General features: G+C 45.5%; 1 protein-coding gene across 6 annotated transcripts; it reads right to left on the reverse strand.

Moving 5' to 3' along the window:
* Positions 1–31,613: 31,613 nt before the first annotated feature.
* On the reverse strand, positions 31,614–114,039 carry WNT9A (Wnt family member 9A). 6 transcript variants are annotated; one of them, XM_069959146.1, is made up of 5 exons: positions 113,842–114,039; positions 93,389–93,514; positions 54,241–54,500; positions 46,923–47,185; positions 31,614–36,115 (listed from the first exon to the last, which is right to left on the reverse strand). In XM_069959146.1, the coding sequence occupies exons 1-5, from the start codon at positions 113,919–113,921 to the stop codon at positions 35,642–35,644; spliced, it is 1,203 nt and encodes a 400-aa protein (XP_069815247.1). In that variant the 5' UTR covers positions 113,922–114,039; the 3' UTR covers positions 31,614–35,641. The 6 variants fall into 6 exon arrangements, with proteins under 6 accessions (XP_069815247.1, XP_069815248.1, XP_069815249.1 ...); XM_069959147.1 differs by lacking the exon at positions 113,842–114,039 and adding an exon at positions 96,597–96,633; XM_069959148.1 differs by lacking the exon at positions 93,389–93,514 and having other exon boundaries at positions 113,842–114,037.
* Positions 114,040–144,179: the final 30,140 nt, after the last annotated feature.

Consider the following 144,179-nt stretch of genomic DNA (forward strand, 5'->3'; position numbering starts at 1 on the left):
AATGAAGGGGTTATTACGGTGTCATTCCTTCATTAATTTGGAGGATAAATATTATTAGTGTGGATTTCCCACCGTCCTTCCAGCGCCTCAACTACACCTGAAAAAATATTGGACGAGCCCTTCGATAATGAAAACAACAACTGTCCCGGGCCTGACCCAAGGTCTGAAGCTTCGAAGAACTTAGGAAAACTGTCTGATTCCAGGCTCAGCCACCAAAGACTGATGTGATCCCGGGATCTGGAGGAATTACAGTCAAAGGGGCCGAGATTAAAATGGCTAAATATAGCCAACAATAGTCAGACGTGGAGGAATAGTTCTGGGCGATAATCATATAGAGAGAGCGGGATTAGAGAGGGATATCCACTGGTCGCTGGGTGACACATGTGTTATGGAGGTGGCTCTGCTGCTCATGCCCGGAAAACAAGAAATCTTTGACAAATATGAAGTATATGCAGTCAATTTCTACCATACTCGCCAACTGGGTCCTCAATACAACAAACAGCACATATATGGGACTGTGCAAACTTTTTACCATAAGCCAACCCTCAACTGCATGTTACATTCCTCCAGGTGATAGGATGTAGATCAGGAACAGTGCAGGTTATCCTTTTATCTCATCCAAAAATAAATTCAGACCATCATCCTCTAAATAAATTGAAAAAAAATTTTTCGGGGTTGTGCTGTCTTAAAAATGGAAAAGAAATTATACTCACCTCCCGATACATCGCTGCTGCCTGCAACTTGGAGGTGCCTGACACCCCCAACCATTTCCCTGCCAAGTGGTGGAAAATCTTATACCAGCTCGGTGTGGTGTCAAAGTACACCCACATCACCATGTACCAGCTCCCCTAGACCTAGTTCGACCTCCAAGCCTCCTTTGAAAGCTGTCTGGCAGAAGAGTCTCATTCTTTCATTCAGTTACCACAACTAGACGATGCCACTACGGGACACACATCTTATCCTGCCAGACATCTCTGAAGCCCACTTACCTTCTAAGAACCGAAGAACCAAATCCAATCATGACCCTTTCGTGCCCCCCTATTTGTTGGGAAGAGTCGGGAGGCCGTCATATAGGCTAGATGGTCAGGTCTTAGCAAAAACAGCGGGTTTGAGACATGTTCACACCAACACACGTCCACTGTGTGTGGGGGACTTTACTGCACCACCTTCTTATCTCATATGTGTCCAAAATAATCCCAGGCTAAACCAATCCCAAGAATCGCCTAGTGGCCGCCATTTTCCCCAAATAGCCAATGATTATCTGTCAGAGACTTTTTATACTAGAGAAATCTTATTGTTCTATGGATATAAGTGCCCAATATCCCCCAGTCTTGTATCACTTTGGTCCTGAACATGCCGGATTATCAGAATTTAGGTCATATTCTACTGATTGCGGGATATTTTTTTTTTGTTGGTTTGTTTTTTTTGGTAAGTTTTGGTATGGGCCCCACAATTCACAACTCGATAATTTTACATTACATCAATACTATAGATGATCACAACTCAAGAATTCTTGAGTCAGATAGTTCGACACTTGATTACTGGTGGCTGAAAAAATTTAGTGCAGCCCTAGGAAGCCCAGGAAAACACGGATACGGCTTATGACCGTAAGTTGTATCCATGTTTTCCTGGACTCACTAGGGCTGCATCAAACTTTTTCATCCACTAGTAATCCAATGCCGAATGACTGGACTCGAATATGCTCAAGTTGCGCTCATCTTACGAAGGGCACAATCAACATGATGATAGATCTGAGCATTAGAGTCTGCACTGACTATTTCCATTACTTATCATTCATTTCTTTTTTATCTTTTCGTTTCTTTTCTCTTTATACATAAGATGCAATGAATCCTGGTCCCTTGGGCTGTAGACACGCCAAACCCTTAGAGGTGCCAGCTCAATGTTGGTGACAAGAGCCACGCCGGGTAACCCATCACTTCCTGCCTCTACAGACATGACGGGAGGGAAAAATATAGAATTATAGATTTTTCTCCTCTGTGAGAATTGAGCAAAGTAAAATCTGAACCTGCTCCGTCCTGAGATTACAGCAGTGACTGAAATCAAGTTATGGAAAAGACAGGGCGTAACCGAGCCCCCGGCTCTGATGACATCATCACCAGCACTAAGACAATGATGGAGACGGCAGGAGGAAGCTTCACCCATCCTTGGCACACCCGAAAACTGTGATACTGCGGCCCTTCTCACACATTGCTCAAATAATGATAGCGTCCATTAGGATAATATAATCTCCGGAGCAAAAATAGCTGCACCACCCCCAGAGTGATGGAGGACCACCCAGCCCTGACAGCTCTCAGCACCAACACCGCACAAGATCTCACTACAGTGATCAAAGCAGAAAATCACTTAGGGCGGAGAAATTATTTTATTTAGTTTATAACCGACAGATTGTATTTTTGGGTTATTATGTTGCTTGAATAAAAATAAAATAAGTTAAAAAAAAAAATATATATATATATATATATACAGTATATATATATATATATATATATATATATTTTTTTTTTTTTTTATTATTATATATTTATATTAATTTGGATATTCTCATTTTTAATATTTTTTTATTATACTTTGTTATGCCATTTGTTTTGTTTAGTTTATTATATAACTATGTTATTTGTATATTTTCTATTAAGTTTTATATTATTTATTTTATATATGGACGTCATTTTTTTCACTGTACATTTATGATTTTTTAATACATTTTTTATCCCTTTTTATACATTATTTATATTGTATGATTATAGACATTTTATACATTTGTTTTATTAATAGTTAGTACTCTCTATTTTCACCTCCAGAGTCCTCGCCCATTTATCATGATAATCTCAGGACTATATGGCGGCACTTATTGCCTATGACTGACATTCTCCAGAAGCGGCCATAGATGTCCCTGCACGTAACTCTGAGCCTCTCTGGAGATTACTGAAGTCTGATGGGTTTTCTGGGAACCTCGAAAATCAGAGGACAAAACAGACGTCAGCGCAAGAACTAAATTACGGCAACTCAGGCGATAAGTTTAAGAAAAAAGGCAACTGCTACGACCGGCTCCCTGTATTCAGCTCACTTACACTTACAGATGAAAGGAAAGCACTTATACATATATTATTGGGAAAAAGCATTTAGATGACCAAGTTTTCAACCTTGGTCAATAGAAAATACAAAATAAATTAATAAAAAAAAATGCTTACTTGCCTAATCCTCATTCCTGTGGCGGTTACCAGGTTCTCGCTTCTCTCTACTTCTTGATTTTGTCTGAACTCACACAGGAAGTATCTGAGAATGCCTGGGATTGGCTAAGGTGGGTCAGCAGGGATTGGCTGAGGTTGGTCACCGGGGATTGACTGAGGTTGGTCACCAGGGATTGGCTGAGATGGGTCACCAGGGATTGGCTGAAATGGGTTACAAGGGGTTGGCTGAGACACAACAACAGGGATTGGCTGAGGTGGGTCACAAAGGTTTGGCTGTGGAAGGTCACCAGGGATTGGCTCAGGCAGGTCACCAGGCATTGGCTCAGGCAGGTCACCAGGGATTGGCTGAGGTGGGTCACAAAAGATTGACTGGGGAAGGTAACCAGGGATTGGCTAAGGTGGGTCAACAGGGATTGGCTAAGGTTGGTCACCAAGGATTAGCTGAGGCAGATCACCAGGGAATGACTGAGATGGCTCTCCAGGGATTAGCTGAGATGGATCACCATGGATTGGCTATGCATTGATTACCCATGTATGGATATGGGATCAAACGTTATGATGAGTAGAGACCCTCTGGAGCAGTTGTGGGGAAGATTGTCATGATCATTTTTATTGGAAGTTCCCAGTCATTATACATGGATACATGACAACTTCATAGTCACTACCACAGATGGTTAAGAGTGGATCCAAAAAAATCCATCACATACCTGCCCCTGATTCTATCATGGGTCTAATCTGTGGCTTCATAAGTCCCAACATTTTTTTCTTTATTTTACTTTCAAATTTAAAAAAATTTCACTGATACCTGAAATTTTGAAACCTCCTAATATTAAAGAAATGATCCTGTAAATTGCAGGTTCTCTGGCCTCCATGTTGGGGTATGGGCGCAGTCTCCCCAACATGAGATTTAGTGAGTAAACACGTCAAACAATCATCTCTCGGTGGGGACAAGAAGCAATCCTGTCCCTGTGCCATGTTTGCCCAGTGGATTAGCTTCTACAGGGACGTCTCTTGCTTCCTAAGCGTCTGCACACAGATTACTGGGGAGAATCACATTCCCACCGACGTTCACACAATCCAATCTCTTCTTCCTCAGAGGATTTGTTCGGCCCAACAAACTCATTAAGAAAGTGAGATATTAACCTGAGCCTGGCAGCTGAGTGGGAACCTCTACCCGGGGACATTCCTCGCCAGCCGCACTCTGTTCCCATGGCATCGCGGCTGGGACGAGAGAAAAAACATTTGTCAAAATTCTCATTTGATTTTGTGATACCGATTGCCTCTCACCGGTATCTAAGTTCTATTTTTGAAACTTAAAAATTTTCAAGAGAGCTGGGATTGTCTTTGACACATAAGGTGCTGACGGCGCAGTGTGGAGACACATTTGATTGATCCTGGATTGATCATACTGAATCATAAAATAAGGCCATATGGCGGTATGATTTATTACACTGCTTCATCTAGCATAGGGAAGTAGGCAGTTCTTCTTAACTGGAAAGTGCACAATACCTTTAAATGGATGTCACTGTGAAGTGGAGGACTCAAGATACTCTAGATACCATCTTTATGTATTAGAGATGAGTTCAGTGGTCACAGGACCGTGTGGTTGCAATGGTGTACACATCACATTGTATTACATCCCCTTAGAATATATATGTAGACAGAGACAGAAAAGCATCTCCGGAGGAGGTCACATGACCTTGAAGTTAGGACCATACTTGGTTGTCCATTGCTCTCCCGATTGGCACCAACATCTCCATACCATGTATTAGTTATACCTAATGTGGGGTATAAAGATGGTGGCTGCAGAGGAGGGCCACAGGAGCTGATGGGATGGTTGTTTGCAAGATGTGGGGCCATTGGGGTCTTCCTGGCACCATGATGTTTTGTGTGTTATCAGAAAGAAGGAATATTGTTACTGACCAGGCGATGGACTTCCAGTATTGGGAAGGTATCAAAGAGATCAAGAGGAATCTTGAAGGAATGAATATTCAGGACATTCAGTCATCATCAGATTGGACCTTGGGTCTTCATGGTCCTCGGTGCAGTCTCGGAGATGATGACATAGCCAGGATATTGGTCATAGTGTCTCCTGATGGTTGGAGCCTCATGTCCATAATTAGATGCTGGGCTTCAGTCTGACCTTTCCAATGACTATGACTATGGTTTCCATTCAAGCTTCGATCATCGCTTCATGAGCTAGACGGAGATGCAAATGTCAATGTGTGCAGACAACAAAACGATGAAATGTCCAGAAATCCCCAGAATCTTCCCTAGAACTTGACTCTGTGACATGTGGCTTAGGTGGTGGGGGCTCTGCCGAAGGGTGATCTTCTGACCTCCAGGCTGAATTATCCTAATAATACATAATAGATGCTCATTTGGTGCCACTGAATAGAGCTTATTATGACACAAAGTCTGACGGGAGTCGAGAGTGTAGGTCACAAGGGTTAACAGTGACGACTGCAGCCGGATGATGAGCAGCAATGAATGCGAAAACCAAGAAAAAGTCCCAAAGCTGAGAGGAGGGACTCCGTGTAATAACATTATAATGTTACAGGGGGTCTGTCCCATCTCCACATCAAGAAGAGAATATCCTGGAGATCAGTTAATTTAAGTTGAGGGTTTAAATCAGGGGTTGGGAACCTTCGGCCCTCCAGCTGTTGCAAAACTACAAATTCCATCATGCTTGGACAGCCAAAGCGAAGCTTTGGCTGTTCAGGCATGATGGGTATCGTAGTTTTGCAACAGCTGTAGGGCAAAAGGTTCCCCCATCCATGTTTTTTATAAATAAAATAAAACATAGCAACATTTGTAAAAAAAAATTTAAAAAAATGTGAATAAATTCCCCAAGAAAGCTCCTCCTCTTCACTAAAGCCCCTCCTCCAGTTTACATAACCAGGATATTGCAGATTGTAGGGGATGCTTAACCGTCCGACTTTTACCCCTCTTTTCCCTCCTCCTTTAATAATAACAAGAGACGCTGATTGATGTAGGAAAATAATGACCACGGCCTCTATATAAATAACATATTAAATATATATAACAACCTTAGCCAACCACCCACCGGCCACGGTATCACCCAAAGGAAGGGTGGGTGGTCGGCCTGTCTCCAATCCGGACTACGAGGAGTAAGGCAAGCCTCCAACCCCTCTCTTTCAACTACCCTGACTCTCCCCACCCCCTAGATGACCTGTCACCCTCCCATAGGCCTCTCCTGACTACTCTCCACTCCCTGACCTGCTCTTATCCTAATGCAATCCAGACAAAATTACCCCTTTCTGCCCATCCTGTGATGTCTGGGCTGCCATTAGAATGCGCCCGTTTTCACCCTCCTTATAATGTAACAATCTCCCAATGTCCTGAGCCCGATGAATACACAGCATAGATGAGATAGATAGATAGATAGATAGATAGATAGATAGATAGATAGATAGATAGATAGATAGATTAGATAGATAGATAGATAGATAGATAGATAGATAGATAGATAGATAGATAGATAGACAGATGGATAGATAAGAGTCTATGGCGGAGATTTATCAAAGATGGTGTAAAGTGAAACTGGCTCAGTTGCCCCTAGCAACCAATCAGATTCCACATTTTATTTTCCAAAGAGTCTGCGAGGAATGAAAGGTGGAATCTGATTGGTTGCTAGGGGCAACTGAGCCAGTTTCACTTTACACCATGTTTGATAAATCTCCCCCATAGTATATACAGAACATATCATAGAACATGATGATGTGATATACAGGACGGTCAGGTATACAGAGAGGCCCCGGAACTATCTGACACATATTAGGGCCCTCGGCAGTGATATGAGGGGACGCAGTGGGGGGCTTGGCTTCCCTCTGTTATCTTGGGATGGGATTCTGGATCTCTGCGGGCAGGAAGCGTGAACTGCCAGTGACCCGGATTCCTCCGGCTGGTCCGTCTGTGATTCAGCGTGAGCTCTGCGATTCGGTGGCATTAAAGGGATTTCCAGTAAATGATCCGATATTAGACAATCTTCCCGACATGTTCCCCAGGGATCAGCTGACGGGAGGATGAGTAGCTCTTGTCTCTGCCGGCATTCCCATCCAGACTAATGGCAGACATGTTACCAGGACGCTCGGCGTGTTTCGTGGATTGTCAGGTCACATTCCCCATTGCTCGCACATTGTTGACACATTAAACTGCTTCAGATTTTCCTGTCCGGCTCAGGTTTCCTTCATTGTCGCGGTTCAAGGGGTCACAATGTGATATCAGAGACTGAGGCGAGGGATTTACTGAACTAATATGTACAAGATGAGGCTTAAAGGGGACACTCCACACAGACTGAGATACAACACGTCCTAATGTGGGATGGAGACCAAAAAGTATACACTGCCCCCTCTTGGCTAGTGCATTGGGGCCCCCAATTCCTGCTGTGCCAGCTATAATACCATATACTCGCCACAATTATTACTATGCCAGCAACAATATCCGCATGACGGCCGCAGTGCTCCATGATGTGCTAATGCCCCCTAGTCATGCCACAGTACCACAATGCCTTCTTTGAGAATCACAATGCCTCCCTTGCAAATCGCAATACCCCCTTCACGAGCCACATTGCCCCATGCCACTTACACTGCCCTATGGCATAAGCTAACCATACACTGTTGCAAAACTACAGTGGAGTTATAGTTTTGCAGCAGCTGGAAAGTCACAGGTTGGGGCATATACCTAGAGATGGTTTTACAGATTTAAAAACCCCCTGCACCTCTTCCAACTGTATGAGGATCCTTAGGACGCACAGTCTTTTGATAGCTGTGACAAGGAGCCAGTGGCTACTGTCTACCTACTGGGATGGCCTACATGCATTCTACCTAAGGGAGAAGCAACCTGCTCAACAAGGGAAATCCCTCCTCACTGGGGGGAGCTACTGACCTAATTGGGGAACTAAATACCTCCCGAGGGGGCTTATAATCTACTGATGGCATCTAACTAAATAACTCTCTGAGGGCTCTACCTATTTCTGGGAAATTAACTACCTAGTGGGGGAACTTTCATCTTTTCTAATGAGTTAAAAAAGCTAGCTGCCTACTGAGGCCCCTATCTACCTACTATGGCCCCTATCTACCTACTGAGACACCTATCTACCTACTATGGCACCTAACTACCTACCATTGCACCTATCTACCTACTGAGGCACCTACCTACCTACTATGGCACCTATCTACCTACTATGGCCCATATCTGCCTACTGAGGCACCTATCTACCTACTGAGGCACCTATCTATCTACTATGGCACCTATCTACCTACTGAGGCACCTATCTACCTACTATGGCACCTATCTACCTACTGAGACACCTATCTTCCTACTGAGGCACCTATCTACCTACTAAGGCACCTGTCTACCTACTATGGTACCTGTCTACCTACTATGGTACCTATCTACCTACTGAGGCACCTATCTACCTACTACGGCACCTATCTACCTACTGAGGCACCTATCTACCTACTGAGAGGTGTGGCTGCCTACTATAGGAGCCTTCCTGCCTACTGGGGGGAACTACCCAAAACCACATATGAACCCATTCTTACTATGTGGGTCACAATGGGTGGGTCACCACAGTGGGACACACTGGGTGGTGAAAAGGTAAGGGTAGTAATAGAAAATGGAGCAACTTAATATGTTTATTATTACCACTAAACCCACAGGCCTAAGCCCGGTGTACAAAACCCCTCTTAAATTCCCAAAACACCCACTATATATAAAATATAACTTTTAATGGATAATTCCTAAAATCATAAGTGAACTAGTCTAAAATCACATAACACCCAGTACTACTCGCTCTAATCAGTATAAAGGAGTCAATGGAGATACACCTATCTTCCTATCCTCCTACCTATAAACCAGCACATTCTGCAGCTTCTATGCTGGAAATATTATTGTAAGTACTGGCAAGAGGGGTGTGAGAGGGGTGTGTGTTATATACTTAATATGTTTGTCTACCAAATTCTAGCGATTAATCAAGGCTGAAAGAAGTCTTCATAGCACTCTGACCCAGAATGGAAAGAAAATAGCTATGATCAGAGAAGATGCCCCATGTAGTCACTGAATGTAACTGCACTGTAACCACTTGAACAGTGTGCAGAGATGCCATCTGTCACAATCACTGTGTGAAAGCAGTGAGAAAACTGAAGACACTAGGATTTTATGTGCTCACTATGGACTTTCTGTGAGAGGCCACATGCCTCTCCCTCCTGGTTCTATCAATCAGTGGGGGTCTTAACACCCAGACCACAACTGGTTAAAATTTGTAACATGACTCTATGATGAGTAAGATGACGAAACAGAGAAGGGCACAGGAATTGTAAATCATGATGCAAGAGCAAGAAACCGAGACCAGGAAAGGTGCAGGAACCAATGAAGGAATGAACTGTCCATGAGTCAATCAATGCATAGTGCGACTAAGACAGGAAAGGGCAAAAGAAGAGGAAACCAGGAGAGGGAAAGGTGCAGAACAGGAGCTGGAAGAAAGAAAGATTAGAAAACAGGTAAGGTAAGAAACTGTGATGGGGAAAGATGCAGGAATAGGCATCTGAGACAGGTAAATTGTACAGAAAACTGAAACAGGGAAAGTTACAAGAAGAAAACCAGGGCAGGGAGAGGTGCAGGAACAGGAAACTGAAATGTGGAGAGGCGCAGAGATAGAAAACCAGGACAGGGAGAGGTGCAGGGCAGGAAACCAGGTCAGGGAGAGGAGCAGGAATAGGAAACCAGGTCAGGGAGAGGAGCAGGAATAGGAAACCAGGTCAGGGAGAGGAGCAGGAATAGGAAACCAGGTCAGGGAGAGGAGCAGGAATAGGAAACCAGGTCAGGGAGAGGAGCAGGAATAGGAAACCAGGTCAGGGAGAGGAGCAGGAATAGGAAACCAGGTCAGGGAGAGGTGCAGGAACAGGAAACGAGGTCAGGGAGAGGAGCAGGAATAGGAAACCAGGTCAGGGAGAGGAGCAGGAATAGGAAACCAGGTCAGGGAGAGGAGCAGGAATAGGAAACCAGGTCAGGGAGAGGAGCAGGAATAGGAAACCAGGTCAGGGAGAGGTGCAGGAACAGGAAACGAGGTCAGGGAGAGGAGCAGGAATAGGAAACCAGGTCAGGGAGAAAAGCAGGAATAGGAAACCAGGTCAGGGAGAGGAGCAGGGATGGGAAACCAGGACAGGGAGAGGTGCAGAAATAAAAACTGAATTGAAGAGAGGTGCAGGGACAGGAAACCAGGACAGGGAGACTTGCAGGGACAGGAAATCAGGTCAGGAATTTGCGAGGAATAGGAAACTGAATTAGAGAGAGGTGCAGGGATAGGGAACCAGGACAAGGAGGGGAGCCGGTTTGTGTGATGACGGGAAGGTATTTAGAAAGCATTGGGACCTAATCTGTGGCTGAATTGTTACTCATGCAGAATTCTTCGTATTGTTTTTCAAATGCAAATATTTCTTTGGAGAAGATTTGAAAACACTTTGCATAATAAAAGCCGGTGGCTGCGGAGTGACATGTCAACGCGGTGGAAATACCCAACGCTTCTCGTTCATTTGTTGCCAATAAAGAAACATGAACAAACGTGAACTGTAAATACTTGATGGAGACGGCTCCTTAACAACAATCAAACATAAGTAAACAGGCGGCTAAGAGTCCGCAAGGAGAGTCAGCTCCTGCATCCCGGCCGCTCACACTTTCCAGCAGGCACTTAAAGGACAGGTTCTTTCCATAGTCTGCAGGGAGAAGCCGTCGATTTACTAAACAGCGTGACATCAGCTGTTTGCTCAGGGTTCGGTGACGTCTATTTTATTACCTTCACTGCCACCGTGCTTGCTCCTGAAGACTTTCCAAGGACTCCGCAAAGTATATAGATGGAAAATAGAGAGCAGGGCAGGAGCAATGAGCAAAGCAGGCATAAAGAAAGAGATTGTTTCCTTTCTAAATTAAACCAGAAATCATTAGGCTAAAAAAAAAATAATTTTAGACTAACTAACTAAAGAAGCAAATGTAAGAGAATGTAAAAAATTAAGTCGAAAAAATGGCCCATTTATCGCATTTTGGGCTATCCCGATAGAGAGAGGTTGAATCGTGTTGAATTTTTACTGACTATATAATGTCCCCCTCAGGGGGTGGTCTCAGAAGGTAAGGGGCTCAGAAGGTGTTGGACACCCCTAGAACCTTCCCAGCTGGGAATTAACCATCAACCCATAATGCGGTGTCAATGCAGTGTCGGACTGGGGTATCTGGGGCCCACCATGATCCTGAGGGCCCACCAATGAAGAACCAATGAGATATGACAAGTCAGTCAGTGTTAGTACAGGTTCTAAAGCTAGGGGCCCACTGGAAGATCCTCCGGTCCTCTGGTGGTCCAGTCCTACAGTGTGTCCCTGTACTGTATGTCTCTGTGTATTTGTATGTATGGAATAGAGAAGAACTCAACTGGAGCATGATCGTTTAGCATTTGAATACCGGTGTCTGAAGAAGTTGGACGCAGCCATAGGGAGTCTGGGATAGCATAGATACAGCTTATGGTCTATGGCTGTATTCATGGTTTCCCAGACTCCCTAGAACAGACTCAAGCGTGGTGGCATGATATAACATTATCTGTCACTCATCTGTCTGACCCAGCAATGTGCCTTCGGTTCTTCCAGGTGTACAGTGGTTGGCGTCACCTATAGACTTCCATCTTTGCAGGATGGCTACGTGAAGAATAGTGTCGTCAACTATGGTATTATATACAATGATGTGTACAGCCTTCTGGGGGATTGGGGGCTTATGGATGAAATTGATGGATACTCTTTGCGTAATCTTTCCTGCAAATGCAATATGAAGGTATCTTAAAGGGGTTGTCCAGTTTTGAAATAAAATATTTGAATACTTAGTGTTGTGCTTATTGTTAGAGGACTGGAGACTGTGTAATTTATTTAGGTAGCTAGAATCATGTGCACCAATTTTTTGAGGAATATTTGCCCCGTTTGGGGATTTTTGACAGTCAGGAAATAAATTGGCAACTGCTTTAAGTATTTATAGATTTTCACCTTTTTCTCGCTCTTTGACAGCAGCTCTTCCTCCTCTTCAGATTTGGTGAGTTACAGCTCTGTAACCCGAGGGCACCCCGAGCTGCCAGCGCTCCGCAGGTGGTTTGCCCATCTCAGTGACCGAGGTGAAAGGTTAAATATATAGTAAGTGTCCTCAGGAATGAGCCATCCACATGTGGCACGCTATAAGCTGAAAACCATATGGAGTCCCGGTGCCTTCTCCCCGCCCATTATGAGGGTATTACGTATACTCGATGAACTGTGTCTTATCGCTGATTCTCCGCACATCTCAGGTGACATTATCATTTAACTTTATCATCTATCGTTGACTAAAGAAGGGTAACCTGAACCTATTGATCCCCCAATGTAGACTTCCCAGACCATCATCATAAGTCATGTGTAATACTGGTGTCTGTCCCCATATAGCTGTGTCCCTGGTCACCTCCTTGTCCTGGCCATGACTCTCCTGACTCACTATATCGCTATGAACGTGTCAATCATCAGTGCAATTCTGGCATTCTATTCATTCTATTCTAACTACAGACTGAGAACAGATAGGGGAGTGATGCATCCATGACATAAGATATACCGTACATTGTGTCTGTGGTGCCTTCTGGAATCCTGACCGATCTGAACACATTGTAATATCATTGTCCTAAAGTTAAAATTAACTCTATTCCAGCTGGGAAAGTGCTGGTTAAATCAGGTGACCTGTGAGCAGAAGTCCAGATGTGGGGATCACGGGGTCAATTGTGAGGAGCTTGGAATGAGCAGGTGTATGGGGTCACCACCATCAAAGCAAAACTATAACTCACGGCTGGTGCCAAACCTCCCAGGAAATGATGACGGGAAGATCAAGGAGTTCTCCAGGGCTGGAGGAAACAGATAATAACCTCCCGAGATTCCTTCCTGAAATTCCCATTTACAGCCCTCGGGGATGAAGAATTTTTGCTGAGATTTATTAAACCTAGTGAAACAATTTTTCAGGTCAAACTCATATTCGCCAACTGGGACGTGACTCTGAGATGTTGCATGTTAGTGGAGCAACAATTGTTACAATGTAAATTCATATGTGAAGTAGAGGAATCACAGGTAATGCAATGTCCCCTATCACTGAACCCCCCAAATCTATACAGACCCCAGATCAGAGCCGTAAATATTTACCGACCCCAGACCAGATACCTAAACTAATACAGACCCCAGACCAGAGCCATAAATATATACTAGATACCTAAACTAATAGACTCCTGACTAGACCCCCTAAGCTAATACAGACCCCAGACCCCTAAACTAATAAATACCCCAGACCCCAAAACTAATACAAACCCCAAACCAGACCCCTTAATTAATACAGACCCCAGACCAGACCTCTAAACTAATACAGACCACGACCCCAAAACTAATACAGACCACAAACCCCTAAACTAATACAGACCTCAGACCACTGAACTAATACAGATCCTAAATCCCTAAATTAATACAGACCCCAGACCCAAAATTAATACAGACCCCAGACCAGGCCCCCAAACTAATACAGACCCCAGGACAGATCCCTAAACTAATACAGACCCCAGACAAGACCCCTAAACTAATACAGACCCCAGACTATATAAACTAAAACATAGTCTAGACCAGACCCCTAAACGAATACAGACCCCAGACTAAACCATAACAATTAAAACAGATCTCTAGACAAGACCCCTACACTAACACAGGCTCCAGACCAGACCCCTACACTAACACAGACCCCAGACCAGACCCCTACACTAACACAGACCCCAGACCAGACCCCTATGCTAACACAGACCCCAGACCCCTACATTAACATAGACCCCAGACCAGACACCTACGCTAACATAAACCCCAGACCAGACACCTACGCTAACATAAACCCCAGACCAGACTCTTAGGGTCCTATTCCACAGGCTGAGGAGGGCCCGATCAACGATGTAAACGAGCGGCGATCTGCTAGATCGCCGCTCGTTTACTGGGCCTATTCCACGGCCCGATGATCGTTGAACGAGGGCTGCAAGGACTTCGTTACCGCTGTCCTTGCAGCCCTTGCAGCATACATTACCTGTCAGGTCTTCTCCTCGCTGTCTTCCTCCCCGGGTCCCGCGCGCTCTATCTTCAGAATGGCCGGTCAGCTGACCGGCCAAACTCAGCCAATCACAGGCCGTGGCAGTCCCGGTCTGTGATTGGCTGAGCGCTCCGTCAGCTGACCGGCTATTCAACTGTAGCGATGCACGGTGGGGGAACGATGATTTTAGGTCTGGCCCTAAATGAACGATCAGTTGATGACACGATCATCGGCTGATCTTTCTCTCTATTTCACCAAACGATAATCGGTCGAATCGGGCCAAATGGGGCTGATCCGGCCGATTATCGTTACTGTAAAACAGACCCCATAGTGTTGTTTTCCATCAAATTGTTAAAAACTGAGGTCATTCATTAGTTGCATCTGATTCTGGTGAATGGGTGACAACCAGAGGTGACATATGAAATAACAATTCACCTGGGATTCACAAGGTGAATCAATGTGGCTGAGCTGACAAATAGGAACAATGTGACTCATTGTGTCCTATGTGCTGGTGAACTGGACTGTTTGCTAAACCATGTGGATTGATTTGCTCATCTCCAGTCAACACATGGCGGCCATCGGGTTTCCTGTAGACGTTGTCACCAAATTTCCTAGATTACTAAATGCCATATCACCATATAATAACATATAATATCCTAGGTTGTTGGAACTCCCCCACGCACACACAGTCACCCACACTTCTGTCAATCTTCCAGCTGCCTGAGTTGCAGGGATAGAAGTAGGAGTAACAAAGAGACAGTCAGCCTCCAGTTACCACCACAACACGGGCAACAACATGTATGAAAATGGTGGTCACCCAGGTGGAAGACAGGTGGTTGCCAGGTTACCTGAAGTACATAAGAAATATGGAGGCTACAGAAGACCATAATACAGATTAAATGGGAACTCCAGCAAAAAAATAAAATAAAATTAATCAACTGGTTTCAGAAAGTTGTATAGATTTGTAATTTACTTCTAGTTAAAGATGGAGATTGTCCTTACCTGCACCATCTCTTTTAGCTCAAAGCTGTAAGCTTTAAATGTAAAGTATTGTTATTTATATAATTATTGCCATGATATCTACCACTATGATCATTACCATAACCTTCATTAGTATTATTAACTCCTTCACCAGCAACATCATCTCTTTCACAACCAACATCAACTTCTTCATGACCAACATTATCTCCTCCACTACCAACATCATCTCCACCACCACCATCATCTTTATGATCAACATCTTCTCCTCCATGACCAACATCAACTGCTCCACCAACAACATAATCTCCTCTACTACAAAACATCATCTCCACCTCCACCAACATATTCTCCTCCACTACCAACATCTCCTCCACCACCATTATCACCTTCAACGTCATATCCACCACTACATCATCTCCATCACTATCATCTCCTTCATCTTAGTCATAATTCCACCAGTTATACAATGTAGCTATGTAACTGCCATCTCTACCACTGTCATTTTCATCCCATCATTACAATCATCCCTACCACCACCACTGTCACATTCACCGCTATTATTACCATAATCTCTATCATCTTTACCATTATCTCTACCACCATGATCACCACTATCATCTTCACTACCACTATCATCACCACTTCCACCATAACCTTCACCACCAACATTATCATCATCAGTATAATGTCCACCACCATCTCCAACTTCTTCTTTCATCATCATCACTTTTAGCAAAACCATTATTATCACTATCTACCTCTACCTCCATCACCGCAATCACCTCAACCACCACCATAATATCCATCGCTATCTTCATTATAATAATCACCATTGTCTCTACCACCATAACTACTACTATATTTACTGCCACTGCCAACGCCACCATATTCTTTACCACCATCATCAGTATAATCTCCACCAACATCATTGTCAAACCACTGTCATCACCATCATCACCACCTCCATCACTGTAACCATCATCACCACTGCCATCATCATCACCACCACCACCCACCATTCCATCACCACCACTGTAATCATCATCACCACCATCACCACCACTGCCATCATCACCACATCACCATCACTGCCATCATCACCACCACTGTAATCATCATCACCACCATCACCGCCACTGCCATCATCATCCACACCATCACTATCGCAATCATTCCCATCGACAATATCATTGTCACAATCCCCAACACTGTCATCATCATTAACACCACTGCCATCATCATCACTAGCACTACCATCATCACAACCACTGCCATTATCATCACCATCACTGCCATCATCATCACCATCACCACCACTGTCATCACCACCACCACCATCTTCAGCACCACCACCACCACTGTTATCACCACCACCATCATGATCACAGCCATCATCACCATCACCACCACTGTCATCACCACCACCGCCATCATCACCACCACCACTGTTATTACCACCACCATCATGACCACAGCCATCATCACCATCACCACCACTGTCATCACCACCACCGCCATCATCACCACCACCACCACCACTGTTATCACCACCACCATCATGACCACAGCCATCATCATCACCACCACCACTGTCTTCACCACCACCGTCATCATCACCACCATAACTATGATCATCACCACCAACACCACCACCATTACTATCACTGTAATCACTATCATCATCACCGCCACCAATGCCAGTATCACCACTATCTTGATCATCTATAAACCATTCCAGCTTCTAGTACTGTAGGTGCGGTTTATGATCTGGATAGAAGTTTTGCTGGGACTGAACCATGTGACTGAGGTCACGCTGCTTAATATTCGCTGAGACTCGTCTCGTTCCTTGGCTCTTAGTGGGAATGCTTCCTTCCTTCCACAGATAAAACTTGTAGCTGAATTTCTGCTGCGTTCAGCGAAAGCCTCAGTCGCCGGTGACAGAATTTTCTGCTATTATTTTGCTGCCCGATCTAGTTGAAGAAATAAAATAAATTCCAAATTTTTACAGCATGTGTTTCTGCTGCACCCACATCCTCTGCGGGAACAGCTGTCCAAACGCCATGGATCACGGACTACTGTGGCTTTACGACTCTCATTAGCAGCTTTTTAAGGGTCTGGCGAAGGTTAGATATTAGGGTTGTGCCTGAAATCTCCTGTTACAGCAATGTCAGGAAGAGTAACATCAGGTCAGTCCTGGACTAGTGTGGGTCATGGAGAAGACGCTTCAGCTGGGGGCTGGCATGGTGCCACCACAAGGGGCATCTCCCATAAATGCTGCAACTTGGAGAACTCCTCCTCTATATTAAGGCTCCACCCCTCCATCAATATGCCCAAGCTCCCTTATTGGTCTGTGGTGGCAGTCAAGACAAAGCTTTTCTCAGCTTTAACTTTGCTCACATTTACAGATGGACTCTACCCAATGTAAAGCCAACCATATAGAGCACACTTGTAATGGCTAAACACACCTGCAGTGTCTTGGTACCCTTGCATTGTGTGGAGTTCAGGAGGTTTCAACCAAAATGGCCTTCAGTCCACCCTGAGAGGACAATTTCACTTCTAGTTCCTGTTGCTGTTCCTTATCCAGACAAGAAATTGGCAAGTCAGGAGAGGTAAAAGTTTTTCAGGACTCTCTTGCAACACATAATTAGAGTGGAACAGCAGATGTTTCCATAGGGCGAGAGATGCTAAGTAAGAAGGTAGTGTTATCATCTTTACCAGCAACTGTGTTTTTTCTCAAATCTCTGTATCTTTTAGCTAATTAGGTGGTTCAGTGCCCTGGGGGAGGGACTACAACCCTTAGTGCACTGATCTTCCCCACCTACACTTTGCAGTAACTCTGGTCGCTCTTCACTGCATCTCTATCCCATCCCCAAGGAAACATCTAATCCCGGGACTAGAACGGCACTGTACGCGGGAATTGGGCCGGCACCATTCTATCCATGTGAAATTCTTAAAGCAAATCTACTGCTGGTAATTCACTTTAAGGACCTAAGCTGCATTAAGTGCAGTATGCCATACATTTGCCCCTCTGGGTGTCATACAGCAACCTAATCGTGAATAAACGTCTTCTTCATTACACTTTAGGACCTGCCATTTTACATGAATGTAGAATTCGTTTTCCAATTTTCCATTGTTTAAGTTAAGCACAGACCTGGGTGTCTAATGGTAGACCGTCCCTTGATATCACCTATCAGCATGGAAATCAGACAAGTTCATCACATCCAGATAAACTGTGCCTAAGGTGTCTGGCAGCCATGTATCCTGCCCCTGCTGTTGAGTTAGCACCCCCAATAGGTCACCCCAAGTCTGTAAGTCTGTATTACCACAAGTATTACCAATGGTCGACACTATTACCACAAGTATTACCAGTGGTGGACAGTATTACAAGTATTACCAATGCTGGACAGTATTACCACAAGTATTACCAATGCTGAACAGTATTACCACAAGTATTACCAATGAGGGACAGTATAACCACAAGTATTACCACACGTATTAACAATGGTGGACAGTATTACCACACGTATTACCAATGCTGGACAGTATTACCACACGTATTACCAATGCTGGACAGTATTACCACACGTATTACCAATGGTGGACAGTATTACCACACGTATTACCAATGGTGGACAGTATAACCACACGTATTACCAATGGTAGAAAGTGTTACCACAAGTATAACCAATGGTGGACAGGATGTGGAATGGTCCCCATAGGGGTAATATGTGGATACTGTGGATCAATGATATAGAAACAGGGCATCTCTTCCTATAGACAGGACTGCTTCATCTGAACGCTCATATGGCCTCATGTGTGGTTCACAGTTCTCAGAGTCTCGCCAGGCCTCTTCTAGACCCATATCTAGAGATAAGGAGCGCTCAGTGCCTGTGGCTGACAGCCGAGTGATGACATTGCTGTTCGAAATATCTGGATTGGTCTGAAGCACACGGTTAAGACTGTAGATAGAGCTGCGGGAATAGGATTTCAGGACGGAATAATAATGTGCAGGAGAAGCCATGACTGACAGTCAGAATGAAGACAATTATTGTAATGGAACGAATCACAGACTTGTATAAAAGACTCATGTGATGTCTTAGATACCAATTATAGGGATAATCTATACTCATACAACTATTACTCCTATTATCCACCGGTCACTATAACTTCACTTGACTATAACTAGTGTTGATTTCTGCTTCCATTGATTTCTATTGCTTCTGGCTCTGTCCTCTTTCCAATAAGTTTTAGGGGTCATGACTATTTCACAGGTCTTAACAATGAGAAGACTTTATAGAAGAATGTTTTTAGATTATGGATTATTTTGCAGTCTTTTGTAAAGTCATGCTGTTATGCCAAAAGGCCCTTATGGTAAACCCCATGGCGGTACCCTACAGAATGTGCATTGTACATTAGAGGGGACAGTGGTGCAGTACATTAGAGGGGAAAGTGGTACAGTACTTTAGAGGGGACAGTGGTGCAGTACATTAGAGGGGAAAGTGGTGCAGTACATTAGAGGGGACAGTTGTGCAGTACATTAGAGGGGACAGTGGTACAGTACATTAGAGGGGACAGTGGTACAGTACATTAGAGGGGAGAGTGGTACAGTACATTAGAGGGGACAGTGGTACAGTACATTAGAGGGGACAGTAGTACAGTACATTAGAGAGGACAGAGGTACAGTACATTAAAGATGACAGTGGTACAGTACATTAGAGAGGAGAGTGGTACAGTACATTAGAGCAGACAGTGGTACAGTACATTAGAGGGGACAGTGGTGCAGTACATTAGAGGGGACAGTGGTACAGTACATTAGAGGGGAGAGTGGTACAGTACATTAGAGGGGACAGTGGTACAGTACATTAGAGGGGACAGTAGTACAGTACATTAGAGAGGACAGAGGTACAGTACATTAAAGATGACAGTGGTACAGTACATTAGAGAGGAGAGTGGTACAGTACATTAGAGCAGACAGTGGTACAGTACATTAGAGGGGGCAGTGGTACAGTACATTAGAGGGGACAGTGGTGCAGTACATTAGAGGGGACAGTGGTGCAGTACATTAGAGAGGACAGTGGTACAGTACATTAGAGAGGACAGTGGTACAGTACATTAGAGGGGGCAGTGGTGCAGTACATTAGAGAGGGCAGTGGTACAGTACATTAGAGAGGACAGTGGTACAGTACATTAGAGGACAGTGGTACAGTACATTAGAGATGACAGTCGCACAGTACATTGCAGGGGACAGTGGTACAGTATATTATAGGGAACAGTGGTACAGTACATTAGAGATGACAGTCGCACAGTACATTAGAGGGGACAGTGGTATAGTACATTAAAGGGAACAGTGGTACAGTACATTAGAGAGGACAGTGGTACAGTATATTAGAGGACAGTAGTACAGTACATTAGAGAGGACAGAGGTACACTATATTAGAGGTCAGTGGTACAGTACATTAAATGAGACAGTGGTGCAGTACATTAGAGATGACAGTGACACAGTACATTAGAGGACAGTGGTACAGTAGATTAGAGGGGGCAGTGGCACAGTTATATATATATATATATATATAGATATATAGATATATAGATATATAGATATATAAAATTTTAGATGATTCAGAGAAACCATTTAAAGGTGATGGTGAGATGGTGACATAATTATTCAAATCAGGGCTCACACATATGCCGCATTCTGTGATAATAGTAGAAGCTTTCCCCCCCCCCCCCCCCCCCCCCCACCAGGGCCCATAAGCCCTGTATACCCTGATATAAAGCCTGGTGTTTAACTTGATGTATAGCCTGATATTTAACCTGATGTATAATCTGATATAAAGCCTGGTGTATATAACCTGATGTATATCCTGATAGAGAATCTGTCTGTGAAGTGGAACAACACTACTGCATATGGTAGAGATGGCAGTATTTCAGCCTCGGGATTCCCAGTGGATCAGATCACTCTCAAGAATCAATAGAGAAGAGACTTTTCCCGTAATCGCTCATCGACAGTCATCAGCGCTCACATCTCAGTAAATATTTGCAGCTTGCTCACGGTTGACCCTGAGCAGTAATTTCTGCATATATCCTTACATTTGGTTGGAGGTCACCAACTTTCCTGATTTGTTCGGATGCTGTTTCACTCTCACATGGGAAGGGATCGGAGGAGCATTTATGTAACACAATCCACAGGAGACGCCAAAACCAGATCTATCTACAGAATCATTGACTCTGACCATGATGAATGAGTCTTCTTAAAGATGCTGAACCTGAACATCGACACTTGAGGAATGTCTGTGGCGCGTAATTGTATATCACAGGAGAAAATCTCTAATTACTACCAAACCTTTAACCTCCCAAGCCCCCCCCCCCCCCATCTTATGATCCTCCGCACCAAAACTTCAACCCAAGGCTCAGAGTCTACAGACACTTCATGTCAGATAATATGTAGGGTGCAGGCTATAGGTGATCACAAGTCCGCTGACCCCACAAAGCACCTCCATGAGAAGTGGGGACCACCACTGTTTGCCTATGGATGCCATTTGCCTATTCTCTTCATAATATTGGGGTGAGTAGGTGATCTTCCAGTTCATCTACTAGTACAGCCCAGTAGAATTTCTCATTTCCACCTTTATCAAATAAGGAGAAAATCATGAGTGAAGATAGAAGGTCGATTCCCCTATACACATGCACAGTCATTCTGATGACTAGTGTTGAGCGGACTTGCCGGATTGTTCTTGTTCCGCAACATTCTCCAAACCTGAATGCTCGACATTTGACTCCCGATGGCTGGTGAAGTCGAATGCTGCCTACAGCCTATTACTGTCTCTATGTTTTCCAGGACTTCCTAAGGAAACATCCAACTTCTCCAGCCACTGGGAGTCAAATAACGAGTGTTCAGGTTCGGAGAATGTTGCAGAACCCAAAGAGTTCACTCAACACTACTGCTGACACTTATGTCTCCTGAACCCCATATACACGGACACACATTGTGCTAACAGATCTCTTTCCTGATCCCCCCCATACACATGCACACTCATTTTGATGACACGTTTCCCAATTGCTCCATAAACATGCACACTCATTCTGAGGGCACTTACTTCTCCCGATCCCTCCATACACACCGACCTACAGTAATATCTAGAAATGAGCGAACCTCGAGCATGCTCTAGTCAGTCCGAACCCGAACGATCGGCATTTGATTAGCGAGGGCTGCTGAACTTGGATAAAGCTCTAAGGTTGTCTGGAAAACATTGATACAGCCAATGACTATATCCATGTTTTCCACATAGACTTAGGGCTTTATCCAAGTTCAGCAGCCACCGCTAATCAAATGCCGAACGATCGGGTTCGGATGGACTCAAGCATGCTCGAAGTTCGCTCATCTCTACTACTAACACATAATCACATGTTGTGCAGACAGATTTCTCTCCCGACTCCCAGCCCCCCCATAGACTTTTTCACTGATTTGGCTGCCAGCCTTCCATCTCCAGACTTCTTCCGTCATATCTGTAGCTGATCCCATCAACAATGGGCGTCTTCATCTTGAGATGACACTACATGCATAGAAAGTAATAAAGTGGTAACAGGGTCCAACAGGTAAGAGGGACAATTTGTACTTAAAGTGGAGGCCAAGATACTCGCAGCCCTATGTGTCCAGTCCTCCCTTGTTTCTGGGGTCATGGTGGAGTGGTACCCAACAAGTTTTATTTCAGACCCTCAAGGTTTTTCTTCAGCTGGACCAGTGATCTAGCCTGGTATCTAATACTGTGTCCAGCTTGTTGACACGTCCCCAGCCTTCATTAGTTGGGAGCCTACCCCCTGCCCCATGGTTACTAGTTAGACCCCGGTATGAGCTACACGTCTCCATTCACACGATCCTTATCCCCCATTCTAACTCTTTCAATTTTCTTCTCTTTTCTCCCCAAAAATGACCCAGCTCTCCACTCTAGGTCGCAGGCCGTTCACCCGTCCACCCGTTCTCCGCACCCCTCCTGGTCCCCCTGTGACTCTATACTCACCTCTGTACGTTGTCGCCTGATGGATCTGAAGGGCTTGAGGTGTGACCTTCATTTTTCTTGCAGGTTTCATGTTAACCAGAACTTCCGGAGCGATTCGCTCTCCTCGTACTCAACGCCTTTTTTTACACTAAACGTCACCTAAAAAAATAAACAGCCTGAAAACTGGATGAGGCAATCGCTGCACGGGCAGATAGACGGGAGTATACGGGATGGTGGCGACCGTAGCATGATGAGGTCACTACATAGAAAAATAAACACAGCTACAGGCGTGACGCAGCAGAGGACGGGCCCCGCTGTCACATAGGAGGTTGCATCTAAGCCCAATAACCCCTAACAGTCTATGCCCCCCCGGGCTACTATAACTCAATGCCATGAAGGTCCTGGAACATATTAATTCCATTATGTCCCAATTCTGCAGCTTCAGGGATGAAATCTCCCAGTATGCCTTGCAGGGTCTGCACTCCAGGAATTGCTGTTCTTGTACCAGGCTCTTTATACTTATCTCATGCAGGAAACGTTAACTACCACTGTCCATGGGAGAGTGTAGTGAGCATGCTCTATCATGCTTTCAGAGGTCAATGTACTTGGAAACTAGCTGACCCCATCACCTATTGACTTTGATGGTAGAGCATAGTGAGTATGCTCTGTAACATGTGCATGGAGGGGAGGGGGGCTGAGATGTTCTCACCACCTTTTGACTTGTCTAGTTGAGAGTAGTGAGCATACTCTGTCATTTATTGAGGATAAGCTTAGTCGACCCCATCATCTATTGACTTTGATGGTAGAGCATAGTGAGTATGCTCTGTGACATGTGCAGAAATTAATGTGTATGGAGGGGAGGGAAAGGGCTGAGATGTTCTCATCCCCTCTTGACTTGTCTGGTTAAGTGTAGTAAGCATGCTCTGTCATATTTGCAGAATTCACTGTGCTAGGTGGTTGAGGATGAGCTTAGCCAACCCCATCACCCATTGACTTTAATGGTAGAGTATAGTGGGTATACTCTTTCACACTATGGAGAGAGAGAGGCTGATAGGCTATTGACTTGTCTGGTTAACTGTAGTGAGCATGCTCTGTGATGTGTGCAGAGGTCAGTGTTCAGGAAGGGGGAAAAGGGAGGAACGGAAATGTTCTCTTCACCTATTCCCTTTTCTGGTAGAATGTCTTGAGCATGCTCTGTGATATGTGCAGAGGTCATTGTTTGGAGGGAGTGTTGTGGACATGCTTTGTGCTATTTGTAAGCTCACTATGCAGGGAGAGGAAAGGAAGGAGGAGAAGCTGAGATTGACAAACTCTCTATTGTCAATGGTGTGATTCCGTGTTTTATGACTCCAACTATATAATATATAACTATTTTTTATTATGTATTCATCCATCCCTTTAATAAATCCTTCAGAATTACGGCTTTGTGAATTACACTTAAGCCTAAGTTCTAATGTTGTGTGACACTTGTTATGGCATTTTATGTTTCCTTTTGTGTCGGGAGCCTCCATCGCTGCAGGGTTTATTGGAAATGTTGTGTTCTTAGCTGCTTTACTAATGGCCCATGAAGTGTTAATACTGCCGGAGACTCGATCGTGTGTCAATCAGGGCGAGCGCTGCACCAGGAGTGACCCCGCCGCCGTCCCGTCCCATAACACCGAGGTCACAGGGTACAGAGTCATCAGATACACGGCCGAGGCCAATGCGCTGCTCACATACAAACCAAGAAACCCCCAGTAATAGGATGTTAATTGCTGCAGTTTTATGGGAATTTGTGGCTCTGACCACAACAAGAGACATCAGGGAAGTGTAGAAGCAGCGAAGGCGGCGACACAGGAAACCAGCAGGAAAAGTCTTACCGAGGAGCCAAGAACACAGAATAACGGGGAAAGTCACAAAACTACAGCAACCCCCCACAGCTTATCATCCATCATATGTGCAGTATGTATAGTGTCAGAGAGGCTATATACAGGCCAAATATCCAGGTTCTTATGTGAAAAGTAAATAGATTCTTGCGTATAGGAGCAGTATTATAGTAGTTATCATATATTGATGAATCTTGTTGAGTGCACAAGTCGGGAGCGGTGCGGGCTTCTGCTACTCCATACACCTATTATAGTAGTTATATTCTTGTATATAGGGGCAGTATTATAGTTGTTATATTCTTGTATATAGGAGCAGTATTATAGTTGTTATATTCTTGTATATAGGAGCAGTATTATAGTAGTTATATTCTTGTATATAGGAGCAGTATTATAGTAGTTATATACCTGTATATAGGAGCAGTATTATAGTAGTTATATTCCTGTATATAGGGGCAGTATTATAGTAGTTATATTCTTGTATATAGGGGGCAGTATTATAGTAGTTATATTCTTGTATATAGGAGCAGTATTATAGTAGTTATGCGGTTCAGGGAAGAAACAGAGTGCTGCACCTCACACCTATGGCTGATACTAGTGCCGCTAGGCTAAATAAAAAACACATCAGAATTTTGTGTATGAATTGATCAAGCCATACTGCCCCATGTACCTCGTGCCGGTATCTGATACACATGGGTCCCTACACTAAGTCCACACTGTGCCAGTCAGTGGCCACCAACCCCGCAGGCGTGCACAGCCTGGGAACGGGGGCCATAGGACGGCCCTGCGACCCCCATGCCACAGGACCAGACCCAAAAACACCACACCAGAACCCGGCCAGCACCGCCGGCGGAGAAGGTCGCCCCCAAGCAGCACAAGTCTGGATAAGGTATTAAACTCACCATAGCTGCAGCAAACAGAATGGGAAAAAACAGGAGGGATTAAAACAGGAAGGATGACCAAAATTAGCAGGATATGCCTGTGCTCACATGTCTGGACCTTATGTCTTCCCCATTCTGTGAGAGCAGCAATGGTAAGTGTAATACCATATCCATACTTGTGTCGTTTGGGGGCAGCCTTCCCCGCCAGTGGTGCTGGCTGGGCTTTGGTGGGGCTTTTTGGGTCTGGTCCTGTGACATTGGGGTTGCAGGGCAGTTCCATGGCCTCCCTTCCCTGCATGTGCACGCTTTGCGGGGTTGGCAGTCGCTGACCGACACGGTGTGGAGTTAGCGTAGGGACCCGTGTGGACCAGAGGACCTGCGCAGTGGTACACGGGGCAATATGGCTTGATCAATTCATATACAGACACTCTGGTGTTGATTTTTAATATAGGCCTAGCGGCATTAGTATCAGCCATAGATGGGATGTGCAGCCGTTCCTTTCTCTCCAGTTTCCGTGTATTATAGTAGTTATATTCTTGTATATAGGGGGCAGTATTATAGTAGTTATATTCTTTTATATAGGGGGAAGTATTATAGTAGTTATATTCTAGTATATAGGAGCAGTATTATAGTAATTATGAGGTAAGAGAAAACAGGTTCCACACTCACCGGTTACCTGTTTTCTCTTTGTGGCAATTATAGTAATTATATTCTTGTATATAGGGGGCAGTATTATAGTAGGTATATTCTTGTATATAGAAACAGTATTATAGTAGTTATATTCCTGTGTATAGAAACAGTATTATAGTAGTTATATTCTTGTCTATAGGAGCAGTTTTATAGCAGTTATATTTTCATACATAGTATTGTCATATTGTCAAAAATGTCTATATATTACATTGTTGCTATTGTAACTAAGGTTACAATAGTATTTGCCCAATATCAAGGCTATCAACATGTTTATGCAAAGAATGTGTTGACTGTCACCAGTTATTGTTTTTTATCACTAGATTTCCATAAAAAAAAAATTAAACCATCTCTTTATCTTGCAGTAAACTTCTTACAATTCTGAGGGACAATCACTGATCATGTCCCCTCAGCTCAGGTCATGGTTGGATAACCTGCTTAGGACTGTCCCCCACCCTCACTAGCCAGAGAGGTTTACACATATTAGCTCTCATTTTGCTAGCTCTGTTCCAGTCTAAAGACTACATGATGAGCTTTTCTCTAGATAAACTATGTGTAATACCACTTTTTACCTGCAGAGGGCAGTGCTGGGGATTTTTATGTTTGGCCTTATCTTCCCGTAGTGGGACCTGTGATTGTCTAAGGTTTCTCCAGAGTGACTTCAATTTTATAAAGGGATGTCTTCATGCAGCAGCCCCAACAAGACCCAACAAGATTTTCTTACCAAGAAGGGAAATAAGAGAACACGTAGCTCATTGACAATTTCAAATACATTCATTGTTTTATTTTTTGTTTGCTTTTGTTATACAAAGATGTTAAATAACTTAAATACATTCTCAACAGCCACTTAGAATCAGATTGAACCCTACAAGCTGTACACATGAGGTAGAGATAAATAACTTATTCTCCCAAAAAACATTAGAAAAAATGTACAAAAAGAAATCCCTATTCCTTCATCTGATTCTCCTGCCGGGTCCTGTCCACACGTCCGTTTTACAATAGGAACAATCTCTTAAGTGCACACAACACATTTCAGAATCTGAATGAAAGAATGGCAATTGTTGGGGTAGATGCTGCACCCATTGCGGTCCCTAAAAGATGGCAAGCAAGTAGATACCATGGAAATTTTGGACTGCTGAGACATATAGAGCAGTACATTGCCTTTATGGGACTGCACATGACAAACAAAGGATGTAAAGAGTCCACAAACCAGCTGCTAATGAAAAGTATCTGACAAATTCTACATTTATAAAACTGAAATCATGCAAATTCAACAAGGACATCCCCTACTATTCCGATTTTATTATGTTACTGGTTAAACTGCAAATTAGATGGGAATGAAAGTGGATACTGGTTAAAAAAAAAAAATTGGTTTCATATATACAGCAACACGGCCTTTACATCTATTCCATAGGTTTTTTAATATATGTTTCTAATTTAATAGAGTGCAGCTTAAAAAGATTTTCTTTACACTATAGGTTTTTTTTCATGGCCCCCATAATTCTCTGTACATTTTTTTCCGTATACATTAAAGATCCATTTTTAGAGGAGTTTTCGGAATAAAACAAGGAAATATTAAGTATAAAAATTTAAAAACAATAAATAAAAAAATAAATATTTATATCTGTGGGTTTGTTTTTTTTTAGACTCAACATAAAAAAATTTTGTCTATAAAAAAGAAGAAAAAATATATTTACAAAGAAGTAGAGGATAAAAAAAATTCATAAGGATTAAAAGTTGCATGGGTTCTGCAAAAAATTTGGAAAAAGTTTAAATCTTTAATATTTCCCTGTTTTGTTCATTGTCTATGGCAGGGATGAGGAACCTTTGGCGCGCAAGTTGCAAAACTACAATTCACATCATGCCTGGACAGCCGAATTGTAGTTTTGCAGCAGCTGGACGCCCGACGGTTCCCCGTCCCTGATCTATGGGAATCAGAATAGGAAATCTGTATGTTACGATACAACCATTTCTTACACCCTCCTCTCCACACAGCTGTGCAGATGCAGACATCCCTCCTCTTGAATCAAAAAAAGTTCAGAATTTACAAAAAAAAAACTCCAGGGAATTTTTTTTTCTGACACAATAACATTTTGCATAAATGTGTAATTTTACTTAAGCAGGAAATGGGGATTTGGGAAAAGCTCTGATTTATGTAACACTGTATTCTTGACCTGAAGTTTCTCCGCGCCTGACAGGGGGTATGTAACATGGCCGAGAGGACAGCAAGATCTAGATAAACAATACGCTTTAAGCCCTGGTAATGTAGAGGGATTAGCATAATGACCATGATTTCCATTGCATTTCATCTGGGAAACATATGAAATTCGATAGGAGAGACTTTTTTTTTTTTTTCTTTTTAATTTACATTTCTGAAACAGAGTATAAAAAAGTAACTTTTTATACAAAACTTATAAAAAAAAAGGCTTTGAAATGTATTCCCATTTTGGCTGAATTTGTATTTTATCAATAAATATATATATAAACTAAATCTGAACTCCAGATGCGACTTAAAGGGGAACTCCGGTGAATTTTTTATTTTTCAAATAAACCCATATCAGAAAGTTATATAGATTTGTAATTTTTTTTCTATTTAAAATTAGTAATTTTCTATTTAAAATTCAAGTCTTCCAGTATTTATCAGCTACTTTATGTCCTGCGGGGAGTGGTGTATTCTTTCCAGTCTGACACAGTGCTGTCTGCTGCCACCTCTGTCCAAAACAGAAGAGGTTTTCTATGGGGATTTGCTATTGCTTTGAACAGTTCCTGTCTGGAAAGCAGTGTCAGACTGGAAAGAATTATCACTTTCTGCGGGACATACAGCAGCTAAGTACCGGAAGACTTGAACTTTTTAAATAGAAGTAAATTACAAATCTGTATAAGTTTCTGACACCAGTTGATTTGGAAAAAAAAAAAAAAAATCATCAAAGTACCCCTTTAAAAAAATCTTTAAAATTTACCAAATTTCTGTATCAGCCAAAGTAACAAAAAAACATGTTTGATTGTTCATTAGTGATTTATTAAATTAATTTAAAAATAGAACCTATACACGTTTGTACAGAGACATTCAAAAACATCAGACAACTGGTTTCACTGTTTCAGTAACAGAATTTTTTTTTTTTTTTTTTTAAAAGCCCCTACCCCTGGCGGCACTGAATGTGTTGGGTGGAACTCTGACATTAATGGGTCAGGCCAACACGAGTCAACAAAGGTAAATTCATACAGTTCTTCCTAAACTGAGATGTCTATGGCATGTGTGAAGCTCAATGGTACTCAACCAGGGTCAATCGGAGAAAAGGGAGGGTGGAGGAAGAGCAGTTCAGTAGGTAAGAGAACAATTTTTTTTCACTAAAATTTTAAAAAAAATTCTGTCCCTGACAGAATATTCTTATAAATTATGGCCATTATCCAGTTCTTATACTCCTCTTCCATAGACATTACATTAACATCAAGTTTACATGAATATTTTCAAATTTCCACCTTTAACTATTTAAAGGGAATTGGACAGCACGGATTTGCATATATCGGTGCTGCCAGTCTAGAAGTTACCAACTTCCCTCACCCACTGCTGTGTCAGGCTGCTCCCGTCTCCTCAAGAATGATTGACAAGAATTGAAAATTGTGGAGGAGGTGGGAGTGGTTTAAAGACAGAGCGGTGGTGAGCGGTGGCCAGGGAGTGGGCAGGTGCAGACAGGGGCATAGACCAGCATCAATGACACTGTAGGCTTGGAATAAAGAGGATCCCCCCCCCCCCCTAAAAACTGGCAGCATGGATATATGGATAGCTGGGCTGTCAATTTCCCTTTAAATATATCTTACAGGCTCAGGTAAGAGTTGTTTTGCTCCAATAGCAAAATTCTGCCTAAACACTTCCAGGGTATAAGATAGACCGATTGTTAACGGATTTTGAGGTTCAAAAATTTCAATATTTTTGAATTTTGTTTAAAAAGAACAAATTAAAACAAGTAAAAATCACTGTCTCTTCAACTGAAAATTCCTTAAAAATGATCAATCCCTTTGACTGAAAGTAAAATTTGTGGCCTGCTATAGCGGGAAGGGTTCTTAGGGTGGGGGGGTCTTCGGTTTGGATCAGTGATGTCAACTGATTCTTATGGCCCTATTCCACGGAACGATTATCGTTCGTTTTCGGACGATATCGACCGCTACGGACGATAATCGTTCCGTGGAATAGAGTGCAACGATCAGCCGACATCGTTCATGTCGGCTGATCGTTGCAGTCGCTTGTTTTTCAACATGTTGAAAAACAAGCGACTGATATAGCAGCGATCTGCTGCCGTCGCTCCGTTGAATAGGAGCATCGGCAGCAGACGCTGCTATATCCTATGGGCTGCCCGGACGATCAGCGATCCCCCGGGCAGCCCCCCCAGCAGCTCCCTGCCGCCCCTCCCGCACTCACCCGCTCGCTGCAGCCGCGTTGAATAGCGGCGGCAGCGAGCGGGGAACGAGGAAAACGGGGAACGAGCGAGCGGGGAACGAGGCTCCTCTAAAACGACCCGTGGAATAGGGCCATTAGTCTCTTTATTTACTGATTGTCTACCGACGTTCATCATTTTCACTATAATTTCTGCTCATATTATCCACTTAAAGGGGTTATCCAGAATTAGAAAAAGCATGGCTACTTTCTTTCAAAAATAGTACGACCCTCATCTGCAGGTTGTGTGTGGGATCACAATTCAACTCCATTAAATTTAATGGACAAGACAAGAGTAGAAGAAAGTGACCATTTTTTTTTTTTTAAAGCCTTGGGAACCCTTATCCAGTACTACAAAAACATGGCCACTTTTGCACCACTCTTGTCTCCAGTTCAGGTGTGGTTTGCAATTAAGCTCCATTTACTTCAATGGAACTGAGTTTCAAACCCCAACCAATCTGGAGACAAGAGTGGTGCAAAAGTGGCCATGTTTTTGTAGCACTCGATAACCCCTTGAAGTTTTCACTACGGGATTCACTTAACTTAAACTTAAAAAAATAAAAAAATCCAAATACCAAAGACTGAGTACCATTGGTCATACATGTAACATGGCAATTTTTTTTTTCCATTTTCCTTTTTTTTTTTTTTTCTTTTTGTACTTTTTTTTTAAATATTGTGATACCACAGGAAAATAAACCCAACTATGTACAATATATAACAGGAAAAGCCATATATCCACATTGTCATAAATACACTTTAAATACAGAAAGCATCTAGGCTTCAGTGCGTGTAATACTACACTCATAGGAGCTTTGTCCGCTCAGTAGTTCATTCATCCTCTCCTGCAATAACACGCGTTTTTATTCTCACTTTATTTATTTATTTTTGTTTTTTTTGCTCTTTTTGCATTTCCTGGGAATATTGAAAATATGTCAAATAAAAATAATATAAAAAAAAAAATATGTGCAAGCTTAGTGTATCTGATTCAGCCACCGCGACGTGCTTCTTCCGTACTGAAGGCACAAAATCTGTGTCTACTCCAAAAAAATATCTCTATTTAGAAAAAGGAAAGGGTTATAAAAAAAAAAAAAAAAGCGTCCGTGACGGCGAATAACTGGGTTTAATACCACATTGAAACCATAGTAAGGTCCTTCAAATGCTTTAGAATAAATAAATGTTCTTATATATAATATAATATACGTATATTCACACGGAATACAGTTCCAAATAATTGCTATATATTTATATCACTTTTTTATATTTTTTTTTTTTTTTTTTTGGTTTTTTGAGTTTTTAGAGCTATGAATTTGGTCGATGCTGTGGAGTTCATGAGGTTGGTAGTGAGAGCTATGGTATCAGAAGAATCAGGAATTTTAGCCACATTTGGGGTGTTTGCGGGACGGAAACATCTAGGGACACTTCAACATCTAGGAACAGAAGAGAATCTATAGTCAGAACACTAATCTCATGGTGGATCATTAGAGATGAGCACCACTTGGAGTCTCAGCATTTGAATACCGGTGGCTGAGGAAGTTAGATGGAGCCCTAGAGAGTCCGGGAAAACACGGATACAGCCTATGGCCAAGACTTCCTAGTACTGCATCCAACTTCATCAGCCACCTGGTATTTAAATGCAGAGCGATTAGACTGGAGCATTCTCGAGTAGAGATGATCGAACAGCGGAAAATCTTAGGTTCTATAGAACTCGAACCTTGTTGAACCTTCCGCATTTGATTCCCGATGTCTTCCTGGTCCGTGGGGAAGGAGGAGACAGCACGGGTACCGCCTTAAATTCTGGGATTCATCCTAGGTAATAGCCGGGCTGTCTCCTCCTTCCCCACAGAACGGGAAGGCATCGGGAATCAAATGTGGGAGGTTCGACAAGTTCTATAGAACCAAAGATTTTTCGCTGTTTGATTATCTCTATTCTCCAGTCACGCTCATCTCTATAGATGATGATGCAGCGTTTCAGTCGGAGACTACATTATAAATTTATAGTCACGATCAAGGGTCTGGAGTATTTCCTGGAACTTTTTGGTTCTAATGATTCTTTGGTGCAAGTTTTTGTTAAATTTCCCCTACAACATATCTGAACCTTTAATCTTAAGGTCTGTCTGGTGACACTGACCATATCTTCTGTGCAATACTGACCAACATGGACCAACTTGCTTAAAGGTGCCCATGTATCTTGGACAGCTGTCTGACAAATGCTTAATCAGTGGACAGCTAGTCCTCCCAAGTGTGCATGTGGTTCTCCAGACTCCCCTGTGCCCCTCCAGATTTCTCTGTCCTCCTCTAGGCCTTTCCAGACAATTATGTCCGCCAGCAGACTCCCCTGTACCCTTTTAGATCCTTCTTTCCATTCCAGACTCTTTGGTTCCCTCCAGAACCCCCTTTTGCTTCCAGATGCTTCTGTCCACCTCTAGAACCCCCCAAGCTACTCTGTTCCCCCAAAACTCTTCTGCCCTTTTCCTCGGTACCCCAGTAGTATTCTCTCCTGTCCCCTATTAGATTCCTCTATCCTCCCAGTAGACTATTTCCCTCCAAAGCCTTATGGTGGTGACTAGAGATGAGCGCAACTCGCGTGATCGAGTCTGATTGTTTGGTATTTGAAGAAGTTGGATGAAGCTCTAGAGAGTCCTGGAAAACATGGACACAGCCACAGGCCATAGGCCTTTGGCTGTATCCATGTTTTCCTGTACTCCCTAGGGCTGCTTCTTCAGCCCTCCAACGTTCAGACTCGAGCACGCTTGAATTGGGCTCATCTCTAGTGGAAACATATTTCCTTTCAGAACAAAGGATCAGGCATGTTGAAATCCTAAGCCAGATATCGGGGGAATCAGGACACCCCCATTCACATTATGTGGTTGTGCAATGTCTGGCGGATCCAGGTGACTTTCTACTACTGTTCACAGACACTGACCAATCTGGCTGAGGAACTAAGAGTCAGTAGACACTATTATGGAAATGGTTAACCCATTGCGGACAAACACTCGTGTGAATCTACCAGTACAAAAAGTCATTTACTGATGGCTGAAGAAGTTGGATGCAGCCCTAAGGTTGCCTGGAAAACATGGATACAGCCATAGGCCATAGGCTGTATCCATGTTTTCCAGGACTTCCTAGGGCTGCATGCAACCTCTTCAGCCACTGGTGATCAACTGCAGAACGTTTGGGTTCAAATGAACACGAACATGTTTGAGGTTCATTCATGTCTACATACGTTGCCTTCTTGGTGGGGAATCTGAATATCTTAACATCACAGAGGATCTTACTGGGTCTATAGTTGGGATCTACCCCAGCAGCTTAGTCATTCTTACAAAAAAGATTTCCAAGTAACATTCATTAAGCTGGTCTCGCTAATAGAAAATATCTGTCTACTTCACAGCTTAGCGGAGGCACGGGAAGCGTTCCTGTTTGTGTGGTTTGGCAAACAATACTCCAAGATTTGTGTAGCTGGCACATCGCGTGAATGCACCATAGTCCTTAATATAGTGGTTTTAGAGCATAATACAGTATCTAAGAAGGTTTTATTGCTTCGAGTATTACAGTAAGTGGAATGAAGTCATAAGAAGAGGGAGACCAAGTCTGGACTAAACCAATATTACATTACCATGTAATCTGGATTGGGGTAGGCGAGGTGTCGGTATAGTCCCGACTCAGGTCACGACAACTGTCAAAGTAACCTCCACAGGGTTAGTTTAATCAAGAATTTTTTTTTTTTTTTTAAAAAGCAAAATATATGTCTATATATTTATATATTTATACAATGAAAAATAAACTTCTTCTAGTGGTTTTTAAGACAGTGATAGTGCTAAAAAAAGGCTTGCCGTAGTCTAAAGACAACCTACTACTAGATGGTTCACTCGTCAGTGGTGGGACGGATCTCATTCTAGCCTCAGTTCCGTTTTGCAGCGTTGGTTCAAGACCAGAGTTGTTATTTTTGGGTTTTGCGTTTTGGCTAAGACACAGGTGTCCTACAGTGAAACCACATTGTGGCAGAGCGCAGGACACCGGTGACTTATCTCGAGGAAGGGGAGGGGGGGCAAAAGCAAAAACGACAAACAACACAAGCTAAACTGGATAACAGAATTGTTCCCTTCTCAATCATCTGAATTTATGGAGTTGTCTCCAGTCAAAGATCCAGGGTTACCAATCGTGCATGTCAAAGCCTTAATGTTCACAAAGGTTGAAGAGAACAGAGAGAATCAAGAGATGACGACTGTATGAACAGATGGCACTGGAATGTCCTCTAGCTCCCCAAGGTGCTCCGCCATGATCCATGACTCTTCACCCTTCACAAACTCAAAACATCGAAAACAACAACGACTACACAATCGGGTCATGGTCAACCCAACAAAGTGCTTATGTCACATAGAGCCATCCATCCAATATGAACGTCAGTCAAACCCTGTTTGCTTCCATAGGCGATGATGGTGTCGTGAATATATCCATGGCCTACCAGAGCCAGCTAGTCCTTGCAGGTGTATACCTCCTCTCTTTGAGTGCACTGTTTACACTCTACATAGCAGCACCAGCGGACCTGACACTGGCAAGGCCTGGTCACCACTTTGCTTTGGGTATTATGTCCACGACCGCAGCAAATGCTTTCGCAGTTTTTGTCTTTGTAACATCTCCTTCCGAACGTTCCAGGAGAATACTTGCTCATCAGGCAAAAGTTTGGTGAATCGTCAATGTAAATTAGGTCTGTAGTCCTTGGGATGTGGTCAGTGTGACCGGAAATGGGTTTTTTGGCCGGAGAAATGTCCCCTTCCCCCGTAGCTTCGTTGGTGGTGCTTCCGACTTTGAGAGAAGTCTCATATTTTTGCTTCAGCTGTTTTCCAATTTCATGAAAAGGAGAGAGCTGTCGCCAACAGGTGCGGACTGTGCAAGATCCAGACACTCCGTGACATTTACAAGTGGTCTTCACTCCGGCTTTTATGACCTAAAATTACAGAAACCAGTTAAATTCCGAAATAAAAACATCACGTGTTAAGAATGAAGGTTCCTCAGTGGTTCCTCCCTTTAATAAAGAGCAGAGCTGTTCTCTCGGAATATTCTGTTCAGCTGGGTGACAACACCCCAACCTCCCACCATCCTACCGCTGGACTGTCACATTTCCTTCTTTCCTGTGGGGGGAATCAATGGATTCTATCACTGTAACCTGTAATTATTCCTTGAGATGAAGCAAATGAGAACTGGCAGATCGAGTGGCTGAGTTAACCAATAACAGTTTCCTGGAATTTTTGACTTCATGGAAACTTGTCTATGTCCCAGATCTCTGGTTTTAATTCACCTGCCTCCCTCTTACAGATGAATCCATTTATCACTGTTTGCTAACATAAAACCCTGGAAAAAAAAGAACAAAAAGACTGAAAAAAAAACCCCATAAAAAACATCCTATTCACAATATAGTCCTAAAAGGGAATTCCACCTCAATTAACCCTTTCACGTCATAACTCATGGGGGTGGGGGATCTGGATTAATGAACATTCTGATTCTTTTTATATATGTGTTACAGCTCTAATGTGACAAAAAGGCAAAAAAATTCCTTTTTTTTCTTCGATACTTTCAGGCAGTGTGGGGCCTGTGATTACAATGGGAGCAAATCGTGACCTCCACCCCGATTCAGGAATGGTGACATTACTCACTGGCTGCAGGAAGAAGTGGCCTAGCCGTGTTGTGCAGTAAAGGAGAAGTATTTTTTTTCTTTTCTTACTGTGGGGGGGATGTACCTCTCTACTTGGGGGAAGGGGGAGAGGGGCAAACTACCTACCTATAAACATACCTGCATACTGGGAGGGAGGGGAACTACCTATGGACATACCTGCATACTGGGGGGAACTACCTACCTATGGTCATACCTGCATACTTGGGGGAGGGGCTACCTACCTATGGTCATACCTGCATACTTGGGGGAGGGGCTACCTACCTATGGACATACCTGCATTACTGGGGGGAAAAAACTACCTATGAATATGGCTGCATACTGGCGGTAGCTAATTACCTATGGACATGCCTACATACTGGGGGAACAACCTACCTATGGACATACCATATGAGCACTGCATGGTTGTATTATATGAATACTGCATGGCAATATTATTTAAGAATTGTATTGTATTTCATGAACACTGGTAGTATTATAAGCACAGTGTGACAGTATAAGAACGTTGTATGGTAGTATTATATGTGCACTGTATGACATTATTATATGAGCACTGCATAGTAGTATTATATGAGCATTGAATGGTAGTATTATATGAACACTGTATGGTAGTATTATATGAACACTGTATGGTAGTACTATATGAGCACTGCATGGTAGTATTCTATCACCGCTGTAAGGTAGTATTCTATGAGCACTGTATGGTAGTATTATATGAACACTGTAAGGTAGTATTCTATGAACACTGTATGGTAGTACTATAAGAGTATGGTATGGTAGTACTATATGAGTACTGTAGGGTAGTATTCTATGAGCACTGTATGGTAGTAATTTATAAGCACTGAATGTTAGTATTATATGAGCACTGTAAGGTAGTATTATATGAGCACTGTATGTTAGGATTATATGAACACTGCATGGTAGTATTATATGAGCACTGTATGGCAGTAATATTTGGGAACTGTGTAGCAAACTATAATATTTCTTGTTATAAAAGTATTTTAACAGTTTTATAAAAGAGGATGATGAGGATTTATATTTATTAGGGATTTATTTTACAGTTAATGGGGAAATGCGAGTAGAAGTTTGGGAGTGAACTTTTTGGCCACCTGGGTCTCCGGCATGGAGCAGACGAGCGCTCAGGCATGTATGTCTTTAGTCGCGCTTGAAAGACCAAGGAAAAGGTGAATAAATATTTATTGACAGCTACTTTATTACTTAGCTGTGAAAATCCTGCGTGGAGCGGTCAGAGTTGCACTCGGGCATACAGCTCTGGCTGGGAATGGGCCAAAAGTGACGTTACCCAGAACATTTCAGAAAAATACTGTGTGATCGGCGATCAGGGCCAACAATCACACCTCATGCCAGTGACAGCCGAGACCTTGACAAACACACTCCGATCGCACACGGTAGCAACGCAACGTAACGGCTGCTTACACAAAGAGCTGATTTATAGGATACGGTCAGCAGGTAGGGCAGCGAGGCCGCTCCTCAAATACCATGACATCACACCAGGACTGCAGGTTGTGGCTTTCAGATGTCACAGTCAGCATTATAAATAATATTTTATCTTACAAAATATTTTCCCGCTGTACAAAGGCCTGAATTATTTCACCGAGGTATCCCAAAAGCCTAAATAGCGGTGTCACACAAAATAAATACTGCCAGTGCTCATATAATATGGCTATAAAGTGCTCAAAAATACCACCATACAGTGCTCATATAATACAACCATACTGTGTTCATACAATACCCCATGCTGTGCTCATAAAATACCACCATACAGTGCTCATATAACACCACCATAGTGCTCATATAATAACACCATACTGTGTTCCTACAATACCCCATGCTGTGCTCATAAAATACCACCATACAGTGCTCATATAATAACACCATACTGTGTTCATACAATACCCCCACACTGTGCTCATACAATACCCCCATACTGTGCTCACAAAATACCACCATACTGTGCTCTTATAACTCTACCATACAGTGTTCATAAAATACCCCCATACAGTGTTCATAAAATACCCTTATACAGTGTTCATATATTACTGCATATAGTGCTCATAAAATACCACCATATAGTGCTCATATAATGCCACTATATACTGCTCAATACCAACATACAGTGCTTCTATAATACTACCATATAGTGCTCATAAAATATCAACACACAGGGCTCATGAAATATCACCACACAGTGCTCAAATGCCAAAGCTTTAGAGAGAGCTTCACATGGATATGTGACTACTACCGTAAAAAGCTCCACATGGACATGTGACTACTACCGGAAAAAGCTCCACATGGATATGCGACTACTACCGGAAAAAGCTCCACATGGATATGTGACTACTACCGGAAAAAGCTCCACACTACTACCGGAAAAAGCTCCACATGGATATGTCACTACTACCGGAAAAAGCTCCACATGGATATGCAACTACTACCGGAAAAGGCTCCACATGGATATGTGACTACTACCGGAAAAAGCTCCACACTACTACCGGAAAAAGCTCCACATGGATATGTCACTACTACCGGAAAAAGCTCTACATGGATATGAGACTACTACCGGAAAAAGCTCCACATGGATATGCGACTACTACCGGAGAAAGCTCCACATGGACATGTGACTACTACCGGAAAAAGCTCCACATGGACATTGACTACTACCGGAAAAAGCTCCACATGGATACGAAAACTGTCAGAGAGCTCTACAAATATAAGTGTCCACTATAATACAATAATACAGTGCCCATAAAATACCACCATACAGGGCACAACTGCCAGGGAGATCTCTACATGGACACATGACTACTGCTGGAAAGGGCTCTACATGGATAAGTATCTATTGCTGGAGAGAGCTCTACATGGATACGTGACTACTGCCAGAGAGATGGCTACATGGATACGTGACTACTACAGGAGAGAACGCTACATGGATACATGACTACTACAAGAGAGAGCTCTACATTGATGGGAATACTGTCAGAGAGAGCTCTACAAGGATACATGACTACTACAAGAGAGAGCTCTACATTGATGGGAATACTGTCAGAGAGAGCTCTACATGGATACATGACTACTACATGAGAGATGGGACTACTGCTGGAGAGTGCCTACATGGATGGGACTACTGCGGGAGAGCACTCTACATGGATGGGACTACTGCTGGAGAGTGCTCTACATGGATGGGACTACTGCTTGAGAGTGCTCTACATGAATGGGACCACTGCTGGAGGTAACTCTACATAGATGGGACTACTGCTGGAGAGTGCTTTACATGGATGGGACTACTGCTGGAGAGCGGTCTACATGGATGGGACTACTGCTGAAGATCACTACATGGATGGGACTACTGGTGGAGAGCACTCTACATGGATGGGACTACTGCTGGAGAGTGCTCTACATGGAGGGGACTACTGGTGGAGATCGCTCTACATGGATGGGACTACTGCAGGAGATCACTCTACATGGATGGGACTACTGGTGGAGATCGCTCTACATGGATGGGACTACTGCAGGAGATCACTCTACATGGATGGGACTACTGCTGGAGAGCAGTCTACATGGAGGGGACTACTGGTGGAGAGCGCTCTACATGGATGAGACTACTGGTGGAGAGTGCTCTGCATGGATGGGACTACTGCTGGAGAGTGCTCTGCATGGATGGGACTACTGCTGGAGAGTGCTCTGCATGGATGGGACTACTGCTGGAGAGCGCTCTACATGGATGGGAATAGTGATGGAGATCGCTCTACATGGAGGGGACTACTGCAGGAGATCACTCTACATGAATGGGACTACTGCTGGAGATCACTCTACATGGATGGGACTTCTGGTGGAGAGCGCTCTACATGGATGGGACTACTACTGGAGAGCGCTCTACATGGATGGGACTACTACTGGAGAGCACTCTACATGGATGGGAATACTGCTGGAGAGTGCTCTACATGGATGAGTCTACTGCTTGAGAGTGCTCTACATGGATGGGACTACTGCTGGAGATCGCTCTACATTGATGGGACTACTGCAGGAGATCGCTCTACATCTATGGGACTACTGCTGGAGGGTGCTCTGCAAGGATGGGACTACTGCTGGAAAGCACTCTACATGGATAGGACTACTGGTGGAGATCGCTCTACATGGATGGGACTACTGCAGAAGATCACTCTACATGGATGGGACTACTGCTGGAGAGCAGTCTACATGGAGGGGACTACTGGTGGAGAGCGCTCTACATGGATGGGACTACTGCTGGAGAGAGCTCTACATGGATGGGAATAGTGGTGGAGATTGCTCTACATGGAGGGGACTACTGCAGGAGATCACTCTACATGGATGGGACTACTGCTGGAGATCACTCTACATGGATGGGACTTCTGGTGGAGAGTGCTCTACATGGATGGGACTACTACTGGAGAGCGCTCTACATGGATGGGAATACTGCTGGAGATCACTCTACCTGGATGGGACTACTGCTGGAGAGTGCTCTACATCGATGGGACTACTGGTGGAGATTGCTCTACATCGATGGGACTACTGCTGGAGAGTGCTCTACATGGATGAGTCTACTGCTTGAGAGTGCTCTACATGGATGGGACTACTGCTGGAGATCGCTCTACATCGATGGGACTACTGCTGGAGATTGCTTTACATGGATGGGACTACTGCTGGAAAGCACTCTACATGGATGAGACTACTGCAGGAGATCACTCTACATGGATGGGACTACTGCTGGAAAGCACTCTACATGGATGGGACTACTGGTGGAGATCGCTCTACATGGATGAGACTACTGCTAAAGAGCACTCTACATGGATGGGACTACTGCTGGAGATCACTCTACATGGATGGGACTACTGCTGGAGATTACTCTACATGGATGGGACTACTGGTGGAGAGCGCTCTACATGGATGGGACTTCTGGTGGAGAGTGCTCTGCATGTATGGGACTACTGCTGGAGAGTGCTTTGCATGGATGGGACTACTGCTGGAGAGCGCTCTACATGGATGGGAATAGTGGTGGAGATCGCTCTACATGGATGGGACTACTGCTGGAGAGTGCTCTACATGGATGCGACTACTGCTGGAGATCGCTTTACATGGATGGGACTACTGCTGGAGATCGCTCTACATCGATGGGACTACTGCTGGAGAGAGCTCTACATCGATGGAGCTACTGCTGGAGATCACTCTACCTGGATGGGACTACTGCTGGAGAGCGCTCTACATGGATGGGAATAGTGGTGGAGATCGCTCTACATGGATGGGACTACTGCTGGAGATCACTCTACATCGATGGGACTACTGCTGGAGAGAGCTCTACATCGATGGAGCTACTGCTGGAGAGTGCTCTACATCGATGGGACTACTGCTGGAGAGCACTCTACATGGATGGGACTACTGGTGGAGAGCGCTCTACATGGATGGGACTACTGGTGGAGATCGCTCTACAAGGATAAGTGTCTGCAGATGACCTGAGGCAATGTTTCTACAATACGACCTATGACCTAGGCTACACATAGTTGTGTCCAGCAGTGACCCTAGCAGAATTGCTGCCGGACTCCGTCACTCCTCAGAGGATTTTGTCTGCTGCTTATTATTTTATTATTTTTTTACCATTTGAGATGACTATTTTTGGTTGATTTGATGCTCCTCTCCCCGGTCGGAGTCTCCGGTGCTCCGGTGTCTATAGACAGAATATCCATTACACGGGGGGTTTAGGGCACGTTGGGAGAACCTTGCATTCCTCCTTATATGAACACTTGGACACACAGTCCTGCTCTACGTTCCAATGTTTCAGGTTTCTCCCCACAAATCTAAGGAGCCTCGAGCCTCCTCGGCCGCCTGTGATTTCTCCGGTAAAAAAAAAAAAAGAAGCAAAGTGGGAACAAATCTGACATTCCTGAGAACATGGTCCACGCAGTGCGGCTCAATGAGAGCAGTGAAATAATACATGACACAGATGGGTGAGTGCCCGGCCTGACTGGGTAACCGCATCTCCCTGCAAGCGCCCCTCACACTGGTGGGATATGCTTGATCACACACACCTCAGAGAAGGTCCGACCCCGGGGGATTAAGAAACTTAGCAACAATTCTGAATGGCGCTCTGAACATCGTGCTGAATGATACTGAGAAACACCGACAGATTTAATTAAAACGTCCCGTCCTCGGGCCGGAGAAACAAGCGGGGGTCTGTCACTGCTGGGAACGGGACACAAGGGGGTGGGGGGACCAACAAGTGTCTGGTGAGCGAAGACCCCGGGACCACTTCTCTGCAGCCAATGACGACTTATTAGTAACCAGTATAAATACTGATGACATCACGACCCAACAGCATATTTTATAGATGATGACATCACATCAGTAGCCCCTAACAGTGATGACATCATAACCCACCAGAAGGATGATATCAGAAATCACTACAGCTTTTAAAGGGGAAAAAATATTTTGTTTCAAATCAACTAGTGTCAGAAAGTTATAAAGATTTGTAAATTGCCTCTATTTAAAAATCTCAAGTATTTCAGTACTTATCAGCTGCTGCATGTCCTGCAGGAAGTGGTGTATTGTTTCCAGTCTGACACAGTGCTCTCTGCTGCCACCCCTGTCCATGTCAGGAACTGTCCAGAGCAGGAGAGGTTTAATATGGGGGATTTGTTACTGCTCTGGACAGTTCCTGACATAGACAGAGGTGGCAGCAGAGAGTCCTGTGTAAGACTGGAAAGAATACACCACTTCCTGCAGGACATACAGCAGCTGATAAGTACTGGAAGAATTGAGGGTTTTTTTTAAATAGAAGTAATTTATAAATCTGTATAACTGTCTGGTATTAGTTTATTTAAAGAATATGAATTTTTCACCCGTTAAAGATGATGGGAACAGATCAGAAGCATTATAAATCTGGAAGAGGCTGTAAATAATGATAACTCATCAGCTACCAATACAGATATCCCTATCAAACTACCAGAAGCTTATTTAGAGGATGACATCACAGATCACCAGCACCTTTATAGATGATGACATCACAGATCACCAGGACCTTTTATAGATGATGACATCACAGATTACCAGGACCTTTTATAGATGATGACATCATCAGTCTTGATGGATGATGTCATTATCTATAAAAAGTGTTGCTGATCCGTGATATCATAATATAATCAGCCTTGATATGACATCACAGATCACCAGGACCTTGTAATAAAACATCAGCATATTAAATATATCATCAGACCTGAAGACGCCACCATGCTGCCACGGCCTTTTAAGTAACTGGCAGCAGAGTAAAGTCATGACATCACAAGTCACCATGACATATTAACTTACCAGCAGATTAAAAATGTGATGGCATCACAAGTAGGCAAAGATGACATCCGTAAGCAACCGACAAACAATAACCAATGCAAATATACAGAGGCAATTCAACACCCTGACAAACAACTGTATGCTGGTGACGATGTCGCAGCTCGCGGCAGCTCATGGTGACACTGGAGCACACTGGTAAACTCAGCAGGTGATGATGTCACAAGCCAACAGCCAAAGAATATGATATTTCAAACTGTCAACCATAGGCAAAGATAATGACATCACGTTATAAGGGATAATGCCGTGCCTAGCTGCAGGTCATGACACCGGGTGATGACATCACTAGCATCAACTGATGACACCAGAACAGAACATTTACATGAATTGTTACATTTATATATAAATATATATTCAGCCAGATGGAAAGTACCTGTGAGTGGGGACGGCGAGAGAGAACGGCCCCAGAGATGAGGAGAAGACATGGCCGATCTTCCTACCCCTCATCAATAGGCTAAACATTATATACACACTGCCCAAGACCAGCATCACATCATACACTGCCCGAGACCAGCATCACATCATACACTGCCCGAGACCAGCATCACATCATACACTGCCCGAGACCAGCATCACACCATACACTGCCCGAGACCAGCATCACAGCGTACACTGCCCGAGACCAGCATCACATTGTACACTGCCCGAGACCAGCATCACATCATACACTGCCCGAGACCAGCATCACATCATACACTGCCCGAGACCAGCATCACATTATACACTGCCCGAGACCAGCATTTCATTATACACTGCCCGAGACCAGCATCACATCATACACTGCCCGAGACCAGCATCACATCATACACTGCCCGAGACCAGCATCACATCATACACTGCCCGAGACCAGCATCACATTATACACTGCCCGAGACCAGCATCACAGCATACACTGCCCGAGACCAGCATCACATCATACACTGCCCGAGACCAGCATCACATCATACACTGCCCGAGACCAGCATCACAGCGTACACTGCCCGAGACCAGCATCATATTGTACACTGCCCGAGACCAGCATCACATCATACACTGCCCGAGACCAGCATCACATCATACACTGCCCGAGACCAGCATCACATTATACACTGCCCGAGACCAGCATCACATCATACACTGCCCGAGACCAGCATCACAGCATACACTGCCCGAGACCAGCATCATATTGTACACTGCTCGAGACCAGCATCACAGCATACACTGCCCGAGACCAGCATCACATCATACACTGCCCGAGACCAGCATCATATCATACACCGCCCGAGACCAGCATCACATTATACACTGCCCGAGACCAGCATCACATCATACACTGCCCGAGACCAGCATCACATCATACACTGCCCGAGACCAGCATCACATCATACACTGCCCGAGACCAGCATCACATCATATACTGCCCGAGACCAGCATTACATTATACACTGCCCGAGACCAGCATCATATTGTACATCATACACTGCCCGAGACCAGCATCACATTGTACACTGCCCGAGACCAGCATCACATCATACACTGCCCGAGACCAGCATCACATCATACACTGCCCGAGACCAGCATCACATTGCGATTTCTTGATGTAAGGCAACCAGCTGGTGTTAAGTTTCATCCAGTATCTGCCATATTGTATGTCTGGTACATGGTGAGGCACTGTCATGCATTAGGTGGTGGAGGGATCAGGCAGGATCAGCACATCTGTCTCGCTGTATATGGGATTTTCTCTGCCAGGATCCGGCGACTTGTTAGAATCATTTACTTTTATTATCACAACACAAAAGGAGTGAAGTTTGGAGCTGAGGGGAAGTGTTTGGGGGGGAGGGGGGGGGGGGGAGGCCTCCCCCGTCTCATCGCCAGAGATGGACTCTTCCTTTCTCAGGATCCGCAGCTGAATATCTCGAGCTGCATTTGGCAATAGAGAGGAAATTGTGTTTTTAATAAGAGTCCATTCACATCCCAGACATCTCCATAAAGAAGCGGCTGAAGAGGCTCTCACTTTAATTACGCACCTCCGCGCCAGGACTGGCCGCCTTTCACTGGTGATTGAGGTCACGCTGAGGGCCCTTATCCCCACACAAAGGACCAATGATTTCATAATCTGTCCACAGTCTGAGAGACCAAGCCGTATAGGACGACTCACGGGTCACCTAATATACTAGTCATGTGGGGAGGGCGTCACCATGCAAGTCCTCGAAATTAAAGGGGTACTCGGGCAAAAATATTTTTCTTTCAAATCGACCGGTGTCAGAAAGCTATATAGATTTATAATTTACATCTGTTTAAAAATTTTCTGTCTTCCAATATTCATCAGCTGCTGTATGTCCTGCAGGAACTGATGGATTCTTTCCAGTCTGACACAGTGCTCTCTGCTGCCACCTCTGTCCATGTCAGGAACTGTCCAGAGCAGTAGCAAATCCCCATAGAAAACTGGACAGCTCCTGACATGGACAGAGGTGGCAGCAGAGAGCACTGTGTCAGACTGGAGAGAATACAGCACTTCCTGCAGGACATACAGCAGCTGATAAGTACTGGAAGACTGGAGATTTTAAAATAGTTATATAACATCCTATGCCTAAAGCTACAGTGTGGGCCCCCTCACCCGTTAGCAGTCACAGTGACTTGTCCCCTTGGTATAAGGGTACCCTCTCACATCAGACCCCGCTGACCACCTCTATGGCGCGGGCAGCAGGTCTCCTGACCGCTGGTCACTCACCTTGATCCCCACGTTCGTGTTATGTAAGTCCATTCGTGCTCTCAGATCTCTGTCTGATTTTTTGCCCAGAAATTCCTTGACAAATTTATTGCTGTATTTCAGGTTGTCCCCGCAGCCGCCCCACTGCCAGGCCTCCCTGTTCTCCAGGTCTGGAGCCTCGTCACATGTGCATCGCTCCATCCGCCCAGCACTGCACGCTTTCGCCATGGCGTGAGTGAGTCCGGCTGAGGAAATGGCGTACAGGAAGGCTGTCTCTTTGAAACCTGTGAAGAGAAAGGCGGAAAATTGTTTATTGTGGCCTGTCTGCTCCTATGTATGTATATACTGCTATAAGATCTGTAATTGTTGTTCATCTCACAGAGGATTGTCTGGACTGGATGCAATTGTAACAAACTATCAGTAGGAAATAGAGACATATGTTTCTGATGTGCTTAGCTCACAGAGGATTGTCTGGACTGGATGCAACTGTAACAAACTATCAGTATGGAATAGAGGCCTATGTTTCTGATGTGCTTAGCTCACAGAGGATTGTCTAGAGTATATACAACTGTAACACACTATCATTATAGGAGAGAGGTGTATGCTACTGATGTGTTTAGCTCATGGAGGATTGTCTGGACTGGATGCAACTGTAACAAACTATCAGTATGGAATAGAGGCGTATGTTACTGATGTGCTTAGCTCACAAAGGATTGTCTGGACTAGATACAGCTGTAAAACACTATCAGTATAGGAGAGAGGTGTATGCTACTGATGTGTTTAGCTCACGGAGGATTGTCTGGAATAGATACAACTGTAACACACTATCGGTATAAGAGAAAGGCATAGGTTTCTGATCTTTTCAGCGCACAGAGGATTATCTGGACTGGATGCAACTGTAACAAACCATCAGCATGTAATAGAGGCGTATGCTTCTGATATGCTTAGCTCACAGAGGATTGTCTGGACTAGATATAGCTGTAAAACACTATCAGTATAGGACAGAGGTGTATGCTACTGATGTGTTTAGCTCATGGAGGATTGTCTGGAGTATATACAACTGTAACACACTATCGGTCTATTCCATGGGATGATTATCGTTCGCATAATCGTTAACGATAAACGATCCAAACAACCGCTATTACGAAAGACCTGAAATCGTTCACCCATTTACATGAAAAGATAATCATAACTTGCGGTTGTCTTGTCGTCGCCATTGCGTTCGTCACTACTGCGAACGACTTCTTATTTAATGCGAACGATTTGCGAACGAGCAACAATTAAAATAGGTCCAGGTCTTATTGAATGATCAACGATTTCTCGTTCGATTGTTAGTCGTTAACTGCTATTCAAACTAACGATTATCGTTTAGATTCAAACGATTTAACGATAATCTCAACTATAAACGTCTGATGGAATAGGGCCCTTAGAGAGAAGCATAGGTTTCTGATCTTTTCAGCTCACAGAGGATTGTCTGGAGTAGATACAACTGTAACAAACTATCAGTATGGAATAGAGACATATGTCTCTGATGTGTTCAGCTCACAGAGGATTGTCTGGACTAGATACAACTGTAAAACACTATCAGTGTAGGAGAGAGGCATATGCTTCTGATGTGCTTAGCTCACAGAGGACTGTCTGGACTAGATGCAACTGTAACAAACTATCAGTATGAAATAGAGGTGTATGCTACTGATGTGTTTAGCTCACGGAGGATTGTCTGGAATAGATACAACTGTAACACACTATCGGTATAAGAGAAAGGCATAGGTTTCTGATCTTTTCAGCGCACAGAGGATTGTCTGGACTGGATGCAACTGTAACAAACCATCAGCATGTAATAGAGGCGTATGCTTCTGATGTGCTTAGCTCACAGAGGATTGTCTAGAGTATATACAACTGTAACACACTATCAGTGTAGGAGAGAGGCATATGCTACTGATGTGTTTAGCTCACGGAGGATTGTCTGGAGTATATAGAAATGTAACACACTATCGGTCTAAGAGAGAAGCATAGGTTTCTGATCTTTTCAGCTCACGGAGGACTGTCTGGACTAGATACAACTGTAACAGACTATCAGTATAGAAGAGAGGCGTATGCTTCTGATGTGTTTAGCTTACAGAGTATTGTCTGGAGTAGATAAAAATGTAACAGACCATCAGTTTGGGAGGGAGACATTTGCTTCTAATGTTTTTCAGCTCACAGAGGATTGTCTAGACTAGATACAACTGTAACAGGCTATCAATATAGAAGAGAGGCATATGCTTTTGATGTGTTCGGCTCACAGAGGATTTTCTGGACTAGATACAACTGTAACAGGCTATCAATATAGAAGAGAGACATATGCTATTGATGTGTTCAGCTCACAGAGGATTTTCTGGACTAGATACAACTGTAACAGACTATTAGTATGGAAGACAGGCTTATGCTCCTATGTGTTTAGCTCAAGGAGTATTGTCTGGAGTACATAGAACTGTAACAGACCATCAGTATGGGAGGGAGACATATGCTTTTGATGTGTTCAGCTCACAGAGGATTGTTCCAACTTTATTTCTACAAAACCAGAAATAGTTTTAACCAATAATACGCTATGACGCTGAAGTGTTTAATAAGCCCTCCTCCCCCACCCCCGGGAACGCGGCCAGGCTTAGTTAACATGGGGCTGATGGCGAGCCGTCTCCGCAGCGAGCCACATGGTTGCACAAGATATTAATTAACAAGCTCATAAAACCAATGTGAATACGGGCATTCTAACCTCCGGTGTCTCCCGGGGCCACCACCCACATGGCTCTGGTTTCAGCGCTTCTCACATCACTGACCACAACAATAACCCTTTGTGTCCCAGCTAAGAGGCAGGTAAAACCTGAGTGAGGGTTGTAGTCAGTGCGCAAGGAGTTAAGTGACAGAAGAACTGGTGTGGGAAGTCCTGGACTTTACCTTGTGCCGTTAGTATAGAACTAACTGACAGGTGTAAGAAGGCAACACTATAGAGGGGGAGCACAAGTCCAGAGCTGGTGACAAATGGATCAGGAAAATTACATAAAAAGAAGAGATTTGTGTTGTAGAAGATAAACTAAGAAGTGCATCAAAGCATCAGGGATTAGTAGCGGTAGAGAGTCAGGGATCAGCAGGGGCAGAGCGTCAGGGAACAGCAGGGGCAGAGCGTCAGGGAACAGCAGGGGCAGAGCGTCAGGGAACAGCAGGGGAAGAGCATCAGGGAACAGCAGGGGAAGAGCATCAGGGAACAGCAGGGGAAGATCGTCAGGGATCAACAGGGGCAGAGCGTCAGGGATCAACAGGGGCAGGGCGTCAGGGATCAACAGGGGCAGGGCGTCAGGGAACAGCAGGGGCAGAGCGTCAGGGAACAGCAGGGGCAGAGCGTCAGGGAACAGCAGGGGAAGAGCATCAGGGAACAGCAGGGGCAGAGCATCAGGGAAAAGCAGGGGCAGAGCGTCAGGGAACAGCAGGGGAAGAGCGTCAGGGATCAGCAGGGGCAGGGCGTCAGGGATCAGCAGGGGAAGAGCCTCAGGGATCAGCAGGGGAAGAGCGTCAGAGATCAGCAGGGAAAGCGTCAGGAATCAGCAGGAGAAGAGCGTCAGGGATCAGCAGGAGAAGAGCATCAGGGATTAGCAGGAGAAGAGCGTCAGGGATCAGCAGGAGAAGAGCGTCAGGGATCAACAGAAGAAGCACTTTAGGGATCAGCAGGAGAAGAACATCAGGGAACAGCAGGGGCAGAGCGTCAGGGATCAGCAGGGGCAGAGCGTCAGGGAACAGCATGGGCAGAGCCTCAGGGATCAGCAGGGGCAGAGCGTCAGGGAACAGCAGGGGCAGAGCGTCAAGGATCAGCAGGGGCAGAGCGTCAAGGATCAGCAGGGGCAGAGCGTCAGGGAACAGCAGGGGCAGAGCGTCAAGGATCAGCAGGGGCAGAGCGTCAAGGATCAGCATGGGCAGAGCGTCAGGGATCAGCATGGGCAGAGCGTCAGGGAACAGCAGGGGCAGAGCGTCAGGGAACAGCAGGGGCAGAGTGTCAGGGAACAGCAGGGGCAGAGCGTCAGGGAACAGCAGGGGCAGAGCGTCAGGGAACAGCAGGGGCAGAGCGTCAGGGAACAGCAGGGGCAGAGCCTCAGGGATCAGCAGGGGCAGAGCGTCAGTAAACAGCAGGGGCAGAGCATCAGGGATCAGCAGGGGCAGAGCTGTAAATGATTGACTTAAAGTCATACTGACAGCCCTGGAGATGACTAGAGCATAAAATATAATATAATAGCAGAATAGTGAGCGCAGCCCTGGAGGATAAGATGTGATGTAGCAGCAGAATAGTGAGTGCAGCTCTGGAGGTGACTGGAGGATAAGACATGATGTAACAGCAGAATAGCGAGTGCAGCTCTGCAGGTGACTGCAGTAACTCACATCATGTATAGATTTACAGGGAATTGCTGCTGCTCTGTGCTGTCACCTGATTTCAATCAACTAAACTAAGAATCCAGAGCTGCAGCTGGGTGCGGATAACACGCTATATTACATGCTGATAAGAGGGGGAGATGTTTGTGCCCCCCGCTGTGCGTCTAACAGATGTTCCTTGGAGCTGGAGATGATCCCAGAAACAATAAGTCATTGGTTTCTCTACACAATCTGCTGCGTAGTGAAGAATCTGCAGGGCGGACGGGTGCTGGATATAGCACACTCACAGTGTATACACCCTGTAGGTTACAGCTAGTAGGTAGCTACGTATAAAGAACTGACTATAGTCCAGTCCCTGGTGTACAGAGGGTTAGAGCCCAGGCCCTGTTGTACAGAGGGTTAGAGCCCAGGCCCTAGTGTACAGAGGGTTAGAGCCCAGGCCCTGGTGTCCAGAGGGTTAGAGTCCCAGTCCTTCATGTCCAGAGGGTTAGAGTCCAGTCCCTGGTGTCCAGAGGGTTAGAGTCCAGTCCCTGGTGTCCAGAGGGTTAGAGCCCAGTCCCTGGTGTCCAGAGGGTTAGAGTCCAGTCCCTGGTGTCCAGAGGGTTAGAGCCCAGGCCCTGGTGTCCAGAGGGTTAGAATCCAGTCCTTGGTGTCCAGAGGTTTAGAGTCCCAGTCCTTGGTGTACAGAGGGTTAAAACTCAGTCCCTGGTGTCCAGAGGGTTAGAGTCTCAGTCCTTTATGTCCAGAGGGTTAGAGTCTCAGTCCTTTATTTCCAGAGGGTTAGAGTCCAGTCTCTGGTGTCCAGAGGTTAAGAGTCCAGTCCCTGGTGTTCAGAGGGTTAGAGCCTAGGCCCTGGTGTCCAGAGGGTTAGAGCCCAGGCCCTGGTGTCCAGAAGATTAGAGACCAGGCCCTGGTGTCCAGAGGATTAGAGCCCAGGCCCTGGTGTCCAGAGGATTAGAGCCCAGGCCCTGGTGTCCAGAGGATTACAGCCCAGGCCCTGGTGTCCAGAGGGTTAGAGCCCAGGCCCTGGTGTCCAGAGGGTTAGAGCCCAGGCCCTGGTGTCCAGAGGGTTAGAGCCCAGGCCCTGGTGTCCAGAGGGTTAGAGCCCAGGCCCTGGTGTCCAGAGGGTTAGAGCCCAGGCCCTGGTGTCCAGAGGGTTAGAGCCCAGTCCCTGGTGTCCAGAGGGTTAGAGCCCAGGCCCTGGTGTCCAGAGGGTTAGAGCCCAGTCCCTTGTGTCCAGAGGGTTAGAGCCCAGTCCCTGGTGTCCAGAGGGTTAGAGCCCAGGCCCTGGGGTCCAGAGGGATAGAGTCCAGTCCCTGGTGTCCAGAGGTTTAGAAAGCAGTCCCTGGTGTCCAGAGGGTTAAATCTCAGTCCCTAGTGTCCAGAGGGTTAGAGCCCAGACCCTGGTGTCCAGAGGGTTAGAGCCCAGGCCCTGGTGTCCAGAGGTTTAGAAAGCAGTCCCTGGTGTCCAGAGGTTTAGAAAGCAGTCCCTGGTGTTCAGAGGTTTAAAGTCCAGGCCCTAGTGTCTAGATGGTTAGAGCTCAGGCCCTGGTGTCCGAAGGGTTACAGCTCAGTCCCTGATGTTCACAGTGTTAAGGTCCCTTGTGTCCAGAGGTCCACGCCACCTTACAGTGGTTCAATATTCATAAAGTACCACCATACAAAAAATGCTCATATAACACCACCATACCGTTCTCATATAACACCGCCCTTCAGTGCTCATATACCACCATACAATGCCTGTATAATATTACCATACAGTGCTGACATAATACAACCATACAGTGCTCATATAACACCACCATACAGTGCTTATGTAACACCACCATACAGTGCATATATAGCACCACCATACAGTGCTCATATAATACCACCATACACTGCTCATATAACACCACCACACAATGCTTATATAAAACCACCATACAGTGCTCATATAACACCACCATACAGTGCTCATTTAATACCACCATATAGTGCTCATTTAACACCACCATACAGTGCTCACATAATACCACCATACAGTTCTCATATAACACCACTATACACTGCTTATGTAATACCACCATACAGTGCTTATATAATACCACCATACAGTGCTCATATAACACCACCATACAGTGCTCATATAACACCACCATACAGTGCTTATGTAACACCACCATACAGTGCATATATAGCACCACCATACAGTGCTCATATAACACCACCATACAGTGCTCATATAACACCACCATACAGTGCTCATATAACACCACCATACAGTGCTCACATAATAACACCATACCGTTCTCATATAACACCACCATACCGTTCTCATATAACACCACCATACCGTTCTCATATAACACCACTATACTGTTCTCATATAACACCACCATACAGTGCTCATATAACACCACCATACAGTGCTCATATAACACCACCATACAGTGCTCACATAATACCACCATACAGTGCTCACATAATATCACCATACTGTTCTCATATAACACCACCATACAGTGCTCATATAACACCACCATACAGTGCTCATATAACACCACCATACAGTGCTCACATAATACCACCATACAGTGCTCACATAATATCACCATACTGTTCTCATATAACACCACCATACACTGCTCATATAACACCACCATACAGTGCTTACATACAGAGACCACATTACAGCTGATATTTGGCACTCTAATAAGCGCTCTACAATGTCTTTATAATTCTGTTTATGTACAGGTAATAATAAGATTCCCAGTGGTCACAAGCCTCAGCTGTTCATGCATTTGTGGCGCCCCCTTCAGTAAGGGCAGCTGGTCCTCCCAAGAGTAAATCCACCATCAGGGAACACCGTTGTGGAAGATGACTGCTCCGTGCTGCCCCCATGCTAACAACTAGTAAGCACCGTGTATGACGAGTCCACCACCAGACGCATGTAGCGCACCTTGTTTCAGCAGACTGGCTCGGTATCGTCCTTCTAGCGTACAGTTCCAGCGTTCAAAATGGAATTGATACTCGCACTCCTGGGCACTCATACTGATGGCCTCCATGAGGGTCTCCGCCACCCCCGGGTCTCGTCGGCACATTCTGCGCTGCTTCTTCTCGAGCTTCAGTCGGTCACAGATCTTGTAATGGGCTTTTTCTGCCGCTCCCTCTGTTTCTGAGGTCAGAGGAAGAATTGTCAATGGCTCGTTCCCTGTCAGCCTGGAATGAGAAATGGTGGTGTTATGGTAAAAATGGTAAAAATAACCAAAAAGTACACAACATAAAGACTGCAGACTATAAGGGAGGCAGATCTAACCATCACAGAGCACACTGTCCCAGTAAGGACTTACCATACAACCATAATAAATTGATTGAAAAAACTAGAGAGGAGTGGGGGGATCAAGCCAGCATAGAGTAAATAATAGTACAATGCAGTACAATATAATAGTAATAATAATAGTGCAAAAATTTACAAGAATATAACTACTATAATACTGCCCCCTATATACAAGAATATAACTACTATAATGCTGCCCCGATATACAAGAATATAACTACTATAATACTGCTCCTATATACAAGAATATAACTACTATAATACTGCCCCTATATACAAGAATATAACTACTATAATACTGCCTCCTATATACAAGAATATAACTACTATAATACTGCCCCCTATATACAAGAATATAACTACTATAATACTGCTCCTATATACAAGACTATAACTACTATAATACTGCTCCCTATATACAAGAATATAACTACTATAATACTGCCCCTATATACAAGAATATAACTACTATAATGCTGCTCCTATATACAAGAATATAACTACTATAATACTGCTCCTATATACAAGAATATTACTACTATAATACTGCTCCTATATACAGGAATATAACTACTATAATACTGCTCCTATATACAGGAATATAACTACTATAATACTGCTCCCTATATACAAGAATATAACTACTATAATACTGCCTATATATACAAGAATATAACTACTCTAATACTGCTCCTATATACAGGAATATAACTACTATAATACTGCTCCTATATACGAGAATATAACTACTATAATACCGCTCCTATATACAGGAATATAACTACTATAATACTGCTCCCTATATACAAGAATATAACTACTATAATACTGCTCCTATATACAAGAATATAACTACTATAATACTGCCCCCTATATATAAGAATATAACTACTATAATACTGCTCCTATATACAAGAATATAACTACTATAATACTGCTCCTATATACAAGAATATAACTACTATAATACTGCCCCTATAATACTATAATACTGGTCCATGGAATGGCCCTGCAACCCCAATGTCACAGGACCAAACCCAAAGTGCCCCCACAAAACCCAGCCGGCACCAGCGGCGGAGAAGGCTGCCCCCAAACAACACAAGTATGAATATGGTATTACACTCACCACCACTGCTGCAGACAGAATGGGAAAGATAGGAGGTACTGACATGTGAGCACAGGTGTATCCTGCTAATTTGGGTCATGTGGGTCTCATGAAGGGGAGTGCCAACTGCTCGGAAAAGGGAGAAAAATAAAATGCGACATGGAGAGAAAGGAGCTGCTGCACCTCACACCTATGGCTGATACTAATGCCGCTAGGCTATGTTTAAAAACCAACACCAGGATGTTGGTATATAATTTGATCAAACCATATTGCCCCATGTACCGCATGCAGGTCTCCTCGTTCATATGGGTCCCTACACTAACTCTACACTGTGTCGGTCAACAACCACCAACCCCGCAAAGCGTGCACATGCAGGGAAGGGAGGCCGTGGAATGGCCCTGCAACCTATTAGCCATAGGTGTGAGGTGCAGCAGCTCCTTTCTCTCCATTTCGCATTTTATTTCTCTCCCTTTTCTCAGCAGTTGGCACTCCCCTTCATAAGACTCACATGACCCAAATTAGCAGGATACACCTGTGCTCACATGTTAGTGACTCTTATCTTTCCCATTCTGTCTGCAGCAGTAGTGGCAAGTACAAGAGCATATTCACACTTGAGTTGTTTGGCGGCAGCTTTCTCTGCCAGTGGTGCCAACTGTTTTTTGGGGGGGCAATTTGGGTTTGGTCCTGTGACATTGGGGTTGCAGGGCCATTCCATGGCCTCCCTTCCGTTTCTGCACGCTTTGCGGGGTTAGCGGTCACCGACCAACACAGTGTGGAGTCAGTGTAGGGCCCCATGTGAACCAGGAGACCGACATGTGGTACATGGGGCAATATGGTTTCATCAAATTATATAACAACATCCTGGCGTTGGTTTTTAAATGCAGCCTAGCAGCATTAGTGTCAGCCATAGGTGCGATGTGCAACAGCTCCTTTCTCTCCAGCATAACTACTATAATACTGCCCCTATATACAAGAATATAACTACTATAATACTGCTCCTATATACAAGAATATAACTACTATAATACTGCCCCCTGTATATAAGAATATAACTACTATAATACTGCCCCTTTATTCAAGAATATAACTACTATAATACTGCTCCTATATACAGGAATATAACTACTATAATACTGCCCCTATATAAAAGAATATAACTACTATAATACTGCTCCTATATACAAGAATATAACTACTATAATACTGCTCCTATATACAGGAATATAACTACTATAATACTGCTCCTATATACAAGAATATAACTACTATAATACTGCCCCTATATAAAAGAATATAACTACTATAATACTGCCTCCTGTATACAGGAATATAACTACTATAATACTGCCCCTATAGAATATATCTACTATAATACTGCCCCTATATACAATATTATAACTACTATAATACTGCCCCATATATACAAGAACATAACTACTATAATACTGCTCCTATATACAAGAATATAACTACTGTAGTACTGCCTCCTTTATATAAAAATATATCTACTATAATACTGCCTCCTATATACAAGAATATAATTACTGTAGTACTGCTCCTGTATACAAGAATATAACTACTATAATACTGCCCCCTATATACAAGAATATAACTACTATAATACTGCTCCTTTATACAAGAATATAACTATTATAATATATGTATATGATATTTATGATAAATCTTCCTCTCCTCGTATAGCACCTTCCATCAATTAGTGTCATTACGCTGCAGTCATGGCTGAGCGCTCTGCGGTCGCCTTGTTGCCCCCTATTAGTCGGCCGGTGTAATATTCCTTCTCAGTCTAATGAAGCAATGCCCGTCTGGCTCACTAACAATAGGACATTTCTGAAAGCTGGCATCAAGTCAACCATCTTGGACGCCGCGCCGGGCCGGTGACACATCAGAGCTGACAAATCACACACACTAGAAAAAAATCCATGCCGATAATATAATGAGCAGAATGAGAGAATTTATAATCTGCAGCCAGTGATGGTCAGTGATCTGGCCCAGAGCCCCCATCACTGGTCCTATAAATGGCCGACTCCTTCATCATACTCTTCCATCTTATCAGCTGTTAGCAGGGTATTAGGTGTACACGGGAAAATTCTCCAAAAATCCATCTCCATCCCCATTCTGAGCAGAGAAGATGGAGGAACAAAGAGCTGATGCAGCAGACGGGGCTTTCATATATATCCAGGGAATGTCTCAGAAATGTCTTATCTTCCCTCAGATGCGTCAAAGATGAGAGACAAAGGAAACATGGCTCCAAGGATCCCAAACACGGTTATTATTAGTATTCTAGTAAGATAGATGACAATATGGCCGCCTCCAACACATCTCACAGACAAATATTATCTCATGTAGATCAGGGTGACCTGCAGGTGAAAATGCCATGTCCAGTCTGCACGACCCCTAAAGGGATACAACACCCAGAAGTGATGAACTGTGTAGCTGAAGTGTTTGTCATTTTGATTATCAGTGGGAAACTCCTCATCCCCTCTGGGGCAGAATAACCCCTCCTCCTCCCCTCTGGGGCAGAATAATCCCTCCTCCTCCCCTCTGGGGCAGAATAACTCCTCCTCCTCCCCTCTGGGGCAGAATAATCCCTCCTCCTCCCCTCTGGGGCAGAATAACTCCTCCTACTCCCCTCTGGGGCATGATAACCCTTTCTCATCCACTCTTGGGCAGGATAACCCCTCCTCATCCTCTCTGGGACAGAATAATCCCTCCTCATCCCCTCTGGGGCAGGATGGTCCCTCCTTGTCCCCTCTGGGGCAGGATGGTCCCTCCTTGTCCCCTCTGGGGCAGGATAATCCCTCCTCATCCCCTCTGGGGCAGGAGGATCCCTCCTCGTCCCCTCTGGGGCAGGATAACTCCTCCTCATCCCCTCTGGGGCAGGATGATCCCTCCTCATCCTCTCTTGGGCAGGATAACTGCTCCTCATCCCCTCTGGGGCAGAATAATCCCTCCTCATCCCCGCTGGGGCAGGATGATCCCTCCTCATCCTCTCTTGGGCAGGATGATCCCTCCTTGTCCCCTCTGGGGCAGGATGATCCCTCCTCATCCCCTCTGGGGCAGGATAATCCCTCCTCGACCCCTCTGGGGCAGGATAACCCCTCCTCATCCCCTCTGGGGCAGGATAACCCCTCCTCATCCCCTCTGGGGCAGGATAATCCCTCCTCATCCCCTCTGGGGCAGGATAACCCCTCCTTATCCCCTCTGGGGCAGGATAACTCCTCCTCATTCCCTCTGGGGCAGAATAATTCCTCCTCATACCCTCTGGGGCAGGATAATTCTTCCTTATCCCCTCTGGGGCAGAATCCTACATAAAGGGGCTTAGTTTGGATTTCCCATTACAGCTTTGGGCAGAGATAAAAGTTCTAGTAAAGGTTCTGACCTATACTCCTCCTCTGTACTCCAAACATAGACCTTCAATGACTGTATGAGACCTCTCATTGACTTTTTATAGCACCTTGCTGCAAGAGTTTTTAGTATGCAGCAGCAATCACAACTGTATATAGTGAGAGCCTTGGTCATAAGGGTCAAGGGACTGTATATAGTGAGTGCTATCATAAGGGTCAAGGGACTGTATACACTCACCGGCCACTTTATTAGGTACACCATGCTAGTAACGGGTTGGACCCCCTTTTGCCTTCAGAACTGCCTCCATTCTTGGTGGCATAGATACAACAAGGTGCTGGGAGCTTCCTCAGAGATTTTGGTCCATATTGACATGATGGCATCACACAGTTGCCGCAGAACTGTCGGCTGCACATCCATGATGCGAATCTCCCGTTCCACCACATCCCAAAGATGCTCTATTGGATTGAGATCTGGTGACTGTGGAGGCCATTTGAGTACAGTGAACTCATTGTCATGTTCAAGCAGAAATCGAGACTCATCAGACCAGGCAACGTTTTTCCAATCTTCTACTGTCCAATTTCGATGAGCTTGTGCAAATTGTAGCCTCAGTTTCCTCTTCTTAGCTGAAAGGAGTGGCATCCGGTGTGGTCATCCGGTGTGGTCTTCAGCCCATCTGCCTCAAAGTTTGACGTACTGTGCGTTCAGAGATGCTCTTCTGCCTACCTTGGTTGTAACGGTTGGCTATTTGAGTCACTGTTGCCTTTCTATCAGCTCGAACCAGTCTGCCCATTCTCCTCTGACCTCTGCCATCAACAAGGCATTTCCGCCCACAGAACTGCCGCTCACTGGATGTTTTTTCTTTTTCGGACCATTCTCTGTAAATCCTAGAGATGGTTGTGCGTGAAAATCCCAGTAGATCAGCAGTTTCTGAAATACTCAGACCAGCCCTTCTGGCACCAACAACCATGCCACGTTCAAAGGCACTCAAATCACCTTTCTTCCCCATACTGATGCTCGGTTTGAACTGCAGGAGATTGTCTTGACCATGTCTACATGCCTAAATGCACTGAGTTGCCGCCATGTGATTGGCTGATTAGAAATTAAGTGGTAACGTGCAGTTGGAAAGGTGTACCTAATAAAGTGGCCGGTGAGTGTATAGTGAGAGCCTTGGTCATAAGGGTCAAGGGACTGTATATAGTGAGAGCCTTGGTCATAAAGGTCACGGGATTGTATATAGTGAGAGCCTTGGTCATAAGGGTCAGGGGACTGTATATAGTGAGAGCCTTGGTCATAAGGGTCAAGGGACTGTATATAGTGAGAGCCTTGGTCATAAGGGTCAAGGGACTGTATATAGTGAGAGCCTTGGTCATAAGGGTCAAGGGACTGTATATAGTGAGTGCTATCATAAGGGTCAGGGGTCTATATATAACAACAGCTATAGCGAGAGCCCTGAAAGTAATGACCAGAGTCACCAGATTATTGTGTCACCAAGATTGCTCAGTATTTCCGCACTCCCGTGTTTGTTTGTTCCTACAACCAGCAAGCATTAGGGCCTTTAGTGCAGAAGTGCCATGACCAGCCTGCAGGGGGAACCATGACATTGCCCCACTGCACCCTCTTTCAGATATATCCCTGAGAAGGTAGGAGAAGAAGACGATTCTGTGCAGACGCCTTCTCGTCCGTCTGGAGGTGAGTGATACAGGATCGCACCGTCCCACCATGACAGGTTTGCTGAAATCCGGCATTCCTCCCCGCCAGACTTGGCTTGGCTTTTGCCTTCTTCTGACTTAATCCTTACATGACTCCTGAGTGCTGCCAGCCGCCCGGCTGAACCCACCATTCCCTGTGAGCTGTCCGGGCCGAAGTATGAAAGACGAGGAGGGAGAATGCGGGTCCGAAGTTCATTTATCATCTGACTCATGGCGGTGGGGTCCTGGGGGACAGTGCACACAAATCAGGGGCCCCCGGGCATCACTGGTCAGGAGAGGAGCGGGCTGCAGAGGGCCCGTATAGAAAACAACATACAGGCCCCTGATCTCTGAACACCCCCAGGTCCATACTGACATCTCATAGGCAGGGGGCAACACTGGGTCCCTGATTACTATAAGCCCCTCTCCCCACAACCGATCAGTAAGTGGGTTGCATTGCTCGGGATGCATGACCCAGTTCCCCAAGATCCAGTGTGGGGTATTCTAAGGTTTATGGTCCTGTATGTATGGCACGGGCTGTATGACCCAGTATCCCCAGTGTGGGGGAGGGAGAGGTTTATATCCTGTATGCATCGCTCGGGCTGCATGACCCAATCTCTGCAAGGTCCAGTATGGGGGATGCAGAGATTTATGGTCCTGTATGACCCAGTTCCCCAAGCTCCAGTATAGGAGATGCCGAGATTTATAGTCCTGTATGTATCGCTCGGGCTGCATGACCCAGTCTCTGGTCCAGTGTGGGGGATGCAGAGATTTATAGTCCTGTATGTATTTATCGGACTGTATGACCCAGTTTCCCAACGTCCAGTGTGGGGGATGCAGAGATTTATGGTCCTGTAAGTATCGCTTGGGCTGTATGACCCAGTCATTCCAAGTCTGGTGTGGGAGATGCAGCATCAATGAGCTCCAGTGTGGGGGAGGGGGAGCTTTTAGGTCCTGTTGGTATCACTCAGGCTGTATAATCCAGTTCCCTGAAGTCCAGTGTGGGGGATGCAGAGGTTTATGGTCCTGTATGTATCACACGGGATGCATGACCCAGTTCCCCAAGATCCATTGTGGGGTAGGGGAAGGTTTATGGTCTTGTATGTATTGCTTAGGCTGTATGACCCAGTATTCCCAGTGTGTGGGAGGGAGAAGTTTATAGTCCTGTATGTATCGCTCAGGCTGCATGCTCCAGTGAGGGGGATGCAGAGATTCATGGTCCTTTATATATCCGGCGGGCTGTATGACCCAGTATTCCCAGTGGGAGGGAGAGGTTTATAGTCCTGTATGTATCGCTCGGACTGTATGACCCAGTTCCCCAAGGTCCATTGTGGGGCATGCTAAGGTTTATGGTCCTGTATATATCATGCGGGCTGTATGACTTAGTTTCCAAGGTCCATTGTGGGGCATGCTAAGGTTTATGGTCCTGTATATATCATGCGGGCTGTATGACTTAGTTTCCAAGGTCCAGTGTGGGGCATGCTGAGGTTTATGGTCCTGTATGACCCCATCCCCCGGCGTTCTCGCCCATCAGTGAAGAGGTTAAGTGTGTTTGGGCTGCGGTCGTCGGGCCCCAGGCTGATGATGAAATACTTCTCAGAGAAACCCAAGACAGATGTGTGAGAGTCACCACACCCGGCCGCCGCTGACATGTACACGCTCAGGACACGTGTGGTTTCCAGAGGATCCACAAGAAAGGATCAGACGTGGGAGGATGAGGAGACACGGACACACAATGTCCGAGCCAGCGGCACAAACATCAACTCTAGAGTGTCAGCTCCTGGGGCCAGAGGGACAATCCCATCATCAATAACAATACCATTACTGCCTGAAGAGAACGAAAACACTGATCTGTATCCAGGCAACGCTACCTGCACCGATACACTGTAACGAATCATCAGGCCTGGATACAAAGGGGGAGATTTATCAAACATGGTGTAAAGTGAAACTGGCCCAGTTGCCCCTAGCAACCAATCAGATTCCACCTTTCATTTTCCAAAGAGTCTGAGAGGAATGAAAGGTGGAATCTGATTGGTTGCTAGGGGCAACTGAGCCACCATGTTTGATAAATCTCCTGTGCTGTGAGAAGTTTTAGGAGTAAAACAGCTGAGGGTTTGTTACATTGTATCCCGCCTAGATACATTTCTGCTATAACTCTGTAGAGACCACCCATTGGTGCTGTGCGGGAGCCTGGGGGCTCTGCAGGATGCGTCCCCTTTAAGAGAGACGTTTTTAGGGGGATTAGTCCATCAGGCGTCCGTCATCGCGCCGGAGCTGCTGGGATCAGCCGCCATAATAGCGACTTCTTCAGGAATACGCCTCCTGTCAGGGGATCTGTCAGCACTCGGGGAACAAGGACATGAACATGGAAGGAACAAGTCAGGGCCGAGCGAGACATCTCAGCTATGTGTCCTCTCTAAATAGAGGGTCAAGAAGGAGCGATAGCGCAGAGCTGGGACGGCGCAGACTGACCGCATAGTGCCTCACCCTCACCTCCTCACTGCTTACTGTCACTGAATAGAAACACACCCAGTCCTGACCTTCTACTTGTCACAGCTGAGGGTTTGTTACACTGTATCCAGCTGTATCAGTACAGGGGACATACCATAGTGGCCTCCGTAGTGGTTGTCACCCAGTTTTCCCTGCACCCTGCTAGGCACTGACACATCCCCTGCTTCCAATACTCCTCCATAGATCCAGATTATTTTGGACTCTACTCTGCGCGACTCTTGGAAGAAGACGTGAAACCCAACAGGTCCCCGAGCGGCGGTATGACTGCGCACATTGTTCACTGCAGAACGGCGGCGGTGACGGTGCTGGAACGTGCGAGGCCTCAGCGCCTGTCACACAATCGGCCAGACAGATGGAAACATTTCCATCTGCTGCTGTAATAACTGCACACAGCTGAGAGCGGCCAGGGACCAGGACACAGGGAACCGCAGGCATTCTGGAAACAGTCAGCAGGAAGAAGGCAGAAACAGCATGGGGGACACAATAAGAGAGAGAGAGACCGTCAGCATGGGGGCCACAACAAGACAGAGACAGTCAGCATGGGGGCCACAATAAGACAGAGAGAAACAGTCAGCATGGGGGACACAATAAAACAAAGAGAAAGAGTCAGCATTGTCGCCACAACAAGACAGATAGAGACAGTCAGCAGGAAGAAGGCAGAAACACAGACAGCTGTCAGCATGGGGGCAACAACAAGACAGAGAGAAAGAGTCAGCATGGAGGCCATAACAAGACTAATAGAGACAGTCAGCATGGTGGCCATAACAAGACAGAGACAGTCATCATGGGGGCCACAACAAGACAGATAGTCAGCATGGGGGCCACAACAAGACAGAGACAGTCAGCATGGTGGCAACAACAAGACAGGTAGAAACAGTCAGCATGGATGCAGCAGCAACCAAAATGGAAATGGTCAGCATGGAGGCCACAGCAAACTGGAAACAGTCATCATAAAGAATGCAGAAACACAAAGGTAGACAACATGGGTGACACAATAAACAGAAACAGTAAGGATGGAGGCTGCAGCGAGCCAAACTGGAAACATTCAGCATGGAGGCTGCAGCAACTGAACTGGAAACAGTCAGCACAAAGGACAGAGCTGTATAGCTAGTGGCGGATAATACAGAGGAAAGAGCACAGAAGAAATGTAGAGGTATTATGTGCAGAGCCCATACAAGATACGAAGAAACAGTCAGCATGGAGGATGCGGCTGCCAAACTGGAAAAGGTCAGCATGGAGGTCACAGCAACCAAACTGAAGAGTGAGCTGTCAAGTTCTATACCCTGAAATCTGGTACCAGCCACCCAACATCAATCGTGTTAAGTGGAAACGCAGCGAATAAAAAAGTGGCATCACTGCCAATCTAAGCCAAATGGTTATTGTGCACATATCTAAGACAGCGCCACATTATATAAATACACATGACAGCGCACAAGCATTTACACACACACACGTATACAGACATATGCACACATTCACACACACATACCTCCGCCCTCTCCACACCATTCATTGTGTTTTCCATTATTTTACACTATTCGCCTATACACCCCACTTTCCCCTTTCAGACTCCTTTGTTCTCCTCCTCCTCTATCCCCCTGCATGATTCTGCAGCCTCCTCCTCCTCTGTCCCCCTCCATGCTTCTGCAGCCTCCTCTACACCCCTCAATGCTTCTGCAGCCTCCTCCTCCTCTAGCCCCCTCCTCCATGATTCTGCAGCCTCCTCCTCCTCTGTCCCCCTCCATGCTGCTGCAGCCTCCTCTATCCCCCTCCATGCTTCTGCAGCCTCCTCCTCCTCCTCTATCCCCCTCCATGCTTCTGCAGCCTCCTCCTCCTCCTCTATCCCCCTCCATGCTTCTGCAGCCTCCTCTATCCCCCTCCATGCTTCTGCAGCCTCCTCTATCCCCCTCCATGCTTCTGCAGCCTCCTCCTCCTCTATCCCCCTCCATGCTTCTGCAGCCTCCTCCTCCTCTATCCCCCTCCATGCTTCTGCAGCCTCCTCCTCCTCCTCTATCCCCCTCCATGCTTCTGCAACCTCCTCCTCCTCCTCTATCCCCCTCCATGCTTCTGCAGCCTCCTCCTCCCCCTTTATCCCCCTCCATGCTTCTGCAGTCTCCTCCTCCTCTATCCCCCTCCATGCTTCTGCAGCCTCCTCCTCCTCTATCCCCCTCCATGCTTCTGCAGCCTCCTCCTCCTCTATCCCCCTCCATGCTTCTGCAGCCTCCTCCTCCTCTATCCCCCTCCATGCTTCTGCAGTCTCCTCCTCCTCTATCCCCCTCCATGCTTCTGCAGCCTCCTCCTCCTCTATCCCCCTCCATGCTTCTGCAGTCTCCTCCTCCTCTATCCCCCTCCATGCTTCTGCAGCCTCCTCCTCCTCTATCCCCCTCCATGCTTCTGCAGCCTCCTCCTCCTCCTCTATCCCCCTCCATGCTTCTGCAGCCTCCTCCTCTAGCCCCCTCCATGCTTCTGCAGCCTCCTCCTCCTCTATCCCCCTCCATGCTTCTGCAGCCTCCTCTAGCCCCCTCCATGCTCCTGCAGCCTCCTCTATCCCCCTCCATGCTCCTGCAGCCTCCTCTAGCCCCCTCCATGCTTCTGCAGCCTCCTCCTCCTCTATCCCCCTCCATGCTCCGCCTCCTCTAGCCCCCTCCATGCTCCTGCAGCCTCCTCCTCCTCCTCTATCCCCCTCCATGCTTCTGCAGCCTCCTCCTCCTCTATCCCCCTCCATGCTTCTGCAGCCTCCTCTATCCCCCTCCATGCTTCTGCAGCCTCCTCTATCCCCCTCCATGCTTCTGCAGCCTCCTCCTCCTCCTCCTCTATCCCCCTCCATGCTTCTGCAGCCTCCTCCTCCTCTATCCCCCTCCATGCTTCTGCAGCCTCCTCCTCCTCCTCTATCCCCCTCCATGCTTCTGCAACCTCCTCCTCCTCCTCTATCCCCCTCCATGCTTCTGCAGCCTCCTCCTCCCCCTTTATCCCCCTCCATGCTTCTGCAGTCTCCTCCTCCTCTATCCCCCTCCATGCTTCTGCAGCCTCCTCCTCCTCTATCCCCCTCCATGCTTCTGCAGTCTCCTCCTCCTCTATCCCCCTCCATGCTTCTGCAGCCTCCTCCTCCTCTATCCCCCTCCATGCTTCTGCAGTCTCCTCCTCCTCTATCCCCCTCCATGCTTCTGCAGCCTCCTCCTCCTCTATCCCCCTCCATGCTTCTGCAGCCTCCTCCTCCTCTATCCCCCTCCATGCTTCTGCAGCCTCCTCCTCTATCCCCCTCCATGCTTCTGCAGCCTCCTCCTCCTCTATCCCCCTCCATGCTTCTGCAGCCTCCTCCTCCTCTAGCCCCCTCCATGCTTCTGCAGCCTCCTCCTCCTCTATCCCCCTCCATGCTTCTGCAGCCTCCTCTATCCCCCTCCATGCTCCTGCAGCCTCCTCTATCCCCCTCCATGCTCCTGCAGCCTCCTCTATCCCCCTCCATGCTCCTGCAGCCCCCATACACATCACACGGTGAGTGCAGCAGGTTGGCCCCTTGTTCCTGTAGTCTCCCCCGGGCTCCGCTCCGTCCCCGCCACTAATCCCCCCCGGGGCAGAAAGCTGCGGGGGCCGGAGGGGGCGCTGTACAAACACCGCACATTCCTACCATTGTCCCCTGCGCCGGAATGTCAGCAATGCGCCAGGTCACCGATGTGTCCGTATCATCAATACAGATTACAGGGGAGGGGGCTGTCACCTCCACTAGTCAGGACAGGGGCGAGGGTGCCGAGCCATCCATCATGTACAGCAGCAGCACCAGGTGATCTACACTGATCATCACACATCACACCCACCATTATACAGGACATTCCCAGCAGCAGAACAGTGAGTGCAGCTCTGGAGCATAATACAGGATGTAACTCAGGATCAGTAATGTAATGTATGTACACAGTGACCCCACCAGCAGAATAGTGAGTGCAGCTCTGGAGTATAATAACTCAGCATCAGTACAGGATAAGTAATGTAATGTATATACACAGTGACCACACCAGCAGAATAGTGAGTGCAGCTCTGGAGTGATGTAACTGAAGGCAGATAGAGACTGATACTTTGCCTCTTCATTATGGACTTTGTGTCTGAGTATTCCCAGACTAGTGTGATTATCTACACTTCACCACAAGGGGGCGCACAGTCTCCAGTCAGCTGTATGTCTATCCAGTGTGGCAGGTGATGAGTATACACAGCAGTACATGTGTCATCTGATGACTATATCTGTAGGGAGCGGCTGTCATCATTGTGTCTCCAGGTCTCCTCTGAGCGGATCTGGCCGTGATGTGCGGATCGGACACATGTGCATCAGATGTGGAGACGCCAGCGAGTGACGGATGATATACAGTAGTCACATAGTATCACATGATGCCGCCTGGAAACACTCAATCATTATAATAGACAAGAAAATATCTTCCTGCTAAACACAAACCATGAACCTGGAGAAGAGACGAAGAGGATCCGAGATCCCTCAAAGGGAAACAGAGGGGCCAAGTGTACAGAGAGGTAGTCACAGCCCCGCCCCCTGGATGACATCACTGATATATAATGACAGGAGATCCACACACCTTATACTACAGGAACAGCTATCCTACTACTTTTGACAACCAGCCTGTATATTGTGTCTGAGGGGTAGTCACAGCCCCGCCCCCTGTATGGCATCACTTCATATCGGGGTCTCATTCTCAGATTAGATCTTATGTCTGCTATTGTGGTGAGCCCCCGGATGGTGTTGAAGCAGTGGGACGGCCGGTCACTTGCTAGATGGAAATGTGACGCCACTCCGGTGGTGGATGGCCGAGATACAGCTGGACCTTAGGGTTTTGTCACATGACGCCAGTGCCTGGGGGCACACAGGAGTGATGGCACGCCTGCTTTTAAGGTGTAAGGCCGGTTGTACCCTTCTCCCCTGTGGTCGGTGTCCTGTCGGGTTGCTGCCGGGTCCCTTGGGTTAGTGTAGTCAGGAATGTGGTTATTACAGGTGGCCATCAACAGGTGATACAGATGAGCTCTGATATATCCAGCCCCGGATGATGTTATAGCGGTGAGGCGGCCGGTCACTTGCTATATGGAAGTGTGGCGCCATTACTGTGGTGGATGGCCGAGATACAGCCGGACTCCGTGGATAACGTTGACTTGATTTACTATTGGCAAATGTGCAACAGGTGGTACAGATGAGCTCGGATATACATATTATAAAGTTCCAATAAATACTTAAACATAGAACCACCAGATCTGTGAGAAAAGTGCTGAGTAGGATATAGTAGTGTCGGTAGAGTTGTACTGAGGTAGCGTAGTAGAGAGGAGGATGCCGTGAGAGTCTCAACCCATGTAGTAATGTGCTCTGCTGGGATGTTGGAGTATATAGAAGGATACTTTTAGAAGAAGAATGAGAAAACCTGTGCCTGTGTATTGACCTTTCTAGAGTCTTCACACCACCTTATGTCCACTAGCGTTGGCTGAACCGTACTAATAGGTGACACAAGCCCCAGACCTTGTTACCCTGGAATGAGCAGAGTACTAAGGGTTTCCTGGCTGACACTTGTGCTGCGAGATGGAGTTCATAGACTTTTACACTAACTTTGCTCCACTCAGATCAGTTCCTAGCTCTTTGTAGTGGATACTGTCCTGCACTGTTGTTTCTCCGAGTCCACGGCGTGGGTTGAGGTGATCTGTTGGCTAATCCTCTCCTGAGGGATTTAACACTGCATCATGCAGGGTATAGGCACGGAGGGTAAAGTTTGTAACAGAGCACTGTCCTGCGTCCTACCCATGCGGGGTACTGACTAAAACTACTCCTCTTCTTTACGGGGGGACCTGGCAGAGGGCCAGGGCCCAGGTAGGACCATTGTGGAGAACAATCTGGTCTGCGTCCTTCCTCCACAGAATCTCAACTAAGACTCCTCCTTCACCCAAGGGACTAACTTCCTATATAGCATGTAAGACACGCCAAGGTTGGGTGGAAAGAGTGCGACAGAAAAGCAGAGAGAGAAGAGGTGATAGGACAGAAGAAAGTAAAGATCCTACTGGTTCACAGATTCTGGTAACACACACAATAACCCTTTGAGACACTTCAGCTGTGCAGCTTCCATACTACCAATACATAATATAGCGACATCTAAAGGTCATCTGTAAATATTACTTTGACTGCTATAAGACCACAAAAAGTACAGACTTTTGTGAAGGGTGTGAACAACAGTAACACCCCTAGTGGGACACCACACTATGCAGGAATTCATTGAACGCTTAGTAATTGCTGGGAGATTAGGTCTCTTACAGAGCGCAGGGCGATCGCGCCTATTAGCGGCTTGTAACGTTTCCCGCAGCCGGGAGAAGTTTTGTGTCACCAACAATAGATGTGAAGATTGTGGCCCAAATCACAGAGGGATTTACAAGAAACGTTCAGTCAGGCAATGCTTGTTTCACACCGCGGTGTAAGGTCAGGTGACGGCGACTGTGGCATAATAAGAACAAAGAGAAAGTAAAGTCTATGAGAGAATATACTGATCACTAAGAAAGGAGGGAACCTGCAACACAACTAACTTCACCATATGTAGGCGAAAAGCACAACAATAAGCAACATCAACGCTGCATATAGGGGCAGTATTATAGTAGTTATATTCTTGTATATAGGGAGCAGTATTATAGTAGTTATATTCTTGTATATAGGAGCAGTATTATAGTAGTTATATTCTTGTATATAGGAGCAGTATAATAGTAGTTATATTCTTGTATATGGAGCAGTATTATAGTAGTTATATTCCTGTATATAGGAGCAGTATTATAGTAGTTATATTCTTGTATATAGGAGCAGTATTATAGTAGTTATATTCTTGTATATAGGAGCAGTATTATAGTAGTTATATTCTTGTATATAGGAGCAGTATTATAGTAGTTATATTCTTGTATATAGGAGCAGTATTATAGTAGTTATACTGGTAAGGAAAAAACAGAAGTTGGCACTCACCGCTTGGGGTCGTGAAAATCTTTAATGAGATGAACGTGGTACACTCAGCTTGGAAGGGGGAAGGTGGTAAAGGCAGGAAGCGTCACTGATACAACGAACGTTTTCGCCCTGTGCCGGGCTTCGTCTGGTTGTGAACACGTCAGAGGAAAGGGAGGTGCTCTTATAACAATTAGTTGCAATACAAAACCTTGCAATACACAGGTTAAACAAAAAACATTAAATACATTAAGGCAGTAATACGTTCAAATCATTTCTCTCGTTGAGTCCCAAAGGACCAACAGCATTCAACTTTGTAATCCATAAAGTCTCTCTCACTAGTAAGTTTTTCAGCCAATCACTGCCGTCGTTCGGAGGGTTTACCCTTTCTAGTCCGATGTACTTCAGACATTTAGGGTTATTAGCGTGCACGGTACGCACGTGATCTATTAATCGGGGGACCCCCTTCCCCGTTCTAAGGGAGTACAAATGCTCCTTAAATCTAACCCACAATGCTCTCTTCGTTTTTCCTACATAGAAATGGAGACAAGGGCAGATGATGGCATATATGATATGGGTTGTCTTGCAAGTTATCATTTCTTTTATAAAACACTCCTGATCCCCCAATCTAATGTATGCTCTAGTGAGCAATTGTGGGCAATACTGACATTGCCCACATTTCTTATTGCCCTTAGGTAGGGAACGCTGTAGCCAGGTTTGGTTACTTTTTGGAGAGGTGGCTTTGAGAGAATCGCCTATAGTCGCGTTTTTCTTAAATGCGAGTATCGGCTTTCTCGCGGCCACGTCTTTGAGATCAGTGTCTTGTTCCAAGAGGAACCAGTGTTTGTGGATTACATTACGGATAGACTGGTTCATGGGTGAATTTTGCAACGCAAATGTGAACCTTTTGCCAGTTACATTGTAATAAAAAAAAAAAAAAACGGCTGAGAAGCTCATACCGGCTTCCCCGAGGTTCCCTAAATGGTACCTTTTGCCCAAGATTCACAAGTCGGAGACCCGACCGCCGGGACGCCCCATCGTCTCGGCGGTCGGGTCTGTGACTGAAGGGCTATCCCAGTATCTCGACTGGGCTTTACGTCCCCTCCTTCCTTTGTTCCCAACATATCTCAAGGATTCGAATGATTTTTTAGATGCCTTGGATGATATTACATGGCTACCCGGATATTCCCTGGCGTCCGTGGACGTGGAGAGCCTCTACACCCGCATCCCACATGATGCGGGTGTGGAGGCTATTGACCACGTCCTCGGACGCACAGAACAACCCATGCCCTTCAGAGAGTTCATTAAAGAGGCTTTATTTTTCGTTCTGCTTAACAATTGTTTTATATACGAGGGAGATTGGTACCGTCAGGAGACCGGCACTGCGATGGGCACGCCGGTCTCCTGTACGTATGCCAATCTCTTTCTATCTTGGTTTGAACACAAATATGTTTTTTCTGCCCACAACCCATTTATACGTTACATTGTGTCTTTTTTTCGATACGTGGATGACATTTTTATCATTTGGAGTGGTTCCTCAGAGCAATTTAGTGAATTTGTTTCCTTTCTTAATAACATTAATCAGGAGAATATGATTTTTACTTCTGCTTTTGGTGGTTCATCTTTAGAGTTTCTTGACGTGAAAATAGATGTTATTGATAACCAGATCTGCACAAAAATGTTCCGTAAAAGTACGGCCTCAAATTCCCTCCTCCATTTTTCTAGCTCCCACCCTGACACGGTTAAAAAATCCATTCCTTATAGTCAGATGGTTCGCCTCCGCCGGATCAATAATACCGACGAGGCTTTCCACCTGCAAGCAGAAGAACTCAAACTTCGCCTTTTGGCTAGAGGCTATCCACAAAATATAATAGACACTGCATATAAGAAAGCCGCAGCTCGCAGCCGCCCCTCCCTTCGCAAGACACACAACAAAACATGCTCCAATGTAACTGGCAAAAGGTTCACATTTGCGTTGCAAAATTCACCCATGAACCAGTCTATCCGTAATGTAATCCACAAACACTGGTTCCTCTTGGAACAAGACACTGATCTCAAAGACGTGGCCGCGAGAAAGCCGATACTCGCGTTTAAGAAAAACGCGACTATAGGCGATTCTCTCAAAGCCACCTCTCCAAAAAGTAACCAAACCTGGCTACAGCGTTCCCTACCTAAGGGCAATAAGAAATGTGGGCAATGTCAGTATTGCCCACAATTGCTCACTAGAGCATACATTAGATTGGGGGATCAGGAGTGTTTTATAAAAGAAATGATAACTTGCAAGACAACCCATATCATATATGCCATCATCTGCCCTTGTCTCCATTTCTATGTAGGAAAAACGAAGAGAGCATTGTGGGTTAGATTTAAGGAGCATTTGTACTCCCTTAGAACGGGGAAGGGGGTCCCCCGATTAATAGATCACGTGCGTACCGTGCACGCTAATAACCCTAAATGTCTGAAGTACATCGGACTAGAAAGGGTAAACCCTCCGAACGACGGCAGTGATTGGCTGAAAAACTTACTAGTGAGAGAGACTTTATGGATTACAAAGTTGAATGCTGTTGGTCCTTTGGGACTCAACGAGAGAAATGATTTGAACGTATTACTGCCTTAATGTATTTAATGTTTTTTGTTTAACCTGTGTATTGCAAGGTTTTGTATTGCAACTAATTGTTATAAGAGCACCTCCCCTTCCTCTGACGTGTTCACAACCAGACGAAGCCCGGCACAGGGCGAAAACGTTCGTTGTATCAGTGACGCTTCCTGCCTTTACCACCTTCCCCCTTCCAAGCTGAGTGTACCACGTTTATCTCATTAAAGATTTTCACGACCCCAAGCGGTGAGTGCCAACTTCTGTTTTTTCCTTACCAGTATTCACACTGTGCGTTTCTTCTGCATTTAAGTTGAGCACCTCCAAGGGTCTGTTTTCATAATGTGGGAGCTACGTGTTGCCACTTTTCAGTGGTCCGAGACGTCTGTGTTTCACGTGGTGCCGGCAACCGCTCTCTCCACTATAGATTATAGTAGTTATATTCTTGTATATAGGAGCAGTATTATGGTAGTTATACTCTTGTATATAGGGGGCAGTATTATAGTAGTTATATTCTTGTATATAGGAGCAGTATTATGGTAGTTATATCCCTTTATATAGGAGCAGTATTACAGTAGTTATATTCCTGTATATATAGGAGCAGTATTATAGTAGTTATATCCCTGTATATAGGAGCAGTATTACAGTAGTTATATTCCTGTATATAGAAGCAGTATTATAGTAGTTATATTCTTGTATACAGGAGCAGTATTATGGTAGTTATATTCTTGTATATAGGAGCAGTATTATAGTAGTTATATTCTTGTATATAGGAGCAGTATTATAGTAGTTATATTCTTATATATAGGAGCAGTATTATAGTAGTTATATTCTTATATATAGGAGCAGTATTATAGTAGTTATATTCTATTCCCTTTCTCATGTTGTATTTTGGTAATTTAGTGAATTACTGAGGATTTGTTTGTATTCTGCACTTCATATTCTCTGCGTCTTTGGCCTTAATACCTGAACCATCACCTGGTGCACATTCGCTGACAATGTGGCGCCCTGCAGTATGTAGATTTCTCCGGGTTGGTTTACGGCCTCATCCTGTAATTTATAGAGTGTATAATGGACGATCAGGTCTTAAATCCCCAATCCTTTCTATCACTGTCTGTATAAGTGAATTTTTGCAGCCATATTTCTCAGGTTGGTGTCTTTATAGCAGATGACGGCTGCATTGCTTCATTGCCGCTCGTATATCAGCCTTACAGTAATAACAACAAATTCAGCCCAAGGATATCCCAGCACTTAAGAGATTAAGCGTAATACACTGAGCACATCATAAAATCACATCACTGGCGGCTGCGCGCTCCGCCTGCCAGGACGCACTTCCACCGTTTACATAAAGCGTAAGCTCAACAAACGCCACTGACAACTGTTTACACGTGAAGTGAGATGATGATTATGAGGCCCGGCCTGGGGCCCCCCTCCCCCACTGCCCGGAAGTCCCATCACTAATTCCGTAATGTCTTGTTTTATCGAGTTCACCCGTATTTCCCAACAAAGAAATCACTGACTATTAGAACAATGTTAGGTGCAACACAATACGTCTGAATATAAAGGAGTCGGCCATGGAGAACATACTGAGTAAAATAGGCGGGGGAGGGACACAACATAGAAGCCCCTCCCACAAGGAGCTATTTTATAATAAACATTTTGTGCATCAACAAGGGCCTTGACTGTGGTGGTAGCATATCTTAGCAATCTGTCATGTCTGAGAGGTAGTCACAGCCCCGCCCCTGGATGACATTACTGATGTAATATAATGGCAAGAGATCCATGCACCTTATACTACAGGAACAGCTATTCATCTATTATTGCTGACAACCAGCCTGTATATCATGTCTGAGAGGTAGTCACAGCCCCGCCCCCTGTGTGACATGTGATCAGACATGATATCCACACACCTTATACTCAGGGCCGGGGTCAGCACAGGGCTTACTCAAACAAGTGCAGGGGCCCAGATAGGGAGAGAGGCCCTGTGTTCTGATGTTCATCTTGCTCACTGTAGCGCAGGGTGAGGGGCTGAACATCAGAAGACACAGGAGACAGAGCAGGACCTGCACAGAGAGACAAAAGGGTGAAGGACCTGATCACATGACTGCTGGTCCTCAACCTTAGGGTACTATTACACGGACTGACGGGGGCCCAATAATAACTGTAAACGTGCGCCGATGTAGCCGATCGTGTTTACTGGGCCTTTTACACGGCATGATAATCATTTACCGAGGACTGCAGGGACAGCGTTACTGATGTCCTTGCAGCCCTTGCTAAACTGGCATACATTACCTATCCATGGTCCAGGGTTCCTCCTGCGCTCTGTTTCTCCCCGGGTCCCGCGCGCTGCAGCTTCAGAGTGACCTGTCTTAACTGACAGCCCGCACAGCCGATCACTGGCCGCGGCAGTCCCGGCCTGTGATTGGCTGAGCTGCCTGTCAGCTAAGATGGGCTGCATGGAGCAGCCCTGGACTATGCATATGTAATGTAACTACTTTGTAAATCATCAGCTGCCGGCCGCGCACCGCTATTACACGTAGCGGTGCGCAGTCGGTGGCCAACAATTATAGGTCCAGACCTATATCAACGATCAGCCGATAACAACGATCGTCGGCTGATCGTTGTGTTTATTACACGGAACAATAATCAGACGGATAGGGCCCTTACAGTGTGGAGAGCAGCCAGACAGAGAGGACGAGGGAGAAGACTAAGCTGTAAGTGTTGTGTGTCTGAGTGTGTCAGTAATGTGTGTATTTGTTTGTGTATGTTAGTGGTGTCTCAAGTGACTGTGCATAGTGTGTGAATGATGGGTGCATAGTGGATGAGGGGCCCGCTATGACTCTGTCACCCAACAGCCCGCAAAAAACTAGAGCCGGCCCAGCTTATAATAAAGAAACAGCTATTCATCTATTACTGCTGACAACCAGGCTGTATATCACTTGTTACGAGTAGTCACAGCCCCGCCCCCTGTATGACATCACTAATATAATGTCATGAGATCCGACCTACACTATAAGTATAATCATTCTTGGGTTCTGTTCTGACCCTTTATACTTGATGTTTTTCTGCACATTGTAGAATTTTCCAGCTCCTTCCCTCTTTATCCGATGCGTCCGAGACCTCGGGTAGATAATGGAAATATTATTCCCCACATTCCTCTTACACATTGAAAATAAAGAATGTAAAGAAGGTAAACGCTGGGCGCGGGATAATGACTTGGCGACTTGCGTACAGTAAATGGACGCCTTGTGTGCGGTCGCCTCGCAGGTAATTACACTAATCCGCCTCCTTCTGTTTATTTTACACATTTTCAGGGTTTCCCGAAAATTCCTTTAACTAAAATAAAAGCAAAAATTTAAACAATGTAAAAATTCCTCTAAGGAAAAAAAAAATAACATATTCCGCTGTGTCTCACAGCCTTATGGATGGCTGAGGACGGATTATCATGATCACCCAGGACAATCTTGAAGATCAGCAGCTGATCATTATAACTTGATAATGCACCATCCCTGCAGCTTCTCTGACCCCAGAGGAGAAGTCCTTTTTTATGTCAGTTTTGCTCTGACCTTTGAGCTCACTCACACAGCCAGAGGGTGGAGTCAATGTTACCTCATTATAAGAGGGTGGAGTCAATGTTATCTCATTATAAGAGGGTGGGGTCAGAGCTACCTCATTATACGAGGGTGGAGTCAATGTTATCTCATTATAAGAGGGTGGGGTCAGAGATACCTCATTATAAGAGGGTGGAGTCAATGTTATCTCATTATAAGAGGGTGGGGTCAGAGATACCTCATTATAAGAGGGTGGAGCCAGTGTCATCTCATAAAAGGGTGGAGCCAATGTCACCTCATTATAAGACCTCTACACAGAGTATGCCCACCAATAAATGTGTCAGGTAGGGACGAGCGAGTACTGCTCGATCGAGTAGGTATTCGATTGAATAGTACACTGCTCGAAATACTCATTTTCAATTGTATTCGACCAAAAAATGCTGTTAAACTTTAATTCCCCTCCCACCTTCCCTGGTGATTTTTTCTAAATAATAAATAATAACTACTAGGAGCACACGGGAAGTTAAAAAAAAAAGCATCTTCATTCATTGGCTGGCTAAACCATGTGACCTTCAGAGTATAAGAATAGTGGTTTTCAGATTCGGTTTCAGATGTTACTTGGAGCTAGAGAGGGAGACAGTGTGTAGCAGGGACAGTCAGGTGTTAGGTGATGTTAGGCAGGAGGGACCCCCAAAAGCCCTTGTTAGGGCTAAAATGATAGATAGCCGAGATTGATCACACATATACACAGCTATTAAACTGGCTAGGAGCACATCACTGAGTTCAGATAGGCAGGCAGCTGGAGGGCACTGGGAGGAATAGGCTGTACTGTATCTACTTGGTGAAAACTACAGATACTGGGTATACGGCTGCAGGGGCGGTCTTGGCATTCCTGGGGCCCCAAGCGAAGCTATGTCTGGGGCCCCCCCCTCGACACGCGTTCCAAAACAATAGACCGCTGTGTGTTGCCCCCAGTAGTATATACCCCTTGTGCGCTACCGCCAGTAATATATACTCCTTGTGTGCTGCCCCCAATAGTATATACCCCTTGTGTCCTGCCCCCAGTAGTATATAGACCCCTGTGTGTTCCCCCAGTTATATATAGCCCCCCCCGTGTGCTCCCCCAGAAGTATATAGACCTCCTGTGTGCTGTCCCAGTTGTATATAGACCCCCTGTGTGCTTCCCCCAGTTGTATATACCCCCTCTGTGCTCCCCCACTATTATATAGGCCCCCTGTGTGCTCCCTCAGGGGTATTTAGCCCCCCTGTGTGCTCCTCCACTTGGATATAGACCTCCTGTGTGCTCCCCCACTTGGATATAGACCCCTGTGTGCTCCTCCAGTAGTATATAAACCCCCTGTGTGGTTCCCCCAGTAGTATATAGACCCCCTGTGTGCCCCACCAGTATTATATAGACCCCTTGTGTGCTGCCCCAGTAGTATACAGACCCCTGTGTGCTCCCCCAGTTATATATAAATGACCTGTGTGCCTCACAAGTAGTATATAGACCCCCTGTATGTTCCCCCAGTAGTATATAGACCCCTGTGTTCCCCACCAGTAGTATATAGACCCCTGTGTGCTCCCCCAGTAGTATATAGCCCCCCTGTGTGCTCCCCCACTTGGATATAGACCTCCTGTGTGCTCTCCAAGTTGTATATAGACCCCATTCTGCTGCCCCAAGTAGTATATAGACGCCCTGTGTGCTGCCCCCAGTAGTATATAGACCCCTCTGTGAAGCCCCAGTAGTCTATAGCCCCCCTGTGTGCTCCCCCCATTTATATAGACCCCCGATGTGCGCTCCCCTAGTTAAACAGACCCCTGTATGCTCCCCCTCCCATATAGTATATAACACAATAAAACAAACACTGATACTCACCTGGGTCCGGGCGTCTCCTCTTCCCTTCACTCTTGTGGCCGCAGAAAGGGTTTTCCCTGCGATCACAAGAGGCCGCTCCCCTTGTCCTGGCGCCGATGCTTCAGTGATGTCACTGGAGCGCCGGCACCACAAGGACAAAGCTGCCACTTGTGACCGCAGGGAAAACCCTTCCTGCGGCCACAAGAGTGACTGACAGGAAGGGAGCCAATGTCTCCAGCCCTGTCAGTGCTGCTGCATGTAACTGTGAGCGCTCATTACGAGTGCTCATAGTTACAGTTTAGATGGCAGCAGCGAGTGGGGCCCTGTCCAGCGGTCTTGAGCACAAGAGCGGGGTGTGGGGGCCCCCCTGGATGTTGGGGCCCCAAGCGATCGCTTGGGGTGCTTGGTGCCAAAGACCGCCACTGTACGGCTGTATACTGAGAGTGTGCCCAAAAAAAAAGGTTTGGTACTTCTGTTTTGTGTTCTGTGAGTACCATAAACCACATAACACACACACAATGAGAGTTAGCGGTGGGTGCTGTTTGATTTCCCCCTTGTCTATGCCATCTGTGCATGAAAATGTTTCTTTTGCTTAAACTGTGGCTTTCTGTCCATGCTAATGTAAAGGAAAGAAGGTTTCCGTGTAGCGGCTTAATTTCCTGAGGTGTCATGGTGGACTTGTCGACCTAAAAGTGATCGAATTTGGTTTCCAAGAAACAAGCATTTTTTTCCCATAGACTGTAATAGGATTCGATATGCGATCAAATAGTCAAGTATCGGGGTCTACTCGAATCGAATTTCTACATTTTAATATTTTTTAATATCTCTAGTGTCAGGCTGCAGGTTCTTGTAATACACAGCGCTGCTGTAAAGTACATCTCTGACTAGTGGTAACAGCGGCTCAGACAACATGGCCGCCCCCATAATCAGAACGGAAACAAGAATTAAAAGGGAAGAACGCGCATCAGGATCTTTTTTTAATTCACAGCAATGAACTTTACTACTAATTCAGTTTCATGATGTATAATCACGTCTGACAGATTATAATAGGATCCTGGACACCGCAATGATATATGTCATCTGCACTGACACACTGTAACAAACTGTCAGCATCCCAGTGAGATGTATGCTGTGGCTGGGGTTCCCTCCGGAAGGATTTTCTACCCCACTGACAAAACTGCTACAAAACTACAATGTTGGGAACTTTTACAACTTTTATCACTGCTGCAAAACTACAACTCCCATGTTGCATGATGGAAATTGTAACTCTACAGGTTGGATGGCACAAGCTGTAAGGAGCAGGTCCCTGTCTGTGCCTGGGGCTCCAGAGAAGAGGCTACACCATAATGACAGCCCGCCATCATCCGTATAGGCTCTGCACACTACTTACAGGACTGTGATGATGTCACGACCATAGTCACATGACCATGATCTCCAAGGTCCTTAAAGGGGTTATCCAGCGCTACAAAAACATGGCCACTTTTCCCCCTACTGTTGTCTCCAGTTCAGGTGCAGTTTGCAATTAAGCTCCATTTACTTCAATAGAACTGAGTTTCAAAACCTGCACCCAAACTGGAGACAACAGTAGGGGGAAAGTGGCCATGTTTTTGTAGCGCTGGATAACCCCTTTAACCAGGGGACAGTGTACTGAAGACGGAGCGCAGGGGAGCTGCTGAAGACTGGAACAGACTGCTTCCATCATGGTAATGTATTCCTTGGGAGACAACCCTGCCCTGGGGCTATCAATAGGGAAATGGGGTAAAGGGCAAAAGAGGAGCTGTCAGAGGAAGAGAAGGTGAAGAAGGAAATCAGTGGTGGGCTGTGGGTGTAAACTGTCAGGTGAGTAGAGGGTGGGTTATGGAGACAGAAGTGCTGCACTGTGGTGCTGGTTTACAGGTGGAGCAGTGTCTACTGGTGCAGTAAGATGTTGGGTTATACAGGTGGAGCAGTATTTATTGGTGCAGCATGGTGTTGGATTATACAGGTGGAGCAGTGTGGTGTGGGTTAGTATAGGTGGAGCAGTATGTATTGGGTGAAGCGTGATGATACAGGTGAAAAAGCTTTGTTTTTAGCTGCTCTCTGATTTTCGTTTCTCACGGGTAGAGGAGCATTTATTTCTGCACTGCAGTATTGGTTTTCTACAGGTGAAGCAGTATGTGGTGTTGAGTTACTAAAAGGGTTTTTTTGTTCTGTTTTGTTTTTTGCTGCACTGTGGTTTTGGTTTGTTTCTGGTAGATAAGTATTTATGATTGCATTGCATTGTTGGTTTACTACAAGTGGAGCAGTATTTATTGCTGTACTGTGGTGCTGCTCTGGGATATGTGCACTACATGGCGCTACCTAGTGATGAGCGAACATGTTGCTAAATGTTCATATGTTGGTACCAACATAGCACTAATTGTTCTTGTTCGCCGATCACAAACAATTTGTTCGATGATCAGGTGGTTATAATGGTTATAATGATAATATTCGCACATGTGAACGTATATCTCGCGATGTACGCAACTGAGCCATTTACACTTTGCACCTTATAATCTGTACGCTTCTACTGTACGTTCATTATTTGTTCGTGAACGTTTGGCGAACACGAAACAATCCCGATCATTTTTTTTTTTTTTTTACGTTTGTGTTCAGGATCAGAACATCGGATATTCGCTCATCATTAATGCTATCTGACGCTGCGTAGTAAGGCTATGTTCACACTACGTAAAAGTACGGCCGTTGCCATCGGCAACAATGGACACACTTTGTGCGGAGTGAAACATAGCCTATTCTGCTATGGGATCCCGGCCGGAGCGTATACACATCGTATACGTTCCGGACGGGATCCCGTGTGGCTTCGCAAAGAACTGAGATGTCAGTTTTCTGCGGCCGCAATTCAGTGAATTGCGGTCGTAGGAAACCCTGTCAGTTCACACAATGAAGCGAGCGGCTCCGGCCACTTGCTTCATTTTGCGCTATGGGAAGTTCTGATGCGGGCACGCGCTGATGTGTCCGCATCAGAACACTACGGCCATGAAGATCATCATCAACAAACACATATTAGGCTATGTTCACACAACTTATTAGACCGGCCAGTCACAGAACGGCCGGTCTAATACTTTGTGTGAACATAGCCTAATATGTGTTTGTTGGTGAGGCCTCAGCATCAACATGGATCGCTTGGTGAGGGCAAAGAACAAAAAGTTTGAGACGATCTGCTGTAGACTAGCGCACTGTAAGGGCCCTATTACACGGGACGTGTATTTGCAGGCAACGATCAAAAATCGTTCGTATGTTGTTGATCGTTGATTTAGATCTGAACCTAAAATTATCGTTAATCGTTCACTAATCGTTCGCTGTAATTCCACATTCTTTCGCTCACGTTCCGCATTTGTTCACTAATCGTTCAGTGTAATTGCACATTGTCCATTGTTTTGCTGGGATCAGAAGGAGTAAACGTTCATAGTAACAATCTCAATAACGATCGTAGTAACAATCGTAACTAACGACTATCGTTCTGTGTAATATGGTGAACGATTTTAACGAAAAACAATCCTGTTTGCGATAGTTTATTGTTAGTCGTTAAAAATCGATCCGTGTAATAAGATCCTAAGGTCTATGATGTGTGACTTATTAGATCAGAATAGATGCACTCACCAATGTTCCTATTCACTGACAGCAAGCAGAAGTGTTACTAACTGTGAAAACTGGAACAGCAAGTGAACGCCTCCTCCCCGGCATGCACCCCCCCCCCCCATCAGGCAAGCGGGGGTTACAGCTGGTGTACTGGTACTGGTGCATACACCAGGAGCGCTAGGGCCCTATTCCACCGGACGATTATCGTTTGCATAATCGTTAACGATTAACGATCTCAAACAACCGCTATTGCGAAAGACCTGAAAAGTCCACTCATTTCCATGGAACGATAATCATTACTTATAATCGTAATTGCGATCGTTTTTCTTCGCTATTTATTCGCTATTGCATTCGTATCTATTGCGAACAACCAACGACGTCTTATTCAATGCGAACCATTTGCAAACATTTTGCGAACGAGCAACGATAAAAATAGGTCCAGGTCTTATAAAGCAATCAACGATTTCTCGTTCGGTCGTTAATCGTTAACTGCATTTCAACCGAACGATTATCATTTAGATTTAACGATAATCTGAACGATAATCGTCCGGTGGAATAGGGCCCTTAGTCTATACAGGAATTTCTATGCAGGTTTCCTATTCAGAAACAGCAAACAGAGGTCTTGAGACTCAATCATTTTGATCAGGGATGGGGAACGTGTTGCCAAACTACATCTCCCATCATACCTAGACAGCAAAAATGTGGCTTTGGCTGCCCAGGCACATGGGAATTGTAGCTTTGCAACAGCTGGAGGGCTGCCCCCTTTAAGTTTCTGTGGAAACGTGTGGAGCTGGCTGACACTTTGTGTTTTCTGACACGTTAACCAACCGTGACTAGGAACAATCGCCCCGCAAGCCGCCGCCCGATAAGGCGTCCGGAGGTGTTTGTCGGGTTTAAGAAAAGAATCAGTTTGTTTACCTCCTGCGCAATCTCCCCGCATGTTCGCACCGCGCTTACGTATTACAGGAGCCGGCGCCCAGGGACATAACTCATGTGTCCTCAGGCTGCAATACCACGTAACCGTCTCGGGTGCTGTCTGGCGGCTGGCTCTGTGACACAGCGACATGTGCGGGCAGCAGCCAGATTACCCTCACCCTCATCTTTCTGAAGTTCAGCCATTGCGTCAAACGCCAAATTCAGTTTTGAGAGCCAAATCGTATGAATCAGACGGCAAACGGGGTCATAGGAGGTCACACCCAGCGCCAAGAGCGAGCATCCGAAACCTGACGGGACGCTCACAACGTCAAGAGCTGACAGCTGGTGAATGGGCCGCTCCATTCACTGCGGGTTATGTCATCGAGGGGCGACAACTTCACACGTAGCAGGTTTTACTACATCCATGTGTTGCATACTCTGTCCTCCCATCATTCCTCAGGACAGGGGCTTCAGGTGTGATCAGCGGGGCAATGACAGGACAGGGGCTTCAGGTGTGATCAGCGGGGCAATGACAGGACAGGGGCTTCAGGTGTGATCAGCGGGGCAATGACAGGACAGGGGCTTCAGGTGTGATCAGCGGGGCAATGACAGGACAGGGGCTTCAGGTGTGATCAGCGGGGCAATGACAGGACAGGGGCTTCAGGTGTGATCAGCGGGGCAATGCCAAGACAGGGGCTTCAGGTGTGATCAGCGGGGTGATGCCAGGGCAGGGGCTTCAGGTGTGATCAGCGGGGTGATGCCAGGACAGGGGCTTCAGGTGTGATCAGCGGGGTGATGCCAGGACAGGCGCTTCAGGTGTGATCAGCAGGCTGATGCCAGGACAGGGGCTTCAGGTGTGATCAGCAGGGTGATGCCAGGACAGGGGCTTCAGGTGTGATCAGCAGGGTGATGCCAGGACAGGGGCTTCAGGTGTGATCAGCGGGGTGATGCCAGGACAGGGGCTTCAGATGTGATCAGCAGGGTGATGCCAGGACAGGGGCTTCAGGTGTGATCAGCGGGGTGATGCCAGGACAGGGGCTTCAGATGTGATCAGCGGGGTGATGCCAGGACAGGGGCTTCAGGTGTGATCAGCAGGGTGATGCCAGGACAGGGGCTTCAGGTGTGATTAGCGGGGCGATGCCAGGACAGGGGCTTCAGGTGTGATCAGCAGGCTGATGCCAGGACAGGGGCTTCAGGTGTGATCAGCAGGCTGATGCCAGGACAGGGGCTTCAGGTGTGATCAGCAGGGTGATGCCAGGACAGGGGCTTCAGGTGTGATCAGCAGGCTGATGCCAGGACAGGGGCTTCAGGTGTGATCAGCGGGGTGATGCCAGGACAGGGGCTTCAGGTGTGATCAGCGGGGTGATGCCAGGACAGGGGCTTCAGGTGTGATCAGCGGGGTGATGCCAGGACAGGGGCTTCAGGTGTGATCAGCGGGGTGATGCCAGGACAGGGGCTTCAGGTGTGATCAGCGGGGCAATGCCTGGACAGGGGCTTCAGGTGTAACAACCAGGCAGTGGCAGGACAGGGGCTTAAGGTGTCATTAGGGGGGTGATGCCAGGACAGGGGTTTCTGGTGTGATTAGGGGGCAATGCCAGGACAGGAGCTTCAGGTGTGATCATTGTCCTGAATACATCACAGATACATAAACCAGCCTTGACCCTGAATAAACCCCAGTGTATATATATATGGTAATTGCGTACCTATGATAATACCTGGACACTATAGCACTATACAAATACAGCCACACCTAGACCACATATATCTACTGCTAATACATATACAAATAATACAGCCACATACTGAGATAAGCAATAATGCCATCATACACTGCTGTATAGTGGTCACCAGCACATAGCCCACCACCAGCAATCCCCCAATCACTTCTCAGTATTGTTCCTTCCGGAAAAAGGAAGTAAGAAGCAAAAGTCTGACTACAGACTTCTTTACAATTCTCCTTAAAGGGGTTATCCAGCGCTATAAAAACATGGCCACTTTCCCCCTACTGTTGTCTCCAGTTTGGGTGCAGGTTTTGAAACTCTGTTCCATTGAAGTAAATGGAGCTTAATTGAGAATCACCTGAACTGGAGACAACAGTAGGGGGGAAAGTGGCCATGTTTTTGTAGCGCTGGATAACCCCTTTAGACTTACTGGAAACAGTCAGCATGACTGATAACTAACACCCTCTTACAGCTTAGCTGAGCTCCAATGATGCGAGGAGTGCATAAAGATCACCATTCCTAGAGTGCAAATCACCCGAGCAACCTCTGTACAGACACAACAGAAAAAGCAGAAGAGAATAGTGAGCGCAGCTCTGAAGTATGTCATAGAATATAATTCTGCTCACACAGCTGATTGGATTGTTACAAGTGGGACAGATCTTTGTATTAGGAATTTCATCTGCTCTAACCCTTAATGACAGAGGAGTCTGGAAAAGATAGAGGAGGGGGAACCTGCATGGGGGACTGTATAGCCTTCTATATAACTTCTTCTGGTCGAGGCATGCTGGGATTTGTTGTTATGTTTTAGTCTGTCTTGATCACATTCTTGGGCAGGGGTGTAACCACAGAAGGTGCAGAGGACCCCCTGTGGCCCCGATGAGCTGAGGTTGATAGTTAGGGGCCCACACTGGGCGCAGTAGCCTTGGGGGACTCTAATGACTTAATCCTATAACTGGTTAGTGGAATCTCTTGGCCTCCCGTAATCCTCAGGGCAGGTTTGTGTTTGTCCGCCCGGACTGTGAGACACATTCTCTTTAATGCGTTCCTCTCCTCCAGCCCGAAACTTGGCAGAGATCTCTATAATACACAGAGGAACTAGAATAGCTCACAGACGGGCCAGTAAAGCTGAGAGGATGTGGTGAAGGGAGTCTACCAGAACTAGAAGGATACGCAGATCCAGGGTTGGCTCCAGCTGCAAACCAGTTTGTTACCTCCGAAGAAAAAAAAAAAATAACAAGCGTCTAAAACGTAAAAAGAATGAAGGTCAAATGGTGAAAGAAAAAGAATGAGAAGTCTATGGAGGAAGTGCTGCCGAGAGTGGGGAGAAGTTGGAGAAACCCTGACTTATTCCTTAAGAATTCTCGTAGCCACAAAACGAGAATAGCACATGTGGCGGGAGGGACGGCCAGGAGATCTCTAGGGTTTAATGCTGCACAAATACGAGTCCCGGGATCCACACGGTCAACCAGTCACCTCCACGGGGAGCGCGCACCATACAAACCCTGCATTGACTCCGACTCCGGCCCTGCCAGCTCCGGGGGAAGACCACCCAATATCTACACCTCATTCTCAGTTCTGCTGACAGGCGCAGAATAGTGGTTGGATATTTGGGGTGGCCAAGGATACCGGTGAATACAGCACAACAAATCTATACTTTGGCAGATGAAATGGATGAAGCAGTTTACAAAAACACTGCGGCCGAGGGAGGAAAATAAGAGAGGAAAAATGAAAAAGCCTCAAATGAGGACTCGGGGAATGTATAGACTGCAACGTGAGAGGCTGCTGGCTCCGTCATACCAGACCCCCACACGTAGGGGATTCATATTCATATATATATATATTCCTTAGACATAGTAGGAGCCGCTCCTGCAATGTGGGGGACACAAACACATGAGATGAGAAGGCCTGACAATGGGAAATAGGGCCACATAGACTCCGCTATAGGCCTAGAATACGGAGCCATACTGCAGTAGTTGTGGATAGAGATGGGAGGAATGGAGAGAATCTGTCAGCTGCAATTCCCATCCAGGATGCTGTTAGATCAGGAGACACATGGTACCTGTCATATATCTGTTTGTGCTTCCATATCATAAAAAAAATAAAAACTAAAAATTCTACTCCAAAATGTCAGAGAGACGTTCCCGAGCTCCTGACGTGCTGAGAGCTGTAACACTTCCTCACTTCTCCTCTTATCCATGTCTCTGTCTGATTGACAGTCAGCTGGAAGCCAAGCCCTGTTTATAGATCTCATCCCAGCCCTGTTCATACCAACTGTGCATCGGTAAGAGATCTGTAACCGGGCTTGACTTCCGCTTAACTCCGTAAGGTCCAGTTCTTCTTACCGCAATAACGTCTGATGAGCTCCTCTCGTAAAAGTTTCCAAACTCATCCGACAAACTACAAAAAGAAAAGCAAAGTGTTACATCAACAACTGGACCCCAACCACCGACCGCCATGATGGGGCCAGTAATGAGGACTGAGAGATGTTCCATCCATTCCATCATCTCCATATCTCAGAAGACCAATGGGTGCGTATCATGTTCCTGAGGTTTACTGGGGCGTGTAGTCCCCCAACAGCTGGAGAGACAGCCGGGATTTGGGTTATGGAAGGAAGGTGCGCTCATCTTCATATATGTCACACATCTTCTGTCGCTCTCACTTTCCTCATTAATGAACTGCTAAGAGGTGGGATTAAATGTCCTGGACTCCGGATGACAAGCGCTCGATGGGCGGGTATATAGGTTACACAGACTGATATCCCTTGCTTACTTAAAGGGCCAGCATAGTACTAATCACCCGACGATAAAACGTCAGCCTGTCCCTGCCGTTGACACAGCCGATGAGGATTGGATAAAGTGAATCACATATGTTCACTCTCATCTTTCTATCAGAAAAAATGTGGAATCTGCAGCAGAAATCCGAGATACAATATCAGATTTCTGCCATGGATTTGCAGCATGTACGTCGCAGATTAAGACGCAGTTTTGGCATGTCTAATATCTAAGTTCATGACAGGGGAGTTGTGTGGACTGATACATAGTAACGAAACCCCAGCTGTGAGAGCCTCTGGATGTAATCAAGAATCTTTATATTCTGACAACAAGCAGAGATCTTGAAAATTGTGAGGAACTAAACCCCAAAGTAATGGCGGCCATATTAGTTGTCACACAGCAGCTTAATTTTCTGTGTTTTAGGGGAATACACCGTTGTTGGTGGTGCGATATAACACTCGCACCTGGACGTCATTTATCATCAGAGTAATGGATGTCTATGAACTGATCGGCTCACAGCAGGCAGAAATATTCGGCACCCACTTTTCCATTGGATTTGGTTTCCATAAATAACTCATGCGACACTTCAGATTATTTGGCATCCATTGACCTTAAGACATTGCGATTTCTTCTCTACATTATCACAAAGACCCACCAAAGTATCAGCTGACTCCAACAGTCGTGCAACATTTACAATCAAGACCATTAAGTCCTATTACGCGGACTGGTGGCCAGCAGAGCGTTGCTATCGTTGCGTATTTAGAAAGTGCATGTCGGCTGATCGTTGCCTTTCAAAATGACTCATTACACGTAACAATTATCGTCCGGAATCACTGATAACTGGCCAAGTGCGGCCGATAATTGTTTCGTGCGTTTCGCTATAAAATGTTGTTAATGTGATGGTAATTGCGATCATATATAGTGTGTCTAATCGTAATTGTATTCGTATCTGTATATCGTAAATGAAGAGTATACACCGAAAGACGTGAGAATGATTGACAATGATTTTGAAGTCAGCTCTTAAGATGCAATCAACGACATACGAACTAATTTTCGTTCATTGTTCGATCATTTAAACCAGAAGATTATCACTTAAATTCAAATGATTTAATGATTTTTTGCACTATAATTGGCCCGTGTAAAACTTTTATCTGATACACATCATATAAGAGTCAATCAAATATGATGGTCATTCAAAATGTTATACCTGATGCCAAAACAAAAAAGGAGACGTTAAAGTCGTGTGAATGGTGCCGCATGTTTACCATGATCTCTACCGGAATAACCCCCAAGAGTCATCCCAATTAGAGATGAATACCGATGGCTGAAGAAGTTGGATTCACCACTAGGTGGTCCGGGAAAACATGGATATGGCCTATGGAATTAACCCAAAGAGTCACCAAAGCATCTTTCCAGCCAACACCTCTAGTAAGCAGAGCCCATATGCGTGATAAAATTCAGTCAAATGTGTAACATATGGCCACAAAAATGTTTTTACCCAATGACCACACACGCCAGGAGGTATCAAAGTGGTGCGATGGAGGAAAAACGCACCTCTACTATCTGATGGCTAGACATATGGGATAAAAGCCGACCAATCTGACAACACAAGGTGCGAGAGAAGTATCAGCTGACTCCAGAACAGTCACACAACATTTACACTTTGTAGGTTGTGTGATGGTGGAAAAACCTTAATCTGAATGAAGATAAAGAAGTCCTAAAGAGTATTCCCAATGAGCGCTCCTTCTGACTGGAGCCGTCGTCAGCCACGCGTAAGACATTTGTGGTCAGATTCCGACAAGTAGGATCTGCTGAAGCTTAAAAGACTATGATGGGTCAAAAACTTCTGATGGTTTACAGACCCTACCAACAATTTGCCAACAATTATCTACTGTCTATGGTAAGCTTTAGCAGATGGGTTGTCATCCCCCTCCTCGTTTTCTGCTCCGTAGGCCCCTGTACTATTACTTCAAAATATGTCCAGGGTTCTCAAACCATCATAGGTCATGTATTGTACTGCAGTCCACCTAGGTGTAGAGATAACTTGAGGACCACTCAAACACCAGGACCCTGTACATATCCAGAGCCCTGGGGCCCCTATGTCCTACCGGTGCAGCCGATTGTCTTAATCACATTAATAGGACTCGGAGCTCCACTTTTTACGAGATCACAAGTCACGGAAAGTTTTCTTGGGGCCCTTTGAAGTGCTGTGGAAATGTGCAGCCTCTGAGATGTCGGCTCTGACCGTCCCCCCACTATGGTCGGCTAAAACCAGCGCAGAGAGGGATTCCTGGATTAAAAGCCTGAAAATAGCCGATCACTAATGGCTTGTCTGAGCTCCCTGTCACTTCTCATTATTCCCGACCAATTACGTAAGTCAGACCGCTGGCTGCAGAACAAAAATCCCCTCGTAATCATGTGTGTGCGAGTCAATGAGCCAACACAGTCATCACTATGACAGTCCTACCACAGTGAGATAGCGGCAAGCACCAGAGGGCAAAGACTTGCACAGAGGCTCACAGGCTCCTCTACGTACTGATCTGTGCAATGTAGTGTCATATAGCTGCCATCTGTGCATTCTATACAGGCACCAGCTACATAGTGTTATATACATATCTACTTTACATACAGAGCAATCACCTTATTCATGCTGCATTTCAGCACCATCCATACATGCAATGTACAAACACCAACATACCATATTCTGACACCATCTATACCTTCTATGTACAAACACCAACATACCGTATGCCGACACCATCTATACATTCTATGTACAAACACCAACATACTGTATGCCGATACCATCTATACCTTCTATGTACAAACACCAACATACCGTATGCCGACACTATCTATACCTTCTATGTACAAACACCAACATACCGTATTCTGACACCATCTATACCTTCTATGTACAAACACCAACATACCGTATGCCGACACCATCTATACCTTCTATGTACAAACACCAACATACCGGATGCCGACACCATCTATACCTTCTATGTACAAACACCAACATACCGTATGCCGATACCATCTATACCTTCTATGTACAAACACCAACATACCGTATGCCAACTATATCTATACATTCTATGTACGAACACCAATATACTGTATGCCGACACCATCTATACTTTCTATGTAAGAAATACAAGCACACTGAATGCAGATACCATCTATACATTGTATGTAAAAACTGCTGATATACCATATGTAAGCACCCTCTATGCAGGAGCTGCTAACATACTGTATGTCAGAAACATCTGTACATTGTATGTAGGAGATGGAAACATATGTCTTGCTTGCACTACTATACATTGTATATAAGAACTGGTAACATACACTACACTGGCACCATCTACAAATTCTATGTAAGAGCTGCTAACATACATCATGCTGGCACCATCTATACATTATATATAAGAGCTGGTAACATACCGCACACTGGCACCATCTATACATTCTATATAAGAGATAGTAACATACCGCACACTGGCACCATCTATACATTCTATATAAGAGATAGTAACATACCGCACACTGGCACCATCTATACATTCTATATAAGAGATAGTAACATACCGCATGCTGGCACCATCTATACATTGTATATAAGAACTGGTAACATACACTACACTGGCACCATCTATACATTATATATAGGAGCTGCTAACATACATCATGCTGGCACCATCTATACATTATATATAAGAACTGGTAACATACTGCACACTGGCACCATCTATACATTCTATATAAGAGCTGGTAACATACCGCACACTGGCACCATCTATACATTATATATAAGAGATAGTAACATACCGCATGCTGGCACCATCTATACATTCTATATAAGAGATAGTAACATACCGCATGCTGGCACCATCTATACATTATATATAGGAGCTGCTAACATACATCATGCTGGCACCATCTATACACTGTATACATACCTCCCAACCGTCCCGGATTTCGCGGGACAGTCCCGTTTTCGGGGTTCTGTCCCGCGGTCCCGGAACGGCCCCCCGTGTCCCGCAATATATGTGGCCCCAGCGGAAAAAACAATAAACCAGTAACTCACCTGTCCTCCGGTCCCAGCAGCTCCTCTCCCGGCAGAGCGCGCACTCCCGTCATCCTCCGGGGCGGGCAGCGGGGTACAGAGTCACTGACTGTACCGGAAGTGATTCATATAGAGGCTGCAGGTCACTTCCGGTACAGTCAGTGTCTGTATACCCCGCTGCCCGCCCCGGAGGAAGACGGGAGTGCGCGCTCTGCCGGGAGAGGAGCTGCTGGGACCGGAGGACAGGTGAGTTACTGGTTTATTGTTTTTTCCGCTGGGGCCACACTAATGGGGGGTATTGGCTACTATGTGGGCCACACTAATGGGGGGTATTGGCTACTATGTGGGGCATATATGGGGGATTGGCTACTATGTGGGCATATATGGGGGATTGGCTACTATGTGGGGCACTATGTGGGGGATTGGCTACTATGTGGGGCACTATATGGGGGGGATTGGCTACTATGTGGGCATATATGGGGGATTGGCTACTATGTGGGGCACTATATGGGGGGATTGGCTACTATGTGGGGCACTATATGGGGGATTGGCTACTATGTGGGCATATATGGGGGATTGGCTACTATGTGGGGCACTATATGGGGGGATTGGCTACTATGTGGGGTATATATGGGGGCATTGGCTACTATGTGGGCATATATGGGGGATTGGCTACTATGTGGGGCACTATATGGGGGGATTGGCTACTATGTGGGGTATATATGGGGGCATTGGCTACTATGTGGGGCATATATGGGGGATTGGCTACTATGTGGGGCTCTATATGGGGGCATTGGCTACTATGTGGGGCATATATGGGGGCATTGGCTACTATGTGGGGCATATATGGGGGATTGGCTACTATGTGGGGCACTATATGGGGGCATTGGCTAATATGTGGGGCACTATATGGGGGCATAGGCTACTATGTGGGGCACTATATGGGGGCACTGGATACTATGTGGGGCACTATATGGGGGATTGGATTCTATGTGGGGGACTGGACACTATGTGGGGCACTATGTGGGGGATTGGACACTATGTGGGGCACTATGTGCGGGATTGGATACTATGTGGGGCATTTATGGGGGCATTGGATACTATGTGGGGCACTATTCAGTCAGCAGCATGTGGTGACTGTAGGGGAGTGGCTATGGAGGGTTGCTATGGGGGCGTGGCTATGGAGGGTCGCTATGGGGGCGTGGCTATGAGGACCGCGGCGCACATGTCCCTCTTTGCTCTTTGCAAAAGTTGGGAGGTATGCTGTATATAAGAGCTGGTAACATACTGCACACTGGCACCATCTATACATTCTATATAAGAGATAGTAACATACCGCATGCTGGCACCATCTATACATTGTATATAAGAACTGGTAACATACACTACACTGGCACCATCTATACATTATATATAGGAGCTGCTAACATACATCATGCTGGCACCATCTATACATTCTTTGTAAGATATACTAACATACATTACACTGGCACCATCTATACATTCTATATAAGAACAAGTAACATACATCATGCTGGCATGGTCTATGCCGTCTGTGTAAGAGATACTATCATACTGTATGACGGCACCACCTATACATTGTATGTAGTAACCGCTAACACGCAGTGTACTGTGTGTACATTTTAGATGGTAAGATACTGCATGCTGGCACCATCTCTATTGTATTCTGTATTACATAGCTGTGCTCCGTTGACCCTGTATTATATCAACATTACGCCCCCTAATGTCCACATGTGGAGCTGCTGGTGGGTTTTACAATGCATTTCTGTATAGCGTTATGAATGGTGCCTGGCACTGTCTGCTTCCTACCCAAAAGTGCATATCATGTGTAAGTGTGACCCAATAGCTCTCAGCCGTCAATTAGTGTTTGTAATATTTAGATTTTTTTTTTTACTTATTGTTTTACTTTACTGTTTTTTTTCTTTTTTTCTTTTTTAAACCTTATAAACTCATTGGGATTTAGTTTGGTTTAATACTACTTGTACTCTTTGTTCTGTCTGCTGTAGAAAAGGTCCAGAAAATCATCAGATTACTCACGGTCGGCTGTATCGTCCATGGCGCGGTGTTCCTTCAAGAGACCGGGATGGGTGCAGACTCTGCCCAATTTTCTGCCCCACGGAAGACAATCTTGGGTGGACACGTAGGGGCTTAGGGGCTGGATTTCTGGGGGGCATGTAAAATATGGTCAGGGGAATGCCCTTTGACAATGACCATATGAGATGTGGGTACAAAAATAGCTTAGAAATGGGGAGAACTACACCCCTACACTGCTAACAGAGAGAACTACACCCCCTACACTGCTAACAGAGAGAACTACACCCCCTACACTGCTAACAGAGAGAACTACACCCCTACACTGCTAACAGAGAGAACTACACCCCTACACTGCTAACAGAGAGAACTAGACCACTACACTGCTAACAGAGAAAACTACACCCCCTACACTGCTAACAGAGAGAACTACACCCCTACACTGCTAACAGAGAGAACTACACCCCTACACTGCTAACAGAGAAAACTACACCCCCTACACTGCTAACAGAGAGAACTAGAGCACTACACTGCTAACAGAGAGAACTACACCCCTACACTGCTAACAGAGAGAACTACACCCCCTACACTGCTAACAGAGAGAACTACACCCCTAAACTGCTGACAGAGAGAACTACACCCCCTACACTGCTAACAGAGAGAACTAGAGCACTACACTGCTAACAGAGAGAACTACACCCCCTACACTGCTAACAGAGAGAACTAGACCACTACACTGCTAACAGAGAGAACTACACCCCTACACTGCTAACAGAGAGAACTAGAGCACTACACTGCTAACAGAGAAAACTACACCCCCTACGCTGCTAACAGAGAGAACTACACCCCTACACTGCTAACAGAGAGAACTACACCCCTACACTGCTAACAGAGAGAACTACACCCCCTACACTGCTAACAGAGAGAACTACACCCCTACACTGATAACGGAGAGAACTACACCCCTACACTGATAACAGAACTACAACCCTACACTGATAACAGAGAGAACTACACCCCCTACACTGCTAACAGAGAGAACTACACTACTACAGAGATAATAGAGAGAACTACACCCTAAAACAACAACAACAAAAAACACTGTACCCTTAAACACTGTACCCTTAAACCCTTAAAAGAACTGTAGTACACAGAACCATACACCTACCATATGGTAATAGAGAATTATACCCATTGGATGTAATGGGAAAAAGTACACCCCTAGACTGGAACTACTTGGAAAAACCACATCCCTAGACTGAAACTACTGGGGAGTGCTACACCCCTAGACTGGATATAATGGAGAATAATATACCCCTAGACTGGATATAATGGAGAATAATATACCCCTAGACTGGATATAATGGAGAATAATATACAACTAGACTGGATATAATGGAGAATAATATACCCCTAGACTGGATATAATGGAGAATAATATACCCCTAGACTGGATATAATGGAGAATAATATACCCCTAGACTGGATGTAATGAAGAAGACTTCACCCCTAGACTGGATATAATGAAGAAGACTTCACCCCTAGACTGGATATAATGAAGAAGACTACACCCCTAGAAGTACAGGGGAGAACTACACTCCTAGTCTGGATGTACAACGGAGAACTACACCTCAAACTAGATATACTGGGGAGACCTACACCCCTAGACTGGATGTACTGGGGAGAACTACACTCCTATACTCAATGTACTGATGTACTGTGGAGAACAACACTCGTTGACTGGATATACTGGATCATTGACCATTCCCCATATAGAAAGCACAAAACACAGTTTTAACAGCCAATAGATCAGATACTTTCAGAATCCTGGACAGTTCCTCAGCGCTTGTTCATCCATTCACACCTCGATACTGTGAGGGCCCCAAGTATGACAATATTGCAGAACCATGAAGAGGGGTCCACAAGAGAAAGAGGGTAGAATGAATGCAACGAAATCTAGTAAAACTACAGAATGCTGCATGAACATGAATCCTTCCATTCTGAACAAGCATGGCCAACAGTGGCTCCCCACAGCCCACCAGCACCGCAGCGCCCCCTGTCTGGGACTGTTATATCTGTTCACTCTGAATTTCCATTAATAAAGTGACAGGCAGGATGTGTGCAGAGGAGCGGACTCTACATAACAATACTGCTTCACTTGTCACTTGTGGATAGATGGGTGACAACTAAACAGGCAATGTAAGAGGAGTCATGCATAGTTGTCACCAACATCTGTTACCTGTGCTGGAGATCTGGAAGGACTGGAAACAGATATACATAAGGGTTTTGGGGGGGGGGGGGAGATTGCTCATGGGCTGGACTCCATCTCCTATGATATGTTACATCTTGTTACTGTAAAGAAGGAAATGCAAAGCAGCTCTCTAATGTCCCATTATGGAGGTACAAGGTGAGGTCAGCTGCTTTGCATATCCTCCTTCCCCAAACTCCTAGGCCTGTAAGTCTGCACACGTCTCTATGTCACCTCCTTAAGGAGAAACATTACCTCTATGGATCATCATTGTTACAGTCATGTTACATCCTCCAGGAGATACAATATGAAGAGCCTGGGCTCATGACCCCCTTGTGTCCTGGGGTCTCTGTATTATCCTGGGGGGGGGGAAGATTTCAAGGAATCCTGTTGAGTTTGTTGTGATGTATAAGAAAATGGATCCTGGGTGCCCCCCAGGCCCAGCAGGAAACACGAGCGGCTTCTAAGTTTAGTATCCAGGCCCAGCGCCGGATTATGTTACTATGTGTAATAAAAGTCCCCACAGGGCTCAGATTAGAGATGTGGGGGGCAGGGGAGTCCAAGATATCTGATAAGAGAAGATGGGCTAAGGAAACGCTGTATGGGGGATGGACGGAGGTCTCCATATAGCGAGGCGACAATGTTCATAAACACCAAATCCCCCAATATGGGGGCTCCGTCTGGTATATTCTATATAATATAAGATCTTATACTACCCGAACAACTATTCATCTATTACTGCTGAGAACCAGCCTGTATATCATGTGTAAGAGGTAGTCACAGCCCCGCCCCCTGTATGACATCACTGATATAATATATTAACATGCGATCAGACATGAGAGACACACACACTTATAATATAGGAACATCTATTCATCTATTACTGCTGACAAACAGCCCCTATATCATGTGTATAGAGAGGTAGTCACAGCCCCGCCCCCTGTATGACATCACTGATATACTGACATGTGACCAGACATGAAGAAGCTTTGGTTGATAAGCAGTATAATAACTCTAAGTACCACAACTTATTATAGACAGTGGTTGCTAGGCAACTCAACACAAGGGGGGGAGGTATCATACCCTGTGCAAAGGACAGCAGAGTAGTTGCCATAGCAACCAATGACATTGTTCCTTTCATTTTTCCTTTTTAAAAAAAAAAATGAAAGCTGTAATCTGATTGGTTGCTATGTGCACAGCACTGCAAGCTGATTTGTTGCTATAGTAACTGCTCCTCTGCCCAAACTTTGATAACTCTCCCTCAGAATGTAGAAATAGGCCGGATAGAAGCCCTAGTGGGTCCTAATACTGGCCATGGTGTGTACAGGGGGTTACTGGGGGGAGCAGATCAGACGTGGCCCCTTTCTCTCCTTCAGTGACACAGATCCGCAGTAACACAGGAGCCCTGAACGTCCCTCCTCCATCTCCCTTGGACACATCCCAAAAACTGAAGACAAAAATGTTCAGAGTCCACATCTACAATTTACGTGTCTAGACGGTGACATGTGCGGCCTCAGCCCGGGCCTTGTATCGGTCCAGTATTCTTAGCCTGGTCTGGTTTTAGGTGCGGTCATCGCTGACGTGCAATTTACTTAGAATACGGGCAAATCCGGGATAAGCATCAAAGCCGAAGGAAACAGAACACGGGCATGGACGTCATACAGAGAATTATCTATCTCATGTCTGATATACATCTATCTCCTATCTATCTATCTCCTATCATCCATCCATCTGTCTATAGGATTGCAGAGTCAGACTACATGGGGCTTATTTGTAGTCTGTAACCATAGAGACCCCTAAATCTGCATAGAAGTTGTGGACGCATTCCATCCCCACATCCACACAACTTCTGTTAAACTGCGATGTTGCAAAACTACACCTCCCAGATGACTGCGCTCAAAACAGGAAAGTATCAGGGTCCAGGCAGAACTATCATGGGCTCTTGTGAATCTGAGCGGATTGTGGTGTATTCCTGGGAGGCAGCCGGCGCACACGCAGCGACTGCGGCGGAGCCCGTCATGGCCGCAGGGAGCGGAGAGGGAATGTTTGTGTAGCTGTGTGTGTTTTTCTGAATTATTGCTCGGCAACACGGCCGTAAATTACCAAAAAAAAAAAATCTTCAATTTAAAAAAAAAAAAAAAGTGTGGTCCTGAAATTTACAGCTTGTTGGTGCGCTTCCTGCTGAGTGACATGGAGGGTCCTGACAATAGTGACTGAGGGTGATTCATCTGCGGTAGTGTCAGGCCTCAGACCATCTGCGCTGGCAGGCCAGGCCATGACATCATCAGACTTCCTTACAGCAGAACCCTTCAGAGCGCCAGAGGCGGCCAATGTCCTGTGACTGCGCCCAGAGGTTACACAAACATTATCCTTCCAAGGTTGATCCCAGAGGAGCCGGAGAAAGTCAATCCCCCCCCCCCACACACCTCCCAATTCCCTCTTTCCCTACAACTTATGGAGCTGAAGCTGCGGATGGGACAGGTGGCAGCTCGCCTTGCACCGACGCACACTCAACTCATTTTAGAGTTTGTTCACACTCAATTGCAGAAATCTGCAGCGTTTCTACACTGAACGCTCCATTACAAAGTGATCCAGAATTTACCAACAATCCCATATATTCTAATGCTGCTCGCTTCTATAAGGGGGGGGGGGGTACGGTTTAACCGAAAGCTATTCCCTTATATCAATGGGAACAAGGTGCAAAACTACAATTCCCATCATATGTGGACTAAACTGCTACTACAACTCCCATCATGTCCGGACTAAACTTCTACTACTACAACTCCTATCATGGACATTGTAAACTGCTACTACAACTCCTATCATGGACATTGTAAACTGCTACTACAACTCCCATCATGTCCGGACTAAACTGTTCCTACAACTCCCATCATGGCTGCTGCTCCCATCAAACTGCTGCAAAACTACAACGAAGCAAAACTTTTACAACTTTTATACATGTTGCTGACTGTAGATGTAGATACTTGTACACATATGTGGTACAGTCAGATGAGATAGGGTTTGGTATGAAGTAGCAGCAAAGTGTTAGCAGGGCAGTCAGGTGAGTCAGGGTTTAGTAATAGTGATGTAGCAGAGTCAAGTATGTGGTACAGTAGAGGTGGCCACAAGGGTAGTTAGGTGAGTGAGCCAGGTTTCAGTAATGTTGATGTAGTTAAAATGAATATGTCGTACAGTAGTAGTAGTCAAGAGGGTAGTCTAATGGGACAGGGTCTGGTAGGATGTAGCAGAGTCAAGTGTGTGATGCAGCACAGGTTCAGGAGTAGTGATGAGTGAACATCCTGATGTTTGGTTCGGATACCGAGCACAAACATTAAAAAAAAAAAAAAAGATCGTGATCGGTTGTGTTCGTGTTTGCCGAACATTCACAAACAAATAACAAACACAGTAGAAGCGTACGTTTCGGTGCATACAGATTATCAGGTGCAAAGCGTAAAATACGTAATAACGGAGCAATTAAGAGGTACGTAACATTAGCGTATCTTATATACGCCCGTGCATATATATATATATAGATACGCAATTATGTGTATACATGTACCACGCAATAGGCGTGAGGAATGCTAGGCCGCAGCGTACAGTCAGCTCAGAAAGTCACAATGTCCCAGCGAGCCTCTGCTTTTGGCCTCAGAGACTCAAATACATTGCGGGGATAATGGACAGGATGGACTATGATTGACACCTGGTCACTACAGAGTTACGAATTTAACTCTTTATGGTGCCAAAACGCTGGATTCTGTTACCCTCCCTACACTGACAATTTTCTAAGCCCTACTCGGTCAGCTCTCCCTCCCTACACTGACAATTCTACAACATTCTAGGCTCTACTCTGTCAGCTCTCCCTCCCTACACTGACTAACTACCACTGTCAATATTGCTGCCTAACTAAATTCAGATGCTGTCCCTGCTCGTGTCACTCTCCCTACTAAACGGCACAAGAATCAGGTCACGTTTTTTATAGCGTGTACGTGACGTACGTAATGACGCTAACCATACAGCCAATCACAGTAATGCCTGTAGTGAACAGGGCTGCTATATTACCTGATGTCATTGACCCTTTCAAATTGGTGGCAGGAAACTTCCGCAGTTGCGCACATCGCGGGATAAACAGTCGCATGTTCGAAAATGATTGTTATAACCATTCCGCTTATCGAACAAATTGTTAAACACGAATAATTAGCACCATGTTCATACAAACATAGGGACACCAGTCTCCTCCTCAGCAACAGTGGCACCACAGCCCCGGGGGCCTGTGCAGACGGCCTCACCCCCTCCCTGTGTAATAAAGGCCGATAGCAGAGAAGCCGAGACATTATTTGTCCTGATAAAATATTGATGTAATTAAGTGATAGTGATGCCACGTTACCCAACACCGGCTCTGCCAAAGAGATGGCGGTCATCGAGAAGCGACAACTCCCATCATCCCCCCCCACAGACAAAGGGCTGTAGTTTTGTAACATCTGCATACACTATTGTTTCACAGTGCACCATGATTAGGGCATGATGGGAGTTGTAGTTTTGGAGAATCTGGAGAGTCGCAGGTTTGGGAACACTGACACACTGGGGGCGGGGCGCATAGTATACAATGAACATCTCTGCCGTAGATGTGTAATGGCCCTGTGGTCATGTGATGTTGGTCATGTGACATAAATGGTGGGAACAGGGTGGTCAGGGCTTGGTTATTATCTCGCTGTAATGATCAGTCAATGAGTGGCCCCCAGCGCGCTCTCGATCGGCCCTTGATAAAGCACACGCCGCTTAATGATTAATCGCAGATCTTTCAGGAGGCGCCTCTGATCTCCATTCAGGTGCCGGAGGCTTTCACAGAGCGGTAAATCATTAATGGCCCAGTGACCACCAGGGCCCCGGCTCTGAGCCGCTCCGACCTCTGCAGCTAAAGTGAAGGTTAAAAAGACTGCCCATGTGACCAAATGTCTCTTCATCCCATGATGAGAGGATGGTCTGCACTGATACACTGTCACAAACCCTCCGCTGTATTAGGTCAGGACACCAGGTACTGCATATTCCAGTCACTGGCAGAGGACCCTTGATTCATGTTTATGGGAGACCCCGGCAGAGGGTGGCTGCTTATAGGGGTACTTTAGCGGAAAAAATAGTTTTCAAATCAACTGGCGTTAGAAGGTTATGCGGATTTGTAAATGACTCTTTCATAGCTAAGTTTTCATAACTTTCTGACCCCAGTTGATTTGAAATAATTTTTTTCACCAGAGTGCCCTTTTACCCCCCCCCATGTCATTTCTTGGAGTTACAATGTTACAATATTACAATGGACAAGTGAGAGATGACATCAGTGTTATGGCGTTATTAGAGGAGTGGATACCGCTTTCTGCTTCTGACTACTCTGTCCGCTTCAAACTCCTTTGACCCCTCTTTCCAAACGAGCGATGAGCGAACGTCCAGCCTATGGCCCTATCCATGTTTTCCAGGACTCCCTAGGGCAGCATCCAACTTCTCCAGCCACCAGGAGTCACGTTAGGAAGAACCCGAACGTTTGGTAGGTTCGCTCATCACCACTTCTGAACCTTCTGTTTCCTCCAGACTTCTCTGTCTTTTCTAGACTCCTCTGTATAACTCTAAACCCCTCCCACCTATAGACATCTTTCTCTCCTCCTTCCATACCACTTTGTCTTCTTCAGATTCTTCTGCTCCTCTACAGTCTCTGCTAACCACTATACATACTTCCCTGTCCCAACCTACAGACTTCTCTGCTCCCTCTAGACTCCTGTGCCCCCTCCAGACTTATTTGTCCCCACCTACAGACTCCTCTGTTCTTCTCCCTTCTCCTCTACAGACTCCTCTGCTCCCCGAGACTCCTTTCACCCCACCAGACTTCTCTGCTCCCTCCAGACTTTTGTCCCCCACCTCCAGAATCCTCAGTTCTCCTCCCTTCACCTCTACAGACTCTTCTGCTCTCTACAGACTCATCTGCTCTCTACAGACTCCTGTGGCCCCTCCAGACTCCTCTGTCCCCACCTCCAGACTACTCTGTTCTCCTCCCTTCCCCTCTACAAACTCCTCTCCACCTTCCAGACTCCTCTGTTCCCTCCAGACTCCTTTGTTCCCACCTCCAGAATCCTGTTCTTCTCCCTTCACCTCTACAGACTCCTCTGCCCCCTCCAGACTCCTTTGTTCCCACCTCCAGAATCCTCTGTTCTTCTCCCTTCACCTCTACAGACTCCTCTGCCCACTCCAGACTCTTCTCCTCCCTCCAGACTCCTCTCCCCCTCCCTCCAGACTCCTCTGCCCCCTCCAGACTCCTCTCCCCCTCCCTCCAGACTCCTCTCCCCCTCCCTCCAGACTTCTCTCCCCCTCCCTCCAGACTCCTCTTCTCCCTCCCTCCAGACTCCTCTTCTCCCTCCCTCCAGACTCCTCTCCCCCTCCAGACTCCTCTCCCCCCCCCTCCAGACTCCTCTCCCCCCCTAGACTCCTCTGTTCCCCATCCAGACTTTTCTCTTCCCTCCAGACACAAGAATCAGGTGTGCTGCATCCCGCTGCCCTATTCTTCACCCCCCTTATACATTAGATGGTGGCTTCGGCATCAGACCATCTATACAACTCCACCGCAGCCTCCATCCATTGCTATTAATAGGATCAGGCTGCACAGGGGACGGACAGGAGAGGATTTTGGGTGCTGTGCCCCTTTAACTCTCCTGTGATGATGGGACGGTCAGGCTCTGGGATGTGAGAATAATTTGCGCCATGGCATTAGGGCATGTGTGTGTACACAGTGTTCAGGCCTACCAGGCGCGGGCGCTCCCTCCTGCAGCTGCAGAATATTTCAGCTATGAGCGTCAGGTCTCACATCTGGAGTCCCAGCTACTAAGAGGAAACTTCTGACACCAGTCATCTGCAGATGCCAGCGGAACGGGAAGGCTTTCCAGCTGCTGCCTGACACTGTCCTCTAAGAATGCAGATTCCTCCTGGGGCCCCTGGGCCCCATCCTGCAGCAGCAGCAGGGCACCACATGGCATCATATAGACTGCCAGAAGCTGCGGCATTCCTCACCATGGGAAGATTCAGTGTCCACATTATATCCCTCTACTAGAGAACAGTCTACAACTTCCAGTTCTTCATCATTGTCAACACTTCTGCCGGCTGTCAGCGTATAGGGGGAAAGCTGGACAAACCTTCTACCTCTCTGCGGGATTGTTACAACAGTATCCAGTGTAGACAATGCTCTGTGAGCTCTACAGCCTGGACTCCAGACTGATACATTGTACATAGCTAGTCCTGCTCTCAGCTGTATCCAGTGTAGACAATGCTCTGTGAGCGGTGGCTGCTGAACTTGGATAAAGCTCTAAGGTTGTCTGGAAGTGATACAACCGTTTCCAGTCTAGACAATGCTCCGTGAGCTAAAAGCCTGAACCTGAGTTTTTAGGATGTGGACTAGATCCGCCGCGATATCAGAATCACATGGACTTATATTTAGTAGAGATTGTATATTCGGGGGTCATTCTTGTCAGTGACCCCCCAGGCTCTGACATGTTGTATGTAGCTGTGCGGCTGATTTCTGTTGCTGCAGTCGTTCGGCGGCGTCCCCCTTTACAAGGTTGCATCGTCGTTGTAAAGAAAAGGGAACGCTTTGCCAAATTTAAATAAGTTCCGTATCCCATAAACCGAAACCAGATGTGAGTCCCAAAGACGTGGAACGTGAGAGTCACTTTCCCTTCCAGTCAAATTGTTCGAATGCGACAGACAGCGTCCATTTCCCAGCGCCCTGAGTGTAAGGTTACAGCCCAGGCTGCGGTGTGATGCAGGGGGCACAGCTCTGGAGCACACAATGCAGCTCCCAGGAATAGCACTGATCCCAATGCTCTGCATTCTGTCACATGAGGCCTGATGATCAAAGGGCAAATCTATGAAACCTGAGACCTCCAGGGATTCCCCCGAAACATCTCATAACAGAGAACACATGACTCAGCCCAACGTATACCCCCACGCCCCCCCCAAGAGGGCCCCACCAGGGAGACCCAGCACCAACACCAGCAGGGAGAGATGGAGATAGATAGATAGATAGATAGATAGATAGATAGATAGATAGGAGATAGATAGATAGATAGATAGATAGATAGATAGATAGATAGATAGATAGATAGGAGATAGATAGATAGATAGATAGGAGATAGATAGATAGATAGATAGATAGATAGATAGATAGATAGATAGGAGATAGATAGATAGATAGATAGATAGATAGATAGGAGATAGATAGATAGATAGATAGGAGATAGATAGATAGAGAGATAGATAGATAGGAGATAGATAGATAGATAGATAGATAGATAGATAGGAGATTACACAGTTACACAGATTTATCTGACAGATTTTTGAAGCCAAAGCCAGGAATGGATTTTAAAAGGGGAGAAATCTCAGTCTTTCCTTTATTATCTGTTCCCTGTTTATAGTCTGTTCCTGGCTTTGGCTTCAAAGATCTGTCAGATAAATCTTTCTGTGTAAATGCACCGATAGATAGATAGATAGATAGATAGATAGATAGATAGATAGATAGATTAGATAATAGATTTTTTTATGACATATTTTTCTCTTCACAGATAACATCACCTAGATATATCACCTGTAGCCTATAAATATCAATGTACAAGATAATATCCTCAATAAAGACGGATCTGCCTTTGCTTATCTACATTGTACAGAACAATCAGTAACGAGCGGCTATCTCCATGTTTAATCCCAATATTCAAACATAACCAGATACTTACACAGATATTACCTGTCCTATTATCCTTAGAGCATCATTTAACAGATAGAAGATAGATAGATAGATAGATAGATAGATAGATAGATAGATAGATAGATAGATAGATAGATAGATAGGAGATAGATAGATAGATAGATAGATAGATAGATAGATAGATAGATAGATAGGAGATAGATAGATAGATAGGAGATAGATATAGATAGATAGATAGATAGATAGATAGGAGATAGATAGATAGATAGATAGATAGATAGATAGATAGGAGATAGATAGGAGATAGATAGATAGGAGATAGATAGATAGGAGATAGAAGATAGATAGATAGAGAGATAGATAGATAGATAGATAGATAGGAGATAGATAGATAGATAGATAGGAGATTACACAGTTACACAGATTTATCTGACAGATTTTTGAAGCCAAAGCCAGGAATGGATTTTAAAAGGGGAGAAATCTCAGTCTTTCCTTTATTATCTGTTCCCTGTTTATAGTCTGTTCCTGGCTTTGGCTTCAAAGATCTGTCAGATAAATCTTTCTGTGTAAATGCACCGATAGATAGATAGATAGATAGATAGATAGATAGATAGATAGATAGATAGATAGATAGATAAGACTACATACACACTATATACAGGATACACTACATATACACAGACTGTCACTCTCAGTTAAAGGATTGCCCAGTATTACTTGTCCCTTTTCCATATCAGGGGCCCCTTGCTCAGACTGACTGACAGTGAGGGGCCCCTGCAGGAAACTTCTATGATCAGCAGATTGTTCTCCCTATAGCTGTAATACAATGTAAACATGAGCAGATCATATAGACTGCTCCACCCTCACAGCAGAGACGAGCGGCTGCCATGACCCTGATCAGTCGCATATGGTGCACGAGAACATTACACGAGATACAGACATGCAATAATACACCCAACCGGGGCCCTTTTATAGGAGGGGCCAATGTCCAGCCTCCCCAGAGGATTGTATATCAGTGGGATTGTAGAGATTACATCTTTTATATTTTACCAAAATGTATTGCGTCTTCTCTTCTGTGCTAAATATACAAAGCGAGAAATCTTTATTATTATAGGAGGCTAAAATAATGGAGATATCAACACAGGACCACGATAATGGCGATGACTACAACTCCAAGAACAACTGCATCTATAACATCAACAACTACATCTATACCATACTATACTATACTATAATACATCTATACCATCAACAACAACTACATCTATACCATCAACAACTACATCTATAACATCAACAATATCTATACCATCAACAACACCTACATCTATACCATCATCAACAACAACTACATCTATACCATCAACAACTACATCTATACCATCATCAACAACAACTACATCTATACCATCATCAACAACAACTACATCTATACCATCAACAACAACTACATCTATACCATCAACAACAACTACATCTATACCATCAACAACAACTACATCTATACCATCAACAACTACATCTATACCATCATCAACAACTACATCTATACCATCAACAACAACTACATCTATACCATCAACTACATCTATAACATCAACAACATCTATAACATTAACATCCACATTTATACCATCAACAACTAACTCTAACATCTACAACAACTACATCTATACAATCAACAATAACAACTACATCCAAAACATCATCAACTATATCTACATCAACAATTAAATCCATCATAAACAACTACATCTATAATGTCCACAACAACATCTATATTATTAACAACAACTGCATATATAACATCTACAACAACTACATATATAACATCTACAACAACTATATTTACAACAACTACATCTATACCATCAACAACTACATCAATATCATCAACAACAACTACATCTATACCATCAACAACTACAACAATATAATCAACAACAACTACATCTATACCATCAACAACTACATCTATACCATCAACAACTACATCTATACCATCAACAACTACAACAATATAATCAACAACAACTACATCTATACCATCAACAACTACATCTATACCATCAACAACTACATCTATAACATTAACATCAACATCTATACTATCAACAACTAACTCTATAACATATTAACGACTACATCTATACCATCAACAATAACAACTACATCCATAATATTATCAATTACATCTACAACAATTAAATCTATCATAAACAACTACATCTATAATGTCAACAACAACATCTATATTATTATTATTAACAACAACTACATATATAACATCTACAACTACATTTACAACAACAACATATATACCATCATACCATCATCAACAACTACATTTATAACACCAACTGCAAGTACAACTATCTCTAACAGCCTGTCTTCTGTCCATAGCAACCAATAACAGCCTGTCCTCTGCCTATAGCAACCAATAACAGCCTGTCCTCTGCCTATAGCAACCAATAACAGCCTGTCTCCTCCCCATAGTAACCAATCAGCCTGTCTGCTGCCCATAGTAACCAATCAAAGACTGTATGCTGCTCATAGTAACCAATCAAAGACTTTCTGCTGCTCATAGTAACCAATCACAACCTGTCTCCTCCCCATAGTAACCAATCACAGACTGTCTCCTCCCCATAGTAACCAATCACAGACTGTATGCTGCTCATAGTAACCAATCACAGCCTGTCTGCTGCCCATAGCAACCAATTACAACCTGTCTCCTTCACATAGTAACCAATCACAGTCTGTCTCCTCCACAGAGTAACCAATCACAGCCTGTCTGCTGCTCATAGTAACCAATCACAGTCTGTCTCCTCCACATAGTAACCAATCACAGCTTGTCTCCTCCACATAGTAACCAATCACAGCCTGTCTGCTGCTCATAGTAACCAATCACAGCCTGTCTTCTGCTCATAGTAACCAATCACAGCCTGTCTGCTGCCCATAGCAACCAATCACAGCCTGTCTGCTGCCCATAGCAACCAAACACAGCCTGTCTGCTGCACTGTAGTGTGCTCGGTTGGTAAAGGTCCCTCAGCCTGGTGTGCAGCATACTCTCAAGACATACACGAAAATAAGATGGACATCATCAACCACAACCTGGAGTGACCACAGAACAGGCGGACATATTGTCAGAGTGTGATCTATAGGGTCAGGTCCGCTTTGCTCTGATGGACACCAGGAGGCAAAGTGACAGTCACCACTGTCACATGCCACCATACAACCAATGGCATCAGCCAGAGTTACTGCAGTCATTGCCATCTGTCAGTTAGGAGTCGGAGTTGCTGCCGTCTGTCATCTGTCACTGCAGTTGTCACTCAGGTGTCAGAGTTACCACCACCTTTTGCTCAGGTGTTGGAGTCACCGGTATTTGTCAATCAGATCACCACGCTCTGTCACTCAGATGTCAGTTACCACAGTCTGTCACTCAGGGGTCAGAGTCAACGCAGTATGTTATTCAGGGGTCAGAGTCACGGATGTCTGTCACTCAGGGGTCAGAGTCACCACAGTCTGTCACTCAGGGGTCAGAGTCACCGCAGTCAGCCAGGTGTCAGAGTCACCGATGTCGGTCACTCGGAGGTCCAAGTCACTGCAGTCAGGTGTCAGAGTCACGGATGTCTGTCACTCAAGGGTCAGAGTCACCACCATCTTTTGCTGCACAGGTGTCAGTCACCAAGGTTTGTCGCTCTGGTGTCAATGTCACAGCGATTTGTCGCTAAGGTATCTGAGTCACTACGGTTGGCGGTCAGATGTCAAAGTCACCGCGGTCTGGCACTCAAGTGTCAGAGTCACCTCGGTCTGACGCTCAGGTGTCACAGTCACCGCAGTCTGGCGCTCAAGTGTCAGAGTCACCACGATCTGGCGCTCAGGTGTCAAAGTCACCACGGTCAATCGCTCAGGTGTCAAAGTCACCACGGTCAATCGCTCAGGTGTCAGAGTCACCACAGTCTGGCGCTCAGGTGTCAGTCATCACAGTCCGTCGCTCAGGTGTCAGTCATCACAGTCCGTCGCTCAGGTGTCAAGAGTCACCGCGGTCTGGCGCTCAGGTGTCAGAGTCACCACAGTCCGTCGCTCAGGTGTCAGTCACCACAGTCCGTCGCTCAGGTGTCAAGAGTCACCGCGGTCTGGCGCTCAGGTGTCACAGTCACCACAGTCTGGCGCTCAGGTGTCAGAGTCACTGTGATCTGGCGTCAGGTGTCAGAGTCACCATGGTTTGGCGCTCAGGTGTCACAGTCACCTCAGTTTGGCGCTCAGATGTCACAGTCACCGCAGTCTGGCGTCAGGTGTCAGAGTCACCGCGGTCTGGCGTCAGGTGTCAGAGTCACCATGGTTTGGTGCTCAGGTGTCACAGTCACCACAGTCTGGCGTCAGGTGTCAGAGTCACCATGGTTTGGCGCTCAGGTGTCAGAGTCACTGCGGTTTGGCGCTCAGGTGTCAGAGTCACCATGGTTTGGCGCTCAGGTGTCAGAGTCACCATGGTTTGGCGCTCAGGTGTCAGAGTCACTGCGGTTTGGCGCTCAGGTGTCAGAGTCACTGCGGTCTGGCGCTCAGGTGTTGTCAGAGTCACCACAGTCTGGCGCTCAGGTGTCAGGCTGCATTTGGTTCTGCCTTCACCTGGTAACCATACAGCAGGAGGGAATTAGGGTTGAAGCTTCTTGGGGAAGAAATGCAGAGAGCAGAGAATTTGCGGCTGTCACTACAATCGGCGTGTCGCGAGGAGCGTTTGTGTGTCGTGTCGCTCACGTGTTCGGAGGCCGCGCTCTCCCAAGGAGGACGTAAAGCTCCAGGCTGAAGAGCAATAGTAAAAGTGAGAAAAGAATAACACAAAGAGACTTTCCCATGAACAGAGCAGATTTTCTTTGAGAACAGGATACACCTGCCAAACTTCTTCCAGGGAACAGCTCTGATTCCTAGGTTAGTGGAACCCCCTGCTGGTCACTAGGTGGAACTGCGGGGATGATGCCAAGGAATGTGTCACACAGAGCAACAGGTGAGAGCAGAGAATGAGGATCACCCTCCCTGCCGCAGGAGATGTCCCATCAGAGGGAACTCTGCCCATTCACAATATTCCAGGGCAGGGGGGCAAAGATCTGGCCCATTTTACCAGACATGTCCAACAGGTTTCTCTTTTATCTCACACAACGTATCAATCCCATCACCACTGACCCCAGGAGCTTACACTCTAACCCCCCTTATCTCACACAGTGTATCAGTCCTATCACCACTGACCCCAGGAGCTTACACTCTAACCCCCCTTATCTCACACAGAGAATCAATCTCTGAACCCAGGAGCTCAGGATCTCCCTCTCCAATATAAGATGTATAACTCATCATCTCAGCTCAAACTCTAATCCTTAGTGTGCGGGGGGAGGATGGGCAGCAGGCAGTCTCCCTCAGATGTGGCCCCTGGAAGAGGACGGGGTCCCCACATGGTTCTATATGATCTTCCTAGATCAGGATCCAAAACATGACTGAGCTTTACAGAATTAACCCCTCAATGTCACCCCCCAAAATCATCATCATCATCATCATCATCATCCAGCTAGGTGTCACCTATTCCATCTACAGATCTGTGCAGCAGCCAAGGACACACAGCCTTCTAATAATCACTAACTGTATCACCACCTTTATTACTAACCTTATCATCATCATCCTCACCACCATCATTCACATCATCATCACACTCATCATCATCATCCTCACCACCATCACTCTCATTACCATTACTCATCATCATCATCATCACTATCACACTCATCACCACCATCAGTCACTCTAATCATCACCATCACTCTCATTAGCCCATTATCATCCTCACCACCATCACACTCATCATCCTCACCACCACATTCACACTCATTATCACCATCACACTCATCATCACCACCATCAGTCGCTCTAATCATCACCATCACTCTCATCATTAGCCCATCATCATCATCATCATCTTCCCTCTCATTACCATCCCTCCCTATCAGCAGCTCCTCAGCCACTACTTCTGTCACCATTATCCCCACTATATCCAGCGCTCGGTACAGCGGAGATTACACAGCGCGGAGCACATAGTACACAGCACAGAGTATACTGCCGCCAGGTATAACGCTCACACCGGGTGTACACAGCACAGAGTATACAGTGACCGGGTGTACACAGCACAGAGTATACAGTGACCGGGTGTACACAGCGCAGAGTATGTAGCCACCGGGTGTACACAGCACAGAGTATATAGCCACCGGGTGTACACAGCGCAGAGTATACAGTGACCGGGTTACACAGCACAGAGTATATAGCCACCGGGTGTACACAGCGCAGAGTATATAGCCACCAGGTGTACACAGCACAGAGTATACAGTGACCGGGTGTACACAGCACAGAGTATATAGCCACCAGGTGTACACAGCACAGAGTATACAGTGACCGGGTGTACACAGCGCAGAGTATACAGTGACCGGGTTACACAGCACAGAGTATATAGCCACCGGGTGTACACAGCACAGAGTATATAGCCACCGGGTGTACACAGCACAGAGTATATAGCCACCGGGTGTACACAGCACAGAGTATATAGCCACCGGGTGTACACTGCGCAGAGTATATAGCCACCGGGTGTACACAGCACAGAGTATACAGTGACCGGGTGTACACAGCACAGAGTATACAGTGACCGGGTGTACACAGCACAGAGTATACAGTGACCGGGTTACACAGTACAGAGTATATAGCCACCAGGTGTACACAGCACAGAGTATATAGCCACCAGGTGTACACAGCACAGAGTATACAGTGACCGGGTGTACACAGCGCAGAGTATACAGTGACCGGGTGTACACAGCACAGAGTATATAGCCACTGGGTGTACACAGCACAGAGTATATAGCCACTGGGTGTACACAGCACAGAGTATACAGTGACCGGGTGTACACAGCACAGAGTATATAGCCACCGGGTGTACACAGCGCAGAGTATATAGCCACCGGGTGTACACAGCGCAGAGTATATAGCCACCGGGTGTACACAGCACAGAGTATACAGTGACCGGGTGTACACAGCACAGAGTATACAGTGACCGGGTGTACACAGCGCAGAGTATATAGCCACCGGGTGTACACAGCGCAGAGTATATAGCCACCGGGTGTACACAGCACAGAGTATACAGTGACCGGGTGTACACAGCACAGAGTATATAGCCACTGGGTGTACACAGCGCAGAGTATACAGTCACTGCTCCCTCACTGACAGCCGCCCACATGGAGAACATCTCTGTCTATAACATCTGGGCACAAACTCCCGGGAGATCCCAGGAGAAGAGGAGGAAGGAGAAGGGGAGGAAGAGCCCAGGAGAAGAGGAGGAAGGAGAAGGGGAGGAAGAGCCCAGGAGAAGAGGAGGAAGGAGAAGGGGAGGAAGAGCCGGAGATCCCAGGAGAAGAGGAGGAAGAGCAGGAGACCCCAGGGAAAGAAGGAGAAGGGGAAGAAGAGCCGGAGACCCCAGGGAAAGAAGGAGAAGGGGAGGAAGAGCCGGACATCCCAGGAGAAGAGGAGGAAGAGACTCCAGGAGAAAGGAGGGAACACCGGGACCGGGAGAGAAGGGAAACCCCGCAGGTTCCTCTAGACACTTGTCACAGCATAGTCAGAGGCAGAAAGATACAGTGTATCCAAACTGACCAAAGATACAGTGTATCCAAACTGACCAAAGATACAGTGTATCCAACTTGACCTCAGATACAATATACTCATAGGGGTCAATGACACAATAGATCCGATTCATCAATGTCTGTTTTATGTCGGAGGTATCTAACCTGACCAAGGATGTCATCTGTATGTATCCAAGGAGAGCAGCACAGGGCAGTGTACATCAGTGATACAGAGTATCCCACCACAGCACACAGTGTACCCAACATCACATTAGATACAATGTACCCCAGCTTCATCACATTAGATACAGTGTATCCCCGCCTCATCACATTAGATACAATGTACCCCAGCCTCATCACATTAGATACAGTGTATCCCAGCTTCATCACATTAGATACAATGTACCCCAGCTTCATCACATTAGATACAATGTACCCCAGCTTCATCACATTAGATACAATGTACCCCCGCCTCATCACATTAGATACAATGTACCTCAGCTTCATCACATTAGATACAGTGTATCCCCGCTTCATCACATTAGATACAATGTACCCCAGCTTCATCACATTAGATACAGTGTATCCCCGCTTCATCACATTAGATACAATGTACCCCAGCTTCACCACATTAGATACAATGTACCCCAGCTTCATCACATTAGATACAATGTACCTCAGCTTCATCACATTAGATACAATGTACCCCAGCTTCATCACATTAGATACAATGTACCTCAGCTTCATCACATTAGATACAGTGTATCCCCGCCTCATCACATTAGATACAATGTACCCCAGCTTCACCACATTAGATACAATGTACCCCAGCTTCATCACATTAGATACAATGTACCTCAGCTTCATCACATTAGATACAGTGTATCCCCGCCTCATCACATTAGATACAGTGTATCCCCGCCTCATCACATTAGATACAGTGTATCCCCGCCTCATCACATTAGATACAGTGTATCCCCGCCTCATCACATTAGATACAGTGTATCCCCGCCTCATCACATTAGATACACTGTATCCCATTACAAGAATAATGAGACTGTAGTGAAGAACAGACAATGACCTGAGAAGAGATAGAACCTATTGTCCCCAGAGGAGCTCCAGCAGGAAGGTGCTACACTGTATCCCTGACTCAGATACAGTGTACCTCTCTCTACAAGTCCCGGTATCACCAGCTTGGATACAGTGTACCTCTCTCTACAAGTCCCGGTATCACCAGCTCAGATACATTGTACCTCTCTCTCTACAGGTCCGGGTATCACCAGCTCAGATACATTGTACCTCTCTCTACAGGTCCGGGTATCAGCAGCTTAGATACAGTGTACCTCTCTCTACAGGTCCGGGTATCACCAGCTCAGATACAGTGTACCTCTCTCTACAGGTCCCGGCATCACCAGCTTGGATACATTGTACCTCTCTCTACAAGTCCCGGTATCACCAGCTCAGATACATTGTACCTCTCTCTCTACAGGTCCGGGTATCAGCAGCTCAGATACAGTGTACCTCTCTCTACAGGTCCGTGTATCACCAGCTCAGATACAGTGTACCTCTTTCTACAGGTCCCGGCATCAGGAGATTAGATACATTGTACCTCTCTCTACAGGTCCGGGTATCACCAGCTCAGATACAGTGTACCTCTCTCTACAGGTCCGGGTATCACCAGCTCAGATACAGTGTACCTCTCTCTACAGGTCCCGGCATCAGCAGCTTAGATACAGTGTATCACTCCTCCCAGGGTCCCAGGCACATTGCTGTGTACTCCGCTGATCCAGCCGCAGCCGATCCCTTTGCAGGTTCCCAGGTCCAGAGAGTGACCTACCCGAAGTAAGCCGCCGCTGGCCCGCTGGAGAGGAGAACTACAAGTGACAGCCATCCCAGGAAGACCTGTCCATCCAGCATTTTGCTGCGGCTCTGGCGCTGACCATTTCGTTCGTGTAGTTTTGGGTTGGAGTTTTGCTGCTGGCGGATCTGCACTTCTTATAGACTTGTAGAGAGCAGCGAGGCGGAGCCGACAGTCACACACACTCACTCAGGGGCCGAGAGCAGCCGAGAGCAGCCGAGAGCAGCCGAGCCACACACACCACCCCCTCCCGGCTGCCCACCCTCCTGCACTACTCCTCCCAGCCTCCCTCCTCCCGGCATACACGTGCCTGCACATCACACCCGGGACTGACACTTCTACTCAGCAGCCTCCTTAACCCCTGCACTGCCAGTCCTCTAAGCCAGGCTTAACCCTTGCACTGCCACTCTCCTGTAAGCCAGGCTTAACCCATGCACTGCCACTTTCCCCCGGGCAACCATGGCCCTGGCATTGACAGCCACCCACAGGCGACCCTTACTATGGTGCTCTCAGGATAAGCCTTAACCCCTGCACTACTAGCCTAGTATCATACATAACCCCTGCACTACTAGCCTAGTATCATCCATAACCCCTGCACTGCTATACTAGCCTAGGATCATCCGTAACCCCTGCACTGCTATACTAGCCTAGTATCATACATAACCCCTGCACTACTAGCCTAGTATCATCCATAACCCCTGCACTGCACTACTAGCCTAGTATCATCCATAACCCCTGCACTGCTATACTAGCTTAGTATCATCCATAACCCCTGTACTGCTATACTAGCCTATTATCATCCATACCCTCTGCACTGCTATACTAGCCTAGTATCATCCATAACCCCTGCACTGCTATACTAGCCTAGTATCATACATAACCCCTGCACTACTAGCCTATGATCATCCATAACCCCTGCACTGCTATACTAGCCTAGTATCATCCATAACCCCTGCACTGCTATACTAGCCTAGTATCATCCATAACCCCTGCACTGCTATACTAGCCTAGGATCATCCATAACCCCTGCACTGCTATACTAGCCTAGTATCATCCATAACCCCTGCACTACTAGCCTAGTATCATCCATAACCCCTGCACTACTAGCCTAGTATCATCCATAACCCCTGCACTGCTATACTAGCCTAGTATCATCCATAACCCCTGTACTGCTATACTAGCCTAGTATCACCCATACCCCCTGCACTGCACTACTAGCCAAGGATCATCCATAACCCTGCACTACTATACTAGCCTAGGATCATCCATAACCCTGCACTACTATACTAGCCTAGGATCATCCATAACCCCTGCACTACACTACTAGCCTAGTATCATCAATAACTCCTGCACTACTATACTAGCCTAGGATCATCCATACCCTCTGCACTACTATACTAGCCTAGTATCACCCATACCCCCTGCACTGGTATACTAGCCTAGCATCATCCATAACCCCTGCACTGCTATACTAGCCTAGTATCATCCATAACCCCTGTACTGCTATACTAGCCTAGGATCATCCATAACCCCTGCACTACACTACTAGCCTAGTATCATACATAACCCCTGCACTGCTATACTAGTATCACCCATACCCTCTGCACTACTATACTAGCCTAGGATCATCCATACCCTCTGCACTACTATACTAGCCTAGTATCACCCATACCCTCTGCACTACTATACTAGCCTAGGATCATCCATACCCCCTGCACTGGTATACTAGTATCACCCATACCCCCTGCACTGCTATACTAGCCTAGTATAACCCATAACCCCTTTAGTGTTAGTTCAGGATGAGCCTTATCCCTCATGGTAATGTTTGCGCTGCAAGTTTAGGAACAGCCGTCTCCCTACCACTACTTACACAATGCTGGTCTTAACCCCTGCATTGCTGTCTCAGGATCAGTGTTATGCCTTACACTGCTTGCTCGGGACAAGTCTTAAGTCCTGCCCTGTTATCTTAGGGTCAGCCTAAACTCTCACGCACAGCTAGAAAAAAATCAGAATTAACCCCTATATTGCTCTATAGGGGTTATGGCTATATCTCCACGAATCAGCCATAACCCCTGCAGAGTTAGTTCAGGATCACAATTCATCCATGCAGATAAATCTCTCTGTGTAAACGCACCCTGACTTGCTGGTCCATGAGCACCTGTACATGACCCATGCCCTGCTGCCACTGCCAGTTTAGGAATATACAGTCATTAGAATCTCTATGGCCCTAAAGGGGTACTCCGGCAATTTATTTTCCTCTTGGAATCAACTGGTATCAGAAAGTTATATAGATTTGTAATTTAATTTTATTTAAAAATATCAAGTCTTCCCGTACTTATCAGCTGCTGTATGTCCTGCCGGAAGTGGTGTATTCTTTCCAGTCTGACACAGTGCTCTCTGCTGCCACCTCTGTCCATGTCAGGAACTGTCCAGAGCAATAGGAAATCCCCTGTCCTGCTCTGGACAATTCCTGTCATGGACAGAGGTGGCAGCAGAGAGCACTGTGTCAGACTGGAAAGAATACACCACTTCCTGCAGGACATACAGCAGCTGATAAGTACGGAAAGACTTAAAATAGAATTAATTTAGAAATCTTTATAACTTTTTGACACCAGGGAATTTGAGTACCCATGTAACTCCCCTCTTACTGGCCCATGACGCTATGCCACATGATGGACCATTAGCTGGCACATCTAACCCCTGATCAGACACTAACCCCCCTCCACAGCCCTGGGCCCTGTATGACCAAATCCAGCAATCCCTCTACACTGCCATCTCTAGTTTACCCTTGGCTAAGTCTTACCCATTCACAGCCCACATGTAATAGCTTCTCCACCAAACCTGGGGCTGGAATAAATCAGGTCCAAGTAACCAATACAATTCTGTGGCAGCCCTGCACCCTCCCAGTCATCTGCTTCAATATGAAGAAGCTGATACATATCCAAAAGGCAGGATCCAAGTGCAGATCATGGCTGGAGCCCAGCAGTCACTGTCACTCACAGCATGAAGGAGGTGCCAGGGGTCAGAAGGCTCCAGTGTCTGCCACTGTGTATGGATGGACTAGGCCTGGGGACCTGCTGCAGACTCTGGGATGGGGAAGAAGGGATATATTAGGTAGGTAGGTAGGTAGGGACATAGATAGATAGATAGATAGATAGATAGATAGATAGATAGATAGATAGATAGATAGATAGATAGGAGATAGATAGATAGGAGAGAGAGAGAGATAGATAGATAGATAGATAGATAGATAGATAGATAGATAGATAGATAGGAGATAGATAGATAGATAGATAGATAGATAGATAGGAGATAGATAGATAGATAGATAGATAGATAGATAGATACTAGATAGATAGATAGATAGATAGATACTAGATAGATAGATAGATAGATAGATACTAGATAGATAGATAGATAGATAGATAGATAGATAGATAGATAGATAGATAGATAGATAGATAGGAGATAGATAGGAGATAGATAGATAGATAGATAGATAGATAGATAGATAGATAGATAGATAGGAGATAGATAATAGATAGATAGATAGATAGATACCAAATCGATATCTTGGAGCAGCACAACTGAAGTCACTGAGGTCACTGATTTCTATATTTAGATAGATAGATAGATAGATAGATAGGAGATAGATAGATAGGAGATAGGAGATAGGAGATAGATAGATAGATAGATAGATAGATAGATAGATAGATAGATAGGAGATAGATAGATAGATAGATAGATAGATAGATAGGAGATAGATAGATAGGAGATAGATAGATAGGAGATAGGAGATAGATAGATAGATAGATAGATAGATAGATAGATAGATAGATAGATAGATAGATAGATAGGAGATAGATAGATAGGAGATAGGAGATAGGAGATAGATAGATAGATAGATAGATAGATAGATAGATAGATAGATAGGAGATAGATAGATAGGAGATAGGAGATAGGAGATAGATAGATAGATAGATAGATAGATAGATAGATAGATAGATAGATAGATAGGAGATAGATAGATAGATAGATAGATAGATAGGAGATAGATAGATAGGAGATAGATAGATAGGAGATAGATAGATAGATAGATAGATAGATAGATAGATAGATAGATAGATAGATAGATAGATAGATAGGAGATAGATAGGAGATAGATAGATAGATAGATAGATAGATAGATAGGGAGATAGATAGATAGGAGATAGATAGATAGATAGGAGATAGATAGATAGGAGATAGATAGATAGGAGATAGATAGGAGATAGATAGATAGATAGATAGATAGGAGATAGATAGATAGGAGATAGATAGATAGGAGATAGATAGATAGGAGATAGATAGATAGGAGATAGATAGATAGGAGATAGATAGGAGATAGATAGGAGATAGATAGGAGATAGATAGATAGATAGGAGATAGATAGATAGATAGATAGATAGATAGGAGATGTCAGATCACACTAAGGGCAAGGGGAATGAAGGCACCATAGAAGTCAATGGCGTATCATATTAAGGGGGGATGGGGGCACATCCAGGATCAAAGAATAGAAGACAATGGCATGATTTATTAATGGGAGAAATAATGGGTTCACACTTGCTGTCAGAGTATAGTAGTCTATTGTATATCAGAATAAAGGGGAGGAGGGATGGAGACACACCCACGGTGTTTGAAGAGCTCCTCTTTAATAGTAAATTCCCTTTAAGAAAAACTATAACCCTTAATTCCCCTTCCTTTAAGAGTGACTTTAGTACTGTCTCTTTAAGAGCGACATTGGTACAGTCCCTTAAGGAGGAACTTTGGTGCTGACCCTTTAAGAGTGATCTATATACCGTCCCTTTAAAAGCGACTTAGGTACAATGCTTTGAGAGCAACTTTAGTGTTGTCCATTTAAGAGTGACTTTGGCCCAGACCCTTTAAGAATAAATTTAATACTGTCCCTTTAAAAGTGACTTATGTACCGCCCCTTAAAGAATGACTTTGGTACTGTCTTTTTAAAAGCTACTTTGGTACTGTGCTTTTAAGAACAAGTTATGTAATGCCCCTGTAAGAGCGACTTTGGTACCACCCCTTTAAGAGCGACTTTGATACTGTACCTTTCTAAGCGAATGTGGCCCCAGCCCTTTAAGAGCGAGTTTGATACCGGTACTTTAGGAGTGACTTTGGTACCATCAGTTTAAGAGCTAATTTGACTCACCTCTGCTATATCACTGACTTTCTTCTCCTACATCACTGACTCACTTCTTCTACATCACTAACTCACCTCTGCTATATCACTGACTCTCTTCTCCTACATCACTGACTTACCTCTGCTACATCACTGACTCATCTCTGCTACTTCATTTACTCACCTATGCTACTTCTCTGACTCACCTCTGCTACATTACCGACTCTGCTGTGTCATGCGGGTATAAGCCCCGCTACAACACCAACTCAGCTCTGCTGTGTCATGCGGTTATCAGCTCTGCTACAACAGCGACTTAGCTCTGCTGTGTCATGTGGGTATCACCTCCGCTACAACACCGACTTGTTTATGTGTCTTGCGGATATCAGCTCCACTACAACACCGACTCAGCTCTGCTGTGTCATGTGGGTATCAGCTTCGCTACAACACTGACTCGGCTCTGCTGTGTAATGCGGGTATCAGCTCCGCTACAACACCGACTCGGCTCTGCTGTGTCATGCGGGTATCAGCTCTGCTACAACACTTTACTGACATCTAATGGTAAAGAACATTGCTCGGTTGCTATGACAATCTTAAACGTTAGTGAGACAAAATTATTATGGGCCTTCCATCTTCTTCATTTTCTATTGGCCAATAGTGGACATGTGACTGTGTACATGTTGCCAAGACCTTAGATTTTCTATTGGCTGCTATATTTTAGCTATTTGCATATGTGCTGTGATTGGTTGTTAGTGTTTACAATGTGGCCATTATTTCCTATGGACCATTATTTCCTATGGGAAATTAGGGGTCTTTAAATGTAAATGTCCAAAAATAGATAGCACACCTGTCACTACTGAGGCCTTCATAATGCAGTTTGAGCAGAGTTTGTGTGCAAAGCGGTTTGGGCGCTATTAATCACAGAAGAAAAGCTGGAAAAAGAAGAAGAAGCGGAAGAATACAGATTACAATATAAGTAGTGGCTGAACAGCGGGACCAAGCGGGTGATATACTGGCGACGCCGCAACAGCCATTGAAGCAATTTTGCTTCATTATTTTTAAATAACCCATCCTTGAGAAACTATCCGCATACAGCATATGGTATGTCTACCTAATGTTCACTGCCTCTATGTCCCTATTGCCCACACTGTTGTCACATTACTCCCCTGCTGATCCCCTCCTGTCACATAACTCTCTTTCTCTACTACCCCCTCCCCCAAATGTCCCAGGTCTCTGTCCCTCATTATCATTACTGCCCTCCTTCTTGTCACTAACTCATTATCCCACATGACCAGCCTCCTGTCACATGCCTTATTATCCCTACTTCCCACTCTCCTGTCACATTCCTCACTTTCCCTACTGACCTCTCCTCTGTCACTGCCTTACTATCCCTACTGACCCTCCTCTTGTCAGATGCCTCATTATCCCTACTGCACACCCTCCTGTCATTGCCTCACTGCCCTTTAAATTCCTATTGCCTACTCTCCTGTTTAATGCCTCATTATCCCTACTGTGCACTCAAGTGACATGTCTCATTATGCCTAGTGACTCTCCTGTCACTGCCTTACATTGCCTCATCCCTATTGTCCCCTCATCTGTCACATGCCTCACTATCCCTACTGCCCACCTTCCTATTACATCCCTCATTATCCCTATTGTTCACTTTCCTATCACATGCCTCATTATCCCTTTTGCCTACCCTTCTGTCACTGCCTCAGTGTCCCTACTTCCACCCTCCTTTCACATAGTTCATTATCACTACTATCTATTCTCCTGTCACTGCCTCAATGTCCCTACTGCCCTCTGCTTTCCCATGAGTTACTGTTACTACAGCCCTACTGTTTAAAGTTCCTACTGATTCTCCTAGTGTCACATTCCTTAATGTCCCTACTGATCCTCTTGTTGTCACATACCTCATTGTCCCAGCTGTCTACCTTTCACGTGCCTCATTGATTCTCAACCCTACTGCCATCTCTGTCAGTGCCTTAGTACTCCTCCTGCTTACCCTCCTGTCACATGCCTCATTATCCTAACTTAACCCCCTCCTGTCATATGTCTTATTATCCTAACTTCACACCCTTCTGTCACGCTTTACTGTCCCTACTGACCCTCCTCCTGTCAATGCCTCACTGTCCCGAATGATTCTCCTTTCACTGTTTTATTGTCCCTACTGATCCTCCTCCTGTCGCCTGCCTCATTATCCCTTCTGCTCCCTCCTGTCACATGCCTCACTGTACCTACTGATCTTCCTTCTGTCACTTGCCTCACTGTCCCTACTGCCCCTCTTCCTGTTGTGGTGTGCCCCCGAAAGTGATATATCGGAGGGACGGCCGGTCACTTGCTAGGTGTTGTAGTGTGACACCACTCCTGTGGAGGATGGCCGAGATACAGCCAGACCTTAATGGATTGTCACGTGACGTCAAGAGCCTGGTGGGCACACAGGTGTGATGGTACGCTTGCTTTTAGTGTGTAAGGCGGTTGTACCCTTTTCCCCTGTGGTCAGTGTCCTGCCGGGTTGCTACCGGGTCTCTTGGGATAATGTCACAGATGATATAGTCACAGGTGGTCAGAGAGGTGTAATGACCCTCCCGGATAGCAGGACCCGCCACCCACAGAAAGGGGAAGTGTCCCAAGGTTGCTGTGTATATGCTGTGTGGGTGGTGATAAATAATCACAGACTGATGAGATAATGTTGAGTTGGTTTACTACTTGTAAATGTGCAGCAGGTAATACAGCAGATCTTTGATTTACCCTTGACCAAGTTCCAATACAGACTTGAACATAAGACAACCAGATCTGTAGGATAAGTGCAGTGTAGTAGTTAGTCTTGTCGGTAGAGTTGTGCTGAGGTAGAGTAGCAGAGAGGAGGATGCCGTGAGAGTCTCAACCCATGTAGTAATGTGCTCTGCCGGGATGTTGGAGAATAAAGTAGAATACTTGTAGAAGAATAAGAATAAGACCTGTGCCTGTGGATTGACCTTTGCTTTGAGTCTTCACACCTTCTTATGCCCACTAGCGTTGGCCGAACCGTACTAATGGGTGACACAGGCCCCAGACCTTGTTACCTGGGTTGAGCAGAGGGCCAGGGCCCAGACAAGACCGCTTTGGAGAGCTATCTAGCTTGCGTCCTTCCTCCACACCGTCCCGAACAGAAAGCTCTTGCTCCTCCCCCACCCATGGGGCAAACTTCCTCTACAGCGTGTAGGGTGCGCTGTGATTGGGTGAAAAGAGTGCAATAGAAGAACAGAGAGGAAAGGTGATGGGAAAGAAGAAAGCATAAATCCTACTGGTTCACAGATAACACAGAACTGGTTCACAGATAACACAGAACCTACTGGTTCACTGGTAACACATAAACACAATAACCCTTTACAAACCTTCAGCTGGGCAGCTTCCATAGACTAATACACAATACAGCGACATCTAGTGGTCAACTCTTAATACTACCTTCATCATAATAAGACCACAAAAAGTACAGACTTTTGCGAAGGGTGTATGTAACAGTAACACCCCTAGTGGGGCACCACACTGTTACATGCCTCACTGTCCCTACTAACCCTCCCCTTGTCACATGCCTCATTGTCCCTCATCTGCCCTCTTACCTGTCACATGCCTTATTGTTCCAGTGGTTCTGGGCTGGATAGAAAATAAAAATTAGTGACTTATTCCAATGAGAGAAGACGCCCCCTTTGAGTCACTGGATGTATCTGTAATTACTTATACAGTCTGCAGAGCCTATGTAATACTAGTTCCTACAACTCTATGGGAGTAATGTTGGTCTGTGTACAGTGGCTTCTATTCAGTAACAGTAAGGTTATAATATTGTGTTGCTGTGTGGTGGTAATATATGTGGTCACGGTATAGCGGTATTATTTCATCTTTATACAATGTTGGTCTCAGTACAGTGGGTTTTGTTTAGTAACATTACGGTAGTAATATGATTTCCTTGTATAGTGATATTACTTGGTAACTGTGTGGCTATTATGTAGAGGTGTATAGTATTATGCCTAATTTTTTATTTCATTTTATTTTAATTGTTGGGGGGGGGATAGTATCTTACTAAGGTGGGCATAGTAGTGTTTTATGTCTCATTGGGGGTGCTCAATCCCTTAAAGAGACACAGTGTATTGGGAGGGGTGTTTGCAGTGCATTTTACCTCATGGGGGGGGGGGGCACAGTGCATTATACCTTATTGAAGGGGTTTTCCGATTTAGGGGACAAATATGAGATCATGTGGGGTCCAACCACTGTGCCCCTCAGCAATCTATCTATCGGCGACCTACTTCCTTTGTTATCAATTGAGCCACGGCCCATGACTGCGCATGACTCACAACTCCATTCATTCTCTATGGAGCCACGGAAAAGAGCCAGCTCTCTCCATACAAAATCAATGGAGCCGTGGGTGACAGGCCAACTCGCGGTTCGATTTACAAAGGGGTTATGTTGCCCATAGAGAGCACCTATGGGGCACGGAAGTCGGATCCCGGCAATCTTACATTTGTCCCCTATTTGTATTTGTACATCGGAAAACCTCTTTACGGGGTGAACAATGCATTATACCTCATTAGGAGGGGGTGTAGTGCATTATACCTTATTGTGGGCACATTGTAATAAAGTGTCACTGTCGTTTAATTTTTTTTTTTTCCAGAAATCAATAGTACAGGCGATTTTAAGAAACTTTTTAATTGGGTTTATTAGCCGAAAAATGCATTTTTATCATGAAAAAAACAGTTTGAAGCTCTCCCCCCTGTCTTCATGGCTTATGGAGAGAGATGAGGCACCAAAACAGGACAACAAAGAGTTAATTTACAGTTAATCACCTGGCTATCTCCTCTGACAGTCAGCACTGACCTCTCAGACCTCTGAATACCGCTGTCACCCACCTCCATGCCATGTAATCCTTTGTTCTCTGCTCCCTGCTGCCGACTAACTCCCTCCTCCCCTCTCTATAGAACAGACAGGGTTGTGTCTGATGCAGCAAGTCCCAATTTCCTGATATTTTTTTAATTTTTTTTTTTATGCAGATAATGGCATATTTGCCTAATAAACCCAATTACAACGTTTCTTAAAATCACCTGTACTATTGATTTCTGCAAAAAATAAAAATAAAAAAGGGGGAACAGTACATAATACCTTATTAATGGGGCACAGGGCACTATATCTCAGTAAGGGCGGCACAGTGCATTATACCTCATTAAGGGGGCATCACAGTACATTATATGACTAGCCTCTATAAAATTATTACACCCCTCACTTTCTCCATGTCCCTTACTGAAATACTGGAGTAACAATTCATCTGCATTCATTGCAGAAAACCAAACTACAAAAACATACCCAAACAGGACAAGAGGGGTGCTGTTTCTGGAAGGTAGGGGTCATGTGTTTGTAAGCCTGGATAACCCAGTTAAAAACTAAGAAATAAATGCTTAAAAGCTTAAATTGCCTTATTAGACCTTCTACTTGCAATTAGTATTTTTGTCCTTACTAGTTTTAACTGCTTTTTGTTCTATATTTTGTTGATGACCACAATTCTCCCAATTCTGCAAATGCCACATGTGGTGTTAAAGGATGCACTTATATCTTTAAAAAAACAAAAAAAAAAACAAAAAAAAACAACACTTTTTTATATACATTTTTGTTGTCCATCTAGAGGAGTGATGGACTTTGCTGATCTGTTAGATTGGTTCTATTGGTTCTATAGCCTTCTGTATAGGCGGGCTATGTCAATAGGGGATTGGCAGCAGTGGTGTGGGCCTAGTTAAGGCCTTGGATTGTCATGATATCAGATCAGCTGCACACAATCACATTGCTCTGTTATGCTTAGAAGCAATTCATATGGTGTGGTCAGCGCCCAGCCAATATACAGGTACTCCTCATATAGCAAATGTTGAGCACGAAGGCACAGCCCCTGGATACCGGGGTGTTCACAAGAGAAAAGACCAAAGTCCTTCAGCTCTTTTCAAAATTCATATATTTTATTATAGCAAATCCATAAAATTACGGACGCGTTTCGAACCAACTGGTTCTTAATCATGGTATCTTGGTCTGGATATATTGAAAGTATGTGTTCAGAATGACATCACCATAAGGCAAAAGAAGCTCTTGTAGGACATCTCGCAACTAAGCAGCTGATGACACGCTGCAGGGGGGCCGGCATGAGGGAGGGCTGGAGCGGTCTGTAAGTAAGTATAGTGCATCACACTTCCGGGTCCGCGGTCAAGTTGTGTGTGTGTGTGGGGGGGGGGGGGGGGGGGACATGGGGAAGGGGGCCATTCACTTAAAGGAGCAGTCCAGCGAAGATTTTTAAGTATTGTATTTCCCCAAAAAAATTTATACAAATCCCCAATATACACTTATTACACACATAAAGTGCTTTTTCCCTGCACTTACTACTGCATCAAGACTTCACTTCCTGGATAACATGGTGATGTCACTTCCTGGATAACATGGGGATGTCACTTCCTGGATAACATAATGATGTCACGTCCCGACTCCCAGAGCTGTGCGGGCTGTGGCTGCTGGAGAGGATGATGGCAGGGGGATGCTCAGTGTCCCTCCAGTGCCCTGTGCCCCTCAGTGTCCCTCTGCCATCATCCTCTCCAGCAGCCACAGCCCGCACAGCTCTGGGAGTCAGGTCGTGACATCACCATTTTATCCAGAAAGTGAAGCCTTGATGCAGTAGTAAGTGCAGGGAAAAAGCACTATATAAGCATTTCCCATAATAAGTGTATATTGGTGATTTGTATAACTTTTGGGGGGCAATACAATCTTTTAGTAAAAATTTTCGCCGGACTTCTCCTTTAAATAACACACATTACAATGTTGTATACCTTTGTAATGTGTGTTATTTAGTGAAAAAAATCCTTTAGACCGCACTACCCCTTTAAGTGCTGAGCCCTCTATATACATTATGTACATATGTTTATGTTTGTATGTACAATTGTTAAAGGGGGTTGAGGGAAGCAGGGATGGGGACACATCAGGGATCAGGGAATAGAAGTCAATTTCATATCATATTAAAGGGGTTGGTCACCATTTTTTTTCTTTCAACTCAGCTGGTTCCAGATATTTGTAATTTACTTCTAACTTACTAAATAATCTTGAGTCTTCCAGTACTTATCAGTTGCTGTATGCCCTCCAGGAGGTATATTCGCTCCAGTCTGACACCTCTGTCCATGTCAAAAATTGTCCAGAGCAGTAGCAAATCCCCCACAGAAAACCTCTCCTGCTCTCAAGACTCAAAATACAATTTCCTGCAGGACATACAGCAGCTGATAAGTACTGGAAGGCAAGATTTTTTTTATTTTTTTTATAGAACTTAATTACAAATCTCTAGCACTTTGTGGCACCAGTTCATTTGAAAGAAAAACAATACAATACATATCTATACATATCTATACTTTGATAAATCACAGCTCCTTCACTGGCAGACAAAACTTTACACAGTCTCTAAATACTTTGGTATACATTAGTTACTTGCCTTAGGTAGTTGCTCAGCTGTGGTGACAGAGGACTGCCGGTGAGAGGTTACGGGTACGCTAGGGTACTTAGCGGGGGGGCTGTCAGAACAAAAAAATCCTAGGTCCATGGAAATGAACGTCTGCCTATGCTATCTTGTGGACACCGAGTGACACAGGATCAGGAACATAGGCCCACCTAGTGGGAGAAGCTAGTTCTTAGCAAATAGCACTTACCTAACTGTTTTTAGTCCTGGAGTGATTGTCAGGAACTTGGAAGATGGCTGCCCAGCGCGGATAGGGTTTGTCCCCTGCCATCTACCACAGCCTCACCATGTGGTACTCTAGCCAAACATGGCTAGGGATAAGATCACTGGTAGAAGAAGATAAAGTCTCTCAGAAATAGTCCCGTAAATTGGTCCAGGCTACAGACTTCAGTCTCAGAGCATATATACATACAGTACCGACCTATACTTGCATACATAAAGCGGAAAGGACCCGATCTGGGACACTGCTGGGGTAGGGGTATAGAAGTCCATGACATATCACTTTAAAGGTAAGAGGAATGGGGTACATTTGGGATTAAATAATAGACATCAGACAGCTGTATGTCATATTGAGTGAAGGAAGATTAGGGGAACCTCTGGGAGCTGGAAATTGAAGTCAATGGCAAAACAAATCAATGGGAGGAGTGATGGAGACACATCCAATGACAGGGTATAGTAAGTCATGGCATATCATAATAAGGGGAGGAGGGTGAAGACACAGCCAGGGTCAGGGTACTGGAGTTATGGGCATAAGATAATAAGGAAAGAGGGACAAAAGCTTACCGAGGGTCAAGGTCCAAGATGGGGACACAACAAAGTTCAGGGTATAGAAGTCTATGTTATATCATTATAAGGGGCAAGGGATGGGGACACCATATCACAATAAGGGGAGAAAGATGCGAATATGTCTGGGGATATGTATGGGATTCTATTGTAGTGTCACAGAGCAGGTGTGCCACTACTTCTAGCACCACCTGTCGTCAGGTATTCTTGTGTATATGTATGTGCTCAGGACTGAAGGCTGCTTTCTACACTCTGGCCACTTGGTGTCTCACTTTTCTATGCATATTACACAGCTGGACCATGGTAGACAAGTCCCGGTATTCACTATAAAACTCCCTGTAGGTACCTGGGTGGGGCTATGGTGTAGAGAGTTAGTTCCTGAGCCAGTTTATGTCAGAGAGTGTACAGAGAGAAGTGGTTCCTGCAGAAGTTTACTCCTTGGCCTTAGCCTGGAGGCCAGGTCCCCTGACAGGGACTCTATGCTGTTGATTTCTTCCAAGTAGCCTTAGGGTATATTCACAAGAACGGACTCGCAGCGAGATTCTCGCTGCGAGTCCGGCAGGTCCTGGCAGTTCCCACACATTATATACTCGCTGCGGTCTACCGCCCTTAACCCCTTCTGCTCCCGCCTGGCTTCCCCGCTGTAAGCATACATTACCTCTCCTCGCTGCACGGGTCCGGCGTCCTGCTCTCCCGTCTGGCCAATCAGTGGCTGCAGCTGGGCAACACACTGATTGGCCGGACGGGAGAGCAGGACGCCGGACCCGTGCAGCGAGGAGAGGTAATGTATGCTTACAGCGGGGGAGCCGGGCGGGAGCAGAAGGGGTTAAGGGCGGTAGAATTACATACTCGCTGCAGTCGTTCAGACCGCAGTGAGTATATAGTGTGTAGGAACACCAGGACCTGCCGGACTCGCAGCGAGAATCTCGCTGCGAGTCCGTTCGTGTGAATATACCCTTAAAAAAGCTATACAGTGCTAAACAAAAGCTGGAGTAACTACTCAAAGGGACAACCTTGTCTACGTCAGGGGTTCGTCTGCAGTGGAGCAAAGTGTAACTAAGCCGAAGTACTCTATTGATCTGCACTCGCCCATCTAGAGGAACCTTGAGTGGCTAGCTTCGACTGGTCGTGCAATCCCAGGGCTTGTGCTAGCAGACCCGGCACTCCATGATCTCTTCCCGCAGAAGGCGGTATCTGCTAAACCATGAGTATGAAGTATCTTTTATCAAGATTCCTACAAGTCAAGTCATCCTGGCAGAGGACCCAGTCTAACTCCTTTGTGTTTTCCACCAAGGGAAGGACAATAGTCACCTATATATATTTTTTTTCACCTTACTGCCAACTACTGTGTTTTTGTATTGCACTGAATATTTGTTCAGTAAACTGTTCAACTTGGTTGAGCACTAGACTCACAACTGTACCTACACCAGTCCTAACCTTACAAAGTCTAGTGTCCGTGCGCCTGGGGGTGGGCATTCCACTCCTCGCCACTGTGAAAAGTGCCTAGTTGGTACCACCCCTAACAACACCTAGCCCACTGCTCACTCCAGCACCTAGCAGTTCCCCATGGGTCTATTGCCTATCAAAATAGGGGGAGGAGAATGGGGACACCCATGTTCTGGGTACAGAAGTCCATGAAATATCATAATAAGCAGAGAGGAATGGGCACACACTCTGTGTTGGTGTCTAGTAGTCTATAGCATTTCACAATATGAAGAAGAGGTAAAGAGGTACATCCAGTATTGGGTCCATGTCCTATCATAATAAGAGGATAACGGAAGGGGAATGACACCCTTCTTGTCACCTATAATACAGTTATATTGATAATCGGATATTGTGCTTTGTCTTTTTTGCTCCTTCTAGATGCAGGGACAGCTCTGCGGTGCTGAAGGCTAGCCTCTGATTGGCAGTTAGGATCATCTGCAATGTGTTTTTGGATCTTTTGGTAAGTTCAGATTGAGTTGTACACATAGAAGTGAGGAGTGGACATCCTGTATGATGGAAATACGTGTAGGTCATCAGGGCGTAATCAGTGCAGTGACAGCAATGTGCACGGTCGGATGTTACAGGCTGATGGGCCTGGCAACACAGAGCTGTGGTCAGCAGGCAGGAAATAGATCGATGGGACTTTTTGTGTTGGGTAAAGGAAAAACATAAGAAGTTTTAAAAATAGCAAAAATAACCAAAGAGGTTGAGGAAAAAGCCATATCCATGAGAAGGGGTGAGGGTCGTCCTTCCTGGAACATTGGGGGGAGGAGGGGGGTCAGTAGAGAATCTCTTATTCCCCCACTTCACTGAATATTTCTTCCTCTGTCTCTTCTATAGCATTTATTAGTGTTACAGGTGCTGACACCTAGTGTTCAAAACAGGAGATCCTAACAGAGCAAAGCACATGAGGACAGGAGGAACTGTGGATGTTATGGAGGAGCTGTAGGTGTTATACATATCTATCTATCTATCTATCTATCTAAAAACAAAAATCCAGAAATTGCGGCACCTCCGTATCGTGAAAAACGTGTTTCTTTATTTCATATCAAAAAGATTTACAAACAAGTGCTGCAACGTTTCTGTCTCATCCCGAGACCTTTCTCAAGCAAGCAGAGCTCAGTCGCCATGACAACACAGGACGCGGGGCCACAGTTTATACGCCTGTGCTGACTGTCTACGTTCTAATCGGGTGGAATGTTGGAGCCAGATCCGGATATAGCATGAGATATTTTTCCATTAACACATTTGTTTCCTTTATTACTACAAAAGAACTGTACAGAAGCGCCATCCTTTTCAAGTGGACTTTGTATATAAGAACTTTTTTAATTAATCACTGACACTGTGATGCACAGATTTGCCAAACACAATGGGTGGATCTAGGTCCTCACATGATGTATCACATGCACTGAAATTCACACGCCCATGGAAGGGCGGTACTTTCCCTAACATCAACACTTTGTAACACAAGTGGAGCTAATTTTGTAATTTGCTGTGAACCAATCACTGTATCACTGAGATGTATTTAATCCCTGTATGAGTTTCACACATCACGCTTGAAAAAGGCAGCGCGAGGCTGCTGAAACGTCGCGTCACTGGAGTGCTGTAATATGATTATGCTGTGAATAAAACACTACTACTTTTTCATCTTTACCTGGTGTGCCGTGGACTATCTTCTACTATATGCATCGGTCCTGATCAGGACTCAGGTGCTGATCAGGTGCAACGTTTCGACAACCTCTTGTTGTCTTTCTCAAGCATGCTTGAGAAAGACAACGAGAGGTTGTTGAAACATTGCATCTGTTTGTTCACCATCTTTTGGAACAAAATACACCCTTGTACTATCAGAGCTGGTGTGCTGTGGACTCTCCATCTACTATTTGCGGAATCCTTGGCCTGAGGACCTATTCCCTGAGCACCTGCCACATTGGAATAGGATGTGCGGCTTGTTTTCTATTTTCTATCTATCTATCTATCTATCTATCTATCTATCTATCTATCTATCTGCCTTGCGTCGGGGTGTTGTGAGGTGGTGGTATAGCAATGTGGGCTTCAGTACACTTGGGCACTTGTCAGGGAGTCGTGTTGGAACCCACCCCCGGGCACAAGGGCACTGCACTTGAAAAGGGTTAGCCCAAACGCAGGTGTGGCGACACAAAAATATTCCAGCACTTAACCAGGGTAACTTTTCTACTTGAAAAGACTTTAGTGTAATACAAAATAAAAGTAGTAGCAACTTCAAGAGCAGATGCAGGTGACAGGAGTGAACAAGAGGAAAAGTAGGTGAAGTAGTTTGGAGTAGGTAAAGGGACCATCTTGGGGGCCTTGTCCAAGTAGTACTCTGCTGGGATATTTTAGTAGTAGTTTTGAAGAGTGTGAAGAATACATGTTCTCGCATTTAGATAAGTTGCTATCTGACAGCTTTCTGCCTACACAGTCTCGGTGACTGCCCTGTGAGGTGGTACGAGCGCCAGGCCTTTACAACTGGGCATAGCAGATTTTCTGAGGTTTCCCAGAAGAGCCGTGCATAGTCAGTAAGATACTTCAGCTTTCCGCTATTTGTCTTACTGGGGATCAGTTACTGGGTTTGGTAACTGTCCTGAGAATATTTGAGACGGGTCTCTGGCGTGGACAAGGTTCACCTCAGAGGACGGTTACCCCTCCTGAGGGTTTAACACTGCATCTCTCAGTACCAGAAGCTCTCGCTTGTCTGTCTCTCTTCCCACTATCTACTAACTGAAGAAGACCTCCCACTAGGAAATAACAAACCTTTTATAAGGAAAACTAAGGCTTAACCTGATTGGTGGGGCTTTGTGTGGATAGGAGAGAGAAGATGTGTAATAGGCAGAAAAGGAAGCACCTGCACCTGTGATTGGATGACATGGGAAACACAGGTTAATCCATTACCTTCAGCTTTGCTCATACAAGTAAAGACTACAACAGAGAGTGACACCTAGTGGGGAAATACAAATAAGCACCTTCATCCCCTTTGTGTGATACCTGACAGAGGTACTTTACCCAGGTGGTTGGAAACTTAGTGGACCACCCGTACCAGGACACTATACAGTATATCTATCATCTATCTTTTTATCTATCTCCGGCCAGTGTTTGCAGTTTCCCAGTTATTATACACCATCTCAGGAGCAGGATGCGGGCACAGTTGGAGCTTGAGATATTTTTCCTTTCTTCCTGACGGTGTTTTGCCTTAATTCCGGCTATGAATTTTTTCTTCCAGAAGAAGAAACAGGAGTAAATATCCAGAGGGATTACAAATGTTCCTACAATGAGTCACAACAGAGAGTTATGGGCTCAGGTGAGAATTTTGTAATTGCTCAGTGCCTGGAGGCTGGAGGTAAGGACTCTGTGCTGTGTAGGTTACTGGGCAATGGGGTGCAGTCCACATATAAGTTTGTAGGATTAAGCTTTGCCCAATCATAATGTTGGGCATATTAGTGACCCTGTTGTAATGTTTTTGTGGCTATTTGGGATGATTTCGGGATGATCACCTGACACACAGGTGCCGCCGCGCTTCCATCTTCCTTCTGTAGTGACTTATCTCAGCGCAGATGTTGTCATGAAAAACAAGTTTCAACATTTTTATCTCTTTTCTGCTTTTAGTTCTTCTGCTACAGTCAATATTTACCCAATCACCACTGATGGCAAAAGTGCGACAGGTGGGTGTGGAGGGGGGGGGGGAGTACGCATTTCATGTGTACCAGAGAGAGAGGGGAAAAGAGAGGAAGATAGAGAGCAACAGATGGGGGACACCGGGGACTGCACGTGGGAATACGCATCTTATGTATACCAGAGAGAGAGGAAGATAGAGAGCGCCAGGTGTGGGGGGGCACTGGGGACTGTGTGTGTGGGAGTACGCATCACATGTACCAGAGAGAGAGAGAGGGGAAAAGAGAGGAAGATAGAGAGCAACAGATGGGGGACACTTGGGCCTGCACGTGGGAGTACGCATCTTATGTATACCAGAGAGAAAGGAGAGTGAGGAAGATAGAGAGCGCCAGGTGTGGGGGGGCACTAGGGACTGTGTGTGGGAGTACGCATCACATGTACCAGAGAGAGAGGGGAAAAGAGAGGAAGATAGAGAGCAACAGATGGGGGACACTAGGGACTGCACGTGGGAATATGCATCTTATGTACTCTATACTGGAGAGAGAGGAAGATAGAGAGTGGCAGGTGTGGGGGGCACTGGGGACTGTGTGTGTGGGAGTACACATCTCATGTATACCAGAGAGAGGGTAAGAGAGGGAAAATAGAGAGCAACATGGTGGGGGGGGGGGGGGCGCACTGGGGACTGGGTGCGGGAATATGCATCCTATGTATAGGAGAGAGATTGGAGAGGAAGATAGAGAGCAACAGATGAGGAAGGGGGGGGGGGGGGTGCACTGGGGATGCATCATGTATACCAGAGAAAGAAAGAGAAGAGACAGAGTAAGATAGAGAGCAAGAGGTGGGGGGCCACTAGGGATTGCACACGGGAGTATATATCTCATGTATACCAGAGAGAGAGGAAGATAGAGAGCATCAAGTGGTGGGGGCATGGAGACTGCATATTAGTACACATGTCACATATATGGAGAGATAGAGAGAAAAAGAGAGATGAAGATAGAGGTGGGGGGGGGGGGCACCAGGGACTGCACATGGGAGTAAGCATGTCATGTATACCCGAGAGAGAAAAGGAGAGAGGAAAAGATTAGAGAAAGAGAGAAAAGGAGAGAGGAAGAGAAAAAGTGAAAAGGAGAGAGAAAGAGAGAGAGAGATAAAGAGGCAAAAGGAGAAAGGAAGAGACAGAGAGAGGGAGAGGGAGAGAGAGTGATAGGTGGGGGCAATAGGGACTGTGTATCTCATGTATATCACGTAGATAAGGAGAGAGAGAGAAAAAGAGAGGGGGGAGACACCAGTGACGGGATGGGATGGGTATTGGATAAAGAGAGCATGAAAGAGAGAATGAGAGGGTGAAAGAGAGTAGCCCAATATACTGAGTAGGCACTATGGGGGAGATTTATCAAACATGGTGTAAAGTGAGACTGGCTCAGTTGCCCCTAGCAACCAATCAGATTCCACCTTTCATTTTCCAGAAAGTCTGTGAGGAATGAAAGGTGGAATCTGATTGGTTGCTAGGGGCAACTGAGCCAGTTTCACTTTACACCATGTTTGATATATAGGATATATACATATATATATTGTAGACATGTCACTGGAGAAGTATTTGAGGGGAGGTACATCTCACCCAGGCTAAGGCATATGGTGAGATGGTGAATCCAGGTGAGATCTGTCACTCAGCAGTGTTATGCTGCTGAGGGGTTTTTCCATGTTCCGGGCCTGGATTTACTGGAATGGTGGGTAGGTTGGTAGTGGGACCTGCCATTCCCCTCCCCCGGTCCAGTTCGGGTGTTGCAGGCAGGTGTGCCTTGTTAAGCCTGCAGCAGGGTAAAAGCTCCACAGAGCTAGAGGAGATTGCTCTCAGCCAGGGTGAACAGCTTGCATGCTGTGTTTCCTGGGAGCAAGGAGTTATATCACTGCTGGGGCCTATTCACACTCCACGATACCGCCTATGGAAGTGACAGATAGGTGACCTGTGTTAGTAAGTGCCCAGACGGGCAAGACCTTTTTGTTTTGTTTTATTATCAATGCACGGTGTTGCTGTATTTATGTTGCTGGACCGTTTATGCTACAAATAAACACCAAAGCTGTTTTTAAGTCCAAGTTTGCTGCCTGAACTGTGTCCTAACACACCATCCCCCGGGAAGATCCCTACAATTGGTGCTGCGGAGCGGGCAAAACGGTTGCTAGGGGCAACGGTGTGCATCAACTTGGCTACAGCTACTTATGTCCTGGGTGAAGGCTGCTGCTTCACTCCAAAAACAGCCAAGCAACATGGAGGAGATGATGAAGCAGTTAATGCAAGTGAGTTTGCAGCAACAACAGGCTCTGACAGACGCTAACCTGCGCCATGAACAGACAATGGCTGCACAACAGAGACTTATTGAGCACCTAATAGCAAAGCAGGAGGCGTCTGCAGGTGCTAATCCCCAGCTGGTGGCAGCAGCCGCGCCAGAGACTTTGTCGGTGAAAAGAGCCGTGCAGCGTGCGCTGCAAAAGATGACTGCGGATGATGATATTGAGGCCTACTTAACTGTCTTTGAGCGGGTGGCTGAGAGAGAGAAGTTACCCTCCACTGAGTGGGCAGAAGTGATTGCGCCTTATTTAACAGGCGAACCTCAAAAGGCCTATTATGACCTCAGTGAGCAAGAGGTCAAAGACTATCCTCGGCTAAAAGCAGAGATACTCGCCCGACTAGGAGTTACTGCTGCTGTCCGTGCCCGAAGGGTCCGCAACTGGAGCTACAGTCTGGACAAGTCAGCGAGGTCCCAGATGTACGACCTGATCCATTTGGCAAGAAAGTGGTTGGAGCCAGACACCTCTACTCCTGCCCAGATCCTAGAGAGGGTTGTGATGGATCGCTACCTCCGTGCCCTTCCTGCTGATCTACAACGCTGGGTGGGACAAGGCGACCCTAGGAGTGCCGACGAACTCGTCAGCCTTGTGGAGAGGTTCCAGGCGACCGAGGACTACCTCCGTGATGTTCCTGCAGCACCGTCACCCCCCCGGAGTGCCAGATCTGTGCCATCATCTGGTAAGAGACTTCCATCTATTGGGGGAGTGTGGAGGGGTGCTGATAGAGGGAAGAGCGCTCAGGAGGTAACTCAGGGGCAAAAGACTGGTGAGGGTCCCCGGTGGCTAAGTGGCCCTAAAAAGGACTCCCTGCCAAGGAGACCAGGCCCTATCCAGTGCTGGAGATGCCATGAGACGGGACATGTGTCTGCCCATTGCCCTCTTACCACTGAGCCCATGGAGTGTGACGCTAGCCGGCGTCAGTCGCTATTTGCGGAACCGTCTCTTGTTGCGGTCACTGGACTAGAGACTGAACCGCAAGTCTGCCACATTACTGTCAATAACTTCCCTGTTAAGGCGTTGCTGGACTCAGGAAGCCTTGTCACCTTGGTGCATGCCAGCCTGGTGACTGGGGACTTTGTGCCAAAAAGACATATGAGTGTGGTGTGCATACATGGCGATACAAAGGTTTACCCTATAGTACTGGCTAATGTCGGGACTGAACTAGGCGCTGTACAGTATGAAGTGGGTGTGGTTAAAAACCTTATGCATAATGTGATATTGGGGCGTGATTTTCCATTGTTCTGGGCTCTATGGGGAAAACAACAATCCCCTGAAAGGAGTAAGGATACCCCTAAGTCTATTGCATTACCCATGGTAAAAGATAAAAATGTACAGGATGAAAATGCTTTTCCTTTGCAGGTCCTGGCTGGTGAGGAAGAGGCTCCTCCCACTGCGCAGAATGTTCCAGACTTAGAGGTGTCTAGGGATAATTTTGGTACTGCACAATTACAGGACCCCACTCTCAAAAATGCGAGAGAGCAGGTCACTGTTATGAATGGGGTACCTCAGGAACCAGAAGCTGAGAAAAAGTTTCCACATTTTTCTGTGACTAATGATCTCTACTATAGAGTCACTAAGATTAATGATGAGGTTGTGGAACAGCTTCTGGTGCCTAAGTCGTACCGGCGTCAGGTACTCGACATGGCCCATAATCATGTCCTTGGGGGCCACTTGGGGACAGATAAAACGCAGGAGAGAGTCCTCCAGAGGTTTTATTGGCCTGCGATTTATGCTGACATAAAAAAATACTGTGAGTCGTGCCCCACTTGTCAGCTTAGCGCCCCAGTGTCGCATTTCCGCAGCCCGTTGGTTTCGCTCCCCATCATAGAGGTACCTTTTGACCGGATCGCAATGGACTTGGTGGGTCCCATTGTAAAGTCGGCAAGGGGACACCAGTACATTTTGGTGGTCTTAGACTACGCAACCCGTTATCCTGAGGCTGTACCCCTAAGAAACACTGCGTCTAAAACAATTGCCCGTGAGTTGTTTTATATGTTTTCCAGAGTGGGGATCCCCAAAGAAATCTTGACCGACCAAGGTACTCCGTTTATGTCAAAGGTAATGAAGGACCTGTGCAAACTGTTTAAAATCTCACACCTTCGTACCTCTGTATATCACCCACAGACGGACGGGTTAGTGGAGAGGTTTAATAAAACCCTGAAACATATGTTAAAGAAAGTAGTGGAAAAAGATGGTCGGGATTGGGATCACTTACTACCTTACCTAATGTTTGCTATTAGGGAAGTGCCCCAATCATCCACAGGGTTCTCTCCCTTCGAATTAGTCTATGGTCGTCACCCTAGGGGTTTGTTGGATATAGCGAAAGAGACATGGGAAAGTGAGTCCACCCCATACAAGAGTGTTATAGAGCATGTAGCACAAATGCAGGACCGTATAGCCACTGTAATGCCCCTAGTAAGGGAACACCTCCAGAGGGCGCAAGAGAGCCAAAGCAGAATTTACAATCGTTCTGCGAGAATCAGGACATTCAGCCCAGGTGACCGGGTACTCATACTTGTTCCCACGGTAGAAAGCAAATTCTTAGCAAAGTGGCAGGGTCCCTATGAAATTGTAGAGAAGATCAGTGAGGTCAACTACAAGGTACACCAACCAGGTAGAAGGAAAGTTACAGGCAAATGCTGATGCCCTATCAAGGGTACACTGTCTGTGGGGACAGAATGCTCAGCCCTCCGGTCTGAAAAAGAGGGGGGGGATATGTAGACATGTCACTGGAGAAGTATTTGAGGGGAGGTACATCTCACCCAGGCTAAGGCATATGGTGAGATGGTGAATCCAGGTGAGATCTGTCACTCAGCAGTGTTATGCTGCTGAGGGGTTTTTCCATGTTCCGGGCCTGGATTTACTGGAATGGTGGGTAGGTTGGTAGTGGGACCTGCCATTCCCCTCCCCCGGTCCAGTTCGGGTGTTGCAGGCAGGTGTGCCTTGTTAAGCCTGCAGCAGGGTAAAAGCTCCACAGAGCTAGAGGAGATTGCTCTCAGCCAGGGTGAACAGCTTGCATGCTGTGTTTCCTGGGAGCAAGGAGTTATATCACTGCTGGGGCCTATTCACACTCCACGATACCGCCTATGGAAGTGACAGATAGGTGACCTGTGTTAGTAAGTGCCCAGACGGGCAAGACCTTTTTGTTTTGTTTTATTATCAATGCACGGTGTTGCTGTATTTATGTTGCTGGACCGTTTATGCTACAAATAAACACCAAAGCTGTTTTTAAGTCCAAGTTTGCTGCCTGAACTGTGTCCTAACACACCATCCCCCGGGAAGATCCCTACAATATATATATATATATATATATATATATATATATATATATGTGTATGGCTAGGTTTACACTGCGTTTTTGCAATCTTGCAATTTTTTTCATCCGTTTTTTGCAAAAAACGAATGAAACAAACAGATGCATTTGTGTGCACCCATTTTGATCGGTTTTTCCATTGACTTCCATTGTAAAAAAAAAAACTGATCAAAACGGATCAGTTTTTTTTGACGGACACAAAAACGTAGCTGGCGCACAAATGCATCCCTTTTTTTCATCCCTTTTTTTATCCGTTCTTTGCAAAAAACGGATTAAAAAAAAAAAGGAATGCAAAAACGCAGTGTGAACCTAGCCTTAGTTCAAAGCTGAAATGAATGTTGAGGTTTCCCACAGCTCTCAACCGTCCCAGACGCGGCAGGACATTCACGATTTTGGGGTGATATCCCGCCGTCCCAGAACAGCCCCCATGTTTCCTGCTTCTTATTAAAATATCCCGGCTCAGCTCTGTAATGTTGTGATGTGCTTCTATGTTCCCAGCGCCCGGGTGGGATAAGAATGGCTACAGCAGTATATAATACAGATAACTCACTTGCCTGAGCTCCACCAATAAGTGAGGCGACTGGGATCATGTGACCATCACTGCAATATAAATATAGCCTCCAGCATCCTGCAAACAGAGAGGATGAGTGGTGAAGGACCTGAGTCACATGACTGTCAGCTGGTACTGAGGTATTGTCACCTCACCCAGTCACCCAGTTGAAAGGACCTTCTGCAGGGCCTGAGGGGTGGAGCATGACACACTGACTCTTTGGTGTTTTTTGAATGCTGGTGTCATGCTCCACCCCCTCAGGCCTAGTACTAGATAATATACAGAGTATAAATATTACTCATCCCGGGAAGATCATTAGAAGAGTCTAGAGTCCATCTCAGCCGCCATGACTTTCTGCCCAGCCGCTACAGGATGTTTGGGGTATTGGGGTATACCAGCAGTTTAGGTTGTAGAGACTGTTAACATGCGGCACGCTGACCACTTGGTGAACTCGTCCTATTTATGCATTCTTCCCTGATGAGATCCCTTTATCAGGTATAAGGCACGGTGTGTAGGGATCAGCGACCTGCGCTGTGTAAGGAGCTGCGAATTATCTTGACAGAGAGCTCAGGAGTCAGACTACAAGACTTTCACATTTTCCTTCCAGAATTAAACATTCTAATCCAGATAACAAGAAGTGCTTGATGTAGGCCGGGGAGGAGAGCTCATCACTGGGTTCTTAAAGGACAAGTGCCATGAAAAACTTTTTCCCAGTAATTGAAGCACATTACAAAGTTATATAACTGTGTAATATGCTTCAGTCACCTATCTGCCTCCCTTCCCTGTCTTCAAACTCTGAATAGCCTGGTGGGCCAAAAATAATAGCCCCGCAGGCCAGAGTTTGACATGACTGATCTACAGGGAGACTGTACTATCTGTACCTACATAATCTACAGAGAAGACAGGGAGACAGTACTATCTGTACCTACATAATTTATAGGAGAGACAGTACTATGTGTACCTACATCATCTACAGAGAGAGACAGGGAGACAGTACTATTTGTACCTACATCATCTACAGAGAGAGACAGGGAGACAGTACTATCTGTACCTACATAATTACAGGAGAGACATGGAGACAGTACTATGTGTACCTACGTCATCTACAGAGAGAGACAGTGAGACAGTACTATTTGTACCTACATCATCTACAGAGAGAGACAGGGAGACAGTACTATCTGTACCTACATAATTACAGGAGAGACAAGGAGACAGTACTATGTGTACCTACATCATCTACAGAGAGAGACAAGGAGGCAGTACTATCTGTACCTACATCATCTACAGTGAAGATAGGGACACAGCACTCTCTGTACTTACATTATCTACAGAGAGAGAAAGGAATACAACACTATCTGTATCTACACCATCTAGAGGGAAAGAAAATAGTACTATTTGCACCTACATTATCTACAGTGAGACTGGGAGACAGTACTATCTTTACCTATCATCTACAGGAGAGAAAAGGAGACAGTACTACCTTTACCTATCATTTACAGGGAGAGATGAGGAAGCAGTACTATCTGTGCATTATAAAAAGCCCAATCCTTTTTTTTCCTTACATTTTTAGTTGTTTTTTTGTGTTTGTTTGTTTTTTTTAAGGTTAAAAACTTCTGATTCTACCATGATAGGTATAATAAGGATCTGGTATACTAAACAGTTTGTAGATTACTTGACTTCTCCACCCAGGAGATCCAGCTGAAGAGTAAATCTGGAGACTATCATGGATACCGGGGCACAGATCCGTCCCGAGCTCGGCCATTCTTTATTCAGGAAAGATTCCACTAAGGAATGTGAGACGCAGCAGCTGCTTGTGGAAGTAATACAAGAATAATCTGCTGATATTCAGCTATAATTGACGCCAATGGGGGAGGGGGGGGGGGCAGGGCTGTTTATTGTCACTCACAGACTTCACTGTTTGGTAAATAGCGTCCAAGCGACAGCGAGCGCTGCGACTCCCCGATATTAATCACCGTGATCTACACTGCGCAGCCCGCACGTCAACGCCGGACATCAACTCCACATTCCAAAATAAAACAGGACACGCGGAAAATCACTGCCTATGGACGGCAAAATGATAGAAAACATGGACGCTCCATGGAAACCCACCAAATACTCCTCCTCTCCTCCTCCTGTACATCACACAGTCATATATTTCATTCTATACCAGTTCCTCCAAAATTATTAAATCATCTCCTGTGTATCTATCTATCTATCTATCTCCTATCTATCTATCTATCTATCTATCTATCTATCTATCTATCTATCTATCTATCTCCTATCTATCTCCTATTTATCTATCTATCTATCTATCTATCTATCTATCTATCTCCTATCTATCTTCTATCTATCTATCTATCTATCTATCTATCTATCTATCTATCTATCTATATATCTATCTATATATCTATCTATCTCCTATCTATCTTCTATCTATCTATCTATCTATCTATCTATCTATCTATCTATCTATCTATCTATCTATCTATCTCCTATCTATCTCCTATTATCTATCTATCTATCTATCTATCTCCTATCTATCTATCTATCTATCTATCTATCTATCTCCTATTTATCTATCTATCTATCTATCTATCTATCTATCTATCTATCTATCTCCTATCTATCTTCTATCTATCTATCTATCTATCTATCTATCTATCTATCTATCTATCTATCTCCTATCTATTATCTATCTATCTATCTCCTATCTATCTATCTATCTATCTTTCTATTATCTATCTAGAAACTGAAATAGTGACGCAGCACTCGATTATCTGGTGGCGGGTGCCTGCTGCAAACCAAAGATCACTCGGTATACGTATACAGGAAATAATATTGCTGCAATATTGTTTCCTATCTATCTATTATCTATCTCATATCATCTCTATCTTCTATCTCTATCTATCTATCTATCTATCTATCTCCTATCTATCTATCTATCTATCTATCTATCTATCTCCTATCTCCTATCTATCTATCTATCTTCTATCTATCTATCTATCTCCTATCTATCTATCTATCTATCTCCTATCTATCTATCTCCTATCTCCTATCTATCTATCTATCTCCTATCTATCTATCTATCTATCTATCTATCTATCTATCTATCTATCTATCTCCTATCTATCTATCTATCTATCTATCTATCTATCTATCTATCTCCTATCTATCTATCTATCTATCTATCTCCTATCTATCTATCTATCTATCTCCTATCTATCTATCTATCTATCTATCTATCTATCTATCTCCTATCTATCTATCTCCTATCTATCTATCTATCTATCTATCTATCTATCTATCTATCTATCTATCTATCTTGTATCTATCTATCCCCCTCCTATCTCTCTCTATCCCCCTCCTATTTCTCTCTCATATCTCTGTCTAGCCACTTCTCTCCCCTTTCCATAGGATCGTCCATCTAATCCTTATCCTGACCCTGTCTGCCCCCTAATGGTTCCTGTAAGGAACAACAACTAAAATCTCTGACACAAAATAACAAGTATCTGATACTGTGACAACCCCTATGGTCTTATTACACATGACTGTCCGTATAGAAATATCTAGAACATAACAAGCCCTCCAGTAAGGATAGTAATGTAAAGGGCAGAGTGGTGGATAGTGATATGTGACAGGCTGGAGGATGATGGGGGTGATGGTCCATTCGCCACATTCACTTCTCCTCTGCATCATCTGCTTCCTCTCAGTATATTATAAGACTCTGCAGCTGTGGCCGATCACAGGCCGTGTCCACAGGCGGCCACCATCTCTTCTAGACAAGGTCAGTACTGGCTTCTGGAAGTCCTCATCTGGAGAGAATCCTCCCAACTCTTATCTGCTGATGTGAGAACAGAGGCGGATACAGGAGGCGCAGGCGGTCTACAGTATACTGACTGTAAGGAGTATGGCTACTGTGACGTCAGCTGCTATCATACAAGTATAAAGTACTACTGATACTATTATACAAGTACTACTGATACTATTATACAAGTACTACTGATACTATTACCAGCACTACCGCTACATCAGCTACTATTATACAAGTACTACTGATACTATTATACAAGTACTACTGATACTATTATACAAGTACTACTGATACTATTATACAAGTACTACTGATACTATTACCAGTACTACCGCTACATCAGCTGCTATTATACAAATACTACTGATACTATTATACAAGTACTACTGATACTATTACCAGCACTACCGCTACATCAGCTGCTATTATACAAGTATAAAGTACTACCGATACTATTACTAGTACTACTGTTACATCAGCTACTAATAATGCTGCTACCACTAATTCCACTACTGCCAGTGCTTATACAAGTTCTACTGATACTACTACAAGTACTGCTGCTACTACTACTTCTGCCAGTACTAAAAGGGCAGACTAGATGGACCCAGTGGTCTTTTTCTGCCAACAATCTTCTATATTTCTATGTTTCTAAGTACTACTGCAAGTACTTAACAATACTATTACTACTAATACCACCACAAATATTACCACTACCATCACTACTGCTACAAATATAAATGAATTATGCAGGCTTAGAAAAGCAAGACTTTATAATTCCCGTCCTTAGTTTGGGTGTGGGGTTTGCAGCTCAGTTCTATTGAAATAAATGAAGCTGAATTGTAATACCACACACAACCTGAAGACAGGGTGGTGCTGTTTTTGCAAAAAAAGTAGCTGTGCTTTTTCTAATTCTGGAGAACCCCTTTTAAGCTATACTACCAGTACAAAGATTTCTGACACCAATGATATAGTAGGCACTATTAATGTTATCAGCACAGAAATTATAATTCTGCAGATAGTAATAATTCTTCTGGTGGCTCAGTGGTTAGCACTTTGTAGTGTCCTAGCACAGGTCTGCCACTAAGTTCTATTGCACCTGGGCAATGAGGTTCACACAGTGGGATATAGTTTAAGTGTGTTCTGTGTTTTTCCCACTAGGTGTCACCACTGTGTTTCTCTTTGCCTTATTCCCTGCACAGCTGAAGGAAACTAAGGGTTAACTGTTATATGCCATGTGTTCATTTTCCGCCTGTCACAGGTGCAGGCTGTTTTTCCTACTTTATCTGAGCGATCCTCTTCTTTCTCTCTTGCACCACACAACCCCACCAATCACTGGGAAGTTTAGTTCGCCCCTAGAAAACGGAGATTAATTCCTGGTGGGAGGAGTGAGTCAGTTCTCACACAAGACACAGTTCCTGCTGCAGTAAAGTTAGGGCCTTGCTCCGGCTAGGACCCTTGTCAGGAACTAAGAGACTTAAAGCGACTCTGTACCCACGATCTGCCCTCCCCAAACTGCTTGTACCTTTGGCTAGCTGTTTTTAATCCAAGATCTGTCCTGGGGTCAATTTGGCAGGTGATGCAGTTACTGTCCTAAAAAAACAACTTTTAAACTTGCAGCCCTGTGTCAAATTGGCGTGGCCTAGAGTGTCTATGCCCTAACCTTGCTCCTCCTCTCTGTCCGTCCTCCCCACCCTCTTTACCATTAGAAATGGCCCTGGCAGAATTTCTTCT

Source organism: Dendropsophus ebraccatus, chromosome 2 (genome assembly GCF_027789765.1).
Source record: "Dendropsophus ebraccatus isolate aDenEbr1 chromosome 2, aDenEbr1.pat, whole genome shotgun sequence".
NCBI lineage: Eukaryota > Metazoa > Chordata > Amphibia > Anura > Hylidae > Dendropsophus > Dendropsophus ebraccatus.

Bases quoted from the DNA above. Each gene is read 5' to 3' on its own strand.
- WNT9A (XM_069959146.1), bottom strand. From the start codon at position 113,921: ATGCTGGATGGACAGGTCTTCCTGGGATGGCTGTCACTTGTAGTTCTC. The intron at 54,501-93,388 runs GTGAGTAATCTG...TTCTCATTCCAG, and splicing joins CATGGACGATACAGCCGACC to GCTGACAGGGAACGAGCCAT. The intron at 36,116-46,922 runs GTGAGTGACCAG...CTGTAATTTTAG, and splicing joins ACACGAACGTGGGGATCAAG to GTCATAAAAGCCGGAGTGAA.